General features: G+C 41.2%; 1 protein-coding gene and 1 pseudogene across 6 annotated transcripts; one reads left to right on the top strand and one right to left on the bottom strand.

Moving 5' to 3' along the window:
* Nucleotides 1–24,820: 24,820 nt before the first annotated feature.
* Nucleotides 24,821–113,292, bottom strand: SLC22A15 (solute carrier family 22 member 15). 6 transcript variants are annotated; one of them, XM_027091161.1, is made up of 13 exons: nucleotides 112,993–113,279; nucleotides 100,274–100,486; nucleotides 73,558–73,690; nucleotides 72,756–72,920; nucleotides 66,272–66,401; nucleotides 60,835–61,050; nucleotides 55,922–56,062; nucleotides 53,019–53,104; nucleotides 31,219–31,339; nucleotides 29,301–29,373; nucleotides 27,025–27,213; nucleotides 26,304–26,709; nucleotides 24,821–26,241 (listed from the first exon to the last, which is right to left on the bottom strand). In XM_027091161.1, the coding sequence occupies exons 1-12, from the start codon at nucleotides 113,077–113,079 to the stop codon at nucleotides 26,620–26,622; spliced, it is 1,644 nt and encodes a 547-aa protein (XP_026946962.1). In that variant the 5' UTR covers nucleotides 113,080–113,279; the 3' UTR covers nucleotides 24,821–26,241; nucleotides 26,304–26,619. The 6 variants fall into 6 exon arrangements, with proteins under 6 accessions (XP_026946962.1, XP_026946964.1, XP_026946966.1 ...); XM_027091163.1 differs by having other exon boundaries at nucleotides 31,219–31,361; nucleotides 112,993–113,079; XM_027091165.1 differs by having other exon boundaries at nucleotides 29,297–29,373; nucleotides 112,993–113,079.
* Nucleotides 109,304–122,084, top strand: LOC113611802 (KH domain-containing, RNA-binding, signal transduction-associated protein 3 pseudogene; annotated as a pseudogene).
* The last annotated feature ends 22,095 nt before the right edge of the window (nucleotides 122,085–144,179 follow it).

The following is a 144,179-nucleotide window of genomic DNA, read 5'->3' as shown; positions in this document are numbered from 1 at the left end:
GCTTGGGTCCCACCCCAAACCAATTAAATCAGTCTCTGGGGGTCAGTTAGGGTGACAGTCATTGAGTTATATTTGGCAGTTAACTTGGAGGGATGTCCATAACAAATTACTAAAGATGCCAAGAAGGTTGCATTACATAATGCCATTTTAAAATTTTTATTTATTTATTTATTTTATTAATTTTTTTTTTGGCTGCATTGGGTTTTCATTGCTGTGCGTGGGCTTTCTCTAGTTGCGGTGAGTGGGGGTTACTCTTTGTTGCGGTGCACGGGCTTCTCATTGCGGTGGCTTCTCTTGCTGCAGAGCATGGGCTCTAGGCACACAGACTTCAGTAGCTGCAGCACATGGACCCTAGAGCTTGTGGGCTTCAGTAGTTGTGGCACATGGGCTCAGTAGTTGTGGCTCGCAGGCTTAGTTGCTCTGCGGCATGTGGGATCTTCCCGGACCAGCATTCGAACCCGTGTTCCCTGCACTGGCAGGCGAATTCTTAACCACTGAGCCACCAGGGAAGTCCCCATAATGCCATTTATTAAAACAACGACAAACAAACACCCCCAATCTGGGTATATATCTTTCTACTACATTTATATTTGGTGTATATAGACACACTATGTAGACATAGATACAATATATATACTTACATAAAATGTCATATATTATATATAGTATATATATACATCATATATATATACATATATATATGATATATATATATATATCATATATAATAATACATGGGAAAACATGAAAAAAGTACAGATATATACACACATTGTTGTTATTAGTTAAGAAATGGGGTACAGGGCTTCCCTAGTGGTGCAGTGGTTGAGAGTCCGCCTGCCGATGCAGGGGATGCGGGTTCGTGCCCTGGTCCGGGAAGATCCCACATGCTGCGGAGCGGCTGGGCCCGTGAGCCACGGCCGCTGAGCCTGCACGTCCGGAGCCGGTGCCCGGCGGAAGGAGAGGCAAAAAAGGGGGAGGCCCGCGTACCGCAAAAAAAAAAAAAAAAAAGAAATGAAATGGGGTACAAATGGCTTGTAAGTGGGAGACAGAGAGGGAGGAGGCGGAGGGAAGATGGGAAGAAACTAAAAAAGCAAAAGAAGCTTAAGGCTGCTCTATAAGCGTGCATCATTTATATAATCAGAAAAGACTTTCACATTATCTTCTTTTTTTTAAAGCTGTCTTTTGCTTATGGCTTTAGCACACACAGTGCTCTCTGCTGGAACAATGCTCCTCTGATTCTCTGCCTGGCTAACTGTTCCTTATCCTTAAGGCCTCAACTTACATGTCAGTTCCTCAGAATTCCTTTGAGTTGGATCAGAATGCGTTCTCTCTGTCACTCTCAATCCTGTCCTACTGCCCTTTGATTTTAGAGCACTTATCACAGTTTGAGGTTAAATGTGTGGCATTTAGACCACATCTGTTTTCTGCTCTAGAGTGGAAGCCACAGGAGGTCAGGGACCAGGTCTGCTTGGCTCTCAGTAAACTCCCAGTGCCTTGCCTAGGGCTGGACACACAGAGGTCTCAGAAAAACCTTGGTAAATGTTTGGATCATTTCTCTGAACTTAATAACTTTCCCCATGTTCCTACCTTGTGCTTTAATGAGATTTTGTGCTCTCTGATGTCTGGGACTGTGTCTTCCACCTCTCAGCACTCTCCTCAGTGCTCAGCAGATCTCTGGCTGATTGCACATGCTGATAAACCTTGATGTCCCCAGGAGCATAAGCATATTTCCTACCATTCCACTGCTGCTGTCTCCTTGTCCTGCTGCTCTGGGAGAAAGATAAATGGGGATAGAGTTCCCAACTACCCCAGAGGTTTCAGTTCTTTGGAATACACTTCAGCTCTTCTGACTATACTTAGATGGTCATTAGTTGCCAAGTATTGTAAATTACAGGTCTTTTTTGGGGGGTGGGAAGTGGGGTAGGGCTTTCCCTCCTATCCCCTCTTATTATGAACTTATGTTGCCCGCCCTGCTCAATTCATGTGTTGAATTCCTAACCCCTAGTATCTCAGAATGTGAGTGTATTTGGAATCAGGGCCTTTAAAGAGGTAATGAAGTTAAAATGAGGCCATTTGAGTAGGGTACAAATCCAGTCTGACTAGTGTCCTTATAAAAAGAGGGAGAAACATCAGGGATGCATGTGAGCAGAGGAAAGGCCATGTGTAGACACAGTGAGAAGGTGGCCATCTGCAAGCCAAGGAGAGCCCTCAAGAGAAACCAAACCTGTTGACTCCTTGATCTTGGACTTGTAATCTCCAGAACCGTGAGAAAAGAACTTCCACTGTCCAGCAGCCACTGCACACCAGTACTCCTCTGTTGAAGACCTCATGTGGGTTCCCCAGGGCTAAACAGGCCTAAACAAAGGCACCGCCCTTTGTTCACTCCCTGACACCAGTCAACCAATTGCCCCAGGAAGGGCAACAACATTTCAGCTGGTGTCTTCTGAAGGGTGAGTTTCTTACTTTTCTGGGACATGTTTCTGCTACTCTTTCCACCTCTACCAGAAGCTGGGGACAGCTTTTTCTTTACTCAGGACTTTCAATTCTACGACCACAGAAAGCTCAATTCCTTCTTTGTTATTTTTCTTCAAATGAGTCTCCCAAAAAGTCTTGATAACATTCTTTTTTTTTAATTAATTAATTAATTTTTGGCTGCGTTGGGTCTTCGTTGCTGCACGCAGGCTTTCCCTAGTTGTGGTGAGCAGGGGCTACTCTTCGTTGTACTGTGTGGTCTTGTGGAGCATGAGCTCTAGGTGCGCGGGCTTCAGTAGTTGTGGTGCACGGGCTTCAGCAGTCGCAGCTCACGGGCTCTAGTGCGCAGGCTCAGTAGTTGTGGCAGACGGGCTTATTTGCTCCACGGCATGTGGGATCTTCCCGGACCAGGGCTCGAACCTGTGGCCCCTGCATCGGCAGGCGGATTCTCAACCACTGCGCCACCGGGAAGTCCAATAACATAGCGTTCTTGATTTAGACCCCCAACTTGGAACCTACTAAAGTAAAATCTTTCTTTTGAGCTTTCTCTCAGGACTTTAGGAAACCCAGAAAGCCCACAAAGGCTACATGAGGAACAATGCCCTTTCTTTCCTCTCAGAGTGCATGCTGGAGGCTTCATCACCAAAAGGAACACTCAGACCCCCTTCTCTGCTTCACTACTCAGAAACCACAATATTTGTTCTTGAAACATGATTAAGGAAACCAAATGCCAAGGAAAACATAGCTTTTTACCATGGGTTTATGGAAGTTTATAATCTACAGTCAATGTTGAGAAAAAAAAAAGTTGGCCTTTTGCGCAGATGTTCCTTCAATAAAAGTGATCAAGGTCAACCCATCCAGAGAAAACAATAACAACAATAAGAAAAGAATGAATGAAGTTTGATTCCTAAACATCAAGGAGTCTTTATTATTAAACATTAAAAAAAAAAGCATGATGGAACAAAGTGCCAAATGACTGGTACCAATTGAAGTAACTCTTTTACATGTTGCTTTAGTTCCTAAACTTATCATAAAACACCAAAATTTTTCTTACTCCCAAGTCTCTGTCTCAGTATGTAAGCCTCTTTAGGGTCATGGGATAATGGAGTGAACACAGAGACAAGTCTGATTTGCAGAACCATAGGATATTTTACTGTCTTCATTTTATACTCTAGCATCAGGAGAGGCAACATGATATTACAGGCCCTATTCAGAGGAAGGCTATAACAAAGTCCTATTAACAAAAGATATGTAGGTTAAGTCCTATTCTTCCACACTGCAATGTCTATCACAGATCATTCTCTCCCATCACCATAACAACCCCCATCAGTCATAAGCAGCCTGAACACTATCAACCAAGAAGTAAAGAGTAAGCCTTTATCCCCAGCTTGTGTGGGTTTATTTCAAATAATGATCTTGTTTCTCAGTAAATTCTTGCCTTATTACATTGAGTAGCCAGTCATTAGCACTGGAGAGATCCAAGGGCTTCTGGGCTCTTGGCACCAAAAACTGCTTAGATTCCGATTTCCTCTTTAATATCCAATTAAGGGTAAGATTACATAAATCCTCAGCTTCCCGGTTAAGTCTAACTATACCACAATCATTAAATGAGACTAAAATGATCTAAAATAAAAGGCAATGCTGAATGACACTGGGCAACAAATTAATCATACACAGGCCTTACTGAAAAGGAAATGAAAGAAATAGCACAAAGGCTAACCAGGTCTGCAGTTTTTGTACCTCAGCTTGGGGACCCAGGATAGCTCAACATAACTCCTTTTGATTAACTACTTCTAGAAGCTTCCTAAACCAAAATATCTGTTAAAAATATTTCAGGTTAATTGAGACGACCCAGGTAAAGACAGAACAATCCATGGCTGTAATTATGAGGGGATTATAACAGCTTTTGTCCACAAGCTGGGGGCAAAGTAATTATTCTTCATATAGTTTTTACCCCAATCACTCACAGCAAGACTGCTATGTAGGGCAGATAGAAGAACACATAACTGACAAATCTGTCTGCCATTTGGAGGTCTATCAATAAGTAGGTTTCAATCTTTTGATAAGTGAATTTTGAATTTTCTACTTTAAAGCCTTAAGTAAAATCTTTCAGGGTAGCTGTGTGCATTTAAGTTAAGCTGTAGAACACTGAGAACAATTTTCTTCACATAAACACGGCGCCACACTGAAGAGTTCCAAACCCATGGAAGGGAAACAGAAGGACTGTTTTCATGGTGAGAGAAACACAGACACTTAATTGTCATACAAGGTGATAATAAGTACAACAGTGATAAGTACGAGCAAGACCATTAACGGTGCTAAAGTAAATAAGATCAATACTGCCTGGCAGGTTAAGGAAAACCTCACTGAAGAAGGAACACTTAGACTGAGTCTTGAAAAGTTAAAAAAATTCCATGAGGGAGTTTAGTAAAATGATCTCTATATGAAGATGACATAATCTTGTATATAAAAAATCATAAGGAATCCACACACACACAAATCTATTAGTGCTAATAAACAAGTTCAGCAAAGTTGATGGATATAAACTCAAAACCAATATACTAAATCAGTTAAGTCAGTTTTATTAATATACACTTAGAAATGAACAATCTGAAAATGAAATTAAGAAAATAATTCAATTTATAATAGCATAAAAAAGAATAAAATATTTAGGAATAAATTCAACAAAAGAAGTATAAGACTTGTATGCTGAAAATTAAAAAACACTGACAGAAATTAAATAATACTTAGGTAGGTAGAAAGATATTTCATGTTCATTGAATGGAAGACCTACTATGGTTAAGATGGAAATACCCCCCAAATTGATCTACAAATTCAGCACAATTTCTACAAAAATTCCCGCTACCTTTTGGGGCAGAAATTGACAAGCTGATTTTAAAATTTATATGCAAATACAAGGGACAAAGAATAGCCAAAGAAATCTTGAAAAAGAACAAAGTTGAAGGAATCATGCTTCCTGATCTAAACTTACTACAAAGCAACTATAATCATGACTGTGTGACACTGGCATTAAGTACAGACATCTAGAACAATGGAATAGAATTCAGAGTTCAGGGGAAAAGACCCATATGTCTATGACCAAATGATTTTCAATAACAGTGTCAAGACAATTTGATGGGAAAGAACAATCCTTCAAAAATTCGTGTTGAGACAATGGATATTCATAGGCAAAAGAATGAATGTGGATCCCTACTTCATACCATATACAAAATTAAATAAAAATGGAACAAAGATCTAAGTGTAAGGATTATAAAACTCTTTGAAGAAAATATAGGTGTAAATCTTCATGACCTTGGAATAGCGATTATTTCTTAGACATGATATCTAAAGCACAAACAATTAAAGAAAAATAGATAAATTAAAAACTATTGTGCTTCAAAGATCACTATTAAAATGTGAAAAGATAACCCACAGGATGGGAGAATGTATTTGCAATTTATATTTCTGAAAGAGTCTGGTATCCAGAGTCTATAAAGAAGTCTTAAAAGTCAACAATAAAAAGACAGTTAATTAAGAAATGGCCAAAGGATCTGAATACACATTTCAACAAAGTAGACATACAAATAAGCCAATAAACACATGAAATGATATTCAACACCATTAGTCATTAGGAAAATGCAAATTAAAACCACAGTGAGATGTGACTTCACATCCAGTAGGATGGCTATACTCAAAAAGACAGACAATAACAAATGTTGGGAGGATAAGGGGAAGTTAGAATCCTCATAAATTGCTGGTGGGAATGTAACATGGTGCAGCCACACTGGGAGACAATTTTGCAGGACCTCAAAAAGTTAAACAGAGAGTTATCTGATGACCCAGCACTCCTAGGTATATACCCAAGATAAATGAAAACATATGTCCACACATAAATCTGTACCTGAATGTTCATAGCAGCATTACTAATAATAGCCCAAACGTAGAAACAACCTAATTGTCCACTGACTGATGAATGAATAAATAAAATGTAGTGTATCCATACAGTGGAATATTATTTGGCAATAAAAAAAGAATAAAATACTGATACATACATGCCACAATATGGATGAAGCTTGAAAACATGCTAAGTAAAAGAAGCCAGACACAAAGGGCCACAAGTTAGATGAAGCATCTATAATAAGTCCATACAGACAGAAAATAGATTAGTGATTGCCAGTGGCTGGGAACAAGTGGGAATGGGGAACCACTGCCAGTGGGTACAAGGTTTCTTTTTGGGGTGATGAAAATAATCTGGAATTAGAGAGTGGTGATAGTTAATGCTAAAAAAAACAGTGAATCATACATTTTAAAAGAGTGGATATTATGGTATGTGAATTACAACTCAATAAAAAAATAAAGAAAACATGGAGTCATAACAACTTTCCTAAAGCATATTCTCTATATGTTTCCTGCTATAGGAGTTATCAAAACTGGACTGATAATAAAACTGATACATTTCTGTGTCTCCTCAATCAGTCTTAAAAGATCCTTAAAATTAGAATTTATTAGAAAGATTCTGTTTTCCTAGAGTCCAGCATAATGCTTAGCAGAACGTAGGCTTAAGGTATTTAAGCAACTGGAATGAGTTAGTCGTTGCTGGAATGAGGTGAAAAAGTGGTCGGATTTGAGACCCTAGAGGTCAGCAGCGTCCAGATAATGGCTGGGCCTAACATGAAGCAGCATCTGAACTTTGTCCTGTAGGTACTGGGGAACGCTTGAGAGTTTTTAAGCTGTGGAGTAAAATGATAACATTTGCATCTAGAAATAAATCCCTCTGATGGCAGAAAGATGGCAACCAAACAGAGATATTAAGTTAGGAGGCACTGAGTGACCACAGACTTCCAATCAAATGACAAAATACACCCAGGCATCACAAACCCTCCTCTACTCTCACCCCCAAGCCAACTGAATTGACTAATGAAAAATAAAAATATGTTTGTTTTTTAACTCACATTGGAACTAAGACGTGATATTATCGGTCTGTCACAACCTGCAGAGGGATACAAATTGGAAGACACCGAGAGCCAATTCCCTGCAATGATAGTGAGGATGGGATATATGTTATAGTAGGTAGGTATGGGTTCTGCCGAAACCCATTAATCACCCTAACTTGGAAAGCGAGGGTAGGATACTAGCTAGAGGAGATGTGCTTCGCCTCTCCCACTTCCCAGTTGTGAGGCACCAGTCTCAGAGGCTATTGTATTGGAAGTCTCTAGGTGAGAAGAAGCCCAACCAGATTATAAGCCTGCTAGACCTGAGGGATAAGCTAGTAAGAACCGGGACGCATGCACATTGACCCCCTGGGGTGGCAGCTAAACCAAAGAGAAAATTAAATTCAGTAAACCAGACCCTCGTTCACAGGTTTTGCCCAGCCTGAAGGAGACAAATTTCCTCTGCTGAAACAGCCTGCAGCCCCAGCTCTGTCTCCCCTCCATTCAGGTCCTGGGACATTGAATTACTTAGGTAAACTTTGATCAACCATTTCCCAAAGATAAAATCCAGGGAGTAAAATTCTAATAGTATTCAGGGGAGGGGATTCTCCAGTAAGAATCCAACAAACTTGCTGGCAAGCATCAGGACTGGATTTGTCCTTTTGGTTCATAAACACTTAATAATGAACATGGGATTGTGCAAATATTATATAACCTACAAACATGGAGGAAGAGCGTCATTCAAGACACGGAGCATGAGGATATTTGTGAAAGTGCTATAAGAAAGAAGATTTAGGGGGTTTCTGTTTTCATGTTGTATATGAAATTTAAAAAAAACACATGGAATTGATTAAATCAAAGGCAAAAGATAAAACTCTAAGGCAAGAGGGATCTGGCTAGACTGAGTTAAATAAAGATTGTGCAAAATATAACAATAATCAAAATGAATTTAAAACAATTAAAAACAGAAAGAGAAGAATCTGCATTACTCTAAGTCAAATTAACCACGTGAACAAAGTTGAGAAACCTCCTCGAATGCAAAGAAAAAGGACAAAAATATTAACATAATGGGAAGATGATGGATATAAAGAAAAGAAAATGGAAATCCTACAGATGGTGCACGTTAAGAAGAGAGAAGAAATAAAACAGAAGCAATAATTAAATTAAAAAATAGAAGGCAGCTTCTTCCAATGAAAAAAGACCTGAATCCAGAGGATAAAGGACTCATATGTTCTATACAACATAAATGAAGAGACAAGATTAGTTAGATGTGTCCAGGCAAATCTTTACAATTTAAATGATAAGTAGGGGGCTTCCCTGGTGGCGCAGTGGTTAAGAATCCGCCTGCCAATGCAGGAGACATGGGTTCAAGCCCTGGTCTGGGAAGATCCCACATGCCGCGGAGCAACTAAGCCTGTGTGCCACAACTACTGAGCCTGAGCTCTAGAGACCAAAAGGCAAAACTACTGAGCCCGCGTGCCACAACTACTGAAGCCCATGTGCCTAGAGCCCGTGCTCCACAACAAGAGAAGCCACCACAATGAGAAGCCTGCGCACTGCAACGAAGAGTAGCCCCTGCTCGCCACAACTAGAGAAAAGCCCACACGCAGCAACGAAGACCCAACACAGCCAAAAATAAATAAATAAACAAACAAGTAAATAAATAAAATTTACAATAAATAAATAAATAAATGATAAGTAAAGAATTCTACTGTATGCAGGATGGAGAAAAATAACCTTAAAAGGAGCAAAAAATGAGATAGCCTCAGACTTCTCTACAACAATGAGTGACAGACCGCAATCAAGCAAACTGACAGAGTTTGTGGGGAAAATTTTTTTTTTTTTTTTTTTTGCGGTGCGCGGGCCTCTCACTGTTGTGGCCTCTCCCATTGCAGAGCACAGGCTCCGGACGCGCAGGCTCAGCGGCCATGGCTCACGGGCCCAGCCGCTCCGCGGCATGTGGGATCTTCCCGGACCGGGGCACGAACCCGTGTCCCCTGCATCGGCAGGCAGACTCTCAACCACTGCGCCACCAGGGAAGCCCTTGGGGAAAATATTTTTATTCGTCATGAAGACAGCAAAAATATCCTCAGACATATACGAATTGAGAAAGTATACCACTATGTAGCTATCGTGAAAAATTTACTCAAATTCATGAGGACAACTGGATTTCCACATGCAAAAGAATGAAGTTGGATCCCTACCTTAAACAACACACAAAATTTAACTCAAAATGGATCAACGACCTAAACATAAGCACAGTAACCATAAAACTCTTAGCAGAAAACATAAGGGAAAAGCTTTATGACACTGGATTTGGCAACAGTTTCTTGGATATGACACCAAAAGCATAGGTGACAAAAGTAAAAAGAAATTGGACTATATCAAAATTTAAAACTTGTGCATCACAGGGAGATCAGCTCCATGCTTTGTGAAAACCTAGAGGGGTGGGATAGGGAGGGTGGGAAGAAGGCTCAAGAGGGAGGGATATGGGGATATATGTATATATATAGCTGATTCACTTTGTTGTACAGCAGAAACTAACACAAGATTGCAAAGCAATTATATTCCAATAAAGACGTAAAAAACAAAAAAACTTGTGCATCAAAAATCATTGTCAAGAAAGTGAAAACACAATCCACATAATGAGAGAAAATATTTGCAAATCATATATCTGATAGGGGAATGATATACAGGATATATAAAGAACTTCTACAACTCAGCAACAACAAAACAATTAAAAAATGGGCAAAGGATGTGAATATCATTTCTCTAAAAAAGATCTACAAATAGCCAATAAGCACATGAAAAGACACTCAACATCACTAATCATTAGGGAAATGCAAAACAAAACCACAATGAATTACCACTTCACACCCTTTAGGAAAACTGTAATTTAAAAAATCAGAAAATAATAAATGTTGGCGAGGATGTGGAGAAATTGGAACTCTTGTACATTGCTGCTGGGAATGTAAAATCGTGTAGCTGCTGTGAAAAATAGCATGGCAATTCCTCAAAGAATTAAACATACAGTTACTACCTGATCCAGAAATTTCACTTCCGGGTATTGTACTCAAAAGAAATCAAAGCAGGGACTTGGACAGATATTGCAGGCCCATGTTCATGGCAGTATTATTCACAATAGCCAAAAGGTAGAAGCAATCCAAGTGCCCATCAATAGATGAATGGATAAACAAAATACGGTACATACAAACAATGGAATGGTACATGACGTTAGAAAGGAGGGAAATTCTGACAACACGCAACAACATGGGTGAATCTTGAAGACACTTTACTGAATGAAATAAGCCAATCACAAAAGGACAAATATTGTACCATCCCACTTGTGTGAGGTACCTAAAGTAGTCAAATTCATAGAGTCAGGAGGTAGAAAAGTGGTTCCCAGGGGCTGGGGAGAGAAAGAAGGGGGATTTTGTGCTTATTGAATAGAGTTTCAGTTTGGGAAGATGAAAAAATTCTCGAGATGGATGCTGGTGATTGTTGTACAACAGTGTGAATGTACTTACTGCCACAGAACTGTACACTTAAAAATGATTAAAATGGTAGATTTTATGTTATGTATATTTTATCACAATAAAAAAACACAATTCATATAGAAAAAGATAGAAAATATATAATATAGCAAGAAAACACACAAGCCAGAAAACACAAGATGACAGAAGCCCAAAATATCAATTATGACAATAAATATCAGTGGGTTAAACTCCCTTATAGACTCGCATATGGAACACAATCATTTCAATTTTCTGCTATTTTTAATAGGCATTGTGACTATGTAGTAATCAAGTAAGAATCTTCATGTATCATTACTAACATTAAGAATAATCATATAAAGCATAAAATACTAAAAGTCCAAAAAGAATTTGGCATAAACACAGTTGTGGTAGGAAGTTTTAACACTCCTCTTTCAGTCCCTGGCAGATCAAGTAGGCAAAAGTTAAAACAGAAACATGAACAGTCTTATCAAGTGCTTGTAAAAAATACGGAAAAATCAGGGCAAAGAGAATCTTAAATATTCTAAAAAGACTGTACTGACTATATATTTTGACCAGTGCAAAACAACAACAAAAAGTAATAATGATTATATACAAAATAATTCCAACTACCTGGAAATTTTAAAAAAATAATTAAAAACAACAGAAACACAAAGACACTTTAGTTAATCTCATCAAGTAAAAAGAAGACAATTACAATATACAAAATAGGAATCAGAAAGATATAGTCACAGACATAAAGAGATTACTCTGTTAAACCACATACCAATTAATTCAATACCTGAATAAAGTGGATAATGTCCTAGAAAAAAATTAATGAGGAAAATCGACTCAAAAGAAGTAAGAACATTTTAAGGGCAACTGCTATAGAAGAAATGATAAAACTGTTAAGAAGGTGCCAGGCTCAACTTACTGGTGACTCTTTTAAACTTCCAGGGAATATACAGTTCTCATAAATTTTTTTACAGAGCACCAGAAAAATATAGAAAATAATTCTAGACCCACACATCTAGACTTTACAAGTGAAAACATTTGTCATTTTTTGCTACTGATTTTTTTTAAAAAGTATAATTGACATAATACTACTCATAAAGTTGAAGTCTCCTTACTTTCTGCCTTTCCCAAGCCCCATTCCCTCCCACCCACCTCCCTTCTTCTGCCTGAACAACCCTGACCATGCACGAGCTCTGGATCCTTACGGGCTCTGAGATAAAGGTGGCATTTTTAATCTGTGGGGATAATATGAACCACTGAGATGAAAGAAAAATGCTCAGCTATTCAGGAATAAAAAAAAAAAAAAAGCCAGGCTCCTATATCCTTTCATACACCAAAATAAATTCCAAGTAAATGAAGGAGTTACATATTAAAAACAAATCACAAAAGAAACCAGAAGAAAAAGGAGATCAACATTTATCTAAACTTGTGTATATGAAGAACATATGCTGAAGGTCCTGAAAACTTTAAATAAAAATTTAAAACTTCAAAATTAGAAAACATAATTCCACAATATAGAATAAGCAGAGTACCCGAGTAGGCAATCCATAGAAGAATAAATACAAATGGTTAATAAACATTAAAAAAAAAACCCCGGGACTTCCCTGGTGGCGCAGTGGTTAAGAACCCGCCTGCCAATGCAGGGGACATGGGTTCGAGCCCTGGTCCGGGGAGATCCCACATGCCGCGGAGCAACTAAGCCTGTGCGCCACAGCTACTGAGCCTGTGCTCTAAAGCCCGCGAGCCCCAACTACTGAAGCCCGCGCACCTAGAGCCAGTGCTCCGCGGCAAGAGAAGCCACCGCAATGAGAAGCCTGCACACCACAATGAAGAGTAGCCCTGCTCACAGCAACCAGAGAAAGCCCACGCTCAGCAACGAACACCGAATGCAGCCAAAGATAGATTAATCAATTAAAAAAAAACAAACCGATTACATGTCTAATTACAAAAACATGCAAATTAAATTCTAACGATGAGACACTCCTTCATCTGGCCTGTCCCCCAATTTAATAATCTGGCAAAAATTAGAAAAAGGTAATACTGCTTAGAAGCCTGTTGGAAATGTGGCCCTCATGTATTAACAAGGGCAATGTAAACTGACAGGACAATTTTCATCAAAACTTTAAAGAATCCTGCCCATTGACCCAATGAGTCTGCATCTTAAAATGTATATGAAGGAAACATAAGGGGTATGCCAACTCTCTGTATGCCTCATTTATAATAGGAAACAACGGACATAAACTAAACAACAATTGGATGCTGGCAAATAAGTTACAATTCATCTATATGATGGAATACTTTGTAGCCTTTAACAGTTATACAGTAAAAGAATATTTAATAACAGAGAAATGTTTGTGATATTATTGATAGATAGAAAAAAGTAGGTCATAAAACATTACCCATACATGTAGAAAAAGTTAAAATGGGCTTCACTGGGTGGTGGGAGTGCATCCAATTTTTACTTTCCATGTTACCTTTCTTTCCATTTATTTTTTTTTTAAAGTTAACGTACTGATACTTTTATAATCAGAGAAAAGATATACAAATAATAAAATTCAATATTCAGAGTGGATGGCGTTGAGATTGCTCAGGGTGAGTATATAAAGTGGAAAGGGAAAAGGGCAAGGGATAGAACCCATGTGAACAACTAGATACAAATGGGTGGTTTGTTTGTTCTCAAAACAGTAAGACCTGTCCATCAACCTTAAGGGTGGTCCACATATTGTAATTGAATTTGCTTCCTGTTCCTTCACCTAAGGCTCCCTTGAGTTTCAATGATTTAAACACAGATGACACTCTGGCCAGAGCACAGTCTTCCTGAGCACACCTACAGCCAGAAAGAATCCTCAAGAATCATCCCCTCTCCCTACAGCCCAGGGAATGGTGCAACCGGTGTTCGTGGCTTCCTCTCCCCAGTTCCCTTATAGAGATCTAGATGGGAAACACACACAAACACACACACACACACACACACACCCTAATTGCCTCTCTCCCACACTTACCTTTCCAAGCTGTTTCCAAAAGGGAAAGAGAGAAGATCTGCCGTCCAGGGCTACAGGAAATTGAATTTATAGTCCTTCCTCTCCTCCCACCAGGAGGCTACCAGTCTCCTCCCCAAACCAGGATTCCTCAGGAAAGTGGGAGGGGAAAGGGGGAAGGGAGCTTACAGATCTTCAAGGAAGATAAGAAGGAAGTGGTCTTACAAAAATCTTCTTTCCTCAGTTACGTGATTAGGTGGCAGATGAACTGGACCAAACTGAAAATGTTTCCTTGAAACGTTCCTCATCAATTTCATTTTTGGAAAAATATATGGCACCATGAGAGTTCACTTTATTTTTAAACATTTTAAAAAATGTGTGTATTAAATCCTTGTTTTAACATCTTCGGCAGTTTCTAGGTAGTAGAATTTATTGAAGCCCTCCTACTTGGCAGCTGGAGTTTTACATACACATTACTTAGTAATCAGCACAAGGACTTATAATAAAAATGATATTATTAATATTTCATGTTAAAGAAAAGGAAAATGAGAACGAGGAAAAACATCTCTCTTGATTCTAAAACCGTATTCCTGCAATACTGTGACGATTTCAGAGGGTACTGAAAATATCTTTGGGGAATATTCTGAACTACTCCAAAGCTAAAAGTTAGTAAGAATCAAATAAAGTTTAATGAGGAATGTGGGGGAAAAAACGGTGGCAGACGGGAAGGCCTGGTCTTTACACTGGACTTTTAACTGATAAAGGGAAAGAGTATTTACAAGAGGAAATGTTTAGGTGTCCCTTTGCTGATAGCAGCACGCTTACTCTCCCCAGATAACAGGCTTTTAGCCTGTTAATTAATTTTAATTGTTGGCATAATTAAAAGCATAGGGTGAGGGACAGCTCAAAAGTTCCGTAACTTAGACTTCCTTGAAATCACTATCGAAAGTCTCAGCCTGCGACCTCACTGCTCAAGAAATTTTTCATTGAAAAAGAAATCCATTTCTGACACTAGCAAGTTTCCCAAACTTGGATCCCAGGGGCTGTTTCAATTTCACCAAGGCCTTTGCATCTTTGTAGTACTTAAATCCCTCTGGGAAGGCTCACAGCTTGAGAAACCCACCTCACGGATCTTTGACGACTCCAAGCCAACGACAATGCCTAGTACACAGTAGGCGCTCAGTGAATTTTTCTTGAATATATTTGGTGAAATGGTAGGTTAATAGTTGCCCTAAAGTGAATAATGAAAGTAACCTCAAAGGGTACTCCATAGATATGGAGAATTTTTCCACCTTCTCTAGGAGATCATAGCTGGATTTCACCCATTAGTGAGGAGTCTGAATCTTGATGGGCTTCTGAATCCACATTTTTGACCGACAAATGTATTCCTTTACTGATTTAATTGTGGAGAGAAAAAAAAAAAAACCTCAATGGTTCTAAAATACAGGGAGAATCATTAACTAATTAGAATCCTTAAAATGCTCTGCCTCCAGAAAGAGCCTAATCAAAATGTCTGGGCCTTGGCATAAGACATAATGGGATCTAGACCTAACACTGCCTCTTATTAGCTGTGACCTTGAAAAACTTATGTAATGCCCCTAAGCTTCGTTGTTTTCATCAGCAGAGCAAGAATTATACACTACCTAATAGAATTGTTGTGAGAATTTTAAGACATAACCACAGAATGTATTGACATGGTGACATGGTACATGGTACTCAATGCATAGTAGTTATAATTACCATCATCAGTATCATCAAACAGCCTATGGAAAATATAAGGCCTGGCTAAAATTTAAGAGCCCCTCTAGAATTGTAGCGGTATAGCTTAGTCACTTAAGAAATGACCTCTGGTTGGTGGGAATGTAAATTGATACAGCCACTATGGAGAACAGTATGGAGGTTCCTTAAAAAACTACAAATAGAACTACCATACGACCCAGCAATCCCACTACTGGGCATATTCCCTGAGAAAACCATAATTCAAAAAGAGTCATGTACCACAATGTTCATTGAAGCTCTATTTACAATAGCCAGGACACGGAAGCAACCTAAGTGTCCATTGACAGATGAATGGGTAAAGAAGATGTGGCACATATATACAATGGAATATTACTCAGCCATAAAAAGAAACGAAATTGAGTTATTTGTAGTGAGGTGGATGGACCTAGAGTCTGTCATACAGAGTGAAGTGAGTCGGAAAGAGAAAAACAAATACCGTATGCTAACACATATATATGGAATCTAAAAAAAAAAAAAATGGTTATGAAGAACCTAGGGGCAGGACAGGAATAAAGATGCAGACGTACAGAATGGACTTGAGGACACGGGGAGGGGGAAGGGTACGCTGGGATGAAGTGAGAGAGTGGCATGGATATATATATACTACCAAATGTAAAATAGATAGATAGTGGGAAGCAGCCGCATAGCACAGGGAGATCAGCTCGGTGCTTTGTGACCACCTAGGGGGTGGGATAGTGAGGGTGGGAGGGAGGGAGACGCAAGAGAGAAGAGATATGGGGATATATGTATATGTATAACTGATTCACTTTGTTATAAAGCAGAAACTAACACACCATTGTAAAGCAATTGTACTCCAATAAAGATGTTAAAAAAAAAGAAAAAGAAAGAAATGACCTCTGAAGTCAGATAATCCAGGCTTTGCCAACTATTAGTTGCCTGACTTGAGGAGGTGACTTATCTAGGGCCTCACTTTTCTCAACCAAAAAATGGAATCATCGTATACGTTTCATAGTTTTCTTCTGAGGATTGGATGTACCAAGAAATAGAAGCTGTTTAGAGTGATGCTCAATACATGTTCTTTCTTTTAATCCCGCACCACGAATAGGACACAGCACATAGTAGGTACTCTAAATATTTTATGAATAAGTAAATGATTTTTTTCCCTGAAATAATCTTTTGAATACAAAGAAACTAATTAAGGAAATCTTTTGATCTTTTGTGCACATCTTCCTAGGATAAACTTGAAGCTATCTGGGTGGTTTGAAAAAATTTAAAGACATACAAAGCCTAGGTGGTCACTCCACTTCTCATTGGATGTCATTTTATGACACTTTTGTCAACAAAACTTGTTAATGATTCTATACCTCTGCTTAACTCAAATACTTTGTTCCACAAGACAAAACAACACTACCTTTGCTCTCTGATTTTTTCCCCAAATTCTCTGCTGCTGTCCAGGTCTTCAACTTTTCACCAAGTCATTCTTTCCTTTATCAGTTAAATCCTTATCAAGCCTCATCTCTCTCCTGATGGACTGGATTGGGAAGATAATAAATTCTTTCCCTGTGAGAAATGCATCTGCTATGCTCTGACTGTGCTTTGATATTGGCAAATCAATCATTATAGAATTCTATAGCTCAACAGCATCTGAATGCATTTTCTGGTCCTGAAGATGCTTTGGAACCTACTTATCAATAATAAATAGTTTCTGGATATGGCAGGACGGAGAAGTAAGTACAACTAGCATAACTGTCCAGCATTCCCCTTAGGCTTTACTCTGAGTTGTTTTCAGGTATTCATTCCTCTGACAATGCATTCCTCTGATAAATCAAGGAAAACTTATATTTTAGTCAACATTAGAGCCAGCTTCTGAATCACCTAGCAAACAGGAAAATCTAGACATTGATCCAACTCCTAAAAACTTTTTTTCTTACTGGGCTGATCCCTCAAGCGCCTGGAATCAAATTGACAGCGTTTCTGAACTTTTTACATGTTGTTTCCCCTAGATGAATTATTTTAGGAGATCTGAATATTACAACATTGAAGGTTATACCAAAAATTCCTCCAAATACCCTCATAGGGTAGAATGTCTCTCTATGGGGAGAGGGAGATGCCTCAGTGAAAAGAAAAGAATCACCAAATTAAAATTATTCTACAACTCAGTGGGAAGAATCGTATTTTAGTAATAAGTCTGTAAATACATGGACAAGATTGTTATTTAATTATCAACCCTTCTTTTGCTTACTTCTATTTTCAAGGTAGATATTAGACCAAGGTAGACATTTAAAAGGGATCATTTCTCTCTTGAACATATTCTAATCCTAACTCTTAACTTTGCTCAAAATGGTGATTTACATAATAGGAAGGTTAATGTGGAATGAAGGTTTTTCTAGCTTCCTATGAGTAGTTTTCTCAGAGCTAAATAATCCATAGACCTTCTTTTCAAATTGATCTTGGGGAAGAGTATCCCGTTTGAGAATATTACTTGATAGGTCAGTTAAGCCAATCTTGACTACCTTGTGTCCAGGTATTCACTCATTTAAAAATTTAATAAATGCCTACCATGTCCCCAATACTGTGCTAGTTCTTAGAATTACTAAGATGAGTAAGATACAGCCCCCTTGGTTGCTTTTGAGTTCAATGTACTGACTGAGCTCATAGGAAAGAGAGGTGAGGGATTCATGCCTTTCTTTAAAAATATCTGAATGCCTAATAAACACTGGGTCCAGTGTTACGGGCAGGAATGTAGTAGGAAAAAAGACAGACATGTACCCAATTTTCATATAGACCTTATGGCTTAGTAGGGAAGACATCATCGTTTATTAAATTACACAGTAAGTACTATAATTATGGAAAAGTATAGGAAGCTTAAGAGTATGTAACAAAGGTAGAGACAATAACAATTGATTTTGATAAGAAAATTACTGGAAATTGTTAAGATAAAGCAACAAATAAAACTCAGAAATAAAGTCTTAGTAGGTTCAAATTCTTTTGTAAGCAGTTCATTCTTTCAAACAGTAACTGGAAGACTTCAGCCTTAGCCAACTGGGTCTATAAACTCAATAATAAAAGTAGATTTGAGGCTGTTACCTGTGGTCTGGGTCCAGCTTCTCTTGATAATGACTAGGTTTTCCCATAAAACTTACAATTATACACTGATGACTCCAGCAGGTCTCATCTACTCAGAAAACTTGAATGACACACACTTAAGACACCTGTGATAAGCTGAATACTGGCCCCCAAAGATATCCACATGCTAATCACCAGAACCTGTGAATGTTACCTTTTATGGCAAAAGGGACTTCGCAGATGTGATTAAGGATCTTGAAGTGGGGAGATGAGCCTGAATCATCTGGGTAGGCCTGATGTAGTCACAAAGGTCCTTATAAGAGGGAGGCAGAAGGTCAGAGCCAGTAGAAGGCCGTGTTAGACAACAAGACTGGAGTGATGTGGCCAGGAGCGAGGAATGCTGCAGCCTCTAGAAGCTGCGAGAGAAGCTGCAAGAGACAAAGGAATGGATATTGCCCAACACCGCCCCCCCACAAGAACTCAGGATAAAACAGCCCTGCTGACTTCATTCTAACCCCTTACGATTCACTTCGTTGTCTAACCTCCAAAACTGTAATAGGATAAATCTGTGCTGTGTAAAGTTTGTGGTATTTTGTTATAGCAGCAATAGGAAACTATTATAACGCCCGATTACTTCTGTAAACTAAAAAGGGTCTTGGGAGTCTTTATGGAAAAGTTAGTTTGATTGGCATTTCTTAACCACCCATCTATTCTGCTGCCATTCTGCCAGTAAAAGCAAAATCCTCTTCTTCCTCCTCTCGCTTGGTTATAGTATCTATTCAGAGGAAACTATAATGGAAAACTTAATGACAATAGATAGTACGGGAAGGATATTATTTGAAAGTGAACTGCTGCTCTCTACCAATTTTCTTCCCTGTTAACTTCAGAATTAAGTTTTCCAATCTAACTATGCTGCATTAGAGGCAAGCAGATCATAGACCTAACAATTCACTTCAGTTCACCATTCTTCCATTCTGTATTTTCCAGGAAATTAGTGGGGGGAGATGTGAGACTTTAAAATATTTGGGGATCATCGTCAACCTGTTTCCTTAAGAAAGATCATCAATATGGTGAAACGCTGCCCTTGATGTTACTAGTATTTCCTCAGATCCCACTGAAAGAATCAGAGCGGTTGAGGGAGGTCGTTTGGCAGATCACACTCCAGTTGCAGGCAATGTAAAACATGTTATAGTCCCTCTTATATCCATATACATATAACTTGATCCTGCTACACAATTAAATGGATGCATGCCATCTGCAATAGCCAATAGGAAAGCAAACATCCTATATAGGGTGAAATGCATCTCTAACAATTAAAGTGGCTCTAGGAAACAAATGAATCTATTATATTATCACCGGCAAGCATATTGTAGCTTCTACAATTTTAAAACCCTAATCTGACATGACACATATTTACCATCTTTCAAGTGCTTCCCAGTGCTGGACAGTTTACCTCTCCGGATCCACTCCTTGACCTACGCTGTGTGGACTGCATCAGTGGGCTTCCTTCTGCATACTGCCTTCTGCTCTGTGGTTTCTGGAAGCTCTGCCTACGTATTGGTAAATCATTCATTGATTAAACTCACTTCCAAATTGAGTGTGCATTTTTGCCCATCTTACACAATCATTTCACTCAATTTCTTCAAGTTATATTTTGAAGCAAAGAAATTCCATCAACATCTCTTCTATTCAAAATCAATTGTTCTGCAAGGTCTAGACTGAAGTTATTTTAATACTACTTTGACTACATCTGCCCTTGACATTTTTCAATAAATAAGTAATCTCTTCTAAGCTTTGTATTACAGGGTTCTAGGGTCTCAGCTGAGAAGTCCAAATGTTTCCACAGATGCAAAGCTCTTTCCCAAGAGAAATTTAGACCTATAGGAAGAGGGATAACTCTTCATTTGGGGGGGAATAACAGTGAGAATTCTGCAACAGAGTATCAACAGTCTTGACTGTAAAGTATGGCCTAAAAAGCATTTGAATCTCTTTAACTGGCAAATACTCCTGTCACTCACTTAAGAATTTAACCATGAAATAACTTTGATCTAGCAAAAATTTTATGTTTCACTTTTTCCAACTGCTTGGTTTGATGTGCTTATGAATTGCGAAATCACTTTTGTGTGTCTTCACCAACATTCTTTTCATTTTAAAGTAAAATATAATACCAGAGAAAGTACAATGCAATGTATCTAGTATTATTTTATAAAACTTTTTTTGGTGATATATATGTGTGGATATGTATATGTAGGTGTGTGTACTGTGTGTTGCAGTGTGAAAGTTTTCGTAAAATTTTACAGTCAAAATATCTGAAAACTCTTCCACGACATAGATATAGAAGTAAAATTCCTGTCATAGAACATTTACATTTTTCAACCTCACTTGCTACTGACAATCTAGTTGATGAATAAATTTATAATATCAGGATGTAAGTAAATTCCTTTTTCTTCATATCTTCAAAATTTGGTATTAGCCTCTTTTTTTCTCCAATCTAATGGATTTTATATAACTTAATTTGTTCAATTTGCATTTCTCTGATCCTCTACTGAGGCTGAGCATCTATTATCTGTGAACTGCCTAAAAATATTTTTTGTAAACTTTCTTATTGTTTCTCTTCTTATCTGCACTAATTCTTCCTATATTCTGGATATTGATCCTTGTTTTTTTACAGCAGTTGCAAATATTTTCTTCCTATCTATTGCTTTTCTTTTAACTTTGTGGTGTGTCTAGTCATACAGAAAGAAGTTTTAAATTTAGATGCAGTGAAACATATCAATCTCTTTAAAAATGATTTGTGATTTTTACTTCTTGTCTGAAAAATCCCTCAATCCCCCAAGGTCATAAGAACATTCTCCTATACTACTTTATAGCTGTTTTAAAGTTTTGACTTTTTCCATTTAGGTCTTCAACTTATTTGGAATTTTTGTTATGGTGAGAAGAAAGGTAGGTCCTAATTTAGTTTTCTTTGATATGGAAACCCATTAGTTCCCACATCAATAATTGAATAGTTCATTCTTTTCCCTCTGATTTGTTATGCCATCTTCAAAAAATGCCAAATTGTTATATATGTTTGGTCTTGTTCTGGGATCTATTATGTTCTATTGATCTGCTTATCTATTGCTACACTGACACCACACCTTCAAAAGTTTCAATATCTAGGAAGTTGAGTCCCTTCTGCTTGCTCTTATTTTTTTGGGATTGTTAAATAGTTTCAAATAATTACTTTTTTTTAAAATTTAATTAATTTATTTTTGGCTGCGTTGGGTCTTCGTTGCTGTGCGTGGGCTTTCTCTAGTTGCGGCGAGCAGGGGCTACTCTTTGCTGCAGTGCGCGGACTTCTCATTGCAGTGGCTTCCCTTGTTGTGAAGCACAGGCTCTAGGTGCGTGGGCTTCAGTAGTTGTGGCACACAGGCTCAGCAGTTGTGGCTCGCAGACTCTAGAGCGCCGGCTCAGCAGTTGCGGTGCACAGGCTTAGTTGCTCTGCGGCATGTGGGATCTTCCCGGACAAGAGCTTGAACCCATGTCCCCTGCATTGGCAGGCAGATTCTTAACCACTGTGCTACTAGGGAAGCCCCAAATCATTACTTTTCTTTAATAGAATTATTTTGCCAGGTTCTATGCAAAAAATCTTGTTAAGATTTTAATCAATATTGCCCCTGTCAACATCTCTGCTGAAACTGCCTCAGCAAGACCAAATGCCTCCATTCCTGGAGAACAGAGTAGGAAAAAACGATGCATCACAAATGCGGCCTCCACCTCACTCCCACCTTCCAAATTCCATCTGAATCTGACTGGTGGAAACTTAATTGCACCTAGAAGCCTAGCTGCAAAGGGTGTTTGGGAAATGTACATCTTAGCTTTAAAGCCTCTGCAGTACAAGAAGACAGAGAAGAACCAACGGCTTTTAAACTACAATAGGTCATGAAATCAGTTTAGTGGGTCACAAGTGGCATTTTAAAAAACAAAATGGGACAGAATATAAGCTATCAGGGTACCAAGCAAGAATAAGCATGTTTCATGAAAGTTTTATGTATATATTTTATTTTAAATATATATATAGTAAGTATTGTAAGGTGGGGAGAAAGAGACAGAGACAGAGACAGAGATTAGAAAGAGGTGGAGGAACAGGGAAGAGAAAGAATATGTAAAATACATTTCTTATTGTGGTCATTATCAAGAAAGTCTGAAGGTCCCGGGAAGGTGAAGAGATGCCTTAGGTCAATTCACCTTAGTGCTACAATACCCCTTATACTGCTAAGGAAGTTTCCTTTTACTCCTTGTCTGCTAGTAGCTTTTATTTTAAATAGGTGTTGAATTTTGTCAAATAATCTTCATGCATCTATTGAGATAATCATAAGATCTTTCCCTTTAACATACTACACAGATGCATTTTCTAACAATGCAGTATCTTTGCATTTTTCTCTTTCCAGAAATACTTTTATGGTTATCTTTTGTACCCACTGACTCCCTAACTTTGCTACAGCCCCTGACCCACATACCACCCATAATTTCTAGCAGATTCTATATTTGCTCAATTTGTCAAAGATGCTACTGTGTACATCCTCATACGTTCTGTAAGAACAAAAGGTCTACATTTTACAATTCTTTATCATATTCACAAGAAACCAAAATACCTGCATTTTATTTTGTTAAAAAAATCCTTTACATGTATCCAATTTAAGAACTAATAATCTAATAAGAATTAGTAATGGAAGAGTAAGTCCTATTAGAAAGCTGCAGTTTAATTCAGTTTAATTAGTAGAGATCATTATTTCAATATGTTTTCATTAGGAATATGAATCTATTAAAAGTACCTTTATCAATTTGACCTCCATAAAAATACTTGCCCAGATTACATTTACTTAAGTAGTGTCCCAGAAACTTTCATTTGCTTGTTATTTGTTGTATTTCATTTGTTCATTTTTAAGTACTAAAGAATGTCTACATTGCTTGAAATCAGCCAAATGACAAATACTGCATTTTCAATGGGCAGTGGTTTTAACTCAACAATCAGGAAACTACAAAACAGTTTCTCTCAACATATCTGTGTGGTACCAGGGTTCTGGACAAGCTGGACAAGACCTTTGACCCTGGAAGCCCTGGGATTTCTTATGTGTCTTATGGTTTTCTTGCTGCCTTTTAGGAGAAAAGAAATTTAATTTTGAATACAATAAAAAATTTAAAAGGATACCTTTTACAACTCATCTGAACAAACAAAATATGTTACCTATAAATTAAGAGTTTTCCAATAATTTAATCAATACAAATATGCTCATGTGCACCATCTCCGCAATCACTATTTTTCAACAGTTAATAGCAAAAGGAAAAAATCTGTTTTTATAAAAGGCAAAGGGATAAAAAGACAGTAATTATTTTTTTTTTAATTAATTAATTTATTTTTGGCTGCGTTGGGTCTTTGTTGTTGCGCACAGGCTTTCTCTAGTTACGGTGACCGGGGGCTACTCCTTGTTGCGGTGCGCGGGCTTCTCATTGCAGTGGCTTCTCTTGTTGTGGAGCACGGGCTCTAGGCACACAGGCTTCAGGAGTTGTGGCACACGCGCAGGCTCAGTAGTTGTGGCGTATGAGCTTAGTTGCTCCGCGGCATGTGGGATCTTCCTGGACCAGGGCTCAAACCCATGTCCCCTGCATTGGCAGGTGGATTCTTAACCACTGTGCCACCAGGGAAGTCCCCAAAACAGTAATTATTAAACTTTGCCAAAAGACCATCTAGGAAGAAACAAAATTTAGTGACACATCTGACGTGAGCAGCTGATAGCCCAGCCTTAGCAACATGTGTTCAAACTGTGTACCCTTCCCTCCCTTCTTCTACCCTGGAGCTGGGAAAAGAGAATACCCAGGGGCAGAACTAATGGAATCCTCAATTATCTAGCCAGAGGCAGAGGGAACCCCAGTGCCAATAGAAAGATGGATTCCCAGTTGGTCTTCAAAGAGACCAAAGCCATGACACTGGTTGTCTCTGGGTGTTGGGCCTATGACTAATACATTTTTAAACTTCTAGTTTCCACATGTTTTTATAATGGGATTATTACTCTTATAATGCAAAGAGGGCTCCAACCAACCAAGAATCACCTATGTGTTGGTTTCTTGTTTTACGTTTAACTTCACAATGAAGAGCTTCTAAGTGTCCTTGTAAGTTCTTCCTTTCTTCCTCTCTTGATGGTGGGCAGGGTCTCCATTTCCCAGAGAAAGACAGCGAGATTCCACAATTTGGGGGTTTGGGTCAGATTTGCCTGTGATTTACAAAAATGATACTGGGAGGAGTTCTACAATTTCCCTGATGGCTAGAAACAGTAATACTTACTGTGTTCTGGGCACAGCAGCGAGAAATAAACAGTATTAGAGATGGCCCCTGTTTATAAAGAGCCCAATACATAATCAAGGGCATGAAGGACATAAAAATACTTTAACAAAGGTACAAGCTGGTATAGTGCAAACCAAGAGGTCAGTGGAAGAGGACAGGACAGGGTTGGAGCCAATGCGAGGTGAGTCCTCCAAGATTTCCAGAAACAGACTCAGTGATGACTTCTCTTTATCTCCAGTGAAATTTCTTTTTCTCCAAGGGATTAATAGAAATGGAAATTCTGAAAACACAGAAATTTTCCCAGTTGGGAAAGTGACCTAAAGTAACACTGCCCAAGCTTGTTGACTCCAGGTTAACACTCCTATTTGAGATAATACCCAGGTTTCATGGGAAACACTTTCAGCACATGGTTTTAGGAAACAGTACGACTTTGATTTATTTGAAAGCTGGCAGTACTTAATGAAAACCAACATTTACTAGGAAATTACTGAGCCTTCCATTCTAGCTAACCAAACAGGCTGGAGCTGATCTAGGACTAGAAGAGTTCAAGTTCTTAAATGTTGCCCAAGTCCCTCCTTGTACAACACTGAAAACAAAACAAACAGAAAATTGTGAAAGATAATTTTCTTTTCTTCCTTATTAAAAACAGCATTTTTTTTTTCCTTTTTAACATCCAAAGTCTTGACATGTCACTTTTTAGCTGCCCTCCCCTTTATAAAACTTCGTCGTTTACTGGGCATGGTTTGGAAGTTATTGCTGGTACTAGAATCTGAGATGGAAATTTTTCTCCAGGTGCACACAAGTGGGAACTGAAGAAATTACACAATTCGAGTATCAAAGGGAGCTGCCAGGGAGAGGCAGCCCCACCTCAGACTCTGAACATTACTCTGGTGCAGCTGGCTTTTCCTAGCGGGTCATCTGTGGGACTGACTGAAAGCACAGGGAGCTCAAGCCAATCACTGGGCCAGGAACCAAGTTGGGGGCCCAAATTTCATCCGTTGGGATGAAGGTGGAGGGCCTCAGGCCACACAAATGACCTCTCAGTGCTTTTCTTCTGGCAAAAAAGTGAATGAAATGCTAACACCAACCTGCCTCAAAAGATTCCTGGTGAGGAGCAACTGAGAGGGGCGGATGTCAAATTTGGTGGACAGATTACGTGTTAATGGTGAGAAGAAATTTTACATATTTGCCTTTAGGCCACAATGAAGTTGAAAGGCAACCTTAATGGTGAGAAGAAATTTTACATATTTGCCTTTAGGCCACAATGAAGTTGAAAGGCAACGTAATCAAACTTCTAGAAACAAATGAGCTTACCACTCTGGCATGTGGACTTCAGCAATCTGGCCAGAGGTCATGATTTTGAGCTAAACCCGAATTGTGGGCAGTTAACAACTATTCCCTTGATGCAGTGATGCCCTGTTTCTTGAAATCTCTTCTCCAACTTCCTTCGTGCCTAAAAAACATCAGGCCACACTGAGTACCTTCGATGTTTGTTCAGGCCTATCTTTCCACAGCTCCCTTCAGTTTCCTGGGAGAACCTGCCCTCGTTGGAGGCAGAGAAGATGACCCTCTGCGTCTGAGGAGGAATCTGGGGCACGTCACTTGATCATCTGTGTCTCTTCATCCGCATCGTAAAACTCTTCCTCTTCCTCACTCTCACTCCCTAAAGGGCTCTCCTTGTCCACAGACTAAAGCAGGAAAGGAGAAAAGGGCAGGGAAATGATGTCATGACATTTCTAAAGTTAAATTACTGTCTAGCATTCAACTGACAAATGTACTCTGATGACATTTATTCCCCTAAGAATTAGCCCCTAAAGTGTTCTAAGAAAGCTAATGAATCATCTTTATTTCTCTGACAATCAGCTGCTATCAGATCCCACTTTTTTCCAGCAGTTTTGCTCAGTTCTATTTAATATAATCAGATATTCTTTTTTTTTCTTTTCCCCCAAAACTATCATTATCCAAATGGTAAATCTGAATGATTAAGAAAAATTCCATCATACCTGAGGGGGATCCAAGGTCTGTAAAGATAACGCCTCCTCCCCCAGCCTCCGATATGAGTACACCTGAAGGTCAGAAAACGTCTCTAGCAATGGACTGTTAAGGGTTTCTGGCAATAATAAACTCAGGAGGCCTGAGGTCAGCCCCGTGGCTCCAAAGACAATGAAGGGTAAAGACCACTGCACGTACTTCTATGGGGGCAGGGAGTGGAATGAAAACAAACAAAAATTCAGTGTTAGTTTCCTAGCAGATGACATCAGCAGTCTTATGACCCAGGACCTGCCATGTTTACTGTCCAGGTCCTGCCTCCTCACTAGAATACACCAGAAAGCCCGTCTTCTTTCCCCTTAGAGAATTACCCCAGGAAACCAGAGCCAGTCCTCGGGCACAGAGACAGGAGTGAGTAAATCAAAAGGACAGAGCTGGCCTGTGGAGCAGACGCAGCAGACTGTTCATGCACAGGCTGGGGACTGTGGGGAAGGGGCTTGGCTGGCTGAGCAGGGCAGACACACCGCCAGAGTGCGTGGTGAGTCGGACACTCAGCTTCCACTCCAGGTTGAGTGGCCTGCAGCACAGTGACTTCCACACGCAGGAGACACCCTGCATATTTGCTGACAACGACGAACTTTAACGTTCTCAACCCTGGAATGGGCCAAACAGTCCCACATACGTGTTCTGATTCACTAAGCACCAGAACTGAGAGGCATGGGGCTTAAAGGTGTAAACACCCTGAAAAGGAAGAGAAAGGCCTTGAGAAACCTATACACATGGTTTGGACATGGTAGCGGGCCGGTCCAAAAGACGTTCTCAGGAAAATTTAAATACAAACATACAATTTCAAAGATAACACCAAGGTTCTTGCAGGACGGGGCTCTGGGGGATTTCTGAGCTGATTACCATTCCTGAGTTCCTGCAAAGGAGCCACCCAGCTTTATCACCTTCTGGTTTGGGCTTCCAAATTCGGTGGCTAGTTAGGATGTCCCTTCTGATCATCTTTTCCTGATTTTTCAAAGATGAAGAGATGATGGAGGAGGAGAGGGAGGCATGGAGAGGGGACAGGAGCGGGACGAAAAACTCTGACCTCCGGCCCCCTGAGTGCAAACACATGCCCGGAACTGTGGGCCTGTTGTTGAATCAAGGGGAACGTTCACCTCTTCTCAACTTAGTGGGACTCAGGGAAGACACAACGCTGGGTATTATAATGTTCTAGGACAGCGGTCCAAAGTCGGGCATCATTAATGATAAACACCTAGCGTTGGACACATTTTGCAAAATGGAACTAATATGACTCCTTCATAAGGGTCTTGTGATCTAAAATTGAGCATGATAGTGGGAAGCAGCCGCATAGCACAGGGAGATCAGCTCGGTGCTTTGTGACCACCTATAGGGGTGGGATAGGGAGGGTGGGAGGGAGGGAGACGCAAGAGGGAGGAGATATGGGAACATAAGTATATGTGTAACTGATTCACTTTGTTATAAAGCAGAAACTAACACTCCATTGTAAAGCAATTATACTCCAATAAAGATGTGGAAAAAAAAGGAAAAAAAAATAAAATTGAGCACGAAACACAGAGAAATACTCAGAAAAAGGAAGTATATCCCATTTCCTCAAGAAAAGAAAAGGCTACAGTGGCATTTCAGAGACGTCCTGTACTACGATGAGGCGAGTAGTTGCCTGAGTGATGAGCAATTGTCTCCAGAATAGGCTCAAAGCCCCACTTGATCAAACCTAATCACGCTTCAACAAGTCTTGGCTGGGAAAGTCCTAGAGGAGACCAAGCAGAGACGTGCACAGGGGCTCCATGGGATCTTTCTCAGAACATTTTGAGATTGGATGGAGTTTACTTTATCTCCCTTTCACCTTCTTCTCTTCTAATTTTCTTTTCCGAGTGGTGTGCTGTGTTCTCTGTTATTTAATACAGGGTACCAATGCCTACAGCATACGGCTGTGGTGAAGACTGCATGATATGATGTATGTAAAGGGCTTAGCACAGAGGTCAGCACACAGCAGAAACTTAGGAAATGTTCACTAATCAACTAACGTACAAATGGGGACAGGAAGGGGCAGGCAGGCATTAGCTAACTCTCCAATGAATACAGCCAATCCCTGGGAAGGGTCCATCTGCCCTCATGGATCCTTAATCTAAAAGGCACAAGGTGCACATTTGTGTCAGGCTGATCTTAAAACCGCAGCTGTTTGTTACCTCTTTCTACTCAAAAGCACAAACATTTCCAAAGCAGAGAATCAAGAAAAACAAACTAGGAGGTACAAACCAACCAGTGAGGGGATGAAGGGAGCAATAATCCCACCAACTCGGGAGAACATGGAACAAGTTCCAAGCCCAACATTCCTGAAAGGCAAAAGGAAAAGGAAAAAAAAAACGTCAGTAAGTTCTAGGGGGACAATTTAAAGGCTCTAAGGGATAGTGGGCTCAGAATAACAAATCCCAAAGTGGAAATGCAGGATGCTACAGAGCAGTACTGCCCACTAGAACTTTCTGTGATGCTGCAAATGTTCTGTACTCGCCCTGTCCAATACGGAAGCCCCCAGACACAGGCAGCTACCGAGAGCTCAATGCAACTAAGAATGAGGAACATAATTTTTAATTCATTTCCTTTTAATTAAACTTAAATAGCCACATGTGATATTGGACAGTGCAGTATAGAAGCTGGTGCAGAAACGAGCATGTGAATATTTCTTGTTAAATGTTCTCCTGGGTTCTCGTGTCTTAGATCTCCTATCAGTTAAAACATCCAAAGAAGAGCCAGGGTTTAACGATCTGAAAAGTCTGCCCATTTCTTTAAACTCAACTAATTAACTATGAAAGGATCAGGCATATAAATAGGAATTGATTGGACATATATTCTCAGGAAACCAAGAACATTACCTTCTTGGGGAATGTGGGTAGCAAGGAGGGGGAGGAAATGAGAATGATAATGATTATAGGTAGGGTGACCGTACAGCACCCTGTTATCCCAGCCGAATTGTTAATAATGCCCACATTCGCTCTCAAAAGTGTCCCAGTTTGGAACTAAACGGTCACCCTAGTTTTATAGGCAACAGCCAGAGAAAGCAGGTTCTGGGAATAATCAGGGAATGACAAGCCAATCACAGACAACCTGATCTCTTACTGGGAAAAAGGCAGACAGAACCATTACGCTTCTTGCATGGATAAGGGAAAAAGAAGGATCTGTTTGGAATGATCCTCAAAAAAAGACCAGGAAAATGCCGACGGGGGGACTATGGTCCAGTACACAGAGGCCGTTCTGTAAAGACTGAGCTGCATCCCTGCCCTTCAAATTTAGGTTTGTTTTTTTGTTTTCCGACTTATTTTATGAGGGCAAACTTAGGATGGAATATGTTGGGTTTTTTGGTTTTGTTTCTGAATATGTTATTTTTGATATAAGCAAGTCCTACTCATTGAAAATCACCTTTAACAACTAATATGTAAATACAATATTCACTTATAACTATAGGGAATTATCTTTATTTACTTATTTACTTTTGGCTGCACTGGGTCTTTGTTGCTGCCCGCGGGCTTTCTCCAGTTGCAGCGAGTGAGGGCTACTCTTCGTTGTGGTGCGTGGGCTTCTCACTGCAGTGGCTTCTCTTGTTGTGGAGCACAGGCTCTAGGCACGGGGGCTTCAGTAGTTGTGCCATGTGGGCTCAGGAGTTGTGGCGCACAGGCTTAGCTGCTTCGCGGCATGTGGGAACTTTGTGGACCAGGGATTGTACCTGTGCCCCCTGCATCGGCAGGCGGATTCTTAACCAGTGCGCCACCAGGGAAGTCTCATCGTTTTTTAAATGTGTATATTTTGTGCTAAAATATAGGCTCTGTGATAACAGGGACCTTGTCTCCTGGTCCATCGTGTACCTGACACAGAAGGGTTGACTGAATAACTCACAGGCCCTGAAATAAAAATGACATCCGAGCACTATGTAGGTGCTGGGATACGTTTAGTGTAGAGTACTTCTCACGACTGACAGGGAATTCAGCCCAAGATAAAGTTATGTTTTCCTCAGCCAAGCGGGCAAGAGCAGTGTCCACAGGTTCTGGGCTCACAGCTGCTTGCTGAGTTGCTGCTAGCCCACACTCGCTGTGCTCCAGGTGAAGTGAGGGCCACGCCTCTGTCAATGCAAACATCTACAACAGAATTCAGGACGTGGGAAGGAGAAGCCTGTGTGTGAGGCGTACCTGATGACCGTGGGGTACAGCTCCGAGGTGTAGATATACACGACATTGAAGGCAGCACTGATGGTCAGCTTCCCCAGCAGGGACAAGGAATGGCTGTTCACCACTGCGAACACACCTGTGTCTGAGGGGGACAAGTGCCACATCTGTGAGGTCCTCGGTGGAGAAAAATTCGTCTAAGTGACACACTTAATTCTGAAGGAGTGAGAGACATTTGTGGTGATCTCAAACAGTGAAGAGATCATATAACCAGACATACATTCAGAAGGTTTAGTCATCACACACAGCACACAGCAAATATTTCTCAGCATTCTGGCCATCCCCAGGAAATCTTACACAGTGGCTGTCGTGATGTGTGATTAAACCTGCACAACCTAAATGTCCATCAACAGATGAATGGATAAAGGAGATGTGATATATATATATATATATACATACACACACACAATGGAATACTACTCAGCCAGAAAAAAGAATGAAATAATGCCATTTGCAGCAACATGGATGGACCTAGAGATTATCATACTAAGCGAAGTAAGTCACACAGAGAAAGACAAATACCATATGATATCACTTTATATGTGGAATCTAAAATATGACACAAATGAACATGTCTGTGAAACAAAAACAGACTCAACAGATATAGAGAAGAGACTTGTGGTCGCCAAGGAGGAGGGGTGGGGGAGGGAAAGATTGGGAGTTTGGGATTAGCAGATGCAAACTATTATATAGAGAATGGATAAACAACAAGGTCCTACTGTTTAGCACAGGGAACTATATTCAATATCCTGTAAAAGCCATAATGGAAAAAAATATGAAAAAGAATATATGTGTAACTAAATCACTTTGCTGTACAGCAAAAATTAACACATTGTAAATCAACTATACTTCAATAAAATTAAAAACAAACAAACAAACAAAAACCTGCACTCACTCCTGAATGACAGAGCTCCCTGAAAACTTCTGTACTGGGGTCAAGTAAGCTTCACAGAAGTCTTAAGTTCCACCTATCTAAGGGTATTACTTGCCCCTCCTTTCTTCCCAACCTCGTTCAACAATCAATGATGTAAAAGGTTGATCAGCATGACAAGCCCTGACACAGGAGAGGAGTGAGTCTCAAAAAACTCCTATCTTCAGTTTGCATTCCTTAGTATTCCATTGTAAAGATAAGGAATAATCCCACTAAACTACTACACGTTCTTTAAAGAACAAGACTCTAAATGTGGAACTACTTTTCATCCTTCCTCCTCCCCAATTTCTTACTTGAAGATTACTAATCAATAATGATATTTCAGTTTCTTAATGTAACGTTTTTTACATAAAATGCAAAAATACAGTTTATGCTAGTTCACGTCCCTATCAAAAATGCTATCAATTGTCCAGTGGTTCTTTCCTTTATTAATACTACCTTCTCTGGGATCTTACAATTTAATTATTCCCTTTCAAACATATTTAACCTCTCCCCTTCAGCAACCCACTAGGCCGTAACCTTCAAAATAAGTTTTCTTCTCCTTAGGAAAAAGCAAAAATTCTCATTGGCTCCATTGCACTTTCTCCCCTTCACAATCAAACATCTCCAGTGAGTGACTGACCCTCCATTTCCTCAAACGCATCTGCCCTGTACATCACTACAATGTGGCCTCCAATACCATCCTCTCCTGAAACTCCTATTCTTGAAGGTCAGCAGCAATGTCCTGATCACCAAAGTAATTGCCTCTCATTCTCTCTGACATTTCTGACTAATAGAACATGCCTGTCCCTTCCTTGGGACTGCATACCTGGCTCATCCAAACCACTTAAATAACTCAACTGCAATATTCTTTCCTGCCCTTGACCTCCATGGCGCCCATTTCCCAATCCATGCAAATGGCATGCTTTAGACACTCTCCTGTAGTTGCTTGCTTTTCCATCTTGTCTGCCCCCAAATATATATATATATATATATATATTTTTTTTTTTTTTTTTTTGCGGTACGCGGGCCTCTCACTGTTGTGGCCTCTCCCGTTGCGAGCACAGGCTCCGGACACACAGGCTCAGCGGCCGTGGCTCACAGACCTTGCCGCTCTGCGGCATGTGGGATCTTCCCGGACTGAGGCACGAACCCATGTCCCCTGCTTCGTCAGGTGGACTCTCAACCACTGCGCCACCAGGGAAGCCCCCCAAATATATTTTGAGTTGTCTCAGGCTAAGGCCTTGTTTGTATCTGTTTCCCTCACGGCACCTCCCATAGTCTGATCACAGTGGTGCTCACTAAATATTTATTGAAAGAGTAAGTGTAAGGACTATAACAGGGATTAATTTAAGCGAAAAGAATCTGTGCTCATGTACTTTCAATGTCTGAGGAGGGAGGCACATAATATATCCCATTCCAAAATAAAAGTTTCACATTCCCAGCTTGACTATGAAATAAAACTTCAACTCCTTTAAAGATGGCGTTCTGAACGCAGTGGCCCAGGCACTGCCAAACTCGACCATCTGGGGCCTTCTTCTCTTCTGCCAGGCTATTTGGAAGAATATGTCAGCAATTTTAAGTACTGAATATATCATTTTAAGCCATGAGGTGCTTCTGGAAAAAGAAGCATGCTCAAGGTATAGGTCTGGACTTTTGATATCTAACAACTTCAAGTAAACCAATAATGAGGGCAAATTAAATTCATCAATGATTTTCCAGAAAACTGAGTGAGTCAGGAAGAGGTCTTGGGTGGCACTGAAGCAAACAGAAATGTGCACATTTGCGTGACTGCAAATGATCTTTGGGACTGTTTTCAACCCATACAGGATGGCACCTTCCAGAACTGTGCTGGAGATACTCTACGTCTTTAGAACAGGTGAGGGGATTGCCATCCTGAAAATTAAATTCAAATAACATGTCGCAGAAGGCTTACCATCTAAACACCCGCAAGATCCAAGGCTGGAAGATTTCTCCCCTGTGAGGCTCAGGACACTTCTAGCAGTGGCCCATCTGGGGAGCCTGGCTCCAGCCGCATACCCACAAGTGCTCCCATCAGCCCGACACCTCATCTGATGCTTGAAACTTCTCCCCTTGTTCCTGCCAGTGGAGTCTGCAGCAGCCATTTGAACCTGGGGGAACTCAACTCTCTCCCAAGATAGCCCATGTCAATTTCAGACAGCTCTGTTTATTAGAAAATGACTTCTTAGCCTGCCTGTGGAGCTGCCGGTCTATCAGTCATCATGAGTTAATATTTAGGAAGGCTTTGCGGCCACTGGGCTGGTTCCCTGGATTTCTGACCTTGGTTTTTATCTGAAAATGAAATTAGATATTATTGGCTATTATCAATGAATGTTCAAAGTGATTGTTAAGGGAAAAAGAGTGATTTAAAAGGAAAAATTAAGCTCAATTATCTTTGGGAGAAAAAAAAGGGAATTTTCAAAACACTTGTATTCTTCAAAGTACTGAACTTCAGAGGTTTTAAGTTGATTCCAATGATGAAGATACTACAGACATCATTTTCAGAACTAGTTACCTGAAGTTTTCTCAGAGTCCACTAGGGTCACCAGAACAAAATACCTCAGTATGTTACAGTCACATTTCACTGACCCAAATAAGAAAAGTTAAACTTAATCATCCACTTCATTCACTGGGTAAATTTTTATTGTTTATGAATATGTTAAAAATCTTTAAGACAGCTGTAGGTCCTGTACTATGATACAGAAGTTGAGCCAAGAACCACAATTCATTTTGCTTTCCTTTGGCTTTTTTTTTCTAAAGAAAAATACCACATATGCCGAAAATTCTGTCACTATAATTTTGCCATTTCTAGAATTTCACATGAATGAAATAATTCAGTTTGTAGGCTTTTGTGTCTGGCTTCTTTTAGTAAGCATAATGCTTTTGAAATTCATCCACATTGCTCCCTGCACCAGTAGGTCATAGCTCATTGCTTTGTTGTTGGTGAGTAATTCACTGTATGGATATAACACAATTTGTTTATCCATTCCTCAGCTGAGGGGCATTTGCGTTCCTTCCAGTTTGGGGCTATTATTAATAAAGCTACCATGAACATCAAAGTCCTTTTGTGGATCTATGTTTCTGCTTCTTTTGGGTAAAGTTAAATCAGACAGTAAATTTATGTTTCTCTTTGAAATAAGCTGCTAATGTTATCCAAAGTCTCTGTACTATTTTACATTTCTATCAGCAGTGTATAAGAGTTCCAGTTCTTTCTTATCACTGCTGACATTTGGTATGGTCAGTCTTTTTAATTTTAGCCATTCTAATAGGTGTGTAGTGGTATCTCATTGTGGTTTTAATTTCCATTTCTCTAATGTCTAATGATGTTGAACATCTTTTCCCATGCTTATTTTCCATATTTATATCCTTTTGCAGAAGTGTCTGTTTAAACATTTTTCCCATTGGTTTTTCATTACTGAACTGTAAGAGTCCATTCTATCTTCTGGGTACAAGTTCTTTATCAGGTATACGTTTTACAAATATTTTTCCCAGTCTGTGCCTTGCTTTTCATTTCCTTAATAATGTCTTTTAAAAAGCAAAAGTTTTAATTTTGATGGAGTCTAAGTTATGAATTTTTTTGTGTGCTTTTTGTGTCATATTTAAGAAATCTTTGCCCAAAGGCACTGAGATTTTCTTCCATGTTCTCTTTTAGAAGTTGTGTAGTTTTACCCTTTATACTGTCGACTGAAAAAAAAAAAAAACACGACCTAAAAGTTGACAATTATGTTTTATTCCAGGGACACGCTGAGAACTTACACCTGGGAGACAGCCTCTCAGATAGCTCTGAGGGACTGTTCTGGAGAGTAAGAAAGGACCCAGGATATATAGGAGTTTTTGCAAAAAAAATCAGGTAGTCAGAACATCAGAAGAGTACTGCCAGTTAAAGAAAAAACAGTTATCTCAGGTTAACGAATTTAGCACTTTTCTATGCATGGGAAAATGCAAGAATCTGGGCTCACTGAAATCATTCTTTTGATATGCACCTTAACTATCTAGGGCCAATATCCTGTTTTCTCCATTCTGAATCACCTCAGGGTGCATCATAGGGGGAACTGATATGGTGGCTGATGGTTTGATGGCTGCAACATCCTTTGTTTATGATATGGCTGGTGATTCTTTGTCCACAACATTTAGACATGCCATTCATTTCAAGTTAATTACTGCATATGATGGGATGTGCAGGTTGAAGGTAAATTTTTTACATATGGATATCCAATTATTCCAGCACGGTTTACTGAAAAGATTCTTTTTCTCATTGAATTGACTTGTCATCAAAAATCAATTGACCAGGGAGAGCAGGAAGATGGCGGAAGAGTAAGACGCGGAGATCACCTTCCTCCCCACAGATACACCAGAAATACATCTACACGTGGAACAACTCCTACAGAACACCTACTGAAGGCTGGCAGAAGACCTCAGACCTCCCAAAAGGCAAGAAACCCCCCACGTACCTGGGTAGGGCAAAAGAAAAAACAGAGACAAAAGAATAGGGACGGCACCTGCACCAGTGGGAGGGAGCTGTGAAGGAGGAAAAGTTTCCACACTCTAGGAAGCCCCTTCGCGGGCGGAGACTGCGGGAGGCGGAGTGGGGAGCTTCGGAGCCGCGGAGGAGTGCACAGCAACGGGTGCGGAGGGCAAAGCGGGGAGATTCCCGCACAGAGGATCGGTGCCGACCGGCACTCACCAGCCCGAGAGGCTTGTCTGCTCACCCGCCGGGGCGGGCGGGGCTGCGAGCTGAGGCTCTGAGGCTCGGGTTTCGGTTTCGGACGGAGTGCAGGGAGAGGACTGGGGTTGGCGGCTTGAACATAGCCTTAAGGGGTTAGTGCACCACAGCTAGCCGGGAGGGAGTCCGGGGAAAAGTCTGCACCTGCCGAAGAGGCAAGAGACTTTTTCTTCCCTCTTTGTTTCCTGGTGCGTGAGGAGAGGGGTTTAAGAACGCTGCTTAAAGGAACTCCAGAGACGGGCGCGAGCCGCGGCTAAAAGCACGAACCCCAGAGACGGGCGCGAGCCGCTGCTGAAAGCGCGGAATCCAGAGACGGGCGCGAGCCGCGGCTGAAAGCGCGGACCCCAGAGACGGGCGCGAGCCGCGGCTGAGGGCGCGGACACCAGAGACGGGCGCGAGCCGCGGCTGAGGGCGCGGACTCCAGAGACGGGCGCAAGCCGCGGCTGGAGGCGCGGACCCCAGAGGCGGGCGGGAGACGTTGGGGCTGCTGCTGCCGCCACCAAGGGGCCTGTCTGCGAGCGCAGGTTGCTCTCCACGCCCCTCTTCCGCGGAGCCTGTGCAGCCCGCCACTGCCGGGTTCCCGGGATCCGGGGACGACTTCCCCGGGAGAGCGCACGGCGGGCCTCGGGCTGGTGCAGGGTCACGCCGGACTTTGCCGCCCCGCATTCCGTGCCCCTCCCTCCCCACCGGCCTCAGTACGCCAGAACCCCCGAATCAGCGGCTCCTTTAACCCCGTCCTGTCTGAGCAAAAAACAGACGCCCTCCAGCGACCTACACGCAGAGGCAGGGCCAAATCCAAAGCTGAGCCCCTGTGAGCTGTGAGAACAAAGAAGAGAAAGGGAAATCTCTCCCAGCAGCCTCAGAAGCAGCGGATTAAAGCTCCACAATCAACTTGATGTACCCTGCATCTGTGGAATACATGAATAGACAGCCAATCATCCCAAATTAAGGAGGTGGACTTTGGGAGCAAGATCTATGATTTTTTTCCCTATTCCTCTTTTTGTGAATGTGTATGTGTATGCTTCTGTGTGAGATCTTGTCTGTATAGTCTTGCTTCCACCATTTGTCCTAGGATTCTATCCGTCCATGGTTTTTTCTTAATTTTTCTTAATAATCAATTTTAATTTTAAGAACGTTATTATACTTTACCTTCGTCCTTTCTTTCTTTTTCTTTCTTTCTTTCCTTCCTTCCTTCCCTCCTTTAGACAACGAATCATCCCAAATTGAGGAGGTGGTCTCTGACAGCAAGATTTATGATTTTTCCCCCTTTACCTCTTTTAGTGAGGGTGTATGTGTACGCTTCTGTGTAAGATTTTGTCTGTATAGCTTTGCTTCCAACATTTGTCCGAAGGTTCTATCCGTCCCTTTTTTTTTTTTCTAAATAAGAATTTTTTAATTCAATAACTTTATTATACTTTATTTTATTTTTACTGTATCTTCTTTCTTTCTGTTTTTGCTTCTTTCCCTCCTTCCTTCCTTCCTCCCTCCCTCCCTCCTTTCTTTCCTTCTTGCCTTCTTTCCTTCTTTGCTTCTTTCTTTCTTTCTTTCTTCCTTCCTTCCTTCCTTCCTTCCTTCCCTCCTTTCCTTCTTTCTTTCCCCATACTTCTACTAATTCCCTCTACTTTTTCTCCCTTTTAATCTGAACCGTGTGGATGAAAGGCTCTTGGTGCTCCAGCCAGGAGTCAGGGCTCTGCCTCTGAGGTAGGAGAGCCAACTTCAGGACACTGGTCCACAAGAGACCTCCCAGCTCCACATAATATCAAACGGCGAAAATCTCCCAGAGACCTCCATCTTAACACCAGCACCCAGCTTCACTCAACAACCAGCAAGCCACAGTGCTGGACAACCTGTGCCAAACAACTAGCAAAACAGGAACACAACCCCACCCATTAGCAGAAAGGCTGCCTAAAATCATAATAAGGCCACAGACACCCCAAAACACACCACCAGACGTGAACCTGCCCACTAGAGAGACAAGATCCAGCCTCATCCACCACAACACAGGCACTAGTCCCCTCCACCAGGAAGCCTACACAACCCACTGAACCAACCTTAGCCACTGGAGACAGACATCAAAAACAGGAGGAACTACGAACCTGCAGCCTGCAAAAAGGAGACTCCAAACACAGTAAGATAAGCAAAATGAGAAAACAGAAAAACACACAGCAGATAAAGGAGCAAGATAAAAATGCACCAGACCTAACAAATGAAGAGGAAATAGGCAGCCTACCTGAAAAAGAATTCAGAATAATGATAGTAAGGTTGATCCGAAATCTTGGAGATAGAATGGACAATAGAATGGACAAAATGCAAGAATCAGTTAACAAGGACCTAGAAGAACTAAAGATGAAACAAGCAACGATGAACAACACAATAAATGAAATTAAAAATACTCTAGATGGGATCAATAGCAGAATAACTGAGGCAGAAGAACGGATAAGTGACCTGGAAGATAAAATAGTGGAAATAACTACTGCAGAGCAGAATAAAGAAAAAAGAATGAAAAGAACTGAGGACAGTCTCAGAGACCTCTGTGACAACATTAAACACACCAACATTCGAATTATAGGGGTTCCAGAAGAAGAAGAGAAAAAGAAAGGGACTGAGAAAATATTTGAAGAGATTATAGTTGAAAACTTCCCTAATATGGGAAAGGAAATAGTTAATCAAGTCCAGGAAGCACAGAGAGTCCCATACAGGATAAATACAAGGAGAAATATGCCAAGACACATATTAATCAAACTGTCAAAAATTAAATACAAAGAAAGCATATTAAAAGCAGCAAGGGAAAAACAACAAATAACACATAAGGGAATCCCCATAAGGTTAACAGCTGATCTCTCAGCAGAAACCCTACAAGCCAGAAGGGAGTGGCAGGACATACTGAAAGTGATGAAGGAGAAAAACCTGCAGCCAAGACTACTCTACCCAGCAAGGATCTCATTCAAATTTGATGGAGAAATTAAAACCTTTACAGACAAGCAAAAGCTGAGAGAGTTCAGCACCACCAAACCAGCTTTACAACAAATGCTAAAGGATCTTCTCTAGGCAAGAAACACAAGAGAAGGAAAAGACATATAATAACGAACCCAAAACAATTTAGAAAATGGGAATAGGAACATACATATCGATAATTACCTTAAATGTAAATGGACTAAATGCTCCCACCAAAAGACACAGATTAGCTGAATGGATACAAAAACAAGACCCTTATATATGCTGTCTACAAGAGACCCACTTCAGACCTAGAGACACATACAGACTGAAAGTAAGGGGATGGAAAAAGATATTCCATGCAAATGGAAACCAAAAGAAAGCTGGAGTAGCAATTCATATCAGACAAAAAAGACTTTAAAATAAGGACTATTAAAAGAGACAAAGAAGGACACTACATAATGATCAAGGGATCGATCCAAGAAGAAGATATAACAATTGTAAATATTTATGCACCCAACATAGGAGCACCTCAATACATAAGGCAAATACTAACAGCCATAAAAGGGGAAATCGACAGTAACACATTCATAGTAGGGGACTTAAACACCCCACTTTCACCCATGGACAGATCATCCAAAATGAAAATAAATAAGGAAACACAAGCTTTAAAAGATACATTAAACAAGATGGACTTAATTGATATTTATAGGACACTCCATCCAAAAACAACAGAATACACATTTTTCTCAAGTGCTCATGGAACATTCTCCAGGATAGATCATATCTTGGGTCACAAATCAAGCCTTGGTAAATTTAAGAAAATTGAAATTGTTTCAAGTATCTTTTCTGACCACAACGCCATGAGACTAGATATCAATTACAGGAAAAGATCTGTAAAAACTACAAACACATGGAGGCTAAACAATACACTACTTAATAATGAAGTGATCACTGAAGAAATCAAAGAGGAAATCAAAAAATACCTAGAAACAAATGACAATGGAGACACAACGACCCAAAACCTGTGGGATGCAGCAAAAGCAGTTCTAAGGGGGAAGTTTATAGCAATACAAGCCCACCTTAAGAAGCAGGAAACATCTAGAATAAACAACCTAACCTTGCACCTCAAGCAATTAGAGAAAGAAGAACAAAAAAACCCCAAAGCTAGCAGAAGGAAAGAAATCATAAAAATCAGATCAGAAATAAATGAAAAAGAAATGAAGGAAACGATAGCAAAGATCAATAAAACTAAAAGCTGGTTCTTTGAGAAGATATACAAAATAGATAAACCACTAGCCAGACTCATCAAGAAAAAAAGGGAGAAGACTCAAATCAATAGAATTAGAAATGAAAAAGGAGAGGTAACAACTGACACTGCAGAAATAAAAGAGATCATGAGAGATTACTACAAGCAACTCTATGCCATTAAAATGGACAATCTGGAAGAAATGGACAAATTCTTAGAAATGCACAACCTGCCAAGACTGAATCAGGAAGAAATAGAAAATATGAACAGACCAATCACAAGCACTGAAATTGAAACTGTGATTAAAAATCTTCCAACAAAGAAAAGCCCAGGACCAGATGGCTTCACAGGCGAATTCTATCAAACATTTAGAGAAGAGCTAACAGTTATCCTTCTCAAACTCTTCCAAAATATAGCAGAGGGAGGAACACTCCCAAACTCCTTCTACGAGGCCACCATCACCTTGATACCAAAACCAGACAAGGATGTCACAAAGAAAGAAAACTACAGACCAATATCACTGATGAACATAGATGCAAAAATCCTCAACAAAATACTAGCAAACAGAATCCAACAGCACATTAAAAGGATCATACACCATGATCAAGTGGGGTTTATTCCAGGAATGCAAGGATTCTTCAATATACGCAAATCTATCAATGTGATACACCATATTAACAAATTGAAGGAGAAAAACCATATGATCATCTCAATAGATGCAGAGAAAGCTTTTGACAAAATTCAACACCCATTTATGATAAAAACCCTGCAGAAAGTAGGCATAGAGGGAACGTTCCTCAACATAATAAAGGCCATATACGACAAGCCCACAGCAAACATCATCCTCAATGGTGAAAAACTGAAAGCATTTCCACTAAGATCAGGAACAAGACAAGGGTGCCCACTCTCACCACTCTTATTCAACATAGTTTTGGAAGTTTTAGCCACAGCAATCAGAGAAGAGAAGGAAATAAAAGGAATCCAAATCGGAAAAGAAGAAGTAAAGCTGTCACTGTTTGCAGATGACATGATCCTATACATAGAGAATCCTAAAGATGCTACCAGAAAACTACTAGAGCTAATCAATGAATTTGGTAAAGTGGCAGGATACAAAATTAATGCACAGAAATCTCTGGCATTCCTATATACTAATGATGAAAAATCTGAAAGTGAAATCAAGAAAACACTCCCATTTACCATTGCAACAAAAAGAATAAAATATCTAGGAATAAACCTACCTAAGGAGACAAAAGACCTGTATGCAGAAAATTATAAGACACTGATGAAAGAAATTAAAGATGATACAAATAGATGGAGAGATATACCATGTTCTTGGATTGGAAGAATCAACATTGTGAAAATGACTCTACTACCCAAAGCAATCTATAGATTCAATGCAATCCCTATCAAACTACCACTGGCACTTTTCACAGAACCAGAACAAAAAATTTCGCAATTTGTATGGAAACACAAAAGACCCCGAATAGCCAAAGCAATCTTGAGAACAAAAAAAGGAACTGGAGGAATCAGGCTCCCTGACTTCAGACTATACTACAAAGCTACAGTTATCAAGACGGTATGGTACTGGCACAAAAACAGAAAGATAGATCAATGGAACAGGATAGAAAGCCCAGAGATAAACCCATGCACATATGGACACCTTATCTTTGATAAAGGTGGCAGAAATGTACAGTGGAGAAAGGACAGCCTCTTCAATAAGTGGTGCTGGGAAAACTGGACAGCTACATGTAAAAGTATGAGATTAGATCACTCCCTAACACCATACACAAAAATAAGCTCAAAATGGATTAAAGACCTAAATATAAGGCCAGAAACTATCAAACTCTTAGAGGAAAACATAAGCAGAACACTCTATGACATAAATCACAGCAAGATCCTTTCTGACCCACCTCCTAGAGTAATGGAAATAAAAACAAAAATAAACAAATGGGACCTAATGAAACTTCAAAGCTTTTGCACAGCAAAGGAAACCATAAACAAGACCAAAAGACAACCCTCAGAATGGGAGAAAATATTTGCAAATGAAGCAACCGACAAAGGATTAATCTCCAAAATTTACAAGCAGCTCATGCAGCTCAATAACAAAAAAACAAACAACCCAATCCAAAAATGGGCAGAAGACCTAAATAGACATTTCTCCAAAGAAGATATACAGACTGCCAACAAACACATGAAAGAATGCTCAACATCATTAATCATTAGAGAAATGCAAATCAAAACTACAATGAGATATCATCTCACACCAGTCAGAATGGCCATCATCAAAAAATCTAGAAACAATAAATGCTGGAGAGGGTGTGGGGAAAAGGGAACACTCTTGCACTGCTGGTGGGAATGTGAATTGGTTCAGCCACTATGGAGAACAGTATGGAGGTTCCTTAAAAAACTACAAATAGAACTACCATATGACCCAGCAATCCCACTACTGGGCATATACCCTGAGAAAACCAAAATTCAAAAAGAGTCATGTACCAAAATGTTCATTGCAGCTCTATTTACAATAGCCCGGAGATGGAAACAACCTAAGTGCCCATCATCGGATGAATGGATATAGAAGATGTGGCACATATATACAATGGAATATTACTCAGCCATAAAAAGAAACGAAATTGAGCTATTTGTAATGAGGTGGATAGACCTAGAGTCTGTCATACACAGTGAAGTAAGTCAGAAAGAAAAAGACAAATACCGTATGCTAACACATATATATGGAATTTAAGGAAAAAGAAAATGTCATGAAGAACCTAGGGGTAAGGCAGGAATAAAGACGCAGTCCTCCTAGAGAACGGACTTGAGGTTATGGGGAGGGGGAAGGGTGAGCTGTGATGGGGTGAGAGAGAGTCATGGACATATACACACTAACAAACGTAGTAAGGTAGATAGCTAGTGGGAAGCAGCCGCGTGGCACAGGGATATTGGCTCGGTGCTTTGTGACAGCCTGGAGGGGTGGGATAGGGAGGGTGGGAGGGAGGGAGACGCAAGAGGGAAGAGATATGGGAACATATGTATATGTATAACTGATTCACTTTGTTATAAAGCAGAAACTAACACACCATTGTAAAGCAATTATACCCCAATAAAGATGTTAAAAAAAAAAAAAATCAATTGACCATGTGCATTTTTCTCTATGTGTGTTATGATTGAATGAAACATTTTTAAAAGGTGAATAAAATCTCAGCCCCCTCAAAAATAAAATAAAAATCAAATGACCATTATATAGGTCTATTTCATATTCAATTCTATTATCTATGCATCCACCATTATGCCAATATCACACTTTTTTTTTTTAATTTTCAGGCCATGTCTCATGGCTTGTGGGATCTTAGTTCCCCAATCAGGTATCGAACCCAGGCCACAGCAGTGAAAGTGCTGAGTCCAGGGAATTCCCTTACTGTCTTAACATAATTTTGTAGTAAGTTTTAAAATCAGTTGGGATAAAGTCCTCCAACTTAATTTTTCTTGATAAAAATTATTTTGGATATAATTTGCAGTTCCATAGAAATTTTAGTATTAACTTGTCAGTATCTATCAGCAAAAAGAAGCCTGGTGGAAATTTTATTGGGATTGTGTTGAAGACAGATTGATTTGGGGAGAACTGATGTCTTAGTATTTTCTGATCCTTGAGCATGGTAAGCTCTTCATTTATTTTATTATTACCATTACCACCAATTCACTTATTTAGTCTTCTTTAACTTCTCTCATCAATGTTTTATATTTTACAGTTTTCTACAGGTCTCATACATATTTTTAAGTTTTCATTCCTAAATATTTCATATTTTTAATTTTTTATAAATGTCATTGTTTTACTTCAATTTTAAATTGTTTGTTGTTAACATATAGAACTAAAATTATGTGTCAAAAGACTCTGCTAAACTCATTTCTTAATTCTAATAGATTTTTTTTTTAGGATTTTCTATGGAGACAATCATGAAGTCTTATGAATAAAGACAGTTTTAGTTCTTCCTTTTCATTTTGGATCCCCCTAATTTCTTTTTATTGCCTTGTTGTATTCACTAATAATTTCAGTACAATGCTCCAAAGAAGTGACAAGAATGGATATCCTTGCCTTTTTCCCAATCTTAGGGAACAAGCATTTAGTTTTTCACCATTAAACGTGATGTTAGCTGTAGGTTTTCCATTATCAGGCTAAGGAAACTTCTACTTGCTGCTAGTTTTTGTAAAGAATGGGTGTTGAAACCAGACAAGTGCTTTTGCTACTTGTATTGAAATGACCATATGATTTTTTTTTTTTTTCTTTTTGGTCTTTTAATATGGTGAATAACACTGATTAGCTTTTCAATGTTAAACCAACTGGGTGTTTGTGGGATAAATCCTGCTTGGTCATGATGTTATTATACCTTTTTTATTCATTGTTGAATTTGCTAATGTTTAGTTAATAGATTTTTACATCTATATTAATGAGAGATATTGGTCTTTAGTTTTCTCATAATGTCTTTGTTTGGTTTTAATATCAGGGTAATTGCTGACCTCAAACACTGGGTTGGAAGAGTATTCGCTCTTTTTTTTATTTTCTGGAAGAATGTGTAGAATTATATTATTTCTTCCTATGTGTTTCATAATTTACCAGTGAAGCCATCTGGGTCTGGAATTCTCTTTGTGGGAATGTTTTAAACTACAAATTAGATATCTTTACTGGATAAAGGGTTATTCAGGTTATCTACGGTTTTGTACACTTTGGTAGTTTCTACCTTTCAAGGAATTTATCCATTTTACCTAAGTTGAATTTATTGGCATAAAAATGTTTATAATATTCCCTTATAAATGTCTACAGTTTCTATAGTGATGTCCCTCTTTCATTCCTGATACTGGTAATTGGTTTCTTCTTTCTTTTTCCTTTATTAGTGTGGCTAGTGGCTTATTGATTTTATTGACCTCAAACAACCAGCTTTTGGTTTCATTGACTTTTCTCTATTATTTTCATGTTTTTATTTTATTGATTTTTACTTATATTTATTATTTCCTTCCTTTTGCTTACTTTGTGTTTGTCAGTCTTTTTTTTTTTTTTTAATTTGCCTTCTATTTTCTTAGGGGAGATGCTTAGATCACTGATTTGAAAATTTCCTTTTTTCTGATACTTTTTTTTGTTTTTGTTTGTTTGTTTGTTTGTTTTGCGGTACGCAGGCCTCTCACTGTTGTGGCCTCTCCCGTTGCGGAGCACAGGCTCCGGACGTGCAGGTTCAGTGGCCATGGCTCACGGGCCCAGCCGCTCCATGGCATGTGGGATCTTCCCGGACCGGGGCACAAACCCGTGTCCCCTGCATCGGCAGGCGGACTCCCAACCACTGCGCCACCAGGGAAGCCCCCGATACTTTTTTTTTTTTTAATTTATTTTTGGCTGTGTTGGGTCTTCGTTGCTGCACGTGGGCTTTCTCTAGTTGTGGCGAGCAGGGGCTACTCTTCATTGCAGTGTGTGGGCTTCTCATTGTGGTGGCTTCTCTTGTTGTGGAGCACGGGCTCTAGGCACACGGGCTTCAGTAGTTGCAGCACATGGGCTCAGCAGTTGCGGCACACTAGCCCTAGAGCGCGCGATCTTCAGTAGTTGTGGTGCAGCTCAGTAGTTGTGGAGCGTGGGCTCAGTAGTTGTGGCTCACAGGCTCTAGACCACAGGCTCAGTAGCTGTGGCACATAGGCTTAGCTACTCTGCAGCATGTGGGATCTTCCCGGACCAGGGATCGAACCTGTGTCACCTGCACTGGCAGGCAGATTCTTAACCAGTGTGCCACCAGGGAAGCCCGATACAACATTTTTTAATTATACAAATTTCCCTCTAAGCGCTGCTTTACTGCATCTCACAAACTCACTATGTTGTACTTTAATTATTGTTTAATTAAAATTTTTCTAATTTCCTTTGTGCTTTCTTCTTTGACCCATGTGTTTTTAGAAGAATGTTTTTTTTGAAATCCAAATATTTGAGGATTTCCTGATAGCTTTCTGTTATTGATTTCTACTTTAATTCCATTATGGTCAAAGAACTTATTTTTGTAAGATTTCAATCCTTTTAAATTTACTGAAACTTGTCTTATGGCCCAGAACATGGTCTCTCTTGGCACATGTCCTGGGTGTGCACTTCACACAGAAGTGCGTATTCTGCCGTTTTAGGTAGTGTCTGACAAATGACAATTAGGTCAGGTAGGCTGCTTAAGTCTCCATATCCTAATTCTTTTCTGTCAGTTTTTCTGTCAGTCATTGAGAGAGAGTACTGAAATATCCAACTGTAGTGTTGAGTCTGTCTATTTCTCCTTTCAGTTCTGTCCATTTTGCTTCCTGTGCTTCGAATGTTATCAGACACACACATAATCGGGATTGTAACATCTTCTTGATGAACTGACCACTGTCTCATAATGTGTTTATAGTTTTCACCAAATCTGGAAAGTAGTAGACCATCATTTCTGCAAGTATCTTTGTTTTTTACTTCCTCCTTCTCAGGTTCCAGTTGCATAACTGTTGGGCTTGGTGTTGTCCTACAACTTTTGTTTGTTTCATTCTGCAGCTTCTTTTGTTATATCTTTGTCACTGATCTCTTCTGTGGTTCATCTCATCTACCGCCTGTTTTTTTTCATATAATGTATGTTTCATCCCTAGATGTAACATGTGCCTCTTTTTCTATCTTCTCTTTCTCTGCTCATTATTATCTTGCTTTCTTCTACCTTCGTAAACATATGCAGTACATTTATAATAGCTGTTTTAATGTCCCTGCCTCCTCATTCTATTATCTGTGTCATTTTTGGTTCTGTTTCTATTGACATTTCTCCTGGTTGTGGGAGGTATTTTTCCCGCTCATCTGCATGCCTGGTAATACTGACTGGATGCCAGAGGTTGTGAATGTTACACCGTTAGGTGCTGGATTTTATTGTATTCCTTTACATATTGTTGCTCTTTTTCCTGGAATGCAGTTAAGTTACTGGGAATCACTTGATCCTCTGAATTTTTTAAGCACTTTTAGAGCAAGCTCTGCTATAGCAGAATAGCCTATAGTGTTGGGCTACTTTGACCCAGGAGGTCTTTACCCAGTGCTCCACGTCTGGCTAAAGGCAACACGAACTAGACATGGCCCTAGGTTCCAAGAATTGTTCCACTTGTTCCTTTCTGGTGGCCACCTCCCCAGCCTCCGTAGCTTCCTCAAATGCATGCCCAGATCAGTCAGCAGCCAAGGGCTCAGAGATCTTCTGCAGATCTCTCGAATTCTTCCTCCACATATTCCTCTATATATCTTACTCCTCTCCAGTATTTTGCCCAGGAAATTCTAGCCATATTGGCCTTTCCAGGCTTTACTATCTGTCTTGTCAATTTGGTAAGAGCACCAGGATTTGCTGGGTGTCCCTTTGTGCACTGAGGCCTGAAGACCTGAGCTAGGGCACTCTTAGGGCACATCTTGTTTCATTTCTCTCAGGGATCACTTCTGTCTTCCGCAGCCTGTTGTCCAATGTCTGAAAATCAGTGTTCCTTATATTTTGTCTGAGGGGGTTAGCTGGTCTGCATTACTATCATAGCCTGTTAAAGTTCCTATAGCAATTCTGTTGTCAATTCTCATATGGTACCTTCTGTTTTTATGAATCATTCCTTTTCCTCACTAGATTATAAGCTCTTTGAGGCCAGGAACCAGGTCATATTTATAAATAGTACCCTGTACACAGCAGGCCCTAGAGAAGTCAAACGAATAAAGAATGGGCAGGCTGAGGCTGAACAAAGCAATGAGAGATAAAGGTTCTGCTAGAGCTGAGTCTGAGGACACTCCCTTCAACTGTGAAACTGTTTATCTAGTCACGTGCTGTGACTTCCCAGTATTCAGATTCTTTGGCAGGATCACAACTGCCAGAAACCTCCTTGCCAACCTCCTTACCCAGTGCCACCCTGACAAGCCAGGTTCTTAAACTCTGGCCAATTCCCATCAGGCCTGCCCATTGAAGAGTTAAGAATGGGTTCTAGTCAGGCAGCATTAATTCTCTAAGGCTATGGCTTTACTATGTGCAATGAATACTTTGGTCTTAAAACTCTAAGAGGACAAATAAGCATTCCCAAAAGAGCACTGATTTTAGAGTCAGAGAGACGTGGGATCTGAATCCTAGGTGTGCTGCTTACTTGCTGTGCAACCTTGGACAAGTTGCTTGACCTACCTGAGCTTTAGTTTCCTTAGGAAATGGGGATAAGAGGTAATACCTCTATGTATGAAGAGAAACCAGCACATGGTTAACACTTAATAAGTGGTCGCCAGGGGACCTTCCTGGTGGCACTGTGGCTAAGACTCCTCACTCCCAATGCAGGGGGCCCAGGTTCAATCCCTGGTCAGGGAACTAGATCCCACATGCATGCCACAACTAAGAGTTCTCATGCCACAACTAAAGAGCCCGCCTGCCACAACTAAGACCCGGCACAACCAAATAAATAATAAATAAAATAAATATTAAAAAAATAAATGGTCGCCAGTATTACAGCTTAATTAGAACCCTTTAAGCAAGGATAGAGATCAGGTAAAATGTATGAGGACCAATCTGTGGAAGAAATTAGTGGCCACTTGGTAACATTGCCCCCAGGGGAGAACATTTACTTGGAGGCCAACCAGTGTGCAAATATGTATTGAATAGGACACTTTTGTCCAATAATTATCAATCATAGGCTAAGGAATGCCAAACAATCTATTTTCTAGCTTACTGGCTGTCTCTTATAGAGGTATACCTATGTCTGTGCTTCAGACACTGAGCATCACAGTCATACGTAGATGTGAAAAAAGAGTTGGTATGTAGAGGACAACCTAAGTTGACAGAGAGCAAATGAATGTTTGGTGGGAAAAAGTGAGGGCAAATGAGCATAAAAAGCAGTGAGAAAATGAGTGGTCACCAAGCTCACATAAGATGGTAACAGATGTTTTCAAACTGCTAGGCCTCTTTCTTAATATATATTTATCAGAACTTTCACAACAGGTAGCCTAAACCTCGGCACTTTGAAAAAATTGAGATTTAAAAGAAAGCTATCAAAATATTTTGAAGAGTAAATATGAAAGGTTCAAAGAAAGTTTAAAGAATAAATACTTTTAGCTCAAAGTAGCGAAGATTCAGGAATAGCTAGATGAGTCCCTGCAAAGAGAGAAAGGATTATGCAAAAGAGGGGTGACCATCTGTTCTCTATCTCTAGTGATGAATAAAATGAAAGGAAATGGGCTCAGCTGTAGTGGAAGAGGCTCATTCTAACCTTTGCGTGGCTATTAAAAATAGAAACTACTTGCTAAGGAACATTATGGAACTTCTTTCTCTGGAAATCTTCAAAAATAGACTACATCCACTTTTCTAAGTATGACAGGAATCCTGTTCCCGGGGCGCATCTGTGGGTGTGTAAGACAGATGTGCTGTGTTTGTTACTCGGTGTGCACCAAGGGCATGACCCACGAGGGGCTCAGCTGCTCGCTTAGGACAGACTGGAAGTGAGCACAGTGTGGTGACCGGTCTAGACGGGAGACCATGAATCTGCTTTCCCTTTGGGTTTGTGTAGAAAGGGCTGTGTGCAGAGGCCCAGGGTGTGGGTTACCTGGAGTACAGATACGTGGGAGCGAGGAAAGGCATGAATTGGCCTGGCTTGCCGAGGTGTGACAGCTTACAGGGGCATTTAGAGTAACAAGGAAAACTTTCTCTCTATAGAGTAATAAATAGACCAGTGGATATTACAGGTAGAAAACAACTGAATTTCTAGGTTGTCTATGAGAAACAGAATCTGCTGAACTGAAAGTTGCAGTGATTTGAAGCCCATTAATGTCTTGTCCCAGACAAACAGAACTGGGCACTTAGTTCTACAAGCCCACGGCAGGGCAACAGCTGAGGAGTTTCTCCTTTTGTTGGCACTAGCACAGGTAGGAACTTTCTTAAAACTAAGACCTTTTTTTTTTTTTGTACATGAAAGAGTTTTTATTGAAAACATGGTTACTGACAGGAAGCTCCTGGCTACTCTCAGGTTACAATCTTGGCTCACAACTGGAAGTGTTACCTTTTTTTTTTTGGCCTCCCATTTTATTTTCCCTCAAACGTTCCATCCTAGGATAGGTAGATCTTATATAAGTATATATACATGTCTGTACAAGTATGGCCTATAGTAAAGAAAACATATAGTACACTCTTCATTGGGCAGTACCCACCATGCTAGGCTACCAATACTGAATGCCACTGTGCCCACGCGTGTCCAAGGAGAGGGGCTGTGCGTGTGGTTTACAAGCGCTGCAGCACCAGGGAAGCCTCAATGGCAAACTTACTGAATTCTCTAGTTTCCAGGATTCCGTGAAAATCACTGCAAGGCTGTTCTTTTTTTAAAAATTTATTTATTTATTTATTTTTGGCTGCATTGGGTCTTCGTTGCTGCGTGCAGGCTTTCTCTAGTTGCGGTGAGCGGGGGCTACTCTTTGTTGTGGTGCACGGCCTTCTCATTGTGGTGGCTTCTCTTGTTGTGCAGCACAGGCTCTAGGTGCGCAGGCTTCAGTAGTTGTGGCACGTGGGCTCAGCAGTTGTGGCTCACAGGCTTAGTTGCTCCACGGCATGTGGGATCTTCCCGGACCAGGGCTCGAACCCATGTCCCCTGAATTGGCAGGCGGATTCTTAACCACTGCACCACCAGGGGAGTCCCCAAGGCTGTTCTAAATATTGAGTAAAATCCTAACTAGTGAACCAACAGTGCTCTGGATTTAAGGCACAGAACTCCAGGTGGCAGCTAGCAGCACAGCAGATATACTGGAGAGCTGCATAACTAGGACACGTGGCCTTGGAGTCTTCAGTGAGACGCTGGTACACCTGACCCTTAAGGAGAAGGGATCACCAAAGGAGCACTTAATACATGTATGCTCCGACGGGAAATGAATTCGTCAGCTGCATTTCTAGTCGTTATCAAAACTTTGTTAGGGAGTTCCCTGGTGGTCCAGTGGTTAGGACTCGGAGCTCTCACTGCCGGGGCCCGGGTTCAATCCCCAGTCGGGGAACTAAGATCCCACAGGCCGCACGGTGCGGCCAAAAAAGAAAAACTTATGTTAAACCATTTCACAATGATTCCCACCTGAAGATCAAGCTCCATGGTGGAACCCTGTCAAAATCCCAAAGTCCCCAAAACAGGGCTTTCATTGTACCCTATTCCCTAGCAGCAGAGAGTTTGTTATGACCCACTTCTTATGGTCGAAAATCACTGCTAAAACCACAGTTTTTGATGTAATAGAGGGCATGTCTCAGGTGTGCTAGTGCGGAAAAGAGGTTGAGGACCAGCACTATGTATAGAATCCCTACAGAGGGGCAGAAGTCATGTTAGATATGGATGCCAAAGGGACCTGTTTTTAAAGCTGTGTTTACATAGCAAAGCTACAAATATAAAAATAGCAAGTTTCCTAAGGATGTTTCATTCACACTTTCTATAAGAATGAGAGAAGGTCAATTGTCACCAACAGTGACTATTATTCTTATTGTGCTGTTGTTATTATCAGGGTGCCTTGGGAGTATTGATGGAGACAATGAGGGGTGCCGAAGCCACCGTGGAGAACCAGTGCCTCTCATCTCCAGTCTTGTAACTGGCTGGAATGAGGAGGGCAATCTGCAGCCTTGGACAGAGGCTCCTTCTGTGCAGAACTAAATGGCCCACATCATCATCAAATAAACAACTCCAACATCACCAGTACTGCAGTCCAGACACCCCAGATGGTAGCTTAATCGCCTGAAAGAATTAATAGTGCACCTCTAAGCACATCATTCACCCGGAGAATAGTTTAGGCAATGGAAAGAATCTGGCCCATTATACCCCACACCATTGCTAAATAATATGCAACCACAGAAATGAAGCACGGCATATGGTGATCGCTCCACTATATTGAGATTCATTGTAATACAAGTGCTATTCAAAACCCTCATGTAGAAATTGGAAAGGCATACCTTTCTTTTCTGGAAGAAACATGACAATAAGACAAGCCAGTCCTCCTAGGCACAGAAATGTTGCTAATGTCCGTTTCCGACCAAACCTAAACAATACAAAGAAATTCACATTTCCCTTGAGAATCTTATACATTCATCTGCTTCATCCCCCTAACCTTCCTTTTTAAATGTCCTCACTTTCATTATATGTTCATCTTTTCTTAAGGAGTGGGTGGCACATGTGACTGACCAGGACATAAAATAAGTAACCATCACAAAGCCAAGGAAAACTTGCAGGATGGCGGGTTTAAATCATGTGTGCAGGAAAAGAATAGGGAATCATTCTATCTATTTCTGTGAGTGCTTACTATGTTTCAGGCACTTTCTGTGCCGAAATGCTTTCTGTCTATGTTATCTTACTTAATGCTAATAATAAACCTGTAAGGCATATGCTGTTATATTCTCCATCTTCTAGAGAATAACACTGAGACATGGAGAATGGAGACTTCCAGCTCATTTCATTTTCTGGTTACTTGTATCTTAAGCAGTTAAAATTTTAAACACACCTCTCTCTCTCTTAAAAAGACAAACAGAAAGAAACTCTAGTTAGTATGTCAGAATTAAGTGAAATTTCTTGCACACTTTCTTGGGAGAAATAATTTTCAAATAAGAGCTCGAGACTTAGAAGAAAGATATGAACATTAATAAGCCTTCCTTTACTAGGAACTGGCAATGTGCTAGGTCCTCTGTTAGGAGCTTCAATGTTATTGTAATTTTTATAACAATTTTTCCAGGGGAATTTTATAATCCCTGGTTTAAGGATAACTACATGGAGGTTTAGCAAGGTAACTTTTAAAAGTTATAAAACTAACACGAGGCTGCCTGATCCCCAAGGTGGTGTTCCTTCCCTCTGCTTCAGATTTTAATCCTGACTCTGGTGCGGATGGCTGGGAGACAGGGAAGGACTCACGTCTCCAGGTTATTGTGCTTAATTTAACAGTCAGTATTGAATGCCTTTCAAGTGACAGGCATTATTCTAGGCAGGCACTAGGGATGCAAAGACACCTAGGACACACACTCCCATCGACTGTGTCCTTGTAACACTGTCCATGGTCATCAGAGGGGGGCACAGGAAGCTGTAACAGGAAGCATACCGGGGATGGTGGGAACAGATTTCTGAATACTCTGCCTGGCTCAGCCCTTGGACCATGATGAGAGCATACTCAGTCACTAACAGAGGGGTCAGCAGAGGCAACTGGGGCCACCCCCCAGAGAAAAGCCCTTCAACTGAACAGAATCCAAAATTGCCCTTTAAAATGCGCTGACCGCAATATCCATGACGACAGCAGCCAGTGCAACGCTAAAGGAATGCTGTTTTTGGTAAAAATGATGATTTCTGGAGAATGAGAAATGGCAAAATCCAACTGATTCCTAGCTCACAATTTTCAGTTGCCCTGGTCAGGGGTTCAATAACAGAAGGAATCTGAGAAAGCTGAGGAAAGGGTGTTCTATAAAAGAACTTTAAAAAAATATTTCAAAACTGTGCCCACTGACAATGAACAGCAAAAGCAGGATCTCTTCTTCCTCTCAACAAAGTCCAGGGGATCTTAAGAGGAAAGAAAAGTCTTTTTCGTTCCTCCAGCTCTTTGTCTTGTGTGAGAGCTTCTAAATGATAGCGATTGGGTCATGGAGCTCTACCTACATCGAGTCAATATTCCCACATGTTGGGACGAACAAATCACACACAGACTGCTCAAAAACAGTCGGGTGGTAATGTCTTAATATTGGGTTAAAAACCTATGAAGACCTAAATAGACATTTCTCCAAAGAAGACGTACAGATGGCAATAAGCACGTGAAAAGATGCTCAACATCGCTAATTATTAGAGAAATGCAAATCAAAACAACAATGAGGCATCACCTCATACTGGTCAGAATGGCCATCATCAAAAAGTCTACAAACAATATATGCTGGAGAGGGTGTGAGGAAAAGGGAACCCTCCTACGCTGTTGGTGGGAATGTATATTGGTGCAACCACTATGGAAAACAGTATGGAGGTTCCTTAAAAAAACTAAAAATAGAGCTACAATATGACCCAGTAATCTGACTCCTCAGCATATATCTGGAGAAAACTCTAATTCGAAAAGACACACACACCTCAATGTTCATAGCAACACTATTTACAATAGCGAAGACATGGAAGCAACCTAGATGCCCATCAACAGATGAATGGATAAAGAAGATGTGGTATATATATATATATATATATATATATATATATATATATATGATGGAGTATTACTCAGTCATAAAAAAGAATGAAATGATGCCATTTGCAGCAACATGAATGGACTATCGCACTGAGTAAGTCAGACAGAGAAATACAAATATCATATCACTTGTACATGGAATCTAAAATATGACACAAATGAACTTATCTACAAAACAGAAACAGACTCACAGACATAGAAAACAAACTTATGGTTACCAAAGGGGAAGGGCAGGGAGGGATAAATTAGGAGTTTGGGATTAGCAGATACAAACTACGGTAGATAAAATAGATAAACAACAAGGTCCTACTGTACAGCACAGGGAACTATATTCAGTATCTTGCAATAAACTATAATGGAAGAAATTACGAAAAAGAATATGTATATGTATAACTGAATCATTTTGCTGTATACCAGAAACTAACACAACATGGTGAATCAACTATACTTCAATTAAAAAAAACCTACATAATAACTCATAAACTTGAAGCCCAAGAAATAACACTAAAAAATGAATTCTCACTGTGTTTGGTCTGAAAAGAATTCTAATCACCATGGAGTACTTAGCGGATTCTGCATATGGACAAAGATATTTATGTATGTTAGTGTGTGTGTGTCCTCTACATGGTGCACTTCATATCCACCCATACTCACCATTTTTGGTTAATCAAGTAGATGCAGATAGGGTATGATGGAATCTCTATGAGGCCAGACAGGGCCAAGTTGGCATAAATATTTCCACCTAGATCACCTGCACTGAGAGTTAGGCCATAATACACCAAGCTGCACACAAACCTGCAATTGGGGGTGAAAAACAAGAAAGACAATGAAAAAGCCGATAACAATCTACCAGAGAAGATTCAAATCTTGGTTCAATAATGCCATCTGGCTCAAGCAGTAAGCCTGACTCTCCCACTAAGCTTTCTATCCTAATATAATTTCTATACTAGGACAAAATAAAAAGTAAAGGGGCCTTGGAAATGATTTGAGCTACATCCAGATGCTCTGTAAAGCAAACGTGTGGCCAGCTCCTGACAGAGGAGACATCGCTTGTGCTTTCATCACACTTTTCTGCATTTAAATGAAGACAGTGATTCTATTCTTACTGTATTTAATTCAACAACTTATAAAACACTTGCCCTAGGCAATTGTGGTATTATCGAAATGACTCTAGAATAAAGAATTCCCAGAGAGAAAGCCAACAGAGGATGGTGTTGAGAACAGATGCTGATTAGTGCCTGGGTTACCAGCGGGTGGCCTGCAGGCCAGGGTGACAGGGACTCTAACCCCTGACCAGGTTCTCAACCCCTCCTGGCACTCAGCAAGTGCATATGCTATAGACGCCCAGAACAGGAAAGAGAGGACGAGGGCCATGGTAGAGGCAGGCTCCTCTAGGATGATCAAAGCCCTGCATCTATTTCTGTACGCCACCGCCGAAACACTGAGGGGGCGCCTCCTAGGAGGCAGGCATTGTGCCAGGCACAGAGCCCACGTCCCGCAGCCCAGGAGCTACGCTGGAGCAAGGGCCATCCGGAATAATAGGAACTTCTTCCAGAGTGAAGGGACTACAGTAGCCCCTGCTTATCCGCTGGGGATACGTTCCAAGACTCCCAGTGGATGCCTGAAACCTCAGATAGTACCGAACCCTATATATACTATGTTTTTTCCTAGCCATACACCTATGATAAGGTTTAATTTATAAATTAGGCCCAGTAAGAGAACATCCGAATTGCTGGCATGACTACTCTCGTGCTTTGGGGCCATTATTAAGTAAAATAAGAGTGACTTGAACACAAGCACTGCGATACCGGATAGTCGATCTGATAAGAAAGACTGTGACTAAGTGGCTAATGGGCAGGATATGCTGGACAAAGGGATGATTCAGGTCCCACGTGGGATGGAGCGGGAGGGTGCGAGAGTTCATCACGCTACTCAGAATGGCCTGCAATTTAAAACTTATGAGTTGTTTCTTTCTGGAATTTTCCGTGTAATATTTTCAGACTGCAATTGACCTTGGGTAACTGAAACCACAGAAAGAAAGCAAAACCTTTTGTGCCTAGGAAATTGCAGTATTAAAAATAAAACAAACTAGAATAGAACGAAAATAAACCCTGACTAGGCTTTGTTAATATACAAATACATTTTGTAAACCATAAATTTTTTAAATTAATTTTTATTGCAGTACAGTTGCTTTACAATGTTGTATTAGTTTCTGCTGCACAGCAAAGGGAGTCAACTATACATATACATATATCCCCTCTTATTTGGATTTCCTTCCCATTTAGGTCGCCACAGAGCACTGAGTAGAGTTCCCCGCGCTATACAGTAGGTTCTCATCAATTATCTATTTTATACATAGATCAATAGTGTATATATGTCAATCCCAATCTCCCAATTCATCCCACACCCCCTCCTTTTCCCCCCTTTGTAAACCATAAATTTCTATACAAATAGTAAAAGACCTGGGCTTCGGAAGTTCATTAGTTTTTATGTTTTTACAATTCATTTTGACAAGTGTTTATTATGAGGAAATTCCCATTTGCTTCTCTTTTCCTTAGAAAAAGTCCAACGAGCTGCAGCTATGATGAGACCAACAGGAAAGGGAAAGCTTTCTTTCTGTCTCTGACAAAACAGCAAAATGGGCCAAATGCTCTGGGCTAGTAAGAATGGACCACAGGAACCAAGGAGAGGGATGGGGAGGGACGACGGACTCCTGGAGCTGGCCTGCTTAGTGACTCATCCCTCTCTGGCAAATTAGCCCAGGCAGCAGCTACTTCCCATTACTTCTTCCTGGGTGGAGCTGTCATTCATATACTGAGGATGATGAGCAGAGTCATAGCTGGGACGTCACGGGTAACGATGCAAGGTGACACTGAATTTTCTGTTTTCCCTGTCCCCGAGCACTTTGCCTGTAAGCAGCAGGCTAGACAACTTAAAATATTTTCCTGAAATACTTAAAAAATCCTTTCCATCTGCAGTAGAGACCCCCCCCCCCGCCTTACATAACGCTATTCCTAATGTGTTGTATGTGTTAGTGTGTATCTATTCTGCATTTAAAATAGAAATCCCAGTGAAGCAGTCCAGCAATGGAAACACACATACATATTTAAACTAAGTTGTGAAGGTAGCAAGTAGGGCACAAATAAACAGAGCCAGTTCAAGACACTAGAGGAATTGAGTTACCAGCTGGTGGTGAGAGAAAATGGGGAGAACATGGGCAAGGAAGGCCTATGGTCTCAGACTCCGTTTGCAGATTTCTTTGCTGGAAGAGTTGGTCGTTGGGATGCATAATTACAGCTATTCAAATCATTTCAATCCTGTTTATGGGCCCCAAACAAAATTTAAAATGCTTGCGTAATATTTAGCAGTATATTTAGGGCATCAAAGAACTATTTTAAAAGGCACTACTGTGGGAAATAACCAAAGGAACAGATGTTAAGCACAGAGGTATAATTTTACTCCCCAGTTAAGGTTTTCTTCAATGACAGATCCACAGAAAAGATTTTAGAATTTTATAGCATCTTCAAAAAGAACGGCAGTATGTGGAATGACACTGTCTCAGTTATCATGTATTTTAACATTCTGAGCCCGGGGGAAGAAGTTTATTTGAGAACAGCTCCTTTGGCCGTGTAAGACATAAAATAAACATAAACATTCTCCCTAGCTCTAAGTCTAGTTTGTTTTTCTGTCTCTGTTTTTTATCCCCTGAAGGCCAGAACCCCAAAGTTAATATTCCTGGAAAAAACAAAAACTTAAAAACAAGAAGTAAATAACCCCTAAGAAAGTAGATACTTCCTTCAAGGCAGAGGGTTTGACTGTCTACTTGACATGCAAATGCAGTTTTATGGAGCCTTAAGTACCTGAACATACTTTGTAAGGATTTCCTTAGTATCTCCTACGCTGCATTGTCAGGTTTGGCTTTAAAAAAACATGAAATAATGCCATTTGCAGCAACATGGATGGACCTAGAGATTGTCATACTGAGTGAACTGAGTCAGACAGAGAAAGATAAATATCATATGATGTCGCTTATATGTGGAATCTAAAAAAAAAGGGTACAAATGAACTTATCTACAAAACAGAAAAAGAGTTACAAATATGGAAAATAAACTTACGGTTACTGGGGGCTAGGCGGGGAGAGGGATAAATTGGAGATTGTTATTGACACATACACATTACTATATATAAAACAGATAACTAATAAGGACCTAACTGTATAGCACAGGGAACTCTACTCAATACTCTGTAATGGCCTATATGGGAAAAAAATCTAAAAAAGAGTGGATATATGTATACGTATGACTGATTCACTTTGCTGTACACCTGAAATTAACACAACATTGTAGATCAACTATACTCCAATAAAAATTTTAAATAAATTAATAAAGGCTCCCTTAATCTCCATGCCTCCGAACTTGTGTCCTTCATTCAACATTTCTTATGCATCTGTGATATTCCAGCACTAGGCTGGCTCAGTGGGGACGGTGGCAGCTGATGTGACCTGGCCCCTAACCATACAGGTGGTAGCCAGGGTTTGGTCGGGTGGGAAAAGAGAATCAAGATACAGAAAACTATCTTGGCAGTTTCTTATTCTCAATATACCGTTCCTTTTAGCTTTATATATACAATTAATTTGATATAAAATAACTCTCCTCTTTTCCCAAGTGAAAAATATAGGATTCTATGCAGGCTTCTTGCCAAATACAGGCAAACCATAGCACAACAGTCCTCTAGGCCAGTAAATATGATGTTCGTGTCCAATCTTGGACCAAGTTACATTTACGGCACTTTAACAGACTGAATAATATTAAAACCTATGGTACTCCACAAATTCTATGTATGAACCATCCATTGCTCCCCTTTCCACAATTTAATTCTTTAAATGGCACAATCTTGAACCATTCAGTGCGATTTACATTAATGCAGAGAACATTTTGAGGGCAGGTCAGAATTAGCCAAACTAGAAACTCAGGTTCAGAGAGGACTAATCCGTTCATTCACTGACTTGCACATGTGGCTTTGAGGCTGTCACCTCACACTCCAAGGATCTCATTCCCACGAGGCAAATGTTCAGCCCACCTGCTGACTGAGTGAGTGGGATGCCGCTGTTGACTGAGTGGGATGCCGCACAAAATGCAGTATAGGCGTTGCCATTAGAACGTGCTATCTAAGTGCCTGAGGCCAAAACCAAGGGGAGGTGCCTCCAAGTCCCCCTTAGAAAGTCTTCTGTCTCTGGTGTGCTTCCTTGCTTTCCTTTTTTTGGAGCGGGGAAGGGGGACCTAAAAATTTACATTAAATACCTCATAAGCAAAGATGTGCTTCTGACACCTACTTCTACAAGTTCAGTAAACCTGCCGCCAGGCACCATCATTTCCTCCTTGAAGGGGAGGATGCTGAGAAAGCACAGGTGAGCACAACACCTAAGCTGGGGGATGGGGGGAGGCTTATTTCTCTGAAAACAACTTCAGGCTGAAGAAAAGAGTGAAATTTTCTGTAACCCTGAAGAAATAACTGACTATCAATAACCTGAGCTGCAGATCAACAGAAGAGCCCTTAGAGAGAATTACCAGATGAACATCAGGGTCAGAGTATGCCCCAAGAGGACCCGGTAGCGGAACAGGTCCAGGACACTTCCCGTCTCCCTGCAGCTCCTGTTGTCCGGGTGTGTTAGTGAGAAGGTACACTTGAGCTGGCGGTTCCTCTTGGCGATGAGGTGCAGCGCGGCTTCAGCCTCACGCAGTCGACCCTGGGAGTATAACCAACGAGGTGATTCAGGAATGAATCTGAAAGAGATGTCATCAAAGGCTGTATATTCGTATAGGTACACGTGCACCAGAAGGAGACAAATCACCCACGCCGTACGTGGTCCCCAAACCACAACCGGATTCCACGTTAGGTCTAAAGCTTAACTCTCCCAATGACACGTGGAAGAGAGAGAGGGCTGCTGTCAACAGCTGCCATCATTAAATGATGGCCTCCTTTACGAATGGAAACCAAAAACACACTCCCAAAATTGCAGTAAAAAAGTAAACAGCATGCATTTACTTTTAGGTAAATGTTAATATATGAATGGCAAGTTAAGTTTACAGTACTGAGTAATTCTTCAGAAAGCATGTGTCAGAGATATGGCTCTAAATCACAGCCAAGTGTTGTTAGAATAATACTGTAGAGTGGGTTTTTAAAGTTCTGAAAAAGCCTCACAAAGAAGATTAAAATCTCTATTATCCATCAGAAAAGAATTTTTAAGTGTTTTCAACACAGTGATATGTTATTAAAAAGGTAGAGATTATTTTAAGGCTACACATAAAAATGAAAAAGGGTTTATCACATCTCAACTACTTTTGAGCTTTAAAGCTTTAAAATACTACAATCAGGGGCTTCCCTGGTGGCGCAGTGGTTGAGAGTCCGCCTGCCGATGCAGGGGACACGGGTTCATGCCCTGGTCCGGGAAGATCCCACATGCCGCGGAGCGGCTGGGCCCGTGAGCCATGGCTGCTGAGCCTGCGCGTCCAGAGCCTGTGCTCCACAATGGGAGAGGCCACAGCAGTGAGAGGCCCGCATACCGCAAAAAAAAAAAGAATCAAAGTTTATTTTCTGGTTAACTACTCCAGTTCCAAAACAACAGTTACTTCTTACTATAGCCACAAAGTACTGAACATTTCTATTGCCACTGATACCTTTCAACAGTTTCAAGACTTAGATATTACGTATCTTTTCTCCTCTTCACAGTTCTGCATACTCTTAGAGGACTTTTCAAAAACCAAAGGGTGGCAGGAACATGGAAGCCTTGTTTACAAAACACAACATCAAGTACCTTTTGATCTAATCTGATATTATTTTCCTAAAATGAAACTTGCATGAATAATACTAAAAAAGGCTATTTAAGGTGCCTTTCAGAACTCCCCATGCCTTTCAGTAAGGATAGTGTTGGCAACAAACACCACAGGATTTGGAACTTCACGGACAGCCGGTTCATCAATAACCATTTACTGAACACTTTCATTTTGTATGGAGCAATGTAATAGGTGCTGAGAGGAAAGACACGGAAACAAAAAAGCAGGCATTTTCCCAGGAGTCCTGCTACTGGGGAGAGATTATTCATGTACAACATTTGGTTGTCAACAAAAGCAGGAACAAAGGCCTCTACAACATCCTGAAAAATTCTTTTATTTACTTTTTCACTGCTATCTGATGATTGTTACTAATACACAAGTGAATAATCAAGTAAAATATTGTTTTGTTGGAAGTTATGTCTGCCGATCATCACTGGATCCACTGGCCCTGTCCACCAGCCCATATGTGAGGTACCTATGTAAGACTACCTGATCAAGTCTAAATACAAATAAAAAGAATATAAGACTAGTGGGGTGAATAGAGAGAGTATACTTGGGATAGAAATATAAGTGAAATGCTAGAAAGTCTATGATAGTAAAAGTGAAAGCTGAGGAGCCCTAAGAGGAGTGAAAAAGGACCAACAAGGAAAGAGTCAAAATATAGGAAGTCATTATTATCTTTGGATAATTTAAGTCATTTTTCCCCTTCCTATTAAGCTTCTCTGTGTTTTCAGAATTGTTTATAGCAATAAAAATTACTTTTAAAACTATATAAATCATGTTTAACGATGATATTTGAGAGATATTCAGGTTTTGGAAATCTGACTCTGAGTTAATAAAACCATTTCCACTTGGGAAAGGGTTTATCTGGATTAGGTAAACTTAGGACCTGATATTTCTCCACATTTTGAGAAGCCTACAAGCTTCTCAGTAACGAAGCCTCACCTAGTTGGACAGATTTGGGAATATGAGTTCTAACACACGCTGACTGCACGTGCAAAACAGTAAGACATGTTTTTAAAAGAAGAAGCAGGCCCTTGAACATGCTGCCGGCTACATGGTGCTGTACTCACCTTCAGAAGCTACAGTGCTAATTTAACAATGAGGCCTCTGCTCGAAAATGTCCTGTGAATTTCTTTAAAGGTGGAAAACCTTTGTAAATTAAGGGGGCACTGGTTTCTAAAGTAAAACTATCCAAATTCAAGTACTGAGAAAATAAGGAATTTTTAAGCTAAGTCATAATGTCTCTAGTAAAACAAACAAGGTATGTCTCTAAAATAACATGACTTTTTCTGATGTTGCTGATGGCTAACGCAGGCTAATTCCAAAGGCTTTTCGTGCCAACATCTGCCCAATGGATACGAGGCGTCTCCTGTGTGGAGGAAGGCCCAGAGCTCTGGAGCTGGGGGAAATGCAGCTGAGCAAAGAGCCTGTGCTATCAGAGAGCTCCTGCTTTATAAAGAGGACAGGCTCTGGGTGAGGCAGAGATAAGGGGCCACTTGAAGGGTGCCAGTTTAGTGCTGCAGAATTAAGAAAAGAAAGCGAATGACTGGAGGTCTGACCTGGAAAAGTGCGGAGGGGGTGGCATTTGAGCAAACTGGGAACGCTATTAACTAATAAAGAAGAGAGATGGGGAGGAGGGCGTTGAAGCAGCCGGCAAAAGCACTGAGTAGGACACACGGAGGCCGACAAGCCTAAGCTGTAAACTGGAACAGAGAGCAGCTTAGTGCGCCTGGAGCAGCATGTGTGAGGTGGGGTGGGAGGGAAACTGGAGGCCGACTGCAGCAAGCCTTACTTTCTAGGCCTGATGGAACACACATACATTGTGATTTCACATGCCCTTTTCTCTGCTTTCTGTTTTTCATGACCTGAATTAATTTCCCAGCGAGTCAATGTCCCCACCTAGCACTAAGCAGTAACAGACAGACGACACATTCTGAAAATGAAAAGCGGAATGGCTCGGATCATCCAGTGAAGTCACTCTGCTACTGAAGGAGAGATGAAAGCGAGCCTGATTAAGAAGTATGTGACTTACTAAATATTTAAAAAGAAAATTCATGGGAACACTCTTTTTTTTTTTTTTTTTTTTTTTTCGGTATGCGGGCCTCTCACTGTTGTGGCCTCTCCCGTTGTGGAGCACAGGCTCCAGACGCGCAGGCTCAGCGGCCATGGCTCACGGGCCCAGCCGCTCCGCGGCATGTGGGATCTTCCCGGACCGGGGCATGAACCCATGTCCCCTGCATCGGCAGGCGGACTCTCAACCACTGCGCCACCAGGGAAGCCCCGTGGGAACACTCTTGCACTGCTGGTGGGAATGTGAATTGGTACAGTCACTATAGAGAACAGTATGGAGGTTCCTTAAAAAACTACAAATAGAACTACCATATGACCCAGTAATCCACTACTGGGCATATACCCTGAGAAAACTGTAATTCAGAAAGAGTCATGTACCAAAATGTTTATTGCAGCTCTATTTACAATAGCCCGGAGATGGAAACAACCTAAGTGTCCATCATCGGATGAATGGATAAAGAAGATGTGGCACATATATACAATGGACTATTACTCAGCCATAAAAAGAAACAAAATTGAGCTATTTGTAATGAAGTGGATGGACCTAGAGTCTGTCATACAGAGTGAAGTAAGTCAGAAACAGAAAGACAAATACCGTATGCTAACACATATATATGGAATCTAAAAAAAAAAAAAAAAAAAGGTCATGAAGAACCTAGGGGTAAGACGGGAATAAAGACACAGACCTACTAGAGAATGGACTTGAGGATACGGGGAGGGGGAAGGGTAAGCTGGGACGAAGTGAGAGAGTGGCATGGACATATATACACTACCAAACGTAAAATAGATAGCTAGTGGGAAGCAGCCACATAGCACAGGGAGATCAGCTCGGTGCTTTGTGACCACCTCGAGGGATGGGATAGGGAGGGTGGGAGGGAGGGAGATGCAAGAGGGAAGAGATATGGGAACATATGTATATGTATAACTGATTCACTTTGTTATAAAGCAGAAACTAACACACCATTGTAAAGCAATTATACTCCAATAAAGATGTAAAAAAAAAATGAAAATTCGTTGATCTACTGATATTTATATGAATGCTTATTAATTCAAGGAACTATACTAGGAACCCATTTATTCCAAAAATTTACAATACACAAGCTAATAAAATATGGTTAATTTTCCTTTCTAATAAAATTATGTCACTCTATTTCACATAACTAAATTCATTTTATAAATTTTGCCTTTCTAAATATACATTAACTATTTCTACTATATTCATTTTTGTACTTAACAATCCTCTTACTTTCAAAGAGAGAATGAAAACAGATTTCAGGCCAATTCCCACCAAATCTCAGTTAGTAGAACTTGAATAAAGGATTACTATATCAAATCGCTATCTGAGTGAAAATTCTATTACGGGTATCTCTCACTTCACAGAAGAAAGGTGGTACCATTGGCTGAAAACTGTATTTATCTCAAAGATTTTAATGATTAAAATTAGAGCTCTGATACCTGAGGGGAGAAAACCTTTCAGAAGCACAATAAAACTTCTGGTGAAATAGGCCTAAGTTGGTGGCTCATCTTACAGCCTTTAGAGGACCATGGTGTGATACTCTGATGAGTTTTTTGTAGAACCCTTCCCTGACCAGGGCATCAACCTTTTACTGCTTTGAGTCCATGCACTCTAAGGATTTCTCCCATATCTGAGTATCTTCCCATGTCCACATGAAGAGGCCCTGAAATTATACTCATCCGTGGGATGAAGAGGTGTCACTATATATTCAATATGCACAGATTGCTCTATAATATCATACCTCAGTCGCACCCCTAGCACGTGATCTGACCAAGCCTGAAGATCTTTCAGCTTGAAGCATTAGGTTAAAAAAGAAATTGGTACCCTCCATTGGCAATATGAAGGTTAAAATGCACTCTACAGAGAGGTTACTTTAAACAAGGGATACCTGCATTCTGAATTAATTAAGCATCTCTCTTCCCAGGAGCTGCCAAGCATTGGAGCGCTTGCGGAATTTAGTTCTTCACCAAAGTCAGTTCAGGCAAACTCCTGAAAGGGAATAACGCCGCTCATTGACCCGCATCCTCTTAAGACATTCCTTCTGCTTATTAAATTAAAAGTCTAAGAGGAAAAACTACTTACAAAGATAAGAGAAAGACCACTGTTCCCTGCAGGTTAACCAGAATGGCTAGGGTTCTCCAGGAGCGGATGAAGTATCCCAACAGGGCATACTGGGCGATGCCGACTGCGAAGAAGAGGCCACCGATCGACCCTAATTCAGGAAAAGAGACCTGTTACTGGGGAAAGGACCACCTGCAGCCCCATTTCCAACCCAGGTCACGGAGTCAATCCCTTCCTTGTGAGATGTCAGCAGAAAGAAAAACCTACACAAATATGCAGGATCAGATGATAAAACTAGAAGAGAGGCCAGGAAATTAGTGGAAAAGAAGGAAGGACAGATGAAAAATACAAACCACATGTGGTCAAGATGAATTTTAAGGGCCTGCCCAAGTGCTTTCTGCATTGATGTTGTGCTGACATCCACCTGAACTTGTGGCTGAAGCTTGGAAATATTGTTTGCTACATGGCAGGAAGGTTTTTAGGTCATGAGACTATGAAAATGCTGGGACTGCATCTTTATCACAGGGGCTGTCCCTGAAATCCTTATCTTAAATCACAACCTACTCCCCAGTTCTCCCTATTGTCCTTCTCCACTTAATTTATCACCATCATATATATCACCATCAGTTATATTTGTTTCTTGTCTGTCTATCCCAAGTAGAATATAAGTTCTATGAAGCGTGAATTTTTGTCAGCACACTGACAGAAAAAACATCAACTATGGGGTTGTTAAGGATCCTATGGTTTTTGAAATAAATGCTGAATGGGTACAAACCCACTGCCTTGCCCAATATACTGGCAAATTCTATACCTCTGACATACTTTCTGTACCTGCTACTATTAGTAGTACTTAAATCTATCGCTATTTATTTATATCATAGCTACTATTTATCGAGTATTAAGCCTTATCCATACATTGTCCTATAATGCAGGTACCATTATTAGCCATATACAGCCATATAGCTCAGAGAAGTTAGGTGCCACTGCCTAAAGACACAGGGCTGTGTGTGGCCCAGACAGGAGGCGTTGTCCCCTGGTCTGTCTGACTGGAGAGCCTGCACTCTGTACCGTTCCCCTCCCCGTCACCACCCTTCTGGGGAAAGGCGGGCTCCTGTGGGCATCTCACAGCAATAGGACTTGTTACAAGAACTTTCTACAACAATCCTGTAAGACAAATGTTTCTTTTATTCTTGTCCGTAGATTATTAACCTATAACAAAAACAATGCCTTGTATGCTGTCTGCCCTAGTGAGGAAAAGGGGGACGCAGAAGGGAAAGCTGCTGTGACAGCAAGTTCAGTGTGCTCAGAAAACCAGTCAGACCATGTGGTCCACTAAGTAAGGGAATGCGGACTTCCATTCCCTGTGATTTCCCTGGAAACTTAAGATAATCAATAGCTATTACAGGTTCATTACAGTGCACCGAATAGCACCTGGTTTCCAAGAACAAGGGTTTCTGTCATTGCTCAGAACAGTCCTGAGTACTCAGTGCCCACTGACAACAATGTAGGCAAAAAGTCCAGAGACCACAGGATGGGACCACTTCAGAGGGACCAAGTTCAGACCCCAGTTCTGCCACATGCTGCTGTGTGACTTTAGGCAACTCACTAAATGTCTCTGAGCCTCAGTTTCCTTATCAAGAGAAATAATAATATCTACTCCAAAGGGTAGTTATTGGTTTCAAATGAAACAATGCATGTGGTACAAATGTGAGGACGTTATTATCGTCCTACTGTTAAAATGGGTATAGCCCCTTATATCTATTAACCTCCCCCAAAAAGCCATCTGGAAGCCTCCTCTACCTAGCCTCCTCTATCAATAATTATAAAATAAATACTGTCTACCTAGCACTCCTTTCTAATTCCAAGAACGCTTTCCCTTTTTCAGAGAGATGACCTCCCCATACTTTACCCCGGTGGTTCAAGCCAGGGCTGCCAGTCATGGGCCTCTTGCTGGGACCATCAGAGCTCCTACCAAGGATTTTAAATACTGGACGTGGTGGTGAAACCTGAGAGCTGCTGGGCCCCATCCCTGACTGAGCAGAGGAAGCTTCTCAGAGATGATGGGAAACAGAAATGAGATGCATCTGACTTCCGGGTTCCAGGTATCACAAGGGCCTGGCTCTTCTGTGGTTTGGTTGTGTTAACCAAATGATTTCCCTTTATACCTAAGCTCATCACAGTTGAAACTCTGTCTCAGAAAGACCTGGGATCAACTGGATATAATGGATGGGAGGAAATGATTCAAAGGTTCTAGTTTAATGGCTTTAAATAAAAAGATTACATTACTATAGAGAGAGGTCCCAGAAGAGGATGGAGATTTTAGGTAAAAGAAAGCAATATGTTTAATTTGAGGTGCCAATAGACATTCATATCTAATATCCAGCAAGAAGCTGCACATGTATGCCCCGAAATGACAACAGGGATAAGGTGAGGATACAGGTGTGGTAAGGCTCTAGGTCATTTGGTTAAAAAATTTAATTAGAAAAAAAAGAACACTTCAAATCACCACTTTTGCACATTGTAATTCTGGAGAACCATAGGTGGTTGTGTAACTGTTTATGGGCGTTTGGGTATTTATGCCTATTTTTCAGATTTCTTTTCTGTTTATTTTAAATTAATTTCATGTCTGCTATTCCCACTCAGTTCGCACTAGTAAAAGCCAAATTTCAGCAGGTTAGAAAATAGTGTATAGTGATGACTTCGTTTTTGTAAATGTCTCCAGTGATCCCTCCAGTTTTCAAGCACAAGCCATGAAGTCCCCTTGATTCCTCTTGGTCTTGCCTTTTCTGCTGGTTCTTTAACAGGTCACGTTCCCACCAAATCCAGCTCAAACGCACCCTCTTTCCTCCTCCACTACTCCCACCTGGTCTAAGCTGCCTCTGGGTTGCATGGGGCCAACCACACCAGCCTCCTGAATGACCCCTCAATTTCTACTCTTGCTCCTCTATAATCCATTCTTCACATGCCTACCAGAGTAATCTTTCTGTATACAAGATCCCACTGTTCCTCTCTTTAATTCACTCACTGGCTACTCACTGCACTGTGAGTGGAAAAAAACCCAAAATTCCTCATCTGGCCTATCATGGGCCCTATATCATTCTGCCCCTCCAATCTGATCTCATCCCAACCTCCCCATGCCTCTCCACACTGCATCTTTTCAGGTCCTCAGAGAAGCTCATTCCTACCTCAGGGCCTTGGTCCTTGCCATTCCATCTGACTGGAATGTTCTCTCAGAATCTCACATGCCTAGGTCTCCCTCATCATTCACATCTTTGATCAAACATCTACATCTCGGTTTTCTCTAACCATCTGTTCCCTGCACTTACTGCCTAGTCTATTACCCTGTTTAATTTTCTTCACTGCACTTAAAATTTTCTGAAATTACCTCATATTGGTTATGTCTCTCCTGATTAAAACATAACCTCCATAAGAACAAGGACCTTCCCCCACCCTGGCCTGCCATGTTCACCCTTTTATCACAAGTGTCTATAAAGGTAGTGTCTGGTACATGGCAGGGTCTATTTAATAAATGAATGTTGTAGAACAGATATGCAAAGAAGAAGCTCTAGGACACACAGCAATATGTTTACAGTGGTGATGTTCATGTGGGTAGGACTATATGTATTATTTATATTTCACTTCTATATGCTCTTGATTTTTTTTACAATGAACATCAATTCCTTTTGTTATAAGATATTTATATAAGAAAAATTAATAATAAATATATTAATATGACATTTTTCATAGCTTTAGTATTTTATTTTTTCTACTCAATAATTTTCAATCAGTTATCCTCATTCTTGTTAAGCAATACACTGCAAATTGGTCAAAAATGGATGTTTTCAGTTTGTATTTATACTTTTTATATGTACTTTACATAGTATTTTATACATACTGCAAATACTTGGTAATCAAGCACAATTTTTCAAAATCTTTTTTAACTGCTAAACAGTTAGGCTACTTCCAACTAATCCCCTATTGCTAACCTTTTAGGTTTTTTCCTCAGTTTCTTGCAGTTCATGAGCGTATCTGAAGCCACTGGAGTGTATAAAATTGTGCTGGAGAGAAAACAGCTTAGAAAGAAAGGCCAAGGACAAAATTCTGGGGAAGACTCGGCTCATGGGAGAGGGACGAAGGAAGCTCCTCACAAGAGTTCCAGGGGCATCAGAATCTTCTGTCCTGGTGCAGGTCAAGTGCACTGGCCTTCAGGGAGCTCTCTCAAGCTCCTTCTGAATTTCACATTGAACTTGGCAACCATCTGATACCACTGTTGCAGGTTTTTTTCCTTTCTCCCTTTTCCCTTCGCTATAGAAATTTTAATAGCCCCATCTTAACTCAGCTTCAAGGACAAGAATGGAAAGTAAATGCGCTTTAAGAGCAATCTTTTCACTGGCTTTAGGCCGAATGGCAAGGAAGCAAGAGACCAGGAGGTCTTTCTTTTTGCCCAAAATATGCAACAGGACAGGAATAGTCCTAGAGAATTGGGTAGGGTGGGGGCAGTATACGCGTTTTGTAAGAGAGCACCTTCTTCATGCAACAACTAGAGTCAAATGTGAACATTTTAATAGAGAAATGTGCTGGGTACATGAAAAATATGTACTCATGATGTTCTACATGAGCAAGATTTTAGTTTTCTAATTTTTAAATTATTTTTTTTTAATAAATTTATTTATTTATTTTTGGCTGCACTGCGCCTTTGCTGCTGCCTGCGGGCTTTCTCTACTTGCAGCGAGCGGGGCTGCTCTTCGTTGGGTTGCGCGGGCATCTCATTGTGGTGGTTCTCTTCTTGCAAAGCAGGAGCTCTAGGTGCACGGGCTTCAGTAGTTGTGGCTCACAGGTCCTAGAGCACAGGCTCAGTAGTTGTGGTGCACAGGCTTAGTTGCTCTGTGGCATGTGGGATCTTCCAGGACCAGGGATTGAACCCATGTCCCCTGCATTGGCAGGCAGACTCTTAACTACTGCACCACCAGGGAAGTTCCTGAGCCAGATTTTAGACTCAGGAAAACCAAAACCCCAGGAGAGGGTGCCTTTGTGTCCTCCCCGGACAATGTGAGTGGTCGTGATCACCATCATTACTCATTTCTTGGGAAGTCCCAGCAAGTCTGAACCCACTACTTGAAAAAGTGACCTTAAAAGTCTCAATGCAAACTGAAGACTCAGAGGACATTTTCTCACTGATCCTGACTTAGGAGCTGGGCTAGGGAAAAAAGAAGCCCATCTCTAAAGGCTTTGAAAGCTGCTATAGATAAAGTGAGTCATAAAAAAGCACCACGTGTAAGAGACAGGCAGGAAGCCTGTCCTGCTAGGACGGAGCAGGTGTCTCTTGCTCCCCACCTTAATTCTAATTTGTCCAACCCTCTGTGTCCTTCAGCTTGGACAGCAGTTTGGTCGACATACAAACAGAGCAAAATTTATTTTATTTAGCTTTGTCTTCCAGCTCAATACATTAGCCCTCACCAACTTTGAAAACACCACCAAGCGAGAAAAAAAATAGGCTAAGCAGACCAGTATTCGTATGAGGTGACCCACTGAAGATCTAAGAGGGGAGTACTCAGGGAACAGTGGGACAACATGAGCCTGGCGTCATCCTAGCCCTGTCAGTCACGAGCTGTGTGAAAATGGGCATATCACCCCTCCTTTCAGAGGTGAAGTGTCCTCATCTGTAAGATGAAGGTAGAAATTCTTAGCTTGTAGGCTCTGGGAATATGACAGATATGAGTCAGATGCCTAGCATGGTACCTGGCACATAACAGATGCTCAGCAAATGGTAGCTGGCACGCTCTCATCCACATCCTCATGCAGGCAAGTTCCTACAGTCCCATAGTCAACTTGTTCCCGTATCAGTACAAGAACATCAATAGCACTCAGTTATTGTCAAATGAACGGAAAGCGAAACAAAGTTCTCACTGCAAACCTACAGTCCACAAAGTCAAGTCTTAGTGCAGTTGTTCTCCTAAGACATTATTTTAAGTCAAGGAGCTTTTAAAATCATTTATTTTACTATAGTGTAGTTCTTAAGAAGATGATGGGATAGTTAAAAATAATACAGAATATGGCCTCTATTTTGGAACTTAAACATCATTAAAGAAATACAAGAGTACTATTAACTTGAAGAGACCAGTAAAAGTCAGAAAGGCCTATGCGACAAGGATTTAATACAATACAATACGAAGGCACTGAGAAAGGAGTTTCTAGTATTTCCTCTGCACTATTTTTCACTTTACGGTAAAAAGCAGTTAACGAATGCCCTTAGGCAATCTGTGAGGATAGGGGCAAGGTCACCATCTGTGAGGCAGGCCCCATGGGAGACTATCTAGGGAGGAATACACATAAAATGACTAATGACTCGTTCAAGGTCATATAGAACAAACTCAGGAAAAAATCTAACAGCTGGATAGAGCACCTCAAGTCCGAGTGCATTTTTAGACTCGATGGTTGAACTGGTTCCTATCAAGTTGTCTGGAGCAGCTCCCCATCTCCATGTCTGCATGGATTGAAGCAGTACCTGCGAGTGCCCAGTAGGCGGTGCCCACACATTCGTTCAGCAGGACAAAGGCCACCAGCGACATCCCTCCATTCATCACGCCCACCAGGAAGCGAGTTACTGCAAAGAACTCATATGAGGGGGAAAACCCATTTGCGATAGCAAATAAGATGTCAAGAGCACAACCTAGAAAGAGAAGAACACTATTCAATAATGCATAGGCAAAACAGCATTTGATGAACGTAATGTATTATATTCATTAGTTTGTAAAGAAAAATCTTTGTGAATTTAAATTTTCTGAGCTATGTTATTTTTTTAAAACAGTTTCTCTTAAAGACTATCAAGAAAAACTGAGGTTTTCTTTGTTACAAGTTGATTTCTGTCATGCGCAGTTTTCAATTATTAACAATAATGCTGGAAACTGATAAATCTTAGCTCGTACTCAGCTTGTCAAGAGGACTATGCTGAGACCTACAGAGCTCATCTGAAATGAATCAGCACACAAGATACAAGGAAATGGATCCAGTAGACTGCCTCAATCTTTGTTCTCCTTAGAAACATGGCATGAATTAGAATCCAGGGATTGCAGAATTCACCACCACGAAAAGCTTACAGTGCAAATATCTGGCCTTCCTCGGGTATGCTGGTCACTTTAAAATGCTTGGCCAGAATCAACTCAGCCTCTTGCCAGTGAAATAAAAATCAGTTCTGGGTCCACATGGCAATTCCCTGAGAACCTTAAGGAAATGGTCCCCTTATTATTTCCCTGGGAACCTTAGGGAAATAACTCCTCTTATTCAGTCCATGAACACTAAGAGATTACCTGTGAGATAGACTTTTTTCCTTCCGAACCGATCTGAGAGCTGACCAAATGAGATAACTCCCACAAACACACCACTGAAGAAAAAAGAGCTTGCTGCACTCACTTTGTAAGATCTGTTGGCAATTAAAAACCACTAGAGAAAGAAAAAAACAAAAGGCAGACACTTAGGTCACAGAAAAGATGGATGGATGGAGTTAGCTATTAAAAAAAACAAATGTACAACAAAAACTTGAATATTGGAACTTCGCCACTGCATTACCACTATTAACCGGAATTCAGCAGAACATCCATCCAGGACAACACCCAAGGAGATTCTGTCTTCAGGAACCCCAGAAATCATTATTATAAAGTGCTCCCACAATAGTCTATACACATCTTGTGCCAGCACTGAGCACAGATTGTAACAGCTAATTACTTACTTATCTGTTGGTCACGTCTTTGATCCTAAGTCCCTGTGTTTCTAGACAGGAGGAGCCGTATCCCATTAATTTCCATTTCTCTGACACCTAACGTTTTACATGACATATATGAGGCAAAAAATGAACAGTCCTTTTCTCCAATAAATTAATGGGTTTAAAATCTCTTGAGTACTTTCCTTTAAAAATTGAACATACAATTACCTTATGATCCAGTGATTCCACTTCAGAGTATATACACAAAAGAACTGAAAGCAGGGATTCACAGATTTTGTACACTAAGGTTCATAGCAGCATTAGTCACAATACCCAAAAGGTGTAAGGAACCCAAATGTCCATTCATTGATGAATGGATAAACAAAATGTGATATACACATCAAATGGAATATTATACAGCCTTAAAAAGGAATGAAATTCTGGAAAGCTACAACATGAATGAACCTTGACCTTACACTAAGTGAAATAGCAGACAAAAAGGGAAAATAATTTATGATTCCAATTATGAGTGTGATATTGTAATTTACAGTAAGCAACATATATTTGGGTTTTATCCATTGTTCCTGGAACACAGCTCCTGAAATCCTCGTAATTTCCTATGTAAGAACCACAGGGATATCTTTTTTTTTATAATATTTAGATTTTTTTCCCAGGTCCTGGAAAAGCTTCAGAGCAATAAAGGTAAAATGGGTGTCTTTTGTTATTTGTAACAAGCCCCTTGCTTATGTTAATGAGGTGACTTTTGGAAAGCCCTTAGATGGGGGCTGGTTGTCAGGGGAACCAACCATGTGAATAGAGGGCTGGGATTTCAGCCCTACCCTCTAAGGCCTCTGGGTAGAGGAGAGAGACTAGAGGTTGAATCAACTGCCTACGGCCAGTGGGTTAATAAATCATGCCTTCGTAATGAGGCCGCCATAAAAATTCAAAGGGAAGGGGTTTGGAGAGCTTCTGTGCAGGTGCTGGGAGGGTGGTCAGCTCAGAGAGGGCATGGAAGTTCTGTGTCCCTTCCATCCTTCCATACCTTGCCCTGTGCATCTCTTCCACCTGGTCATTCCTGAGTTATATCTTTTTATAATAAACCAGTGATCTAGTAAGTAAAATGTTTTCTTGAGTTCTGTGAGCTGCCCTAGCAAATTAATCTAACTGAAGGAGGAGGTCCTAGGACCCCCTGATTTATAGTCAGTTGATCAGAAGCACAGGAAGCAGCCTGAACTTGTGACTGGTGTCTGAAGGGGGTGGCAGGGGCAGTCCTGTGGGACTGAACCCTAACCTGTGGGATCTGACGCTAACTCCAGGTAGATGGTGTCAGAACTGAACTGAACTGCAGGGACACCCAGCCGGTGTGGCAGAACGGCTTGAGGTGGGAACCTCCCCCTCCACACACACACACTCCCACCCACCCACATTTGGCGGCAGAAGTGTCTGAAGGGAAGTAGCTGCCGGTAGAGGAGAAACCAGAGGAGTGTTTTTCCTTTACCTGGAGTAGTCACATCCACAGACACAGAAAGTAGCATAGTGGTTACCAGGGGCTGTTAGAGTGAGGAGTTACTGGTTAATGAAGATAGAGTTTCAGTTTGGGATAGCGACAAAGTTGTAGAGATGGACAGGGGTGACGGTTGCACAAAGATGCAAATGTACTTCATGCCCCTGTACTGTATACTTTAAAATGATACATTTTATGTATATTTTACCACAATAAAAAATAATCCCTTGAGCACTATTACCTTCTATTTTAGGAAAACTTATAAACTCAAAGAGGAAGTAGTCATCCTCTGCTTAAAATGTCATTATCTAAAGCCCTGCCTAGTGATGTGCTACTGTGATCTTTGATTATAAAGCAACCTGTGTCTCAGAGGTGACCTCAGAGAACCAAGAGAATGCTCATCTCTCCCCTCCACAGCCCCCTTCCTAGGCTCAGCAAAGACAGGTTTAAGAAAACCCCTTCTCGAAAACTCACATGGAGACACCCCTTAGTTGTCCCTTCTGTCTTTCAGACCACTCCTGTCCCACACTTTGACAACCAGTCATTATGGCCCAAAGCACATCTAACTTCTCTCCTTCTCTTGTATTTCCTGTAAGACAAGATCAAGAAAGATCCTGACAAGACAGCTTCTGTACATCTTTATGCAACAACACCACACAAAAATTTAGGCACTGGAAATAAGAATAATGCCCCTCACTAATGCTGTGCTTTACTTCTAAGTTCGTCTGTCCTTCACATGCAGTTTTTAACAAGATTAACTAACTGGTTTTCCTAGCTCTTCACGGATTAGAAATAGTAGTCTAGTATGACACTGCCCTTAGAAATAGTAATCAGGCAGTTACCGCTCTTGGCGGCAGTCATAATTTAAGTAAGAGAGTGATGGAAGCAATATGACTAAAAAAACTGAACTACATTCCAGGCTTTTTTCATTCCGGTATTCAATAAATAGTTGATTAGTTTCTACTAGAGGTTAGTAACTATTCTAAACACTGGGAATACAGATGCGAACGATCTAGATTTGGTTCCTGCCCTCATGGAGTATAAGTTCCAGTAGCGTAAGCTAGACATTAAACAAGCAAACACAGAGGGAGAGACTGGGAGCAAACCTCTTTAAATAAGGTACTCAGGGAAGCCTTCTCTGGGGAGGTGACACTTGTGACCTGAATGATGAGAAAGTGACCAACCCTGAAAAGCTGTTTGGGGGACATGAGGATAACTGCAACGGCCCTAAGGCGAAGACACATCAGGGCGCCTCTCATGGGGGTGGCATTAAATGAGGCCAGAGAGGTGGGCAGGCATCAGGTCATGCAGGGCCCTGAGCCACGGTAAGGAGCTAGGATTTTATTCCAGTGCAAAGGGAAAACACTGAATTACTGTATTTGTGTCTCTGAAGATCAGCCTGGGCCACACTTAGAGAATGCATTCCAACAGGGAAAAGTGGGAGAAGGGAGGCTACTGCAAGAGTTCAGGAGATAACAGGGGCTTGGACTAGGATGAAAGCAATGGTGATGGGATTACATGAATTACATGAACGTGGGATGAATCTTGAAGGTAGAACTAGCAGGACTTGCTGATGAATGAGATGTGCAGCGGGGAAGAGAGAAAGGGAGAGTCAGGATTTAACCTAAGTTTTTAACTTTAGCCATTCAGTGAATGGTGATGACATTTACTGAGATGGAGGAGGCTGCAAAGGGATTTCAGGTATGTGGTGGTAAATTTAAGAGTTCTCTTTAGACATGTGGAGGCTGAGATGCCTAAAAAACACCCAAGTGGAAATGCCAAGCTAGCATCTGGATGTGGGTCTTGAGCTCGAGGGAGAGGACGTGAGGGGTTATGAACTTAGAGATAAGGAAGAAGGCTTGGGACAGAGGCCCAGGACACTTCCACATTCAGAGGCTGAGTAGAAGAGAACTGCCACAGAAAACTCACAAGCAGGAGTCAGAGAGAGAGCAAGAAAACTGGAGGGAGGGTGGTGTCAGAAATACTACAAGAGGAGATGTGATTCAGGGAGAGAGCGGTGGTCAAGTTATGTCGAATGCTGCTTTACAGGTCAAGTTAACATGAGGACAGAGATGTGCAGTTATATTTGGAAACAAAATGGACACTTAAAAAATAGCAATTTCGGGCTTCCCTGGTGGCACAGTGGTTGAGAGTCCACCTGCCGATGCAGGGGACATGGGTTCGTGCCCCAGTCCGGGAAGATCCCACATGCCGCAGAGCGGCTGGGCCTGTGAGCCATGGCCGCTGAGCCTGCGCGTCCGGAGCCTGTGCTCCGCAACGGGAGAGGCCGCAACAGTGAGAGGCCCGCGTACCGCACAAAAAAAAAAAAAAAAAGCAATTTCAGTAGAGTGCGAATGGCAGCCGGATTGGAGAAGGTTGAAGAATTGGACGAGCTTGAGGAACTGCAGGCAGAGAAGCTATCCTTGCAGGAGAAAAGCACTTGGAAAAGCAAGAAGGAAGGGGCTTGAGTGTACCAAGTAGAGCAGGTAGCCTTTCGTAGAAGCAGGGAGGTTCCACTGTAAGTGGGAAGAAGGCAGAATGTGGGTTCAGAAGCAGGTAGTAAAGGAACCCTTGCTGGACTGCATCATTGCTTTTTCACTGAAATATCAAGTGAGGTCGACTGTTGAAGGGAGTGTAAGTGGAGGGGGAGCTAGAAGTCTAAGGAGGAAGAAGACAGGCCCTTCTCAGAATGGGACATGGCCCATTCACAGGAAATGTCACACGACTGCCATACCGAATGCACACTTGAGTTTTGTACTTATCCACTTTGTGAGGAGAAGGTGGGGAGTTGGGGGGTTCCCAGGAGTATTCCACAGGGAGAGAGGTACCAGGAAGTTGCAGGGATTTGCAAAGGAGTGTTTATTATAATAACAAAATACATGCTGGTTAAGGAGAAAAGGAAGACATAGGAGGATGGTAGGTAGTGAAATAATGTCACCATCAGGAAATCCCCCTACTTCTTTAACTCCTCTGTACTTTCCATTCTTGCCCTTATTGAAATTTGGTTGTCCGCAGAGGAAATCACTCACTGAACAAGATCCCTCTCAACTGGAGGCTGTTTTTCCTTTTACACCCATGGACCTGAGAACCTCAGATGGGAGCAGATAGCCAAACTTCAGAATTGTCAGCTCGTGTGAATATCACATCATTAGACTGTGTAACCTACTACCTTTCTGGGGCAGAGAATCTAGCCCGTTTGGAAATGGCCACTCTTCCTTTGTTCCATAGGAAGAGAATGTTTAGCTGGGCATAAATTTCCCAATATCCCTGACAATTAGGACGGCCACGTTATCAAGTTCTGCACAATGAATGTAAGCAGAAGCATCATGTGGCAACTTCCAGGAACAGGTCTTAAGAGATGGCTGATCAGCCCTTTCCCCCTTCTTTATTTCTACTACCCTACTGCTTAGAATGCCCATTTGAAAGCTGGAGCTCTAAAAAAATAAAAGCAGAGTTACCATATGATCCTGCAGTCCCACTCCTGGGCATATATCCGGAGAAAACCATAATTTGAAAAGACACATGCACCCCTATGTGCACAGCAGCACTATTTACAATAGCCAAGACATGGAAGCAACCTAAATATCCATCAATAGATGAATGGATAAAGAAGATGTGGTATATAAACACAATGGAATACTACTCAACCATAAAAAAGAATGAAATAATGCCACTTGTAGCAACATGGATGGACCTAGAGATTATAATACTAAGTGAAGTAAGTCACACAGACAAATACCATATGATATCACTTATATGCATAATCTGAAAAAGAAAAGATACAAATGAACTTACTTACAAAACAGAAATAGACCCACAGACATAGAAAACAAACTTCTGGTTACCAAGGGGGAAGGCAGGGGATAAATTAGGAGGATAAGATTTAAATGTTTTGTCTTGTTTTCAACATTAAAGGACCTACTGTATAGCACAGGGAACTCTACTCAATATTTTGTTATAACTGTAAGGGAAAAGAATCTGAAAAAGAATATATATATGTATATGTAAAGCTGAATCACTCTGCTGTACACCTGAAAATAACACGACATTGTAAATCAACTATAATTTTTAAAAATTAAAAAATAAAAAGATAATGTGTGTATGGAAAAGTAAAGAAAAAAAGCTGGAGCTCTACCTGAGGCCATGATGAAGAGGGTCACTTGTTAGTGATAGTGAAGTCAAAGGCTGTGTCCCTGACAACACTGCAGTAGAGCCCAGGCACTGCATATGTTTTTAAGTTCTCCAGATGATTCTCATAGGCAATCAGGTTAAGAATTCCTGCCCTGGACCTTGTCACCCTCAACAACAGCATCACCTCTAAAATCTTGATTTTGAACAGCCCACTCACCATTCCCTAGACTTCCACCCACTTCCTCCAGTACCCCTACTCCAAACATTCTTCAACCTCTTCAAGGCCTCCAGTTACCAAACACTATAGGAAGTATGGCCTGAGTCATCAAAAAAGCTTAAGTCATGTTAAGAAGCCCTGAATGAAATCTGTAAAGGATCTGTAAAGGAAATGATAAAATACATTTTAAAGTTTCACACAAAATGATTAAAAGAGGTTTGGAATTTGAAGGAGAAATTCTGTTTTGTGAAAAATTAACTTATTTTGGATGTATGGATAGTTCTGTGACAGAATTTTCAACTTACAAGGAATGCATATGAGGATAGTTTTCCAGGTTGAAAAATGAATTAAATATTAGGTTGGCCTAGAGAAGACAGGGCTGCATTCGTCCCAGGGCTATATCCCTTCTCTTACAATGGCCAATAAAAAACAAGTACAATTAGGCCTTGTTAACACCCTGGAATCCAAATACTTGCTTTTATGTCTTTCATATTCTTAGTGTTTGTTTTGGTGCTTTCATGCTTTTAAAATCTGGCCTGCAAGTTTAGCTTTGACTATCCTGCACCTCAATTCTGCTGGTCTGTTTACATGGCCAAGAGGTTCAGGCTCACACTGATTGGTTTTGTGTTTAATCAATAAGGAGAGGTCAACGTGGCTGCTCCATCATCAACTATCCCGTGAACCATTTGGAGAACTTCTCAAACTCATCAAAAAGGCTGTAATACTATCCTTCTAGCAATTGGATAACTATCAACTTGGATGGCAAATTTAGGAAGACATAGCCCAAGGAATGTTTGACCAGCAAATTTCAAATTCTAATTCTTAGGCTGCCAGTTCTAAGTGTCAAAGTAATTTCTAGTAGTTTTTCTTCAGGTCATGCTGGCTGGGCTAATGCATCTTCCTACTTCTTCTGGAATACATGCAGGAACTGATAGAAAAATTGAAAAGCACCGCCAGGTTTTAAAAAAGCAAATTAGAGAATGTGAAAAATGGAACCCAGGAGATCTCACTGACAGATGTAGGTGAACTGGGGATGGTTGGCTCAGGAATGCCAAGTCAAGCACTTACGACAATGTGTTTACAATCCACTTTCCACATTCCCCGTGCCCTAATATTGTGCAATTTTGGTTTAAATGTTTTGTCTTGTTTTCAATATTAAAAACTTTCCAAATATAGTTTACATACTTATCACATACCTACTATATGATCTAAAGAGTTTCATTTCATCAAAGCTCAGACAAAATATATCAATAATACATTAGGAGAGTGATCCCTACAGTATTTGAGAAAACGTATTGGGGGATGACCTATTTTTACAGTTTTAGAAAGAGGTCACCCACCAGGCTAGACTCAATTACTAGGTTATTTTCTTGTCCCTTTGGTCAATACTTAGTAACAAGGTAAAACCCAAACCAGGATACCACCAGGATACCAGAAATTAAACTATAAGAAACCTAAATATGATGACTGTGACATTCTTGAAACATGTGTTCTTTTTTTTTTTTTTTTTTTTGTGGTACGCGGGCCTCTCACTGCTGTGGCCTCTCCCGTTGCGGGACACAGGCTCCGGACGCGCAGCCTCAGTGGCCATGGCTCACGGGCCTAGCCGCTATGTGGCATGTGGGATCCTCCTGGACCGGGGCATGAACCCGTGTCCCCCGCATCAGCAGGTGGACTCTCAACCACTGCGCCATCAGAGAAGCCCCGAAACATGTGTTCTTTATGAGGCTTTACATTTTAAAAATCATAAATTTGTAAGTCACTCAAACCCTTAATTGGCTAGAGATTAAAGTGATGACTCTATTCTTTTTCTTTTTTTTTCTTTTTTTTTTTTTTTTTTGCGGTACGCGGGCCTCTTACTGTTGTGGCCTCTCCCGTTGCGAAGCACAGGCTCCGGAAGCGCAGGCCTAGCGGCCGTGGCTCACGGGCCCAGCCGCTCCGTGGCATGTGGGATCTTCCTGGACTGGGGCACGAACCCGCGTCCCCTACATCGGCAGGCGGACTCTCAACCACTGCGCCACCAGGGAAGCCCTCTCCTATTATTTTTAATGATAAGCCAAATTCTAAAGCTGCAGAATGTTCCTTTTTATATTAGTTCACTTCAAATTGAAAAATCACTTGCAAATAGAAAAATCTACTTTTCTTTTCCCATACATTAACAGAAAAGGAAGAATATAGAGACAAAATATTTTCAGTGCCTCAGTTTGACCTAGCTATAGTTAATCTATTTGTGTTTCACAACCAACATCTGTATTTTTGTTCATATGCTTACCACAATCACTATATTGAGTTCTTAAGTTCATTTATCATACTGTATTTTCAAAAACGATATAAGGAGCCTAGCATTAAAAGCACTGGTACAATCATTCACTCATCTAAAGAAAGCAGACCTGAGAGAAAATCGGGCACAACTGGGGATAGACACCAAGAGCAGGTGCCTTGAAAAGAAAAGACGAAAGGAACATAAATATGGCAAATATGGGTTTGAGTACAGAGCCAGGTGCCATGCCAGGCCTTCCAGCTCTTAAAGAGGGAAAAAAGGCAGGCAAGCAGAAGCAGAGAGTTGAGACAGTAACTATTGACCGGACATTAAGGAAGCATCTGGGAGGTTTTTGTTTAGTATTAGGATTCTTACTGCTTAGAGGCTAAGAATAAATGGCATCTCTCAAAAAGGGATAAAGTATTGGTGTATGTCAAGAAAAGTTGCTCTAACTAGAATATACAGAAGGGATAAACAGCAAGCTCCTACTGTATAGCACAGGGAACTATATTCAATATCCTGTGATAAACCATAATGGAAAAGGATATGAAAAAGAAGGTATATATATATATAAAATTGACTCACTTTGCTGTACAGCAGAAATTAACACAACACTGTAAATCAACTATACTTCAAGAAAATAAATTTAAAAAAAAAAGAAAAGTTGCTCTAGGTGCAATTCAGAGAATGGAAGATAACTGTAAGCATGGGTGTGGGAAGACCTGTCAAGGTCATTACAGTGATCCAGGCCAGCTGGACAAGGTGGAGACCTCAGAGAACAGAACAGATTCAAGCCGGATATACTAAGGCTGACTCATCCATGAGCAGGTATTATCTGACACCACTAGTATGGACTAGATCAACCACAGATTGAGTGAAGCTTGAGATAAGGTGGTAACAAAATATGTTTTAAGCATCTCCCTTGAAATCATCAAACCTTAAGCTTTAAGGAACTGTCACAAATCATTTTTCTGACACGGCAGAAATATAATTTGAAAAAATTAATTATTGCTTTAAAATGGATTGCATGCTTATATAATCCTAAAAATAAAATTAACATCTGAGTAATAAAAATATATATCCAAGATGTGTCACAGACATGTAGATCAATGGAACAGAATAGAGAGCCCAGAAATAAACCCATGCATATATGGTCAATTAATTTACAAAAAAGGAACCAAGAATATACAATGGGGAAAGGACGGTCTCTTCAATAAATGGTATTGAGAAAACCAGATGCAAAAGAATGAAACTGGACCCCTATCTTACACCATACACAAAGATTAAAAAAAAAAAATCCAAGTGGATTAAAGACTTGAGGGTAAGACCTGAAACCATAAAACTCCTAGAAGAAAACATAGGTGGTAATAAGTTCCTGGACATTAGTTTTGGAGATAAGTTTTTGGATTTTGACACCAAAAGTAAAGGCAACCAAAGTAAAAATAAACAAGTGGGACTATATCAAACTGAAAAGCTTCTGCACAGCAAAGGAAACCATCAACAAAATGAAAAAGCAACCTAGTGAACAGGAGAAAATATCTGCAAATCATATATCCAATAAAGGGTTAATACCCAAAATATATGAAGAACTCATATAATCCAATAGCAAAACCCCCAAACAATCCGATTAAAAATTGGGCAGAGGATCTGACTAGACATTTTTCCAAAGAAGACATACAGATGGCCAATAGGTACATGAAAAGGTGCTCAACATCACTAATCATCAGGGAAATGCATATCAAAGCCACAATGAGATATACCTGCTAGAATGGCTATTATCAAAAAGATAAGAAACAAGGTTGGTGAGGATGTGGCGAAAAGGGAACCCATGCGCACTGCCGGTGGGAATATAAATTGGTTCAACCACCGTGGAGAACAGTATGGTGGTTCCTCAAAAAATTAAAAAATAGAACTACCATATGATCCAGCAGTTCTGAGTATTTATCCAAAGAAAATAAAAATACTAACTAGGAAAGACATACGCACCCCCATATTCATTGCAGCATTATTTACAATAGCCAAGATATGGAAACAACCTCATATTCATCAATAGATAAGTGCATAAAGAAAATGTGATATATACATGTGAATATTATTCAGCTATGAGAAAGAAGGAAATTCTGATATGTGCAACAATATGAATGGACTTGAGAGCATTACGCTAAGCGAAATAAGTCAGAGAAAGATAAACAAATACTGTATGATCTCATTTATATGTGGACTCTAAAAAAGAAAAGAAAAGCTCACAGATACAGAGAACAAACTGGTGGTTGCAGGGAGGGGCAGGGGCAGGGGCACAAAATGGGTGAAGGTAGTCAAAAAGTTCAAACTTCCAGTTATAAAATAGGTAAGCCATGGGGAGACCATGCACAGCATGGTGCCTATAGTTAATACCATATTGCACATTTGAAAGTTGCTAGGAGAGTAGATCTTAAAAGTGCTCATCACAAGAAAAAAAATTTTGTAACTATGTATGGTGAGGGATGCAAGCTAGACTTATTGCGGTCTTTCACAATATTAAAAATATTGAATCGTTATGTTGTACACCTGAAATGAGTATAATGTTGAACGTCAATTATATTTCAATTCAAAAAAGATATGTCAAATGGGAGTATGCCACCTCGAACCAAATAATTAATAACCATCCAACTTTCATACAATATTCTCCTCTAATCCAAAACAACCACCTTTTAAAATAGATATTTATTATTCCCATTTTATAGATGATACAAACTGCAGCTCAGACACAATCACACAAGCAGTGGATTCTGGCCCTAACGCCAAGACATCTGCCTCAAAATCTTCTTTGAGCACCATATGTTTGAATTAGTTGAGTCTTAGAATTCTGGAGCTAACTAGTGATATAACAGTATATTTGAGCATGTTAAACCACAAGCACAGAAATTACAATATGCTGGGTAAAAACTTTCTATTTTTGGGCTTCCCTGGTGGCGCAGTGGTTGAGAGTCCACCTGCCAATGCAGGGGACACGGGTTCGTGCCCCGCTCCGGGAAGATCCCACATGCCGCGGAGCGGCTGGGCCCATGAGCCATGGCCGCTGAGCCTGCCGGGAGAGGCCGCAACAGTGAGAGGCCCGCATACTGCAAAAAAAACAAAAAAAAAACCAACAAATAAAACAACTTTCTATTTTTTAGCATGTGTTCCATTCAGGAAGCTATGGAAAAAATCAAATGAAGATTAGAAGAAATACTAGAAATAAGAAGATCCTTATGGCTTAGGGTAACAGAACCAGGGGTAGGCAGAAAGGAGAGGGAAAAGAGAAAAGGAAGATGGCATGTCAAATATGAAGTGAAGGTTCCATGGCCTGGGTGCTTGGGAAATGACAAGGAAAAGGATGGGCATGAGGAGATGTGAATAATTAATTTTAAAATCAACTTCCAAGTTGGTTTTGTTTATTTATTTACTCATTTTTTGGAGTAGATTTAGTTCATTCTACAGTGTATGCTTTGAATACAAACACTTAATAAAATTTCTAACTTTTAATTGAACTTTTTTTTTTAACATCTTTATTAGAGTATAATTGCTTTACAATGGTGTGTTAATTGAACTTTTATCCTTTACTTACTGTCTATCTGACACCCTGGTGTAGCCACATGGACACAAACAAACCATCCCCAGGTTGCTTTCTTTTCCTTCCTCTGCCGAATAGTCCTGCACTGCCTTATCCTTCCCCACTGGCCTAGAACGCAGATTATAAGAGATGTTTCTTAAGTTGGTCATGAATATTAGGAAGACTTCTTTGGAGCAAGAAGGACCCTTAGACACACATCCAGCCTCTGCTCTGAGCAACTTCTCATTGGCAGTCAATGTCATGAATTTGTCGGTCTCTGCTTCAGTTTTCCCTTGTGACCTGAGCTGCCCATTTCTGCCCCCCCCCGCCGTGCCCCCCCCCCACTAATGTATGGTGACATTTCATGGAACAGGGGTTGAGAAACATGCTATAACCAGAGACCTCTCTAATGGAAGGGGAGGTGCATGGTAAATAAAAGCCCTTTCCCCTGAGGTTTCTCAAGCGTGGGTCATTTCCCTCCCCCAAGGAGGTTGTGCCCTTCCCGTCTTCCTTGCTTTGGCCATCAGTAGGTGAATGATTCTGCATTAGCCACACATGAATAATGTAGGACCATGCCTTGCAGCCGCCCAGGGAGGGCACCACTCCCCAAAGGAAAACAAACATTACTCACTCCACTTTTTCCGAGAAGCCTGCTACCTTACAGAAACTGACTACTCTTCCTGTGGGCTGTGCCCCTGCCCCCCACGCCTGTCCCCAACCCCGCCTCAACCCCTAATGAGCTCCTATTCACCCTTCCTCCTCCTGTGAAGTCCTGCCTGACTCAGGGAGCAGGGCTGACCACTCTGTCTTTTCTGCCTTCTCTCCTATTTTTGCTTCTGCTGTGATGTATGGTGAATTATATGTTTACTTGTCTCTTCCCCTATGATGCTGAGTTTCCTAAGGGCATATTTACATCCCAAGTGCTTACGTGGCAGTGCCAGCACTAATTAAATATTTGCCGAACTATCTATGCAATAAGAGTGAATGCTAGAGTCTTACAGGCATCTTCATATACACTATCTCAATGTCACGACTTCAAGCATCAAGTTGTAAGTTTACATACACCTGGGAAACTATCTAGCTCGTCCTCTTTTCCTGGGAGCCACTGAATGGCTTTCTCGTAAAAGGGAATGTGAGGGAGATTTGGAATTTGAGGGGTTTTCCGTCCTCCTAGAGCCAATCTGACAAACGGAACACTTCAGTTTCATCTTTAGCCCTACATTAATGAGAAAGAAAGATAAGGAGAAACATAACTACGGCAGTTTTCTGCAAACGTGGCTGAAAAAGCTGTAAAGGCAAACTCTGTGCCATTGGAACATCTACTTCCCAGTGCCCGAGTGATCGAAGCGGTGTGGCCCTGAAAGCAATTTCGCTGGTCCACAGATACCCCACTAGAAGCACGGGGATCTCGCAGGGGTAAGAACTTTGCCACAGACGATACACAGAGTATCAGTGAGCCCGCAAGCCAGGCAGTGGCTCTAGCAGGTCGGAGAGGGGCACCCAAGCCCCGCATCTGGCTGCTGTGTCTCTTCCAAAGACACACTCACTCACGAGCCCAGAGGAAGTCACTAGTCCCAACTCAGCCTCCCCTGGAAGGGGGGACAGAACCCATGGCTACTCAGGGGTGTAGCCTGCCTGACCATAAAGAAAAAAGACTAAAGCAGCTTCCGCGGGCTGACCGGTGGGCCAATGAAAATGGGCAAAGAAGACTGGGCACGTGTTATTGAGCAAGCTCCTTTTCGCCCCAAGTCCTGCTTTGATGAACTCTAAGTCAGATCACCAGCACCAGAGCCCGAACCAGACTGACTCCCCGCGTGTCAGTATTTCAAGGCCGCAGGACAGGATCAGACAGTAGCTTTCCCCACACCCCTGCAGTGCATCCCCCAGGGCTCTGCACAACCGGTGCACAACTGTTCTGAGAAAAATTCTGAATGGTTCTGGTAACAATTCCAGCCAAACTTCAGCCCTCCGCTGTTCCCTATGTCCCATAAAAATATTTACGGCTTCGTACAGGAAAATCTCCCTTCTACGTTAGAAGCCTCCTGTGATTAGGGAGTACTTGGACAGGGTAGTTCAGGAACAGTTTCACGGTGATTAACTAACTTGCTTCATTTCAATGTAGTTGTCACTCTGAATTACCACTTAATGGGTGAAGTGTGCAGCCTATAACAATCAGTAGTACAGGCATAAGGAAGCAAGACATTAAAAAAAATTAGCCCCTAAAGCAATTATTGCAGTGAATTTTTCAAATAGTTTTAATACTCTGTCTTTTGACCCCAGGGTATGGCTTGGGGAAAATATATTAATCTCAAGATAATCATCAGTCAATTTCAGTTCTTCAATATCCACAATGATATTAAAGATTCCAACCTTACTCTTTTTGGTTGCAAACATGAATTGAGCATGATAATTGTGTGTCTCCATGATATTTGGTGCTTTCTGAATGAGTCACAGCTCAGGGAACAATTTGAATACAGCAGACAGCAATTTGCTACATAAATTCACCCCGATGGCTATTAGCTCATTTTAAAGTAGTCAAGACTCATAGATTAGAGGGTTTTTTTTTTGCATTAATACCAAGTTAATCACATCTACATAACCTTTTATTCACCCTTCCCCAAAACCCTCCATGAATAACTTCTGCGAGGCCTGACCTGAATGTAATAAGGTAGAGGGTAGGAGTTTTCAAATGTGTATTTTTAAGACAATCTCCTTACACTATAGCGTTCTGTAGACTCTATCTTGATATTTATTTTCAGGAATTTAATATGAGAAGTCAACAAGACTTTATAATTTTTTTTAACTCTCATTTTATACCGAATAATTTCAATATGAAACATGTATTATCTACATACACAGACTGTATACTAAGGATATTTACCAACTTACCGGCAAAGTTTGAGTGCTGCTTTTAATATCACCACTTTGGAAATTTGAAGGAACAATTGAAAAACTAGAGCAGTAAGCAAAAGTAAAGTAATGCTAAGCAACCAGGTGGAGGGTTTGGCTGGGGCTGCACTCCACCATAGTAAAGGGGATGCGACTGGGAGCAAGCGTAGGGAGAGCAGCAGCTCCTCAAGGACACTGGCTGAAGAGTGGCTGACGCTGCCATCCCTCCTGGCACCGCTGCCCCTCGATCATCACCTCATTATTCTGCCCTCTGCTGCTGTTTCCCTGCTAACTCTTGTCATTCTGGTAGCGGCAGCAGGAAACCTGGACGCCACCCATACCACCGGCGCCAAACCACTCCCGGACTTGGAACACCACCCGACTGGGGCTCTGATGTCCTAGGTAGAAGTGGAGTGTGTGAACCTGCGTGGAACTCACACACTCTGAGCGCTGGAGATGAGGGCACACAGGGGGGACACTTTATTTGTACCTTGAAATAAAATGACTTCAGGGAAGACATGAGATTCTGCACTGAAAATGCAAAGCAGACAAGCCTCGCGCTGGGTCTATGTGGACATATGCAAAGAGATGTGGTGATGCTATGAACACCAGGGCGACAGGCTGCTGAGTTCTGAACATGCAGGCGAACCGCTGAGGGGCATGGGAGTTGTTGCTTGTTTTATTTGATTCTTTGTTATTTTTGGGTAGATCAGGACACGTGTAAGTTTATTTGGGCTTGACAATTATGAAAGCTGAACTGAATCGTTACTACTTCTGTAGTACTTGTGTGATTTGTTTGTGTGGGTCCGCTAGCCAGGATCCTTGTGAGCTGGATACAAATAGCCTGACTCCCTGCCCCCCTCCCTGACTCTGTCACATGCCACTGTAGAAAGGCCACAGAAATCAGTGGCCACGCTCCTCCATTTACCAACCGTGACACTAACTCACCCAGCTACTCTGAACCCGGACAGTCATATATTTTTCATTTGCAAGCCGCGATACAAACATTACGATTGTTTGCCCTTCTCCCTTAGAATTTGCTCTGTCAGAGGCAATTTCAAGCAGGCAACTGGCAGCCGGGGGAGGTGAGCATCTACTTTGCTTAGCTTTCAACCCAATGTGTGTGCACCATGTGCTATCACCCACAGTCACCCTGCTAACCTTCACTCTCACCGATCCATGCACCCACACTCCCATCCGCTCCTCCCAGGCAAAGCTCAGCTCTTGCCCCATTCCCCATGGAAGGGCTCGCGCAGCTGGCAGGGCTGGCTGTTGGCGGCAGAGTGCTGGGCCCTGGCCTCTGTTCCTCTTCAGTGATAGCAGCACAGCGCCCAGCTCTTTTCATACTGAAATGCCAACTGAGGCGCCATTCAAAACTAAAGGCTTCTGTTTGTTAAGAGGAAAAAAAAAAGAGTTTGAAAATCACTGGTGTAATGGGAAGAATATGGGCTGGCCCATTGAGTCCCAGGTCAGTGGCTTATTAAATATGTGATTTAGGGCAATTTAAAAAATTCTCTACATGTCAGTTGTTTAATCTACAGGGTAGGGCTGCTGGCAGGAGTAAATAAGCAGCACACGTGGAAGGCCCCTGGGAGGGGGCCTCTCACACGAGAGGGCATTGGGAAGTAGTCACGGTTATCTGCCTCTTCACGCGCCTCTACCTAGTAACGCTTACAAGACTCATCATCTCACCCACAAACTCTCTGCCAAGTATGCAACAGTCTCGTTGCAGCTGAGGAGCCTGTGGGGACTGTGGACTTCTGTCCCACTGTGCAGCCAGCGATGCCACCCGTGCTCCTCCATCACCAGGGCAGACAGGCCACAGCCACCCTTGCAAGCATGAACCCACACAGGCTGGGAGCAGCCGGTTGAGAATCTGGGATGCTCCAAGAGAATTCACCCTAAACCGTGACCCCCAGACTCTCCATGGAACACCCCCTGGAGATCCCACGGAGCGGCACATTGATATCAACCAGCTGTGCAGCTGGGCAGGCCCCCTACCCCGCACGTATAGCTCTGGAGCACCTGCTGGAGACTGAAGGTCACTTTCTGCGCAGGGGATGTTTGCGCCTTGAGACACAACTCGGAGGTGGAGAACTGTCTGACCTTCTGATGGCATGGGAACATAATGTGTGCTTCTATACCGTGGGGGGGAAGTATCGTGTATTTATAAATCTATAGTGGTATATGTATAATCAATATGGATAACTGTATATGCAAGTATATGTATCTCAGTGGAGCGACATAGGTGGGAATGAGAAAGAGGACAGGCGAGTAACCAGGAAGACGGAGAGAAGGCAGGGAAGAAAATGTAAAAGAGAAAGACACATGGAGATATACACAGAGAGGCAGAGACAGAAACATCAGAGAAAGAGACGGAAAGGCAATTCAGAGACAGCCAGTGAGACAGAGACACAGAGAAAGGCAGAGATGAAGAAATGGGATAAATACAGAGAGACAGAAACTGAGATGGAGAGAGCTAGGGATAGACAGAAACAGATTCAGAAAGACGAAATGCCAGAGACAGAGGGATACAGGAAACAAGGAGGGAGAAAAGGAGGAGGGAAGGAAGGAAAGCAGGCAGGCAGACACAGAGTTACAGTCTGACAAAGACAGATTGCAGGAGGGACAGTCACTCACAGACACACGCAGTGGTAATAAGAAGAGGGACCTGAGGCTACTATCACGGGTAGGTCAGGTAAGGGCCATCTTAGCCCTTTATCTCCTCTTTCTCTGAGCTGCTTTACAGACCTTCAGCACTTGCTAGGGAAGCTATCTAATTCCATTTCTCCTGCATCTACCAACTCTTTGTCCTGGAAATAGTAGCCCTCAGGGCTCCCTTCCCTCCATATTCAGCCTCCAGTCAAGCAGTGTTAAGGGTGAGCCTCCCAGGTACCAGCACAGCAGAGGAGCTGGTGACCAGGGTGCCCATTCCTGCCGTCCCAGAGCATAGGGTCTGACAGCACTCTCCTTCTCTGTATCAAGGGTTTCTCTGGCATTGGGCAAGTAGTCATTGCTCAATGACATTTGCTAAGAATTGTGTCCCTCCAGTGATATCTAAAAGGGCTCCTGGGCTTCCCTGGTGGCACAGTGGTTGAGAGTCTGCCTGCCGATGCAGGGGACACGGGTTCGTGCCCCGGTCCGGGAAGATCCCACATGCCGCGGAGCGGCTGGGCCCGTGAGCCATGGCCGCTGAGCCTGCGCGTCCGGAGCCTGTGCTCCGCAACAGGAGAGGCCACAACGGTGAGAGGCCCGCGTACTGCAAAAAAAAAAAAACAACATAAACATAAAAGGGCTCCTAATCACGATTTCCTAAGTATTCATTTAATTCAATTCTACTGAAATTTGTTGAGTGTCTGTGATGCTGAAGCATAGTGCTGCTATGTTATCTAATTTACTTTAAAGTATTAAGCACGTTCAGTGGGATATTCTGTATCAATGTTAGGTCAAGCTTTCACCCTGGTACTACGAGCATTCTCATTAAGGTTGCATTGTCCACTGGTGGTCAGCTGGCCTTCCCTTCAGAAAGCCCATTCTTCAGAGGGAGCTACTACAAGGGCTTCTGTAATCATTGTCTCTATCAACAATGGGTGCTTTGCTTATTCTTGATTAAAATAGTGGCCTGTTGACTAGCAATGATGAATATAAAACATAGGCTATCCCTAGTGAAATTAAAAACATTCAAGATACACAGATTAGCTCAACATATTTTAGAGACACTCACTACCTTTCCATGAATTTTAGAGATAATCCAATGTGTTCTGTACTCTATCTATAGGGGTGATGCCCTAGGTTAAAACCCCTCCTTGGTCCTGAGCCAATATGAACTCTGGAAGTTTCCGTGTGCTTGAAGCTGATGGGAAGTACTATTTTCCATAGTACCCTGACTATGGAAAACTGGGGTTTTCCTGTAGCGACCTGCCATACAAGCAGTGTACAGAACACCTATAAAAGCAGAGCTGAGACTTCTAACGCCTGCAAGATAGTTTATTTTGAGCATCCTTGAGAATAAGAATTGAGTTAATAAGTTAATAAGTTCATTTATACACGTGGCAGAATTTGGTTTGAGATCCACTTTCATTGTAATGTGTTTAATGGATTTGTTGGAAAGCAGACCGATGGCTCTCACCCATTTCAAAATCCTATGGGGGCAATAAATAGAACCAGGGCTTTTTGGAGAAATACCTAATCCCACAGTTGGAGCAGGGAGATGCAAGATAAACCTGGACTATTTTGTTACGTCAAAAATTTTCGAAGTGCTCAAAAAAATTAAAAAAATAAAATAAAAGATGGACACATCAAAAGGACACAGGACTTTCAGCTCCAGGAAGGCGGAGTAAACATGAATATAAAAATTAGGCTAAACATAGGAGCAAACATACTGTGATACTGTGATTTATAGCAGAAATATATATTTGGTCATTCAGATGACCAAATGCAGACATATTTGTCATGTATATTTGGTCTCCATTCATAGCTGCTGACTCACAGCTCCCAAAACCCTTGGAATTCCTGAGCTTAGGTTAAGAGCAATGGGTTAATTGTCTCTTGTCCTTAGCTCCTGAAAACTGCTTCAGGGAATATGACTTTGGGTCCCACCCAAGGGTGGAGGCTGGTTGCCAAGGGGAACCAACCACGTGATTAGAGGGTTAGATCTTTTACTCTCAACCCCCATCCCTCCCCCCAAACTCTAGGGAGAGGAGAGGAGCTGGAATTTAAACCAATCACCAACTGCCAATGATTTAATCAATCATGCCTACGTAATGAAGCCTGCATAAAAACCCAAATGGAGGGTGTTCGGAGAGCTTCTGGGCTGGTGAACACGTGGAGGTTGGGGAGAGTGGCGCTCAGAGAGCATGGAAGCTCTGCACTGTTTCCCCATGCTCTGTCCTATGCAGCTCTTCATCTGGCTGTATCCTTTAATACCTTTCCTTTAATATCCTTTCATAATAAACCAGTAATCTAGTAAGTAAACGGTTTTTTCCTGAGTTCTGTGATCCATTCTAGCAAATTAATTGAGCCTGAAGAGGAGGTCATGGGAACTTCTGATTTATAGTCAGATGGTCAGAAGCACCGGTAACCTGTGTTTGCGACTGGCATCTGAAGTAGAGGGCAGTCTCGTGGAGCTGAGCCCTTTACCTGTGGAATTCCATTCTGTCTCTGGGTAGATAGTATCAGAATTGAGCTGAATTCTCGCACATACTGCTGGCATCCGAGAACTGCTTGTTGGAATTGGGTCCAGGAACTCTTTCGCATGTACTTTTCCTTGTTTCCCCTACTATGTACTACTAAAAATCCTGGACATTATACATAAAATAAACATTAAGACAACTCTGCAAGGTGGAGAGAAGACCAGCTAAGGACCTTGGGACTCAAGGAATGGTGCAGTGGTGAGTTCCCTGGGTTTCCCTTTACCTCACACACCCAGACTGGGTACTGGAGAAGCCAGAGACTCAGAAATGCTAAGAGGAGCCACAAAAGAAGTCCCAGTGAGGTCTGCTCTCTAGCAAAAGGCCCAGGAGAGGGGCAGCCCAGCAAGACAAAAGACTTTTGGGCAATCACTGCTTTATTCTGGCCAATTACCACCCCCAAAAAAATAAACGAATAAACCTACCAACTGGGGCTCCAACCCCATCTACACCAGCAAAGTCTAAGTGGGAAACCGAGGCTTCCGCCTGGTCAGGCAGTGATGAGTCGCTCCACCCCACCCCACCTAGGTGGTGTCACGAAAGACAAGTAGGAGCCAGCACTTTCATTCCTGCCAAAGCTCCCCTCCCTCCTGCCCCAGTACCACCACCGCCACCACCACCAGTGTCAGTGGAGACCACGTGGGGAGACTGGATTTCACTGCCGGTAGTAATGAAACACCCTTCCCTTCTTCCTGTGCCAGAGCAGTGTCATAGAAAGCCAGCTAAAATAGAAGGCTTAAATAAGACACAGTATCTCTTAGCCTAATCCCCCAAACTTCAGGTTTCAAACAAAAATAATCTGTCATACCAAGAAGTAGAAGAATCTCAAAGTAGAATGAAAAAAGACAACCACTGAGATGATAGAGATTATAGAAATAACTGACAAAGATCTTAGAGCGGCCATCATAAGCACTTGTAAACATGCTTGAAATAGATGACAAAATAAAAAGACTCAACGAAGATAAAGTCTCAGCAAAGAAAGAGGATATATAAAAAAAAAAATAGAAAATTTTAAACTAAAAGATACAATGAATGGATTCAACAGCAGAATAGAGGAAAGAATCAGTAAACTTGAAAATACAACAACAGGAAATACCCAATCTGAAAACAAAGATAAAATAGACTGAAAAGAAAAAAAGAACAAACCTTCAGGGATCTGTGGGGCTGGAACAAAAGAATTAACATTTTTGTCACTGGAGTTCTAGAGGGAAAGGAGAAAGAGGGAAGTACTAAAAAAAAAAAAAGTACATGAACAAATAACAGCTGAGTATCTCCCAATTTAAGAGATATAATCCTGAAGATCCAAGAAGCTCAGAAAACTCCAAATAAGATAAACCTGAAGAAATCCATACCAAGAAACATCACAATCTAACTTTTAAAAACTAAAGACTGAAAAAACCTTAAAAGTAGCAAGAGAGAAATGACACCTTCCCTATAGGGGAAAAAAAAATTCAAATACCATATTTTTCATCACAAATCATAAAGGCCAGAAGGAAGTAGCACAGGAGTTTTTAAATGCTGAAAGAAAAGAACTGTCAACGAAGAATTTTATAACTAGTGAAAACAAGAGATGAAGGGGAAACCAGGATATTCTCAGATAAAGGTAAACTAAAAGAATTTGTCGCCATCACAACTACCCTAAAACAATGGCTAATGAAAATTCTCTAAAAAGAAAGAAAACATAAAAGAAGGGACTTTGGAATATCAGGAAGGAAGAAAGAACAATGTAAATACAACACACTTTCCTTCTCCTCTTGAGTTTTCTAAATTATGCTTGATCGTTCAATGAAACACAATGTTGGTTCTTTAAAAAGAACCGTAAAATTGACAAAACTCTATCAGGACAGATGGGTAACTAAATATGAAAGGACACAAATCACCAATATCAGGTAATAAAAGGGGATATCATTTCAGACTCTGCAGACATCAAAAGGATAATAAAGTAATACAATGAACAACGCTACACACATATTTTTGAAAACTTAGATGAAATGGACCAATTCTCTGAAAATCACAAACTGCCCCAACTCACAACACAATAGAGCTCATTTAAATAGTCTTATAACTTTTGAGGAAATTGAATTCATAATTTTAAAACCCCCAAAAAAGAAAACTAAAGACCCAGATGATTTTATTGGATAATTCTCCCAAATGTTTAAAGGACTAACACCAATTCTATATGAAAAGCCAAAGGAACTAAAACAATCTTGAAAAGGAATAAAGTGAGAGGAACCAATCTACCTGTACATAAGACTTATTGTATAACTAAAGTAATATAATTAAACCTAGATGAGTCTGTAGAGAATTATGCTGAGTGAAAAAAAAAGTGCTGATCCCAAAAGGCTACATGTATGATTCCATTTTTATAATATTCTTGAAATGATGAAATTAAAGTATAGGAGAAAAGATTAGTGGTTACCAGGGAAATTAGATAGTGCTGGGGAGGGAGGAAAGTGGGTGTGGCTATATATAAATATATATGGTAACAGATCCTTGTGGTGATGGAAATGTTCTGTGTCTTAGCCGTATCAATGTCGTTATCCTGGCTGTGATAGTATATTATGATTTTACAAGCTGCTACCATTGGGAAAAACTGGGCAAAGCATTCACAGAATTTACTGTATTATTTCTTGCGACTGCATGTAAATCTACAATTATCTCAAAATAAAAACTTTAATTATAAAAAAAGGAGACAAGAGCCAGCTTGAAGAGGTTCCCACTGGTAAATTGGGGATAATTTGAGCACCAAAATAATTAAAAGCTGTAATAAATTATAAATAATTGAAAAGACTAGGAATCCACTAGTACATACTAATGACAGAGAGCTAGAGAGATGGAGAGAGAGAGAGAGAAAAGAAGAGGGAGATGAAGAGGAAGAGATAGAGACAGACAGGCAGACAGATGGACAAGGAAGAAGAAAGGGCTGTTGCTTACAGCAAAATCTAAAAAGACAAAAAACAAAAAATGAACCCAAGCTCTGACATATAAAGAACAGACTGTAGTTGCCAGAGGCAAGAGGTGAGGGGGCAGCTGAAATGAGTGAAGGGGGTCAAAAGGTACAAACTTCCAGTTATAAAATAAATAAGTCACAGGGATGTTATGTACAGCAAGGTGACCACAGTTAATACTGTATTGCACATCTGAAAGTTCCAAAGAGAATAGATCTTAAAAGTTCTCATCAGAAGGAAAAAAAAATTTTGTAACCACGTATGGTGAGGAATGTTAACTAGACTTGTTACGGTGATTTTTTCGTGATAGAAATAGCAAATCATTATGTTGTACAACTGAAACTACTATAATGTTATATGTCAATTATACCTAAATCAAAATAAAAAAGCCCAACTGGCAAATGTAGAGGAAGCACTAGAGTTAAGAATTCATCATTTTGTAACCATCATAGTCTAGCTTGGTTTATGAAAAAAATCATCAAAGGATGCTAAGTTGGAGGGAGGGGTTTCTGATAAGGAATAGTAATTTAGCATAATCTTAAAGTGACTCGACTCCACATAGACTACTTATTTCTTGAAATGAAAAGAAAAAAAAAACTGTACAGGGGAGAAATCAGGCAATACCTGGATGGTCAAATTAACATCACCCAAAAAGGGCAGATGAATATTGTGTGTCTCCCGTGTGATCCTCCAAGGACACAACATTACTTGTGTACTAGTCTGACTGTGGATGCATAACCTGAATGAGGAATCATCAGACAGACCCAAAATGGAGAACACTGTTATTTTTAAAAAGGGAGAGATTATACATTCTTCAAAAGTATAATATCATAAAAGAAACAGAAAGGCTGAAGGTGAAAAGATACTAAAAAGCCATGACAACTATATGCAATGTGTGATCCTAAACTGAATTCAATGCAAGAGGGGAAAACCACCGCTATCAAGGACATTACTGGGTCAAGTGGCAAAACTGGGTGTGGATAGTAGATCTGATAAAACTGCAACATCGATGTTAAATTACTTGAAGTTGATAATTGTACTGTGTTTATGTAAGAGAATGTTCTTATTTTTAGGAAATACACACTGAAGTATTTGGGTATAAAAGAACAGCAGTATGTGCAACTTTCAAATGGCTTTAAAAAATTGAGAAGGACAGTAACACCAGTGAGGAAAAATACTACCAACAGATGAAACTAAAGGATATAAGGGTATTCTTTGAACTATTCTTGAAATTTCTGTCAGTTTGAAATTATTTCCAAATAAAATAACTTTTAAAGTTCTTTGGCTTTTGTTAACCTATCAAAAAGAACTAAGAGGGCTTCCCTGGTGGCACAGTGGTTGAGAGTCCGCCTGCCGATGCAGGGGACACGGGCTCGTGCCCCGGTCCAGGAAGATCCCACATGCTGCGAAGCGGCTGGGCCCGTGAGCCATGGCCGCTGAGCCTGCGCGTCTGGAGCCTGTGCTCTGCAACGGGAGAGGTCACAGCAGTGGGAGGCCCGCGTACCGCAAAAAAAAAAAAAAAGAGAACTAAGAGATGTGCATACCAATTTAGATGGGATAGGTCCCTAAAAAGTACAATAATAAGAGCATAGGCTTCTGAGTTAAGACAAATTTGGGTTCAAATCCTAGCTCTGCCCTTATTAGCTGACCTCAAGAAGTCTCAATTTCTTCATCTATAAAATGCAGAAAATAATGCTTACCTCATAAAATTATTTTGAGGATTAAATGAAATAAGGGCTGTAAAATATTACAATGTCTGGCATATAGTCATCATTCCACAATGCTATTTATTATTTTTATAGCTGAGTAGTGGTGATACTTGTGATGGTAGTTATTGTGGTGGTGGCCAGAAAGCCATGGAAATACAAAGACGACCAAAATATGATTCCTGACCTCAAAGGACTTAAAAAAATAGAGCTGAACCACAAACTACAGTGTGTCACATAAGTGCAAACAAACTGTTGCTGGAGCAGAAACAAAAGTGTATTTACTTCTTCTGGGGAGTGGGTCAGGAAAGACTTCTCAGGGAAGGTAATGGTCAAGTGAGCAGTAGAGGGTAGGTTAGGATTTCACCAGGCAGAGGCGAGGGTGAGTGTTTGGGGCCATCCTGACGCAGGTAACAGGTATGGGCTGAGGGCTCAAGGCACATGTGGGAAGCAGGGGAGGCAGAGAGAAGTGTAGAATGGGGCTGGAAAGTACACCCAGGACCAAGCTGGGGAGGGTGAAGGGCTTTGAATGTAACATGTAGGGTTTCACTGTTTTCTGGGTGTGGTGGGAGAACCACTGGAGGTTTTTGGGTAAGGGACGACAGGACTGGATCGTTGTCATGAAAATGCCACTGGGCTAGGGTGTCAGTGTGCAAATGGATAGCTTGTGGAGAGCAGGCAAAGGACACACAGTATTTCAACACTTTAACAACCAGGACCTGTGCTTTCCAGCTGTGCTTGGGCCCTGCACCTCTTATCCCAGGGTTTCTCTTAACCAGACTATCTATCCTCAGCTTATATAACTCAGGCTGGCCCAGACAGTGCTCTCCTTACCAGAACCTTCTTGGCCAGGAAAGTCCCCTTGAAGGTAAGGCTTTCTGCCCACACTGGGCAGTACCATTTGTATTTTATGTTGTACAGTCAAGGTGCCCCATGCAGTCTACACACAGGACTGGACTTAAACATCAACTGTGGATGTTATAGATGAGCCATTACATTTCCCTCTCTTTACTTTGTTAATTTTTGGGGATATAAGAAAAAGACATGGGGACTTCCCTGGTGGCCAGTGGTTAAGAATCCGCCTGCTAATGCGGGGGACACAGGTTCAAGCCCTGGTCTGGGAAGATCCCACACACCACGGAGCAACTAAGCCCGTGTGCCACAACTACTGAGCCTGCAATCTAGAGCCCATGAGCCACAACTACTGAGCCTGCATGCCACAACTACTGAAGCCTGCACACCTAGAACCCGTGATCCACAGCAAGAGAAGCCACCACAATGAAGAGTAGCCCCCACTTGCGGCAACTAGAGAAAGCCCGCGTGCAGCAACGAAAACCCAATGCAGCCAAAAATTAATGAATAAATAAATTAATTAATTTAAAAAAAAAAGAAAAAGACATGAAAGTTTTAATTCACTTTTTTTTTTTTTTTTTTTTTTTTTTGCGGTACGCGTGCCTCTCACTGCTGTGGCCTCTTCCATTGTGGAGCACAGGCTCCGGACGCACAGGCTCAGGGGCCGTGGCTCACGGGCCCAGCCACTCCGCGGCATGTGGGATCTTCCCAGACCCGGGCACGAACCCGTGTCCCCTGCATCGGCAGGCGGACTCTCAACCACTGCGCCACCAAGGAAGCCCTAATTCACTTTTTAAAAGGATACTCTAATCAAAATGGGGCTCTTCTGGAGTTTATGTCTTACTTCATCTATAACTAGTTTGGTAGGACTCATGCTTCTCCCATTTGCAGTAAGAAGGAAGAACAATGTATTTCCCTAGGATATTCTCCCTTAACTCTCAAATTTACTAGAAAGTGATTGGAAGGTGAGCTGAGATTTAAATCAACAGGACCAAACAATGGCTCCAGGGGGCTCATTCAGTGGTCAGAAGGGCCTGTCCCCTGCTCCTGCCATTACCTCGGAGGCGATGGAGGTGAAACTGCTGCTGAAGTGCACGTGCTTGTGCATCTCGCTGCCGTTGGCCGTCAGGAGCCAGGCCCCTAGCGCCTGGTCCTCACCAGCCGACCGGTTGCTGTGGCTCTGGTTCGGCAGGAGCTCCGCCAGGTCCCAGTGGTACGACGGTGTGGCCCCGACCAGCGCAATGAGGATGGCCTCCGTGGCCACGTAGAGCTGAAAAGAGGAAACACAATTAGTAAGCTCACAAACCTTGAAAGAGCAGGTCTCGCTTTTATGTCTGTAGGAGCTACAGAAACGAGACGCTTCAGAAACAAAGGAAAAAAACAAAAGGAAGTTTCCTGATCTACTACTAACGGAGCCATCAGCAATCCCATCTGTAAAGCACCTTCTACTTCCTCCGAAGGTTTTCTTCTACATTTGAGATACATCTGATGCTGAGGACACGGCACATAAATGGTTCCGCAGTGGCAGGGAGTTGGGGAGGGGGTGATATTACTGGCTCTGATTTAGAAGACTAACATTCCAGCTCTTTTCTCCTGACCACTACACCTCAGTTCAGATAAGCAGTCACCGGGGCCCAGGAGTATCTTGGTCTTGAATTCACGATCTAAACAAGAAAACATGTTGTGGCATAGTTAAATGTTTCCAAAAAGTATGTGTTTGTACACACACACACGCACACACACGGGGAGGACAGATGCTCTATTAAATCAGGGAAGCATTATACGCACTTGAGTAGGCACTAAAGTATAGTATACAACTTATAAGATGTAAAAAATTCAAAATCCCAGGGATAGGTACCCACTTTATAACCTTTAGCTGTAGTAATTATTGTTTAGTCTAAACATAGTTTCCCCCTAAAGAAAAAATTATTTCATTCATTCGTTCAAGGAATATTTATTGAGCACATACGACATTTGTCACTGACTGTTTTGGGCTTTCTGGCAATTCACAATTGGGTTTACAAGCTGTTGGGCCCTGTACAGCGTTTTAATGCTATAGATCCATTCATATAACTCTCCTTGGATGACTGTTTCAAGCTTAAAATTTATTAGGAAAACACAGAAATAGTCTGTTCCATAGTGAGACAATCTTATTTGAAGCAATCGCTATTCAAAAAAATTTTTTTAATTAAAAAAAATTATCACTATTAACTTAGAACTTAATGTCTCAAAATAGCTTTAAACAGAGTAAGTGCTTAAAAAACACAAAGCATGTGATTTCGGTACAGCATGTGGTAACACTCCCACTGGATGGACGAGGTGACTGCTGCATGAAAGGATGGAGAGACCTGCCCACAGCATTATCTCCACTGTCAGGGAACTCCCAGCTCCTTCCACACCCTTCTGGAGGGGCATGTTCAGCTGTTAAGGGGATAAGCTAAAGCACCAAAAGAAGAGTAATTTATCACAAGTAGATGATGGAATTACTGACAAGGAAAGAGAAAACAAGTCATGGCGTTGTGTGTGTCACAACAGCTAATGTAAAACCCAAGATGTGATTTTTCCCCTCTCTGCCAAGGCTGCAAGGCTGTAAGGCAGCCCCAATCTATTGTGAGTCGGATGACTGTGGGCCTCTGGAGATGCACAAAGCTGCCACAGGTCAGTCTGCGTGTGTGATTTACGGTAAAACGCAAAGGAAAACACGTTTCTCGGTTTATATTGCTTCCTGGCCCCTATTTGCATACTATTAAGGAAGTTTTCAGGACAGGAGGTAATCAGCTTACAAAAACGGAAACCTTAATAATTACAAGAAGAGGTAGATTACACATTTAGCTATAATTACAAAGCCACTTGCACCCATTTTAGTAACTGCCCTTCCTGATTACAATCTGCTGAAATTTAATTCATGGGTAAAGAAATGAAAAACAAAAAATGGGGAAAAGGGAACTCAGGAGATGATGCAAAACACATGTTCCAGTAAACGCACAGCCTTCAATCTGGCAAACCTAACTAGTTATATTTTTTTCTCTAAGCGTGCTCTTTTCTGCTTTTGTTCGTACCATTCACTTCACCTAGAAAGCACTTTCTTCTGCTGTGAATGTCTGAACCTTTCCCATCCTCCAAGATGTAACTCAGATGCCCCCTCCTCCTTGCCACCTCCTACCACCTTGCCTTCCCTCCAACCCCTCCAGAAGCCCTCTCCTGCTTCTGCTCACCTCCAAAAGTTCCATTTAGACCTTTCTTAGAACCCATATCATTTTCTTCACTGCACTATATGTATCTGCTTGTCTTATTTTTTCTATTGAAATCTACCCTCTCTGAGGGCAGGATCTGTGTCTGATTCACCTTTAGGCTCCCAAAGCAAATAACTCAGGGCCTAGATAGATGATATCACACATTCAACAAGTCCATGGATGAATGAATGACCATAACAGAATACTAATAACAACAGCAAACACTTCTCTAATGCTAACTATATGCCAGGTACCATTCTAAGTACTTGGTGAAAATATGTTAATGCATCTTATTTTTATCTGTATTATTCTAGAATAAGCAATGTTCTGTGTAAAACAGGAAGTGCTCCAAAGGGTCCTCTAATCTGAGGTGTATTTCATTGTGGAGGCTATCAATCTTGGAAGAAACTACAATGTGCAGAAAAAAAGTTAAAAAACAAAGAGGTGGTGCTGATATATACCCTTATTTATAATGCAGGGAGCAGTGAAACCTAGCTAATCAGTATTATCTGTATTAATCAGTATTATCCTTAGCAGTCAGTAGGTTGAAGAAGCACTTTCCTCCTTTCTCACTTTCTCTGCTCTCTTCCTACCCCTCACAATGTTTCCATTACCCACCCCATGTGAGCACACACACACACACACACACACACACACACACACACACAGGGACCTCACAGAATACACAGGGCCATGGCTTTGTGTCACCAGAGGGGTCGGAAACATGCAGCTCTTCCTTGCTGTGCCAGCCTCCATAACGTAGCGTCAGCCTTTCTGTCTTTGACACAAATGGCCATGCCTGGTTTTGCTAAAGGTAAAAGAGAGAGTAGGCAGGCATCTATAATACATGCTAACTATGAAAGGTGAAAGGGACATCATGAGGATTAGGTAAAAGAGGAGATGCTTAAACTCTGCATACAGATTACTGTTAGGTACTTTACACCAGAGCCACATACATGGGTCACATGGTCCTACGAAGTCAAAGATGGTTTAGCCCTGAGCTAGTCCAGGGGATGCACCACCTATACAAGGCACATGGAGCGGTTTTCCTCGGTTTGCGTCTGCGACAATGTCACGGAGCTCTCATCTTGCTTCTTCCCCCAGAGTACAAACACTCTCCCTCTCTTCCCTCTGCTGTGACTCTGTGCACACATTCACTACGTAGCCTTGTCTAGAGAATTGCACCCATCAGCAGATGGGTCTTAAAGCCACAATGAGAAACCACCATCCATTCTCCTTCGGGGTGGGACCAACATCTCAAATAAATCATTATCTTCTCTAGTGCTACCTCCAGGGAAGGAGAACGAGTGCCACAGATGGCGGGACTGATTTTTCCCCTTCAATGTAATTATAATTAGAAAAGTGACTAAGATGCACTGGGGGATTGAAATTTTTAAAGTTTCAAAAGTGAATGCTTTAAAAGTAATTTTACACTAACAGCATTATAAGCCTTTATAATACTCAGGAAACCAAAAATGTCTCCCATAAATTATCTCATCACAATATCTTGTGCTGGTGAAGTCATGGTAAATATGATGTTTATGTTGTAAGTGGGAAAGATGAGCCACAGAGTGATTAAATGAATGTTCAAGGGAACGTAAAACACTAATGGCAAAGCCAGGATGAGACTGGGAGCCACCTAACTTTGGGGCCAGAGCTTTTTTTCAGAGAAAAAGTTGGGGGGAGGGATCAAAGATGATTTCATTGTTGTCATCACTCAGTTATCTAATTGACTCAATCAAAAGCATTACATGAGTATGACCACATCACGAAGGCAGCACCCAATGTCCAGGGCCCAGCACAAAGTGGGTATTCAATAAATATCTGTGGAGTGACTTACTGATACTATTTCTTGTGTTTAAAAAATTTAATTACGCCCTGAATAACAGATGCCTCTAAGTCCCATTTCTTCCCTGACTCTGATTTATCCACATGATGCCACCAGATCAGTCTCCCTGAGACATTCTTCGTGAAACTCTTCTGGTCAAAACATACTAATGGATAAATGATAGCTGTCCTAGCACCCAGATATCTACCACATGACCCGATGGCTACCTTATCTGCATCCAGGCTTTCTGTACTAGCCTGTTCAGTTCCCCAAACAGGACTTTTCATTGTGTGCTGTGAAAAGCATATGGGATCTGTACACCTGAGTCTGAATCCCAGCTCTAGTAAACGTCCAGCAAATCAAAACCTTTCTAAACTTCATGTTTTCTTCCAGAAGACTGGACACTGGCAGTACATCTTTATCTAGTTCATTCATATCTAACTAACCTAATCTGAAGGTCAGAGGGATTTTTCTTTAGCCAACATCACACAGTAAATCGCATAGCACCATCCAAATAGCATCTATCAGCGCCTCCCAATTTTAACGTTCAGAGTGTGACTCTGCAGGCCGGGATGAGACCTGAGATCCTGCTTTTCTAACAAGCTCTGGTGAGGTCAAGGCTGATGGTCTGGGCCACGCTTCGTGTAACAAGGGTCTAGGTTATTCCCTCTTCTATACTTTCTCCAATGTTATGTTTCTCCACCTGAAACGGCCTACCCACTTCTCTCTTAACCCAAGCTTCAAAGTTCAGCTCAAGCTCAACTCTCTTTCTGAAGTTTCAACAAACCACTCTAGACCATGCTGATGTCTCTTTCTTAATGTCTAAAGCATTCAGTGGCTGTATTATTTACTAGGGAAATATTACTTTGTACCATTATTTAACAGTATAGATATAATTTTTTCTCTTCTAATGATCTGCCATCTCCTGAAGAAAATAAAACCCTAATTTCTACTTCTATATCCTTTCAAGAAACCCAACACACTACTGTGTACATAACAGGCTATAATATATTTGGTTAACTAATTCCTTGCATAAGGGTGTGGCAAAGAAAATGATGATGGATTAAAAACCAGTAATTATGGGACCTAATCTTGGTTCCAACCACTAATTAAGACCTTGGACACATTATTTGACCTGCATCAGTTTCCCTCTCAATCTCCCAAATAAAATGGGAATGCCACCACCTGACCACCTTCCTTCTGTTATTTCAGTTTAATTTTTAAAAAATTTTAGTGAGTGCCAACACTTTGCAACACAGTGTATTCTGAGCCTCAGGTGATAACAATGATGGGTAAGAAACAGTTGTTTCCTTCTTAGGCACATACATTCAAGTGAGGACAATATGTCCAGAGCTATAAATACAAGGCAGATTTGGACAAATGCTCTATTAGCCAGAGTAGAAATGAAGTTAATGAGACAACAAAGAAAGCAGATGTGAATTCCAACTCGGGGAATAAGGAAAAGGTTGCAAATGTGACACCTGAGCTAGGCAGTGAAAGACTGCTAGGGGTTTAATCAAAACAAAAATCAAGGAAGGAATTCTTAGGCCAAAGAGAGAGTCTGATCAGAGTCATGAGAGTGAAGAACCTATTTTTAGTGTTCTTTGAAGAAGTATCACTGGACAGGCTCAGCTTTTCCCAAACTTCAGTCATGTGAGTACCCCCTGCAAGAGTGTTACATGCCCATTTGTTTTCTATTATTTACTTAATGGCCTGCTTTTAAATGGACTCAAATTTTTTAACTTGTAAATTTACAGAGAAATAAAATTGTATACAAATATAACCAGCCATATGGAACTATAAAAATACAATGTTCTGGGGCTTCCCTGGTGGCTCACTGGTTAGGAATCTGCCTGTCAATGCAGGGGACATGGGTTCGAACCCTGGTCCGGTAAGATCCCACATGCTGCGGAGCAACTAAGCCCGTGAGCCACAGCTACTGAGCCTGTGCTCTAGAGCCCGTGAGCCACAACTACTGAGCCTGTGCTCTAGAGCCCGAGAGCCACAACTACTGAGCCCATGCGCCACAACTACTGAAGCCCACGCTCGCCTGGAGCCCGTGCTCCGCAACAATTAAATCCACCGCAATGAGAAGCCCGCACACCACAAGGAAGAGTAGCCCCGGCTCACCGCAACTAGAGAAAGCCCGCACGCAGCAATGAAGACCCAATGCAGCCAAATATAAACAAATTAAATAAATAAAATTAAAACAAATACAATGTTCTTCTACAGTACTAAGTGTTAGCTGGCACATTTTTATTTAAGGTGGGGCACAAGAGAGATTTTCGGGCAGGTTTTGGGACCAGTGATTTTGTGCCTCACATCCACCGTCATGTTTCTGCTGTCTCACCTTGTCGCTGCAACACAGCAGCTGGACCTGCTACTGATCTACACTCCCCGGGATCCTCCTTTGGCTGCTCTGACTCCTGGGCCAAGTGTGTGTTTAGTTCCAGTGAGAATGACACAGATTCCAGTCAATTCTGATGTGTTCCAGGCTGCCTTCCCTGCAGACTTCAAGCTCCAACAACAGACACAGAGACAACAGCCTTACAGGGACTGCCGAACTAGCTCCCACAATTATATATGGTCAAATACTCATAATAAATTATTCGCTGATTACATAATCACGTACATAGATACAGATACAGATACACATATATATACAAACACATACATCTCCAGCCTAGAAGTTCTGCCTCCTGTTTCTCTGGTTGAACTATGCTGACACAACCTTAAACAAACATGTCAAAATGTCAGCATTTGTTAAACCCAGAAGTAGGTACATGTGTGCCTGTGACATTATTCTATGTATTTCATCTGAAATGTTTAATAACTTTAAAAAGTTTTAAAAGAAAATGAATAGTAAGTACAATAAAAACATAATAATGTTATTCAAGTCTAACTAGGTAATGTTTTCCACCAAACTCTGAACTTTCCTTAATTCTGGTTCATTCCCTTTGTTAAAACAGAAATATTTGCAAATGTTTTGAGAAATACTAGCACCAAATGACACATTCTTCTTAGATAAACAAAAGGATTAAAGAAGAACTGAAAAGGGAATAACCCTCTCACTTTATGAGTTAATGTTATTTAATAACATTTCCATAGACCACCTAAATCTACCATGCGGGCCACTCCTTGGGAGGTCAGAAAATGCAGAAAGATAGAAGATCAGAAATAACTGATATAGAGTAATACGGAATCAAGAACAAAGTGAGAGGATATACCTGGGAAGAGGGTAGAGATGTATCTTCCTCTTGATCTACAAGAATCTGCCTGCCAGTGCGGGGAACACGGATTCGAGCCCTGATCTGGGAAGATCCCACATGCCACAGAGCAACTAAGCCCGTGTGCCATAACTACTGAGCCTGCGCTCTAGAGCCCACGAGCCACAACTACTGAGCCTGTGTGCTGCAACTGCTGAAGCCTGTGTGCCTAGAGCCTGTGCTCCACAACAAGAGGAGCCACCGCAGTGAGAAGCCCGCGCACCGCAACGAAGAGTAGCCCCCGCTCGCTGCAACTAGAGAAAGCCCATGTGCAGCAACGAAGACCCAACACAGCCAAAAATAAATAATAAATATATAAATTTATTTAAAAAAAAAGAGATTCATCCATGTGGCTGTGTGTAGACCTAGTTTGTTCATTTTAACTGTTATATTCTATAAAGTTTATGTCAGATTTTAATTATCTAGTCCTTTTTTTTAAAGATTTTTTTTTTGATGTGGACCATTTTTAAAGTCTTTATTGAATTTGTTACAATATTGCTTCTGTTTCATGTTCTGGTTTTTTGGCAGAGAGGCATGTGGGATCTTAGCTCCCTGACCAGGGATCAAACTCGCACCCCTGCATTGGAAGGCAAAGTCTTAACCACCTGACCACCAGGGAAGTCCCCAGTCCCTTTTTGAGAGTCATTTAGGTGGTTACTAATTTTTGTCATTACAAACAGTGCTGCAAAAAACACCCTATACATATCTGCTTATGCACAAGGGATACTGTCGTACATACACCTAGGAGTCCAATGCTGGTTGTAATTTTACTAGACAGTGCCAAATTGTTCTGTAAATGGGGTACTTTCTACTCATTTTCATCACACTTGTACTGTTAGACTATTTAATGTTTGCTATTCTAATAAGCGTGAAATGATACTTCATAGTCATTTTTATATGCCTGTCCCAGATGACCACTGAAGGTAAACATCTTTTCATGTGTTGACTATTATAGTTCCCTCTTCTGCAAAATACCTGTTCAGTCATTCCACTTTCTAAAACACCGTGAAAAGATATTTATTGCGTAGATGATATGAATGCACTGGTAGTTCAAGGATCTGAAAAGTAAGGTTGGGTTTATTAAGAGTTTACATAATAATAATGCATTCCGAAATACCAGAGTACTGCATCTCAAGCTGAGATTCACAGCAGCATCACAATTCTGCTGGTGAAACGAATGTTTATTACAGGTTACATGTTCCTGTTGGTTAATGGATGCTTTAAATTCTGTGCAAATTATACCACAGCATATGATTCATGATCCTGAGGAAAACGAAGGAGCCGGAGTCTCTGACTTAGAGCAAGGAAGTAGGATCCATTTCCACTTTATGTCTAAACGGATCAAGAAACAAAGAATTGTATTCAAACCTTCCTCCAAACAGTCTGGCAAATAAGCACACGCAAACGCAAACACAAACACAAAATAGTGATAATGGCGTCTACTTTGAATCACGATTGGAAAATAGAAATGGTAATAAAGTAAATAGAATTATTCATATTTAAATACCACAAATAACTCTTACCCAAAGGAGGGTATGTATATTTGAGTGGGTAAGAATTTTTCTAACTGGAAAATTATAAATCTTATTGCTTGTTCATAGGACCACCAGTTTTACAGAAGGCAATTTCTCTCCTCTAGCTTTCTTCTTAGGTACTGTAAAACCAAGTATCACTATTATCAGGTCACTTGCATCTTATCATGCTGACGAGAAATCTACAAAATCTGCATTTATTCTGTACGTATCTGAAAGTTGACCACTATGGAGATTCCAAAGATTGTGTTTGCAAGGCAAGTGAAGGTAGGTCTCCTAGGCAAAGGAAACGATATTGAGACGTTTGAGGAGCTACCTGATGATATCTATAATCCAAGAAAAGTTAACCTAAGACCTTTAGAGTTGGCTTGTAATGTGGTCTTGTCCTCTTAGTTTGAACTTGGATGTGTTTGAAGTAAAGGGAGTTAACATCATTTTAAAAATAATAATGATCCTAGAAGGAAGAAAACAAAAGAATCTGTACGGTTTCCATCTCTGTCCCTCTAGTTTTGTGTTTCTCAGCTGGAGTTGGTCATCACCAAACCACAGATGTAGATAAGGCTCCTGCTGAGGCAGCCCCCTCTCCCTGGTGGTCCCTCTCCCTGGCAGTCCCATCTACAATGTGCAGGACTCCCCCTCTCTGGCAGGGCTGCTATACCATTGGTCTGTACACTCACTGGACACTGGTAGACAAGTGCTTTGGTTTTAAAAAGCAAACATCAAGCTCCTTCCATTCAAGTCAACCAACTCTGAAAAAGGCTTCTTACTTCTTCCTGTTAGAGGAAGCAACCCCCAGAAGAATGATGAAAGCATCGTGTTACAACTGTGTGACGGGACCCTCTAGTACTCACACTCTGCAGGCCAGCTCCCCTAGTCTAAATCATCTCCAACAACAGACTTGATAGAGCAGCCTTTGGGGAACTCCACTCTCATATCCAGGAGAGCTTTGGGTGACCATAGGACCATGTGGATTATGTATCTCAATGGTGTAGCTGAGTCCTCACAAACGGGTAACAGCTGTGAAGAATTCACTTCTGCTTGGACCTGGGCATCTATACTCTTTTGGGATCCGCACAGCTACAGGGCACCTCCTCAGCCCACACCTACAAGTAAAGTCAGTCACTCATCCCCAACACTCTAAGAGCTAGTTCTTCTATGGTGAATACTGACCACACATCAGGCAGGATTCAGTGAACAGTCATGGTCATGGGCTTAGACCTCTTTGGTACCAACTGGGTCTAACCAACTGGGTCAACCATAACAAAAAGTAAATGATGGAAATTCAACAGGTCCCGAACCCAGAACGGTGGCCTTTTTAGTGCCACACTCCACTCAAGACAAACTTATTCAAGGTCAGTGGATACCTGGCTAGGCAGGTGAGAACATAATGATACAGGAGATAGAGTGTAGGTGAGATTACTCAGAGAGGGAGTTATGTTCCTGAAATTCTTGGTTAGAATAGGAAAAGAATTTTCTCAAAGAGAAAATATAAATGAATGTCAGACATCATGATCACAATTCTATTCTCTCTGCATTAAATACTCTTTTGTGATTTAGCACAAATACTTTTTCCCCACAGGAAAGTGCATTTAAAGCTAAAACACACTTAAAGGAACCTCAGAATATCACATATTTGTGAACTGAGAACTTGTTTTGCTAGAGAAAGAACTGACTTCATCTGTCAGTGCATCATTTAAATGGTTCTTCTGGCTGATTATGAAATCAACTGAACTTTCAAACATTTTAATGGAAAACAGAATCGCTTAGTCAACCCTCACCTCAAACCCTCCCAGTCTTCCTGTTGAGCAGTTGATTTATGCAAGGTTTAAGCAACTGGTGGACTGGTGCTTATACCCATGACCACCCTGTCCTTCCCTCAGAATAACTATCATCACATGTTAATTGTAATTATTTAACTGCCTGCCTGCTTCATCCCACCCCCACTAGAATGTAAACTTCACAGGAAAGGGGTTTTGATTTATCTGACATTATAGTCCCTGATAAGCACATAGTAGGCACTCATTAAATATACGTTGAATGAAAGAATAAGTAAAATGGCTGACTGGCATACTAATAAAGGATCTGTGAACAAAATGCCTTTACAATAAAAGAAGTAATTGACATCAAATGGGCCATTTAAGCTGGCAAAGGAGGAGGAACTTGCGTGGCGAAGTGTATTTGTAGTGACCTTGAGCATATGGAACCTACATTTTTAGGCTGGGACAGAAAGTTTTAACTCCTGTAAAACAGTTCCCTAAGTTCAACTTTGTGGGAAAACTTTTGGGGCCACGTGGCAATTCTGTGAAGCATTTACAAGAAGAAACCTTGACAAAAATGTCCATCCTTGGAAAAGGCTCCATGAGAGACAAGGCAAAAGAAGAAGAGTTGAGGAAAAGTGGAGAAGCAAAGTACTTCCACCTCAGTGATGATCTCCATGTTCTGACTGAAGTGTGTGCCCCGCCCCCCAGCAGAAGCCTATGCCCGGATGGGACATGCTCTGGAGGAAATCAAAAAGTTCCTCATTCCTGAGTATAATGATGAAATCAGGCAAGCACAGCTCCAGGAATTAACATATTTGAATGGTGGTCCAGAAAATGCAGATGTACCACTTGTTACCTTGCATACAAGAGGGGTACCAACCCCAGCAATAACCAGGGGAAGGGGAGGAGTCACAGCCCAGCCAGTGGGAGTCGGGGTACTGCGAGGGACACCGACTGCCAGGGGAGTCCTTTCCACCCGAGGGCCAGTGAGTCGGGGAAGAGGACTTCTCACTCCCAGAGCAAGAGGAGTCCCCCCAACTGGGTACAGACCTCCACCACCGCCCCCAACACGAGAGACCTGTGGAGATTATGACTATGACGATGGACATGGCACTGCTTATGAGGAACAGCGTTATGATTCCTATGATAACAGCTATAGCGCCCCAGCCCAAAGTGGTGCTGATTACTATGCTTATGGACACCGATTCAGTGAAGAGACGTGTGATTCCTAAGGGCCAGAGGAGTGGACTAACTCAAGACACAAGGCACCCTCAGCGAGGACAGCAACGGGTGTCTACAGAGACCAGCCATACAGCAGATACTGACTGTACTGTCTGATGTTGTGACATAGCCAGTCTCCATCAGTCCTGTATACTGTTCAAAGTAATTGTTTTCTACGAACAATCCCTTTTTTAAATAAATCAAAATGCTTAAAATCTGGAGAAAACCAAAAAAGCAGTCTCTGAGAATTCTGTACGATGAAGAAGTGATTCCATTTTACACCACACGTTGTAGATGGCACTATGGACTTTAAAAAGTCTCAAGCCAAGGGGACTCTGGGCAGAATGACCCTGCAGAACTTAAACCAGAAAGAAATAAACCCTATGCATTGAAAGCTCCTGGATAGGAAGTCCCCTCAAATCCAGGAAAAGATGGTAAGTAGATACCAGAGCTGAAGGAGGCCCTCTAAATCAGCCCTTCTGTCAGCGGGTGACCAGGGCCCTCCCTCTCTGTGTTCCAGATTCCAAAGTGACAGCGCCACAGGTTAAAAATTCCCTTCCTATTCACAGCGTATTCCAGGTAACAACTGGATTTTTCATCTCTTACTAACCAGCTCGCTGGCTTAAGTGCCCCCCACGCAGTCCCTCCCCACTCGAGGTGAGAGAAGCATGGCGCCTAAGGGACGAGGATCCGAGGCTTGGGTTGACAGGCCGGCCGGCGACCTTGGCTTTCCGGGGCCCAGGCCAACGCGCGGCGCCTACGCCAGCGCCGCCCTCGCGCGGGGTGAAGGTGGAGGCGGGAGAGGCTCGCCACACCTCGGGGTTTGCAGAGGCTCGGCATCCGGGCCGGGCGCTGGGGGTGGGGAGGGAGGTACGCCTCTCCCCGGACGGCCAGGAAGCGGGGACGTGGGAGCCATACGAGCGGCGGGGAACTCACCTGCAGCAACACCGCCAGCAGGAAGCACAGGTACATCTGGTAGATGCCCATCTCGCCCACCGCCTGGAACGCCTCCTCCACCTCCATGGCCGGCCGCGCGCTCGGCCCCGGCCTAGCCGCCAGCGGGAGCCCGGCCCCGACCCGCCCTCCCGCCGCCCCCACTCCGGCGCGGCCCTCCCCGGCCGGCCCGGCGCGCGAGCTCCACGGCGCCCGGCACCGGCTCGGCCCAGCCAGCGAGGAGCCGGGCGCGGCGTGGGAGCGTGGGCGGGGCGGCGGGAGTTGCGTCTGCGCGGGCGGGGTCGGGGGTCGGGGGTCGGGGGCCGGGGGCCCGGGGCCCGCGCGGGCTTGCGGGTCCGGGGCGGGATGCCAGGTACCAGGGCCTCTGGGCTTCCTGTTAAAGATTTTTTTCTGAGAGGGATGGGTTTCTGCGCCGCTTAAAGCGAGAGGAGGAAAGAGGAAGTGGGCTCGGGCGTCGGCATCCTCTCTGATGGAGAAATACGGGAAGGGCAGCGGCGTCTAAGCCACAGCCGCTGCTTCGGGGACGGGGGACGTGATGACTGTTGGGAGACCCGGTGACTGCTAGCATAATCTGTACTTTTGTACGAATCAGTTAAATGCGGTAAGTGGGAATGGGTTCTAGATCCTTCAGAGAAGAGTGCTGTTCAACATTTCTTTCCATCCTGCTCTGTGCTAGCTATGTGGTCAGGCAACCAAATTCCTGCAAAACCGTGAGATACATTTGGTTATAGAAATATCCATGAGGTACGAAGGAAATACAAAAGATGAAAGATTAATTTGTGGGACAGGACGTGATGGCTGCCAAAGTGTTTGAAGGATAAACAGCAGTTTGAAGGGCTGGAAATGGAGAAATATGCAGCAGGACCTAGGGACGCTAGTCACTTGCCTTAAGCCTCATTTCTCCACTTCCTTAGATTGATTTTAACAGCTGCATAGTATTCCATTGTCGAGGCCACGGCACCCAATACAATATTGAACAGAAGAGGTAACCAGTTAATGCTTTATCTAGCCTTTTACGTCTAAGAGAGTGAGATAGATCTATAATTTTCTTGTTACTGTTCTTGTCTGGATTTGGCTGTGAGATTATAGTAGCTTAGTAAAATGAGTTGGAAGTATTTAGTAAAAACTCTTCTTTAAACCATCTGGACTTGGTTTGTTTTGCAGGGGGAGCCTCTATTACAGAGATAGAGACACAGAGAGATTTATGTCACTTATTTTTATGGCTTTTTTTTTTTTTTTTTGGTACGCGGGCCTCTCACTGTTGTGGCCTCTCCCGCTGCAGAGCAACAGGCTCCGGACGCACAGGCTCAGCGTCCATGGCTCACAGGCCTAGCCCCTCCGCGGCACGTGGGATCTTCCCGGACTGGGGCACGAACCCGTATCCCCTGCATCGGCAGGCGGACTCTCAACCACTGCACCACCAGGGAAGCCCTTTACGGCTTTTTGTTCTTGAATTACTTTTAGTTTTTTTTCTAGAAGTGTTACTATTTTATCTAGTTTTTCTGTTGTTTTTGGAATAAACTTGTTCATCTTGTTCTCTTGGGGTTTTTTCAATCATGCTCTAGCTGTATTTAGGCCCCATTTTTTTATTCTGAATATTATTCATTTTTATTGTCCCATTCTTATCAGTCTTGCCAGAAGCTTGTCTACTTTATTATTTTTTGAAGAAACCAGTTTTTATTTTGTGATTTTTCTTTATGTCTTTGTTTTCTATTTTATGGAATATATGAACTATTTTCTTTCTTTACTTATTTTTGCTAGTATGTAATTCTTTTACTGCCTACATGACTTGAAAGTTTAGCTTTTTGCTTTTAATTTTCCTTTTATAAGAATAATTATACACAAGACTATGCATTTCTCTCTAGGTACTACTTTGCTGTATTCCACAAGTTTTGTCATGTGGTATTTACATTGTCTTTAGCTTTAAATATTCCATGACATTGTAATGTCCTCTCTACCCAAGGAGCTATTTGTTCTTTTTTTTTAAGTTTTCAATTAAAGGTTGTTGCTATTTTTTAACCATCTTTTTATTGTTGATTACTAATTTAAATGCTTTGTGAACATAGATGATATTAAATCTTGGAAACTGAATTTTCTTGTGACCTAGTATGTGGTCATTTTAGAAAAGTGTACTGAATGTATTGAAAATACTCTCCATTTGTTTGGGTGCAAGGTTCTTTATCTATTAGATCAACCTTGTTAATTTTATCAAAGTAGTCTGTATTACTACTAAATTTTACTTTGCTGGATGTATCAGTTTTTAGTAAACGTGTCAAAATCTTACAAAATGATTATCATTTTCGAGTTTTTATCAAGTTCTCTTTTTATTTGTGCAAGTTTATGAAAGTACCAATTGTATCATTCCTTTTATCGCGATAAAATACCTTTTTTTCTCTTAATGCTTTTTGTCTTAATTTTCATTTTGTCTAATGTTAACATTGCTGTGTCAATTTTTTGTTGTTATTTTCCTTGTAATCCCTTTGTTTTCATCCTTTCAGCTTTGTTACCTTCTAGACATGTTTATGGAAGGAGGGTTTATTTGTCTATCCAATTTTGTAGTCTCTGTCTTTTAACAGGTGAGTTAAACCCACTTATACTCATTGTGAATGATATATTTAGAATCATTTCTACTATTTTGTGTTTTATGTTTACCATCTTCTTTCTTTTTACTTCCTGGCCATCTATTGAAGTCTTAAAGACATTTTTATATGGTCCTTCTTTCTTTCTTCTATTTTTGGGAGCTACACATTGCACTATTTTTTTTTATGTTTACCATCTTCTTTCTTTTTACTTCCTGGCTATCTATTGAAGTCTTAAAACCATTTTTATATGGTCCTTCTTTCTTCTATTTTTGGGAGCTACACATTGCACTATTATTGTTATTATTGTTGTCATTATTATTATTTTAGTAGTTACTCAACGTTTTAACATCCACATAACTGTACACTGTTCTACAATGTTGATAGTTACTTAATATATTTATTCTCTTTTCAAACTACACGAGATTCCAGAATGCTTTATCGGAGAAAACACAGGAGGACATAAAATGTTATGTTCTGAAAAGCTTTGTTAGGTGACTCAAGAAGTGACTATTGTGGTGCCAAAACACTGATGAACAAGACTAATGTGAAGTGTTTTAACAAAACACTTTCACTGTTAAGGAAAATTGTCCTGCACTTGGAAATAATCAGAAAGCAAGAAGAGGACTGTATGTCCTTTCAATGTAATCATGAAACATTATTCAACAAGCCCCCCCCCAGGATTATTTAATTATTTAATTCAGTAGGAAAATTTACCAGTGTTTGACCTGGCTATTTGCTATGAATTAGAGTCTAGATACTGTGCAGTTACATGTAAATTTGTGGATTTTCTTTTTGGTAGAGATGTAAATGATTATGTTTAATAGGAAAGATAATAATCTATTATTTCATTGCCCCGCAGAACATTAATTCATTTTATATATAATCTAGCAATCTTTTTTTTTCCTAGAAATAACCAGTTCTTCAAATGCTCTTAGAACCAGCTTTACCATCCTACTGCTTCCTTCATCAATTAAAATAAAATCATTGACATGGGTTCATTCTGTATAGGTAAGAGAGTCATATTTTGAACTTTTGAAATTTTCCTTTGATATTATGATGCATGAGAGTGAAAAAATTATACATCCATATTTTATGATATATAGCTAAATAAATGAAGTGTTAAGTAGAAGTTGGGTTATTTCATCTTACTCGCTAAAAGTTTATGTATTTTAAGTGGGTCAGAAACTTTTCTACATATTCCGTGTTAATTCACATTGTGTTGGAACATATATCCTAAAAGCAGTTGGTTATCGTGAGAACAGAAAATACAACCCTGGAAGTGTCAGAAATGAGGTCTGTGGATTGATAGAGTCCAGGTATGCAGTGCTAAGGTGCTTCAACTTTTTCCTGCAGGTGATGGGGACCACTGAAGTGTTTTTTCAGGTTGAGCGTTGTGATTTTTAAAAGATGATTTGGCAGCAGTGGAAAATGCACATAACACCAGTTGAGACACTGTTGTAAGGGCCCAGGCAGGACCCAGTGAGGGTCTGAGAGCTTAAACCAGGACAGTGGTAATAGGGATTGAGAAGTGAAGTCAAATTTAAGGTAAAGTCTGCAAAAACTGACAGTGATTCATTTTGCAGAAGCATACGAGAGAGAAATCAGCAATGATTCCTATGTTTCTGGCTTCAACAACTGGGAAAATGGAGGTAGTACTATTTTTTTATATATATAAATTTATTTATTTCATTTATTTATTTTTGGCTGCATTGGGTCTTCGTTGCCTGTGCACGGGCTTTCTCTAGTTGCGGCGAGCGGGGGCTGCTCTTCGTTGAGGTGTGCGGGCTTCTCATTGCGGTGGCTTCTCTTGTTGCAGACCGTGGGCTCTAGGCACATGGGCTTCAGTAGTTGTGTCACACGGGCTTCGTAGTTGTGGCTCTTGGGCTCTAGAGCACAGGCTCAGTAGTTGTGGCGCATGGGCTGAGTTGCTTTGCGGCTTGTGGGATCTTCCTGGACCCAGGGCTCGAACCCGTGTCCCCTGCATTGGCAGGCGGATTCCTAACCACTGCACCACCAGGGAAGCCCAGAGGTAGTACTGTTAACTGAGGTAGGGAACACAGAAGGTAGAGTAGGTTGGTGGTGGTAGGTTGAAGGACCTGAGATAGGAATGGTGGGGCCTAGAGGCATTGCTCTTTTAAATGGTCGTTGCCCCTTTAAGATCCTGCCCTTCCCCCCCTTAACCCACCCAGGCCCCTGCTGGATTTCCTTGCCCTCATTTACAGTCCCTGCCAGAGCTTCTGAGCATGCGCTGAAGGAAGAGCAGGACTAATTAAAGCTCTCCTGAGGCTCAAGGTATTGCATCTGTGGCTCTTAGCAAAGAGTTCCATTTTGAGAGCATATTTTCCCCATCTGACCATTCTTTACTCATTTTTCTTTTTCTTAAGTCCTTTCCTACTATAATTTTATAGTACCTGTATTTCTTTTAATAACTCAGAAGTAATAAACATCTGGGGTTTTTTTTAATAATAAACAATTAAAATAATGTTTAAAATAGTGTGTCTATCACATATACACTTGTTGGGATATGAGAGGAAGAAAGGTTAACTTTATCTGGTAAATTACATAAAGCCTTGAAGCAAATATACTCAATTATTGTCATCTTCTTTCTTTTGTTGTAAAACCTCCACACCTAACCACAGTGTCATGCCTTTTGCTTCACTGGTAATTTGGTGTCCCGGAAGGCTACTGAAATTTGGTATGCAAGATAACAGAATTCATGTGTGTTAAGTGTTGTTTCAAATCCTTGGAAATCAGTGTTGTATACCAGCCTAAATGTACCCAGAGTTAGTCTTTTTAAAAAACCTAAAGAACATTTTTCCTTCTGCATAAACCTTTATGCTAACTCTTTGTTAGTATGTTACAGCAACATGCCTTAATAAAGACAGCCAAAGTCCAAATACCTCTGTCAACATTAAGTTGATACAAACACAGCAAATGTGATGGGAGTGACCAGATCACAAGGAAGCCAGATTTTGAGGACAGATGTCTGGGAGGAAGGAGCAAGAAGACAAAGGGAGGAAAAGCAAAACGATAACGGAATTAGCGGTGAGATGGACGTGTCTCCGTGTTCTGGCCCTCCAAACCAACAACTGTCATTCAAAAACCGTCTGTAAGTGGGTGAAAGCATATACTAAATTAGATCTAAATCTGATATGGAGGAATTGGCCATTTCCATGTCTCAAACCTTAGCAATAAAAGAGTATGAATAGAGTTAGGTCTAAAGTTCTATTCTTAGGTTACAGCAGAAAGAGATGAAATATGAGGGAAATTAGCCATTACTTATGTTTGAATTTAGATCATAGAGTGTTTTGCTTGCTAAGAGTCCAGTTTTACATGCTGTCCCAAGAGGCACTGAGCTTAGAGAATGGGACATTCATTTAATTCAACAGATTCAATCCTGAGTGCCCAACTTTAATGAAAATGTCAGGGTTGTTGCTGTTACTGCCGCTATGCTGCTGCTATTTCTTATGCAGGGAAGTTTTACAACTAGGGAATACAGACTGAAATGACGAATTTGCCATACTCATGGACGTCTATCATTTGAGGCTATATAATTCAGTAGGATGGATAAAACTTTGCCAAATGCCCCAAAGTTCCCCAGGATTAAAATCTGGGTGCTATTGGAATTGCCTGAACCACTTGAGTTGGTTAAGTATTGCGCAAACATGATGATAACCTGCATATCAAGAGTCTTAACCCCAACTGGGCTTTCTAAATTAAAACCAGCAATTTACATTGCCTTCAGAAAGTAGGAACCCAAAGTAGATTTCAGAGAATCAAGTTTGATCCACTGGATCTACTCAGTCTCAAAAAGGAGAAGTCACCAATCCCGAAACCATTCTGAAAATCGTTATGTATGAGAATTCTTTCAACAAATGCGTGCTGGGCATATTATTCTAGGTGTGAGGAATACAGGGTTAAACCAGCAAAGCCTCTCCTCTCGCTAGTGGCGCTTGCCTTCCAGTGAAGACTTTCTTCTTGGCTGCAGTACTGGATGGGGTGGTAGGGGTGAGAGCGAGGAAGAGGAGGAGGAGTTGTCGACTCTGGAAATTGCACACTTGATCTACTATCTGATCATGAAATAGGCTCCAAATTAAAACATAACAATGTGGCTAAGTAGATTAGAAAGAAGAATGGTATCCATTATGTCTTCTTCAGTCTGAAGGCTCTTGTCCCTATGTTTATCTGCCTTAAGAAGAATTAGCCAGATCTTGTTATCTCCCTATAGTAGTGAGAGTCACTTAGTAGAAAGTTACATGAGCGCACAAATTCACATGAATTTTCAGAACCAAGTTAATCCTTAATTTACTGGCATCCAGCTATTTGAGCCTGAAGATCATATTGCATCTTAAATGATATAAACTCATCTTCATCGGTTTTCATATGAGTGAGAAGAGTATCTTATTCTCAGCCAAACAGCAAATCAAATCCTCCTGTCAATTATCTGTTTCAGTGCAAGATTTTGAATAGTCTCAGTTTTATTTGCCCCTCCTACCAGGCTTGAGATTCTTCTTTCACCTTTGTCTAATAAAGACATTTTTTAATTGAATTATAGTTGATTTACAATCTTATGTTAGTTTCAGGTGTACAGCAAAATGATTTAGTTTTACATATATATGTATATATATATGTATACTTTTTCAGATTATTTTCTACTATAGGTTATTACAAGATATTGAATATAGTTCCCTGGGCTATACAGTAGGTCATTGTTGTTTATCTATTTTATATTTAGTAGTTTGTATCAGCTAATCCCAAACTCCTAATGTATCCCTCCCCAACTCCTTTTCTACTTTGGTAACCATATATTTGTTTTCTATGTCTGTGAGTCTTATTCTGTTTTGTAAATAAGTTCATTTGTGTCGTATTTTAGATTCCACATATAAGCAGTATCATATGGTATTTGTCTTTCTCTGCCTGACTTCTCTTAGTATGATAGGTCCATCCATGTTGCTGCAAATGGCAGTATTTCATTCATTTTCCTTCACCTTTTTTTGTCACAGGACCTTGTGCAAACCCAATGAAGTTAATGTTTTTTTTAAAAAAAATTATTTATTTTTGGTTGCAGTGGGTCTTCATTGCTGCGCGTGGGCTTTCTCTAGTTGCGGCAAGCGGGGGCTACTCTTCATTGCAGTGCACAAGCTTCTCATTGCAGTGGCTTCTCTTGTTGCGGAGCACGGGCTCTAGGCATGCAGGCTTCAGTAGTTGTACCACGTGGGCTCAGTAGTTGTGGCTCATGGGCTCTAGAGCACAGGCTCAGTAGTTGTGGAGCACAGGCTTAGTTGCTCCACATCGTGTGGGATCCTCCCCGACCAGGGCTCGAACCTGTGTCCCCTGCATTGGCAGGCGGATTCTTAACCACTGCGCCACCAGGAAGCCCGAAGTTAATGGTTTTTCCTCAGGACAATGAGGGTACTGAAGAGGGTGCACTCATACACACACACATTTTGAATGCCATTTTTTAGAAATCACTGAGCCCACCCCCCCACATTATAAAAATGTTAAATTTAGGCTATGGGAGGTTAGATAATAGGTTTAAGATGATTCAGGGACATACTGCAAGCCACATAATTAGTTAGCACAGCAGTAACTAAAACCAAGTTCTCAAAAGTTTGTGAGTTGTTTTTTGTTTTTGTTTTGTTTTGTTTGTTTGTTTTTACTAACAGATTCCACTCTCTGGTACAGGCCCCATCTCTGAACCATTTTTTCTTATCTGGAAATATTAATATAGAACAATATTATCTTTGTAACACATTTACACTCTGATTCCTTTGTAAACAGAGTAAATGTCCCCAGATCTACAATTTTAAGGTTGGGACTTTAGCTCAATAGGGGCCCTCCCTCCCTAATAACTCAGCAACATGACTGCAATCGCAAACACGTGCTGCTGGCTTTCTCATCTGTTGTGTTTGAAGCCAGAGAATGGAATAGCACTGTAGCTTTCCTTTGTGGATTATTCCTTACTCAACAGCCATTCTGCTTTTGACCTGAAAAACTGGGCCACAGAGATCTTGCACCATCAGGCTTCTTTCTTATTGGGCTGTGAAAGTGTAACATGTGGCTAATTACAATTTACACCTCCTTAAGTGCTCCAACAATCCGCTAAAGGATGTTTTTGTCTCTTTGGTTTAGTGTTCAGAGCACTTTTTGCAGACAAAGCAGTAAACAGTTCCTTTGGAGGTGCTTTTTAATTTCAGATGATGATGGAAGATGGTGATCTTCTGTCTGGGTTCTTAATGATGTATTCTCGGCCTGGTCTGTTATATGACGGTGTTCCTAATGATGTGTCATTGCCATTTACAGCATCCTGGTGACCAGCTTGCCTTTTCCTCAGCATCTTCTTCCCATGGTCAAGACATGAGACAGGTCCATTGAGGATAAAATGAAGAACTAAAGTAAGTGAAAGAAGATGAGATTTTAGGAGCAAAATGTCTATGGCATAAAATAAATTAATATAACTGATAATAAAGATATTTGATCAAAGATACCTGAGTCATTTTGTGTTTATGTTTTTATTTTTGTCATTGCTCTTTTCAGCCGTGTATGTGTTTATGAGATAAATACATGCTCTGTTGCAAGGAGATGGGTGCTTCTTGAAATAACATATAATGGAAAGTTATTGCTTCAGACTAAAAATTTAGTTTTAGTTTGTTGGATGTCAAAATACAAGCTGATAACGAGAAATCACTTAAGCAGAGAAGTTTTCTATTCAGTGAAGTGGTTTGCACAGGGAGAAGATGTGCTGATGGAGATGTTTTATTTGAAGCAGGATATAGAAGGTAAGGATGGATTTAGTCCTGGGGCTCTCTTCTGGCCCTGCCAACATGTGACCAGCGGCACCAAATATAAGCATGACAGCTTGGTGCAGTCAACTGAGACCCACATTTCTATTTTCCTTCATCCAGGGAATAGCTAAAAACACGACTTCTAATTCCCTTACTGGCATGGGGCTGTGCAGAAATAAATAAGTTTTCAGTTAAATGAGTGTAAATAAAAATATGTCCTATCATTTATAATTTTAGAGTTTAAGGTTTCTAGTAGTGCTTTAGAACTAAAGTGATCTATGAACTAAAGTAATGTGAGCTCCCATGAGTTCTTGACCGTATGAACAATCTTGGAAAAGCTGATAATATGGGAGATTTCAAATTTGAAAATTCAGCTTTGAGATCACTGTTTATGGGATGAATATCCTTAGGGGAAACCTATACCTCCTTAATGGGGATGCAGAGCTAGGTGAGAAGATCTGGTCTTTCTCCTGTTACCTTAAATTGCTGATGTGCCCAAGACTCAACATAGCTCTGATAAAGATGCTCACAAATATACCAGATGAGCTCCTGAACTTTAATGTTTTCCTTTTAAGTAATATTTCTTTTAACTTTAAGTATACCTTTAAAAGTACTCTTAAAGCTCCCAAAGGATGGTTAAAAGAGAATGTGGCCAGCATTTATGAGAGTTCTGCCACAATAAGGCTCAGGACTGTTAGACCTTAGGTCAGAGGGACCAATAGGCAGGTGGACCCGAGACACCAGCCTGTTCAGGAGGACACACAACCTGGTCATCCCTGCAGCTCTAGTCTGTTCTGTGCTCATCTGCTCTGTGCTCAGAGACCAGGAAGTCTTGTACTTTCTGCAAACAATGTCAATTCAGGGCAAAAGTGCATCTGGAATTCTATCACAATCACACCTCCCTCCCTCCTTCCCCAGCACCTATCAAGGTCACTTTAAACTTCCTTTTAAAATTACGTATGATATAGTCCCCAAGGCAATTTTAAAATACTTCCATACAAGGAAACAAAAGTACAAAGTTATAGAAAAATAAAATCTTTTGCAAAAAAGAGGCTGCAGGGCAGGTTATAGTTTTTTTGGTGGGGCGGTGGTGCTTACTGAAAAAGAAATATGATTGCTTATATATTCTTTTTTATATCTTCACTTCTCATTGTAGTCATATTTTCCCCGATATATGGCCATATTTCTAATAACTATTTTGAAGTCTTTGTCTGCTAATCTGCTCATTCTCTTATCTCTTCCTTTCTGGGTTTGTTTCTATTGATTGATTTTTTCTCCTGGTTATAAGTCCCAATTCCTTGCTTCTTATATATAGTGATTTTTAATTTGGGAGGAGGTTTTAAAAATGGAAGTATAGTTGATTTACAATGTTTCAGGTGTACAGCAAAGTGATTCAGTTATATGTATATATGTTATATATATATATATATACTCTTTTTCATATTATTTTCAACTATAGGTTATTATAAGATATTGGCTATAGTTCCCTGTGCTATACAGTAGGTCCTTGTTGTTTATCTATTTTATATATAGCAGTGTGTATCTGTTAATCCCAAATTCCCAGTTTATCTCTCCCCACCCCTTTCCCTTTTGGTAATGATGAGTTTGTTTTCTACGTCTGTGAGTCTATTTCTGTTTTGTAAATAAGTTCATTTGTATCATTTTTTTTAGATTTCACATATAAGTGATATCATATGGTATTTGTCTTTGTCTGATTTACTTCACTTAGTATGATAATGTCTAGGTCCATGCATGTTGCTGCAAATGGCATTATTTCATTCATTTTTATGGCTGAGTAGTATTCCACTACATATATATTCTATTTTATATATATATATATATATTCCATTATATATATATATACCACTTCTTCTTTATCCAGTCATCTGTTGATGGACACTTAAGTTGCTTCCACGTCTTGGCAATTGTAAACAGTGCTGCTGTGAACATTGGGGTGCATGTAAATGATTTTTTATTGGATTCTATAAATTGTGAAGTTTTGTTATTGACCACTGGATGTTGCTGTCTTAGTTAAAGCTTGTTAGCCTTTGTCCTAGCAGGCAGTTTATTTATTTGTGCATCAGCTTGACCTTTTGAAGCTTTTTCTTAAGCTTTGTTGGAGTGGGTTTGGAGCAGCCCCTACTGCAGGGCTAATTTAGGCCTCCTGCAAGGGCGTGACTCTTCTGAAGTGTCTAGTGACTGCCCCACATGTTCATGGTAGACTCTTCACACCAACTGGCTTTTGCTTTTTCCATACCCTAGAATCGCTCTTTCTGGGATCACCAAGGGCTTTTTAGTCCAGAGGATACTTTGCAGTTTTCATCTTACTTGACTGAACAACAGTAGCATTTAATATTGTTCACCACTCCCACCTTTAAAGACTTTCTTCTTGAGACTTTTGTTTCATGCCATTCTTGTTTTCCTCTTACCTCCATGGATATTTTGCCAGTTCTCCTTCTGCCCAATCTTTGAATATTCCTCAGACTTTTTCCAAAGCCCTCTTCTTATTTGACTCCACACTCTTTCTCTTTCTCCAGGGGATCTCATGGTGTCCCAAAGCTCCCACTACCTTCTGTTTTACACTGAAAACACCGTGTGTGTGTGTGTGTGTGTGTGTGTGTGTGTGTGTGTGTGTGTGTGTGTGTATTTTCTCAACCCCAGATGTTTTCCAAGCTTCAGACTCCCCCATTACCAATCACTTCTTCAATATCTCATCTTGAATATTTCAAACACATCATGTTCTAAAGTGACCATGTGATTCCAGCCCACTGCCCTTGCACCTGCTCCTCTCCCAAGTTTCCTGTCTTGTTGAAAGGCACCATCCAGTTTCTAATGCAAAAAAAATCTACAAGTCATTCTTGAAGCTTCGCTCTCAGTGTATATGAATCATTAAATACAATCATTTTTTTTCCTTCTAAATATTCTTGCACCTGTCCCCGAGATCCAACAAGAAACTATTGGTCCTACATACCAAGCATGATTCTAGAGCAGAAGAGAGATATGTGACCAAGGATGTGTCAGTGGATTTCAGAGTAGAACACAATCAAGGAGACAAGATTGGTTCCCCGAACACCCACTTTGTACAAGATCTCAGCATAGCTTCTTCCCCAAATTCAGATACATACCAAGGAAGAAGTGGAGAAACCACCCGCCCCCCGCCCCGCAAATTGACCGAAGTCAAATTTACAAATTCCAGAAGAATGTGGCTTGAGACTGAAATTAATTTCACTTATATAAAAAATAATACTCTAGTTCTTTGCAAAGGCATAAAACTCATACTCAATATCTGACCAACATAATCGATAAAGACTTGATATTTAATCTAAATTGTAAATAAATGTAAATGCAAAGATTAAGTAGGCTCTGCAATTAGGAAATCTTCATCCTCATCCAAGCCACCATCATTTCCTGCCTGAAAGCCAGCAATCGCCTTCTGAATGTTCTTTCACTTTCACTCTTATTTACCTCCAATCCCATTCTCTACACCAAAACATGGGTGATCTTTTTGAAATGCAAACTTGAGCCTATAACTCTTCTGCTTATGACCCATTAACAGCTTCTCTTTGTTTTTAGAGTAGAGTCCAAATTCATTTACCAGGGCCTCCAAGGTTACCCATGCAGTCCTCTCTCTTCCATCCTCACTTTCAATCTCTACACACTGGACTTCTCTCAGCTCTTCTAGTGTGCTAATTCCATAGGACTCCAGACAGACCAGGTGTACTCCTCTTCAGTTCCTCGCTACACACACACTGACCTGGCCAACTCCTATTCATCCTTCAGTTTCCTGCTTAAGTGCCACTTCCTCCCTGAAGCCCTCTTCCTTTGCCCAGATCAGTCTGGGGCCTGCTGTGAGCCACTCTCATTTGCTCCCTACGATTTTCCCTCATAGCACTTAACTACCACTGTGCTCCGTGAGAGCAGAGCCAGGCTCTCTCCTATCCTTCATATCCGTGTAGTACCCCAAACGGGGCTGTCTGGCACAAGAGGACATGCGGTAAATGTTGAATCAAAGAAAGGAGTCCAGGAAACTAATTCCCACCAAAGTGTTAACTGATAATGGTTTAAAATGCTTCCTGGAGGGTGGAAGATATTCAGATAAAATTTCCAAACTTAAAGGAATGCATCTCTACTGGTAAGGCTTCAATTACTGGCATATTTCTTAGCTAGAGGCTTTCCAGCTCCTGATACTTCCAGGCTGTTCACCAGGAGAAAAGGGACCAGCGATGTCTGCCATTACCCTTGAATCTCTAGGTCATCTGTCCCCTGCCTACCTAACTTCATTTGTGCTCTTGTCCTCCCTTCCTGCTGTGCTCTGCCCAAATGGGTTTGTTTGCATCTCTGACACACACTAAGCTCATGCCCCACCTGGGTCCTTGGGTGCTGTCTCTCCACGTGGGATGCTCTCTTCCCTCAACCCTGCTCTTTACAAGACAAATGCCATTTCCTAAGACAGGCCAGCTCTGTTATTCCCTGGCACTGTACTCTCTTTGTCTCTGTCACAGCATTTAACCACACTTGGTCCTTTTATGTATTTATATGTTTACTTGCTGTAGTCCATCTCCTTTACTAATCTGTAAATGAAGGCAGGGACCACATCTACCTTGTTCCCTGCTGTTCTGCCAGGATCTAACATAGTGCCTAGGGCATAGTTGGTACTCAATAAGAAGTTGGTACTCATTTGCTGAATAAATGAATTAATATTTATTATAAACCATGAGCTGATAGTTACATTTATTATTATACCATAGATGATTTCACAAGGAAAATTGGAATGTTTCTGTTAACATTATAGAGGTTTGGCAAGTCAGACACAAAAGTACATCTGAAGTTGCATCTGGATGGGTTGCTAATCTTGGGGTGGAGGATATTGGGAGAGGGAGGGCAAGAAAGGACAAGGGGATGGAGAATCCAAGGCTAGAGAGTGGGATAAAAGCTAAGGATAGATGAGAGGGCAAATGCCATTTAGAGCACTTTACCCTTTGATCTGTGTTCTCCCAAGACCTTTATCTTAGAGATTTCTATTTTCCATGCTTTAAGCCTATAAAAACTAATGTGATTGAAGGGAAAAAAATTCAGCCTCTAGGTTAATTTTGTGAAGTCACTGGGGTCCTGCATTAGGGTCCTATTGCTGCCATTACCCATTGCCACAAAGGTAGTGACTGAATACAATAGAAGTTTACTCTCTTACAGTTCTGGAGGCCATAGTCTGCAGTGAGTCTAATGGTACTAAAATCAAGGTGTCAGCAGGGCTTGTTCCTTCTTGAGGCTCCAGGGGAGAATCTATTCCCTGCCCCTTCCAACTTCTGGCGGCTGCTGACATTCCCTGGCTTGTGTTACATCACTCAGGTCTCTGCTTCGTGGTCTGTAGTCTTCGTGCCTTCTCTTCTGTAGTCAAGTCTCCCTCTACTTTTCTCTTGTAAGGACACTTGTGACTACATTTAGGGCCTCCCTGGATAATCCAGGATAATCTCCCTCTGTCAGGACCCTTCCTTAATCACACCTGCAAAGTCCCTTTGGCAATATAAGGTCACATTTCCAGCCTCCAGGGATTAGGATGTTTGTATCTTTGAGGGCCATTACTCAGCCTATCACGGGTCCATTTCAAATTTGAATGTCTATCATATTGTCTTTTTAAAAAAGCAAGTGCTGGGCTTCCCTGGTGGCACAGTGGTTGAGAGTCCCCCTGCCGGTGCAGGGGACACGGGTTCGTGCCCCGGTCCGGGAAGATCCCATATGCCGCGGAGCGGCTGGGCCCGTAAGCCATGGCTGCTGAGCCTGCGCGTCCGGAGCCTGTGTTCCGCAACGCAAGAGGCCACAACAGTGAGAGAGAGCCCCGCGTACCGCAAAAAAAAAAAAAAAAAAAAAGCAAGTGCTTTATTTGTTTGTTTTGGGTTTGGTTTATTTTTAGAACTCTAACACGCTCTTCATAATTGTTCTTTTCTTCAGAGCTCTAGCAATTTTCAGTGTTAACCAAACTTCAGCTCTAAATGTAGTGCCTCTCATTTCTCACAGACCAAAACTTCGCTTTTATAAAAAAGAGAAAGTATATCTTAAACCAACAAAAACACTGCAGTTTTGTTTTATGTCAGGCATTTCTTTTGAAAGGCATCTCCCGTGAGACTAAAATATTTATCTGATTAAAGGTTTGTTTTAGAGATGACAAAAAATAAAATTTCCAGAGATTTCTGTTAGGCAAAGTCCTGAGCAACATAGGTTTTAGTATGTTTCCCCTTTTAACAGATCTAATACCACCTACTTAGAAAGTAGAAATTCACTGTAGGGAGTTTTTTGCTTTGACACCACAGAAGCAGTACTTGAAAATCAACTTAAATGGAATTTGCCCTTTAGACTGTTATCTCATAACCCTGAAAACCTGCTAAATGACATATCGACAGGTTAAGTCAGGTTTCTGATGCAAATGATTTTAATGACCACTCCCTGAAGGCACATAATTTGAGAGCCTGAGTGAAGAGCCTGGAGCTGCTCTTTGATGGAGACCTTAGTTTCCGGCCAGGACCATGCAGGGAGGAAGCTATTCCTGGAAAGAACCCCAGCCTTCTCAGCTCAGTTGCCATGGACATGAATTAGTTACTTCCAGCCCAGTGCTGTCCAAATAGAAATATAACACAAGCATTATATTTAAATACATAATTAACATTTTTCTAGTAGGCACGTTAAAAACAGCAGAAAGAATAAGTGAAATTAATTTTAATGATACACTTAGCCCAATATATCCAAAATATTATTTCAACACAAATCAATAAAATAAATTATTATTGAGAGATTTTACATTCCTTTAAATTTTTTTGCATATTAAATCTTGATTCTGGTGTATATTTTGCACCTCCGGTGCATCTCAGTTTGGACCAGCCCCATTTCGAGTGCTCAGAAGCCAATGTGGCTAGCAGCTACTGTGTGGGTTACATAGCCTGTTTGGATGACTAACAAAACTTAGTCAAGGGTGCTTCTTCGCCACCACAGATGCACGCTTTTACTTCTTTATATACTTTCTGGTTTTGTTGTATTTTTGCTTATTAGTTTTCTTGTAAGCTGTAAATCTTTGTTTTTATAGGAATTTTTAAAATCTTTGTTTTTCTTCAATGGGAAACAAGAACTTTCTCTTAAGGGATGAGAATTGGAGGATAACCCATGTACTAAAAATGAGATAAAATGATTTTTATTCCCCTGGTTAGCTTCACAGATGCTCTCTGAGCCCTTCAAAAAGATCTCCTCCAAGTCCATGGCTGGAAAGGCGCACATGGGGAGATGGTGATGGAACCATTCACAGCTGCCCTAGCAAAGCCCACATGCCTCCCAGGACAGAAATAACACCTTCTCAACACAAGGTCAGGGACAGATTTTGGAATAAACTTGTTTTCTTGTATCTGGGATTCCTCAGTCTCTGCCTAAGAGTCTTGAACTGAGACTCAGAACACCTGGCTTTCTTAGCTACTTGGGAGACCTTGGATAACTTATTTAAATTCTCTGTGCCTCAGGGCACTCATTAGTAAAATGATGAAGTCAGAATAGATCAGCGGTTTTCTAATACTAAGCAGTGAACTCGTTTTCCAAACAAAACTTTACAAATCCCAATACATTAAACAGATCCAAGTGGAGCTGTTCTGATAGCAGTCAGGGCAGGGAGTTGTAGGAGGTGGGGGTACAAACAGGAGCAGGGTAGACCAGAGCCCCAGTGCCTCAACCTTCCTTCTGTATCTGAGGCACAGTTTGAAAACCTGAATAGATGGTCTCCACTGTAGCTTTCAGCATTAAATGTTCTAATTCTCTGTTATTCTCCATTGTACTCTATCAGCCAGTGCTCTCAATAAACAAGCTATAGACCAAGAACAAAGTAGGTGGAAGATCATTCCCAGGAGGTTCAAGGCTGGCTTAGGGCTTGCATATGTTCTAAATACTTTTCCTTTGGAACCCCATTACCCTACTCCATAGCATATCAAACATGTAATTTTCTTTTGGTATTTGAGAGACAATTTTTTTTCAGATCTCAAACATTTCTGAAAGTCCTTTAAAAACTCAGAGTCTCGGGGGCTTCCCTGGTGGCGCAGTGGTTGAGAGTCCGCCTGCCAATGCAGGGGACACGGCTTCGTGCCCTGGTCCGGGAAGAGCCCACGTGCCGCGGAGCGGCTGGGCCCGTGAGCCATGGTCGCTGAGCCTGCGCGTCCGGAGACGGTGCTCCACAACGGGAGAGGCCACAACCGTGAGAGGCCCGCGTACCGCAAAAAAAAAAAAAAAATCTGATCTGACCTGAGTATTTCAGGGTATGTGACCATTGACATAATAAATAATGTCTGACTTTGATATTACTGAGTGAAAAAAATACCTAATTTTAGAACAAATAATATAATTATTAGACAATGAACTTGTTTTGTTTTTCTAATCTGACTGCCTGTTAGAAACATTATTGTTTAAGTGTAGGCAACACTTTATTTTGTGGCATTATCAGAGAATGAGGTACTCTACTTGAACAAAAAGCAAATTAACCCTTTTGCTTAATTAACCCTTTTCTTAAACCCATATAGATCCTGCATTTAACTAAGCCCTGTGGTGCTTTCTTGATATTTTTACTGAAGGCCACTTCCTTTAAAGCAGTCACTGCTTGATGATGACAGGTGAGGCATGGGAGGAAGTTTCCTTTTCCTGACAAGATGGCAAACTTTGTTTTGTCCCTCAATCTCAGCTCTAGGTATGCCAAAGACGTGAAAGAGAGCTTAATGAACTGGCCAAACTGTACAAACAAACAATAAAATCAAGAGAGAAACAAAACAAAATAACTGAGAGAAAAAAAATCATCATAAGCAAACGTCTTAATAATTTAGGTAAATAACTGGAAGAATAAAAATAGAATGTGTAACTTTTGGACTCATTATGTTCTCCATCTCTGCTGAAATTCCCTCATGCTTCTTGTCCTCCTTTTCCATTAGATCCTTCAGCATATGCATCATAGTTATTTAAAGTCCCTGTCTGATAATTTGAATATCTGGATCTGATTCTTTGATTGCTTTATGTCTTGGCACTGTTTTCCTTACCCTTGATTTCTGTATGTCCTATAAGTTTTTTTCTTTTTAGTTCTACGACTTTTTTTAAATTAAAAAGAAATTTTAAGACAGTTTTTTAAAGTTACTTTCCATTTACAGTTATTACAAAATATTGGCTATATTCTCCATGTTGTACAATACATCCTTGAGCCTATCTTACACCCAACAGTTTGTACGTCTCACTCCCCCACCCCTATATCGCCCCTCCCTCCCTACTGGTAACCACTAGTTTGTTCTCTATATCTGTGAGTCTGCTTCTTTTATGTAATATTCACTAGTTTGTTGTATTTGTTAGATTTTACATATCAGTGATGTCATACAGTATTTGTCTTTCTGTTTGATGTATGTCCTATAATATTTTACTGAATGCTGGACATTGTGTGTGGAAGAAAGTTGAGACTGAGATAAATAGTGTTTATGTCCAGAAATAGGTAAACTTCTTTTTGTGACAGGCCATAGATATAGAGGGTTAAGTCAGTCCAGTCAGGAGTTGAGCTGAGTGTACCACAGGGTTTCTGTCCAATAAAGAAAATCTAGGGGCTTCCCTGGTGGCGCAGTGGTTCAGAATCCGCCTGCCAATGCAGGGGACATGGGTTCAAGCCCTGGTCCGGGAAGATCCCACATGCCACGGAGCAACTAAGCCTGAGCGCCACAACTACTGAGCCTGTGCTCTAGAGCCCGTGAGCCACAACTACTGAGCACACGTGCTGCAACTACTGAAGCCCACGTGCCTACAGCCCCTGCTCCACAACAAAGAGGGGCCCCCGCTCACCGCAACTAGAGAAAGCCCACGGGCAGCAACGAAGACCCAACACAGCCAAAAGTAAATAAATAAAATAACTAAATTTTTTAAAAAAGAAAATCTAAACATAGGTAATAAAAAAGTGATGACTTGACAGAAGATATTTCCAATACCCAAAATTAGCAAGTGCTACATATCTAAAATATATAAGAAACAACTTCAAACCAACAACAACAAAAAGACAGGATGCCCAATAGAAAAACAGTTAAAAAATATATATAGATAATTCTCAGAAAATACATAGGAACAGCTAACAAGTATATGCTCAGTCTCTCCACAGAAATGAAAATTTAAATACTATTTTTGCCAATCAGATTGGCAAAAATTTTAAAAATCTGATGACACTGGGTGTTGGCAAAGGTGTGGGGAAACAGGAGCCCTCGTGTGCTGCCAGCAGACGTGTAAATGTGTGAGCAGGTGACCAGCATTCAGTGAATTTAGGTAAGTAACCCCATCGTGGTTGTATGTCTCTGGGAAACTAGCTCTTGCACAAGACTAAAGGAAAACGTTGCCCGGCATGTATTAGGCACTCAATAAATGTATATTGAGTGAAAGTCTGAAAGTGTTCATCACAACATTGTCTTCGGTAAGTGGAGTTGAGGTAACCCGATCATCCATTATTAGAAGTACAGGAAAGTAAAATGTATACGAAAGATGCATTTGACAATACAGTAGCTAACATTGGTCAAATTATTGCAGTGTGCCAGGCAGTCTTTTAAGTGCTCCACGTGTATTAACATAATTGCCCTCATAACAATGCTGTCAGGTATTTATTTCACACCGAAGAGATTAAGTCAGATTAAGCAGGAGGTCATGCAAACAGTAAGAGGAAGACCTGGGTTGGAACCCAGACATCTGGCCCTAGCAGCCAAGCACTGAGCCACCTGTGACCAAGGGCTGCCTGCCTTCTGTCCTGGGTGTCTCTACTGGAGACCTGCCCTGTGGTGGGACCATTCCCACCTTCCCAACCAGCCCTTTCTGTCACGGGCCCTCTGTCCCTCTTTAAGGGGAGACTGTTTCCTGTCCAGTATATAACTAAGCTCCGAATGCTTCTTCCCCTATACGGTTAGTGAAAACGTATCCTCCCAGGCCTTTCGAATCTTTTAAGCCCTGTCACGAGGAGCTGGGAACTCAGGCAGCCTCTTTCCTAGTCTTGTGGTTCATTTTCAAATAACCTGAGACAATATGGTGATTCCCTCCTCCAAGTGCCTTTCCCCTGGGGTGCAGGCCCATGCAGTCCTAACAGGGTCTTTCAGAGATACTATTTGTGTATCTTTGTGTATTGCCAAGAGGCTTTAGACATGTCAGTGTTAATCATCACACTGGGCTGTGAGGTAGGGAATCCCTCAGAGGCAACTCAGGTCCCAGAGCTGTTTTTATCTACACAAAAGGGCCCTAGGCTACCAAACTTTGGAATTTTGTCTTATTTTTATTAAATGTTCTATTTTTCTTTATGTATTTAGCATCTCTTTTAGCCCTGTCTCTTTTATCCCTTGTCAGTGAGTTTCCCCCTTTGTAGGTGATCAGGTGACCCGGCTTGAATTTTGCCTAAAGAAGAGGTCATTAGGTCCTGAGCCAAACACTGAAGGGCTGTGTGTCTGAGCTCTGCGGAAATTATTTTCAGGTTCAAGTTCAAACATTTGTTGAGTCATTAAGTGCCACACACTATATCCCGCATTGTGCTATGTTTCTTACTTCATCCTCATGACCACCCTGTGAGCTGGGGAAAAACGTCCCCATCATGCAGATACTGAAGTTCAGGGAGAGGAAAGACCCTGCCAAGGGTCAAACAATTAAAAGCTTGCAGAACTGGGATTCAGCCCAGGTCTTTTGGCACGACTACCTCTATTTTTTTGTTGTTGTTGCTGATTTCCATGCTCTAAATTGCCAGTTAATTAACCTCTACATAAATGGTACATTTCTGTATTCAATTTCCTTTTTTTTTCCCTAAAAATAAGTTGCCTGTAATTTGAAACACTCCCTTACTTTAAAATATTCAGTGGTCTAGTAGAGATGAATTAGCAAATGGAAATTTCCTGCAAGGAAAAATATCACTTTATAACCTGAAACGCAATTCAGTTCTTTGCAAGCAAAGCTCTGTTTCCACCAGCCTGGCTGTTCTGTCAGGAGGAGGAGTCCCCTTTGCTTGGAGCACGTTTGTTTATTGACTTAGCAAACACATGGTGCATTATGTACTAGGCACTATCCTGGACCTTTCGTAGATATTAACTCACTCAGTCCTACAGTTGAAACTAATAATACCATCCACATCTTACAGATGAGGAGACTGAGGTTCAGAGAGTTCTATCTATTTGTAAGTGGCACAGGCAAGACTTGAACCATAGAAGTTTGTGTCTAGAGTCCAGGGGCGTAAGCACTGCACCACGGTCCTTCTTTGCTAACTCACGTTCCGTGCTTTGCCAAGCAGAGTAGAACAACAGCATGTAGAAGGCAAGAGGACTCAGGGAGGAGCCCTGGGGACCCGTCTCTGTGGATGGTTGAAGGAGCTTTGAAAGCCAAACAGCCTAAGGTGAAACTATCCTCAGTGCCTCCATCAGCTGTGCTGTTCCAGGGGCTCATGACTGTGGGCTCAGAAAGGGAGAAGGGGCCCTCAGTCTTTGTTAACTGACACTGCTCTGGCCTGAAGCAAATTAGTGTGAAGGAGAAACGTGGTAGTCTTTTAGGTAACCTATAGCAAAATGACTGCCCCCTCTGGCTTTTCTCACTCAAACCACCTGCCTGGCATTTTACAGGAAGGATCCAGGTGTTTAGAACACCTTAGACTTAAGTAGAGCAGGTTGCTGAATCAAAAAAATATATATCTTTTGTAAGGAAGTGGATTGATGTGTTTGGTTCATAGTCATGAAATGGAAGGAGGAAAGAAAGAATTTCATTTTGCCTCTGGTTTTACAGTTTATAGGATGAAATATACTCTCAATTCTGCCTTTATCCACAGAGGGGAGCAGAGAGGTGATGAAAGCCCAGGTCTCAGCACAATGTAGTCAAGTTCTACCATTCAGAGTCTGGTTCTTATGTTTGTGGAATATCCTGACTTCTTGCTTCCCATTTCACTTTTCTCTTAGTTCCAGCATTTGGATTAGTTAGGTCACAAGAGGAAGAATGGGATAAAACTAAAAAGGTGAAGGACCAATTGGTTCACAAGTTTCCTTTTTAAAGGTTGATGAGAAGGAGAGTTTCAAACAGGATCAGGTAACTGTAAGGAACAGAGATCCAGCAAAGTTTCCTGGGAAATTCAGAAAACGCTGGAAGGCGTGGGGCTCTCCCCTCAGCCCCTCCCCTTTATTTTCCTCTCTCTCTGAGTACCTCTGTGTCTCTCCATCCATATACTCTGTCCACTTCTCCCCACCAACCAACTTCCTTGTCCTTTGTTTTACAGAGGATAGGCTTTACCTCGTCATAACATTAGCTTTGGTGTGATTTTTAAAATCAGTTTGACATCAGAGCATCCCTCTCCCTTCAGCTCCATTGCTAACTTGCTCAGTCTCTCAGTTTCCCAGTTCCTGGTTCCCGTGAGAGCTATCTGAATGAGCCATCTTTTCAAGACGGGCTGTGGAAGCCACAGGCTAGTTCTAAACGGTGGCCTTGGGCAAGCTGTCCATGGCTCATCAGCAGTGGCAATTAGTATAATAAGTGTCTGCTTCAGCTACAGGGACTGGATGGAGGTGGGACTTTCTCTTCGAGGGCATGTGGGTGGACAAGCTCCATAAACGAGTCCAGTGCAAGGCAGGTGAAGGTCAGTTAAAATGAGTACATTGCCTGGAGACATAATTTAAAGGTCATCTCAGCCTTTGTGCCACTGACCTTACTCTACATTAAAAAGTGATCAACGTCTTTATGGTCCTTCAGAACAAAATCCTTGGGATGGACTCCAAGATAGATGTTTTTTTGTGTGTGTGTGGTACGCGGGCCTCTCACTGCTGTGGCCTCTCCCGTTGCGGAGCACAGGCTCTGGACGCGCAGGCTCAGCGGCCGCGGCTCACGGGCCCAGCCGCTCTGTGGCATGTGGGATCTTCCCGGACCGGGGCACGAACCCGTGTCCCCTGCATTGGCAGGCGGACTCTCAACCACTGCGCCACCAGGGAAGCCCAAGATAGATGTTTTTGATATTAACTTCAACAATGGCTGAGCTGTATTATGGAGATTTGGTTGGGTCAGATCTGTCACTTTAATTTCTGATAGCATAAATAAATGAAAATAATGACCTGGTACACTGGGAAGATCCAGTCAAGCAGACTTGGGTTATTTGTCACCTGTACCATGTGTGACCAATCTTCAAACCAGCTTCCTTATCTGCAAAACATAGACAACCCAGTAATATCTTCCTCATAGGAAGATGTGAGAATTGAACTCATACTAAAGTACTGTTGTAGCACCTGGCACCTATTAAGCTCTCGATAAATGGTATTTGTGAGCAGCTATATCCCCTTTCCCAGGACACCTTTCAGGACTTGTATGGCCTGAATTGTACTGAGGTGGGGGGGAGGGGTATTAAAGTAACATAGAGACTTGATAAATATGAGCTACATTCTAGTGATGGTATATTTACTCACTGGCCATCTTTTGAAACCCTCTGAGAACACCAAAAAGAACAACAACAGGAAGACAGAAAACCTCATTTTCAAAGAACCAACGAAACAGCCAAGTTATCAGCCAGGCTTCTTAGCTACAAACCACAAAAATCAATTCTTGCAGATATAAGTGGAAAAAAGATATACTGAAGAGATATTCTGAAGCTTATCAACTCACTGGAAAATCAGGGTCAGAAAATGACCAGGAACAAACGGAGGTGAGAATGAGAGAGCCACACCAAGATCACACCAATGGAACTGCCTACACCTTAGGGGTCATTCTTGTGCTGTACATTCTATGGGTTTGGACAAATGTAAAATGACCCCATTATAGTATCATGCAGAGTATTTTTACTGCCCTAAGAATCCTCTGTGCTCTGCCCACTCAGCCCTGGTTCTTTGCCTCACTTAGTCCCTCACTCCAGGCTCTGTGGCAGCCAGCTTGGCACCATGAGGGGAGACATTACTAAGCAGCTGAGTATGGAGGGATGAGAGGCTGGAAGAGCCCGGTTCTTGCATGATGTTGTTGAGCCACTGAATCCACCCTTAGACAGCCTTCCTCCAGACTTCCCATGATTTAGGTCACTCTTAAATGTATTGCTATAGTAGATATTTAAAGGCAGTGCACCCTAACTGATATATTCCCTTCAACAGTTGGGCTCAAAAGCCCTGACCTACATCAGAGCCCCTCCCCACCCCCTTTTGCCTATTCCCTTGGCATTAGGAGTTTAAAATGGCCAGGTGACAGTCTCAGCTTTTAATTCAGTTGGACTACTGCTTTCTCCCCCTGGACGGTTCCTCCTTTAGATTATAAATCCTCTATGTCAGCAGCGCCCTGAGTTATGGGGGACAAAAGCAGTTTTCCAAGTGGGAGTGAGGCATACCACCCACTTCTACCTTCTTGATTCCCAAATAGGTAGATTCTTTCTTTTCTTAATTTAAAAAAATTTAAAAATTGAAGTATAATTGATTTACAATGTTTCAGGTGTACAGCAAAGTGATTCAGTTATATATATATATATATATATATATATATATATCTTCTTTTTCAGATTCTTTTCCATTATAGGTTATCACAAGCTACTGAACATAGTTCCCTGAGGTAGATTCTTGCTATGGCAGAAATGGCACCATATGTTGGCCTCTGGTTCAGAAAATAAACTTCACTTCCTAGAACCATGCTGCAACCTCACCTGCTTTTGTTTCTAGTGAGGCTCCATGCTGAGCCTTTGATGGACTGTTCTACTCCTCTGTCGTAGGCAGTGCACATCGGTGGTTACAAGTATAGCCTCTGCAGCTGGACTGTCTGGATTCAAATCTCAGTCCCCCCTTCCTAACCAAGTGACCAGAGGCAGTTTATTTACCATTCTTGCTGCAGTGTCCTCTTGTTAGAAATTGGTATAATAATGATACTTATATCAGAGGGTTGTTATAAGGGTTAAATGAGCTGGCATATGTGAGGTTCTTAGAATAGTGTCTGGCATGTAAATGTCAGTTGTCATTACTATTCTATAAAGCCAGCTGCTTCTGTGTGATAAGGAGTAAGTCCTGTGAATCCCATTGCTTTCCTTCTTTCAGAGCACAGTGAGTTCCTTGGTCGGAACCAACACCATGTGGGATGCCATGGCAGTGTATCGGGCACCATTCCTTCTACAGAAAACAAGGAGGGTAGAAGCATGGTGGGCAGGGATCTACTCCAGGGAGGACAAATTTCTGCCTTCCCACTTGAAGGCAAGAGTCCAGCGTCAGCAGGGTTTGGCTGGGTCCCTGGGGACGGTGGTACCACGTTAGAAACCTGTGTTGGTTAACACTGAGAGCAAGTCAGGCACTCAGAAATGGCAAAAGCCAACAGCAGGACAGATGGGAAGTCCATAATGTTAAGCCTAGCAAAAGTTCTAACTCTACCATTACAGCCAGTGATTGCTGTTCACGAGCCTGTTGAGCAAGCCCTGGGAGGAGGGTGACAGCTCACAGAGCAGGTAATCTCCTTTACCTGATTAAAATCTTTCTCTTTGGAGGGGACTTCTGGGTAAATATTTACCTGAGACACTGATAGTCTCACATTTCTGGACCATTCTCAGGGATCCACCACCTACTTCTCCAAACCTTGCCATCAGTTCTCCAATCTGTGCCTTTCTGGTCCCTACCCATCCAACTAAATTACTGGCTACTGTTTATGAAGCAGAATAGATTCTGACCTCAGGCCATCTCTCCTGAGAAAAGTACACTGGTGTTCCTCTTAAAGTTCTGCCTTCTGGAGGCATTTTCTTTCTTTCCTGACTGTCCTTCAGGGCCACCCTGAACAGGGCTGTAATGCGGTGCCATCCACTTCCACTGGTATCACCGAATCACGCAGAGCCATCTCTAAGCAAGCCTTGCTTTTTTTCCCCCTCTGTATCCAAGATCATAGGAATGGATTGAAGAAGATCAGCCGTGGAGAAGGGTCTGCTCATATGACTTTTATATCTTTAGGGCCTGTTCAGCCTGCCCTATATCTTACACCACTTCTCCCTGATGATACAGAGCTGCTGGGCATTCCCAGCACTATGGCTAGGGGAGGGGCAGCTCTCAGCCTTCTCAACCTCAATGGCAGGCCCAGCTGTTTGCCAAAACCATGGAAATAAGGTGCGTCCCTTTAATAAAAAGAGAATAATCCCTTGAATTGTGTAGAGCAGGTGTTGCCAAACTTTTCCTGTAAAGGGCTAGATAGTAAATATTTTGGGCTTTGTGGGTCATACTCAAATTTGACATGGTAAGTGTTACAGTAGCCATCGATAATGCATAAACAAATGATCATGTACACTCATTCATATGGACACTGAAATGTGAATCTCATATAATTTTCATGTCACGAAACCTTCTTCTCAACCATTTAAAAATGTTAAAACCATTCTTAGCTTGCGGGCAGTACAAAACAAGCAGAGGGGTAGATCTGGCCTGTGGACCAAAGTTTCCCCACCACTGGTGTAGAATATCATATTTTACGAAAGGATATTGTATGTTCAAATTTGCCTCATTTGTTTCTGAGATCAACTCACTGAAACAGGTAGGGAAGAAGCTATTAGCCCCATTTTACACAGAAGGGGAAGGTCTCAGAAGGAGTAAGCAAGGTACTAAGGATCACAGTTAATAAGAAATAGAGATCAGATCTAACCCTAGTCTCCAGGATTCAGCTACTCTTTTAATATACCTTTCTCCCAAGGAGACACTCACCTTTATGTCAAATTGTATAAAAAGCTATCAGCTCTTGGCTACGTATACCCAAGGAAGGGACTGCTCTCACAGGTGAAGCAAGAGCTCTCGGAACTGGGATTTGCTAGTACTTTCTCTATCTGATGTTCAGGAATGGTTTGTATTCACTGTGAGGAGGACTGTGAGACAGAAAAACGTCTGCTGACAGTCTGCTGCCCCAGAAACTCAACCTCAGGAAGTAGGCCCTGAGGGATTTGAACCTCCTCTGAAAGCTCTTATTATGGCAGTCCCATAGTGTACCCTGCACACCCCATCTAGAGGCCACATGGCCCGTGTTTGCTTTTCTATCTATTATGTGTCCCAAAGGCCCGATACAAGGAAGAAAGAAAGAGAGGGAAAAGAAGAGAAAGTGACTGCAAACTGTGAGTTTATGCCTTACCCATAGTGTAGAAACCAGAATTTCTTCTTTGGTATCTGCCTATGTGTTGGTGTCGTGCCACTGTATTGACTGTAGGGCCCTGGTCATAGCCCTAAGATTTGAATACCAATTTCTCCTTGGACATGGACCTCTGAGTCATAGAAAATAGTATGATTTTCATTCAATTGGGAAGTTATTTCACATTCAAAGTTAACTACTTATTAAAAAACACAACATTAAAATGACCAATGTATACACATAAATGTATATATAAGGTATAACATATATACTATTGTATAATTATACATGTTCCCAAGTAGGACAAGATTTAAAGATATGTAAGGGCTTGGGTATAGGTATTGTCTTAGTCTGTTCAGGTTGCCATAACAAAATACCACAGACATTTATTTCTAACAGATCTGGAGGCTGAGAAGTCCCAAATCAAGGTGCCAGCCTTTTTGGTTCCTGGGAAGGACTCTTTTCCTGGCTTGCAGATGGCCCCCTTCTATCTGTGTCCTCACATGACGTCTTCTTTATGCTGCTGGGGAGAGAGAGACAGACCAGCTCTCCAGTGTCTCTTCTTATAAGGGCACTAATCCCATCGGACCAGGGCTCCACACCTATGATGTCATCTGACCCTAATTACTTCCCAAAGGCCACATCTCTCAATACCAACACGTTGAGGGGTAGGACTTCAACATATGAATGGTGAGGGGGCATAAACATTCAATCCATCATAGGTACTCTTTTCAATAATATTTATAAAGTTTCCTCTAGTTATTTTAATAATTTTTGAGCACGTACTATGGCTAGATCTGTGCTCTTTCAGGGATCGGAAGCCTCGGGACTCACAGAGCTCCCTGCAACCCAGAGTAAACATCCCCTGACTACCTTTCTCCCTGGCTCTCATTATCACCTATTCTTTTTCATGAGTAGTTATTGAATAAATTTCCCAAGGGGTTTTAAATACTTTTTTTCTTAGATCTCCACCTTTCTTTTAATGCGGCTCAGCCAACAGAAAATGACAACTGCTATGCACACCCCATGCTTCCCAGCGTGACTTCTCAGCAGCTCTGTGTTTGCAATTAGTTTTTGCCTCCTCAAAGGAAAGGGCCTTCTGCCCACAGGTACTATACTTGGCTGTTAGGTGTTTAATAATTAATTGCTTGGACTTACAATTTTTCTCTTTATTAATTCTAGCCAGCATCTAGGTCACTTGTAAGACTGATTCAGATTTTTAAATGGCCATACGTTCTCCCCCCAAAAACATACATTTTAAACACATGTCTACATAACATTAAAAATGATGTTTAAAACAGAAATATAAAGTGGTTTCCATAATCACCATCACCTTGATAGAAACAGGGTCAGAAACTCTGTAGCTCTGGGAGGATAATAAAAAGGGTTGTTAAGGTCCTCACACACCCATTTGAGAAGAAGGAACATGTGTTCACAGCACAGCTCTTCCTGCACACACAGACCACTTGATCCATTCCCTCCTTGCTCATAAGCCTCTGTTAGTGGTTCCCAGTCCTGGTCAGGGCACACTGATGGGCAGAATCAGTTGTGGGAAGCACCATATGTACTTGTTACTTACATGACTTTTAATTATGCAAACAATTTACTTCTTCCATAAATTAAGGCAGAGTCAACCCCATCTCTACAGGAAACAGGAGACCGTAACACATGACATGCAGGACCACTCTGATAGTGCCTAAGCTCACAGCCCAGCTCCACCAGTGATTAACTGAACAACTTTGGTCAAGATGCTTAAAACCAATAAGCTTCCATTTCTTCATCTATAAAATGGAGGTTATAATAGGATTTAGGTTGTAAATTATAAGAATGAATTCAGAATATGAATAAAAGAACAGAGTATTTGGCATTTAGGGTAAGTACTCAATAATGGTTAGCTAAAATAACAGTATTTTCAAAACTACTATTACTAATTATTATTATTATCATCATCATCACTATTATTATTGGGAGGCCGTCTACTGTAGTGGTTAAGAAAGAGGATTTCGGTTCAAATAAATCTAGTCCAGATCTAGCTCCGCCCCTTACTAGTTCTGTGATCTTAGGCAACTTGCTGTACTTCTCTCAGCCTCGGTTTCATCATATCAAAAAAGTACATAGAGGGCTTCCCTGGTGGCGCAGTGGTTGAGAGTCCGCCTGCCGATGCAGGGGACACGGGTTCGTGCCCCGGTCCGGGAAGATCCCACATGCCGCGGAGTGGCTGGGCCCGTGACCCATGGCCGCTGAGCCCGCGCGTCCGGAGCCTGTGCTCCGGAAAAGAAAAGACAAAAAAAAAAAGAAGCCCGCGCACACAAAAAAAAAAAAAAAAAAAAAAAAAAAAGTACATAGAGCATTGTAGATGTTAAATGGGCACTAAGTCATGTGCATAAGAAAATACAAAGTATACAATAAAGAGTAATTGTTCAATAAATGTTAGCAATGGTGGTGATAGTGCTTTCTTAAATGTGAAAGGGAGGGAAGAATTATGTTTAGGAGTGTTAGATATATGATTCATTGGGTCAAGAAAATATATTATTATTGATAAAAGGGTGGTTCTCCTAGCTGATTTGAGTAATAACAAGTACATGAAAACAAAACTCTTCTCACACAATTCCAAACCACTAGAGAAGCCTGGAACCCTGAGGCAAACTGAGACTGCATATTCATAGATCAAAATTGGGAGTTAATTGTTTAGTGATATAAAGATCACACAATTTTGAAGCAAGTAAGAAAGAAAACTTAGAAATGATGTAGTCCAACTCTTTCATTTTTTAAATGAGAAAACCGAGGCTCAGGGAGATTAAATGATTTGGCCAAGTTCAGGATCAGGCGCTGAATCTTAATGCATAGTCAATAAGCCTTTGTTAAAAGAATGAAGAAGAGAAGGATGTATTTTGCATTTCTATATTTCTATGTTTGTGTATTGGTGTAACTCTAAGTTTTTGATTAAAGATTGTGTTTACAGGTCAGGTCAACTGAAAACTAAGGGAAAGAGACAGAGGGAGAGACGGTTATCAGAATCTTTCAGAACACCTGGATGTTTCATCTGTGACTTTGTATATACAAATTATAAGAGAAGGAAAATTAATTCTTTCTAAGCACTCATTAAGTGCCAGTCACTTTTACATAAAATGTCTCACAGAAACTCCATAATAATCCAGGAAGGAAATCTACCCATCAGGGTTCAGTGCAAAAAACAGCAACTATGCTGGCTATTTTTAAAAGAAAAGGAATTTGGTGCCTACAAAAGTACTGAAAGGGCTAGACAGGTAAGCATTAGATAAGATCTTCAGGAAAAATGGCTCCCAAACATCACCTTCAAAGGACACTGCCAAGGGCACTGCTCCCTCTGCTACAGTTTACATGCTAAGAGTCCAGAAGATGACACACCTACTGCAGACTCTGAGATCGTACCATCAAAGCCATGCATCCAGGACATGACTCCAACCAGGACTATTGTCCCTGGAGCTATGCTATAGCTGCTATTCACCACACCAACAAAAGTTGATATCCTTTGATGCCCTTCCAGCTACTGCCTATTTTCCCATTTGATTTAGTTTCAAAGTCAGTTCTCACAGTGTTCATCTGATTTGTTGAAGGTAAGTCATCATGAACCTTAGCTGCAAGGGAGTCTAATAAATAGTTTTTATCTTTTTAAGCTTCTGCAGAATAGGAAGTCATATTAGAAGGAGGTTGTGACAAATATAATGCAAATTCATATGATACCTTT

The sequence above is a fragment of the Aethalodelphis obliquidens genome, unplaced genomic scaffold, assembly GCF_003676395.1.
Source record: "Aethalodelphis obliquidens isolate GAN/ISIS:26980383/991018 unplaced genomic scaffold, ASM367639v1 scaffold70, whole genome shotgun sequence".
NCBI lineage: Eukaryota > Metazoa > Chordata > Mammalia > Artiodactyla > Delphinidae > Aethalodelphis > Aethalodelphis obliquidens.
This window is presented reverse-complemented; position numbering and strand designations above follow the sequence as displayed.

What these genes read in the sequence shown, in the direction of transcription:
- SLC22A15 (XM_027091161.1), bottom strand. Translation starts at nt 113,079, where the DNA reads ATGGAGGTGGAGGAGGCGTTCCAGGCGGTGGGCGAGATGGGCATCTAC. An exon ending in TCACCTCCATCGCCTCCGAG is followed by an intron (nt 73,691 to 100,273) that starts GTAATGGCAGGA and finishes TTCTTTCTCTAG; the next exon opens with TGGTTTTTAATTGCCAACAG. An exon ending in TACTTGATTAACCAAAAATG is followed by an intron (nt 53,105 to 55,921) that starts GTGAGTATGGGT and finishes TGTATTGTTTAG; the next exon opens with GTTTGGTCGGAAACGGACAT.